Source organism: Vanellus vanellus (genome assembly GCF_965231255.1).
Source record: "Vanellus vanellus genome assembly, chromosome: 9".
Classification (NCBI taxonomy): Eukaryota; Metazoa; Chordata; class Aves; order Charadriiformes; family Charadriidae; genus Vanellus; species Vanellus vanellus.
In genome coordinates, this window is record NC_138914.1 from 11973419 (window position 1) to 12093361 (window position 119943).

The 119943-nt window shown below is 44.0% G+C and overlaps 4 protein-coding genes across 4 annotated transcripts; 1 reads left to right on the plus strand and 3 right to left on the minus strand.

Moving 5' to 3' along the window:
• Positions 1-678: 678 nt before the first annotated feature.
• On the minus strand, positions 679-69644 carry PLXNB1 (plexin B1; the record flags this gene model as incomplete). Its single annotated transcript, XM_082487743.1, has 37 exons — positions 69623-69644; positions 37453-38596; positions 32597-32779; positions 32045-32173; positions 30138-30238; positions 29319-29451; positions 28414-28570; positions 25459-25567; positions 25257-25365; positions 23802-24659; positions 23250-23375; positions 22037-22159; positions 20955-21048; positions 20579-20745; positions 19380-19531; positions 17370-17475; positions 15611-15747; positions 14797-14973; positions 14434-14602; positions 13070-13312; positions 11548-11724; positions 11068-11216; positions 10579-10679; positions 9546-9763; positions 9177-9355; positions 8357-8423; positions 7627-7773; positions 6975-7152; positions 5980-6083; positions 5232-5316; positions 4331-4497; positions 3099-3259; positions 2721-2868; positions 1926-1990; positions 1760-1835; positions 1314-1388; positions 679-783 (listed from the first exon to the last, which is right to left on the minus strand). Exons 2-37 carry the CDS (start codon positions 38584-38586, stop codon positions 679-681), a joined length of 6609 nt encoding a protein of 2202 aa, XP_082343869.1. The 5' UTR covers positions 38587-38596; positions 69623-69644.
• Positions 69645-87059: 17415 nt separating this feature from the next.
• CCDC51 (coiled-coil domain containing 51) lies at positions 87060-91221 on the minus strand. The gene is made up of 4 exons (XM_082487762.1): positions 90472-91221; positions 89990-90336; positions 89525-89689; positions 87060-87934 (listed from the first exon to the last, which is right to left on the minus strand). Exons 2-4 carry the CDS (start codon positions 90305-90307, stop codon positions 87158-87160), a joined length of 1260 nt encoding a protein of 419 aa, XP_082343888.1. The 5' UTR covers positions 90308-90336; positions 90472-91221; the 3' UTR covers positions 87060-87157.
• Positions 91222-92580: 1359 nt separating this feature from the next.
• On the plus strand, positions 92581-97630 carry TMA7 (translation machinery associated 7 homolog). Its single transcript, XM_082487773.1, has 4 exons — positions 92581-92666; positions 92755-92810; positions 95140-95227; positions 97457-97630. Exons 1-4 carry the CDS (start codon positions 92651-92653, stop codon positions 97489-97491), a joined length of 195 nt encoding a protein of 64 aa, XP_082343899.1. The 5' UTR covers positions 92581-92650; the 3' UTR covers positions 97492-97630.
• A 7539-nt stretch (positions 97631-105169) lies between these two features.
• On the minus strand, positions 105170-117792 carry CCDC174 (coiled-coil domain containing 174). Its single transcript, XM_082487753.1, has 11 exons — positions 117742-117792; positions 116253-116357; positions 115261-115361; positions 114267-114325; positions 113062-113242; positions 110988-111083; positions 109412-109548; positions 108924-109018; positions 108528-108675; positions 108000-108134; positions 105170-106235 (listed from the first exon to the last, which is right to left on the minus strand). Exons 1-11 carry the CDS (start codon positions 117781-117783, stop codon positions 105322-105324), a joined length of 2013 nt encoding a protein of 670 aa, XP_082343879.1. The 5' UTR covers positions 117784-117792; the 3' UTR covers positions 105170-105321.
• Between the last annotated feature and the right edge of the window lie 2151 nt (positions 117793-119943).

Genomic DNA, 119943 nt, shown 5'->3' on the forward strand with positions numbered 1-119943 from the left:
GGCCCCTGGGCAAGCGCACATGCTGGTGAGCACGTTGCATCCAAGCAGGTGTCGCACATGAGCTGTCAGAGACCAGAACACCGGGGAGCAAGAGACCTTCGCCATCGGATGCTCTTCTTTCTCCATGCAGCATCTGGAACCAGTGAGGACATTGCTGCAAGGAAGTTTCTCAGGTGGGACACTGCAGGAGTGGTCGCTAGCTGGGGACAGAGGTTAGTACAGCTGTCAGCCCAGGGAAAGCTTCCTGCATCCTCGCAGAAGTGAGCGGTTGCAGCAGGGGAGTCTCCCAGCACTGGCAAGGGCATCCGTGCAAGACCGAGGACTCCACAGGCATGGTGCTCGGCGTTGTCACCTGGCTCTTCAACAACGTTGTTTGGAAACTTGGCACATTCATGTAACATCTGTAGGAAGAAGCTGTGTGGTCCCCCTGACAGTCTGCCAGAGGAAATCCAAAGTTTGGGGCTTTTTTGTGTTTTGCTTTTAAAAAGAAAAAAATGTAAAAAAAATAGTCTCTGAGATGCAAGGACGCTTGTACTTTGTACTGCCTTGGCCATCCCTGTTCATGTCACCCGTGGGTTCCTTGGAGAGTCTGGTTCCAATGGCAGCAGGACACCCTGTGTATAGCCAGGACGAGCACTGTCCCCGTTCAGCCAGGGGAGAGCAGTCTGTCTGCGCCTGTCACAAATCTGTGACTTTATTCTCCACAGCTGCTGCAATCTGTTGTAGTCTATATCCGAGCTGCATCTTCTGTGCTGTTGGGTCTTCTTCCAAGGCAGTAATGATCTGCAACGAGACAGAGCTCACTGGCAGCCTTCCTGCAGCACACAACACTGTCAACCAGCCCAACTCCACGCACAGTGGAGAGCCCCAAGCTGGAATCCAGCGTGCTCAAGACTAGAGTGGGTATGTAGTAATTCATCTCAAATTAACCACAAAGTAAGTATTCTAGATTCATCTTAATAACTTATAAACTTCATAGTGCAAAAAGAATGCTAAACTTTTCACATGAAAATGATATCTTTAGTAAATAAATCTGAGCTAACTGCATTTCATGTTTAAGTAGAATAATTGGATACCAGAGTCAAAAAAAAGAAGTGAACATGAAATCTCAACAGTCTCCAAGTTAGACATAAGTCCTTTTTTGTGATTTCCTCCTCCCTCTTTGATAAGGATAAAGCAAACTTATGACCTGGAAGCCCAATGAACCACCACACAGCGTTGTAATAGTCTGTCTGCTCTTAATTATTAATTTTTGTAGGTTTTTTGGTAAAAGGAGAAGGGCATGTTCAGACCTGCTGGAAACGCACACTCACCTGGTCATAGTACTTATTGATGTATTTGTACAATTCATGTAGAGCCACCAGGGAATTGAGGTCACCTGAGTAATTCTGAATAAGAGAGGAAGTTAGACAAAACCACAAGACACCTAACAATTGTTCTTCTAAATTCTGCATCCTCACAGCTCATTAGGAAATGTGCCTATTGCACAAAGCAACAGGAAAGGGAATTCACCAGGAGTTCCTAACGAAGGAAAAAATCACATGTACTCCTTGCCCTGAATCCTTGACTAGTCTTTTCTGTGCTAGCTGGGTAGACCCTCACCCTCCTTGTGGTGGGCAAAAGCAGAGCAGCCACTGGGAACGGTCAGAATGTCTGAGCAGAACTGCACACAGCTGGAATAGCTCATCTTTGCATTACTAACTTTCTCTTACAGGCACAGGTGAGGGGCCAGAGTAACTTGTGATATCATTTTATTTACCCGTGATAGCTCAGCCAGGGCAGAGTTCATCTCCTGGTCACTGGCAGAGATGGTCTGACGAATGTCTGCATAATACCTGTATAATGGTACACAGACAATTAGCATATTGTTCCTCCTAGCATCCTTCTTACTGCTTAAACTACGACTCCTCACATTCATTTCTTACCTTTCCACCATCTGCTTGTAGCGAGGAATGTCCCGGGCATAGAGCAGCTTATTGATCGGAGAGTCCTTGAACATCCAAAACCAGAATTAATCAATCAAAACCAAAAAGCTCCTTCATCATGCTGTGGACTAACCTTAGCCAGTAACACCATCACTGCTATTTTCTGTCATTCATTCAGGATTGGGAATATTTGTCCTCTGTATGGAAAGGCACTTCAAATACCAGGCTCCCTTCTCATGGTTCCTCAGACTGCATTACTAGATGTGTTGGTGAAGGGACCTCTGGGATCCCTAGTCCAGCCTTCCACTTGGGGCTGGGTGATCACCAGAATGAGATCACATCAGCTATGGCTTTGCATAGCTGATTCCTGAAATCCTCCAGAGATCCACCCATTCCGTCTCTGGTGACCTGTGCAGGACTGTTTCACTCTTGGCACAGGGTGAGTAGTGGTGGTAAAAAGTTTTTCTAACGGCCAATCTGAATCCCCCAAGATGCATCCTGTGACTTACGCTGTCTGCCACAGCCAGCTAGAGTTTAGCTCTGTCCCCCAAGTAGCTGTAAGCTGTAAATAAAAAGCACCCCTCAACAACTTCTTCTGTGTGCTAAACAAAATCAGCTCCTCCCTCCTCTCTTCCCAGGAGTCCCCATCACTCTCCAGTGCTCCAATGGCAAATGGGAGCAAGGATGGGCCTGGTCTGCTGTCCCAGAGGTGCTACTTAAACATTACTGCCTTCCTGGGGCAGCACTTGCTCCACTATCTGTGCCAACCATGCTCCCTTCTCCCTCTGGACTTACCCGCCCTAACTTATGGTCAGCTATTGTACAGGAGTCCATGAAGGTCTGTGCAATGACCAGGAGCACAGCATCTACGTTATCTGATGTCTGCACATCAAAAACAAACTGGGGATTCTTGATAATGTTGATCCAGAACCGCAGAGGCAGGCTGCAGAGAAGACAGAAGCGCAACAGGGTATCAAAGGTAGCAGCTATGGTGCTGAAAGATACTCTGTACATTACTGCATCTCCCAGTTTCGCACTTCCAGCAAAACCAGCTTTCCATACCATGCTCTGCTGCCTTGCACTCCCATTTTGCACCTCCTCAATAGGCAAAGGTGGCCATCAGCTCTAGACAGCTTAGCTGTGCCTCCTCGACAGCCCACAGGAACACCATACCTGTTTGTCTTCCAAATATGGATGGTCTCAGGGTCTGCGATCCCATAGTGTATTGCCTGCTCATCCAACAGGTCAAAGAAGTATTTGACTGCCAGAGGGACAGGGCGGTTGGTACTGAGGATCACCTGGAACAAGTCATCCACAAACTTCTGCAGAGTGCCCTGTGGAGAACCGAGCAGGGCAAGAGTCAGCACAGGCAGACGAGAGTGGAGGGCCCAGGCCTCACGCAGACGGGCGGTTACCCTCTTCTGCTCAGCAACCTCCCCATACCCATCCAAAGCTACCTCCCCTCCGCTGCAGGGAGTGGCAGCAAAGGCAAAAGGAGGCCCCAGGGGTTTCTGGAGCAGAGGCCTGGGAGAAGCTCATGAACAAAGCAAAACCCAGAGGGGAGTCAGATGTACTCAGAGCCACTGCAGGTAACGGGGCTTGCTACAGAGGAGAGAGCTTGCAACATGACAGAATGGCACTGAACTGTAGAGACTGCCTAGTGGAGGAGGACTGCTGGTTGCCAGCAGCTGTATCCAGCCGGACAGGAACAAGGAGAAGAGGTTTGCTCAGCAGCAAGAGGAAGGTCAGTAAATGTAGGAAGAACACAGGCACTGCCGGGCTAAGTGCCTGGGCTGTCCCTTGAGGAATGGTACTACTACAGACAGGGCACTGCTGGAGAACCTGGGTGACAAAAGCTGATCCTTTGTTGAGAACAGAGCAGAAGGACAAGTTCCTGGGTCAATTTTTTTTAACAATGACACTGGAATAAACCAAAAAGAAGAATGTGAGCAGACACTATGACTGATTTATGACTGCAGCTGAATCTGTACATGGCTGGTATGTACTATTAGCATCATCTTGCTGCAGCAGGTAGCAGGTCATTCCTATCTTCTTGGCCCTGGGTGGGGTGGAAGGTGAGCAGACATGGCAGCCCAGTGGACACTGCTGCCAAAGAAACTCTGCTGTGAAGCACGGGGTACCTGCTTTTTTTCTATGGGGCACACAGACAAACGTGGGGTGGATGCAGGGATAAAACCATTTCTCACTCTCCTAGAGGCTCTGCAAAACTTAACCCATTAGTAGAAGTTTGGCACCGCAGTGCTGGGATTGGAGGGGAAAAAAACAGCACGTGTGTCAACCCAGACAAAGGGGCTCTTCATCTTCATACACACCCCCTGCAATATGCCAGGGGATATGAAGGAAGGCAAGATCCCAAGCACAGCACAATCTGTGCTTCTTCTCACCTTCATTGAGAGCAGACGTGTCAAATAGATCTCCGGGATTGCCTTGGCTCGCTCTCGATCTCTTAAGCTCCCACGCCGATGCTTGGGAAGCTCTGGCTCTTCTGTTGGTTTTACCAGGTGCCAAAGTTTGATCCCACCTTCATCTGCATCCTCCAGCATTGGTGTTTCTAAAACAAGCAATTGTTTGCAGATGAGTGTCAGTTCTGTGACAGTACAGCTTGGCCAGGTGATCCCCAAGGAAACAAGATTTCACAGTATAATAGAAACACAAGGGGGAAGGAACCTCTGGAGGCCTCTATCCAGCCTTCTGCACAGAGTACAACTGTTGCCAGCATTACTGCAAGTTGTCTTTGTCCACCCAAAACCTTCAAGGTCTTGGAAACTTCCGCAGACAGAGATCCCCCACTGCCCCAGTGGTCTGTTCCAGGGCTGCACCACCATTTTTCTGAAGTTTTTATTCCATGAACACTTTGAACCTGTTAAGCTGCAGCCCATGGCTATTGTCCCTTGTGCCACAGGAGTATCCATGGAGCTGTTTGCTCTTCCAGGCAGTAAGGTAACTCCCTGGTGTCCCATCACCACCCTCAGGCCACACTCAGCACCTGAAGGTATTAAGACTCCTTCAAGTTGCAGGCTGTGCTCAGCCCTAGAGAGTCAGAACTAGAGAATTCTGCTTATCCTGTATTTTCATGCCCAGCCTGGCTTTCCTTTACTCTTATGCTTTTTTGCTTTTCTCTCATCTCACCTGCCCAAACTTTCAATTTCCTGACAGTTTTATGAGGGTCCAAATCATGTATCAGCCTTCTGTAGCAGCATGAAGTTGGGGCTATGGCAAGAGACTTGTCCCACTAACTGGCAACTTCTATAAAATCACTTTATGAGAACAGGACATCAAACTCACTTTCTCCTGGGATGTAATCCTGATTCTCCCTATGGATGTGTTTGGTCATGCGTGGGACCAGTGCTACTGTTGCTCCATCAGGCACCTGCACACAAGCAAAAGTCAACATTCAAAACAAGTGGCATGTTTCTCATTAGCACAACAGGCGAGTGCTTGTAGACCAAAACAGACTATACCGTAACTAGAAATAGGGACAGAAACAAGGATTTGGGACACCATCACCGTCTTTCCTGATGGTGGGATAATCCTGTTTGTAGCAATTAAAAAACTGACATGCAAAGTATGATGAAGATAATACTCAGGGACTGAAGTCATTCACATCTAGAACAGGTTGCAGCAAGGTATGACATACTGGCGCGAGATAACACATTGGTGCAAGGTAGTTAAAAAACCTCCTCTTTCCATTCCTAGAAGCTACTTCACATATCAGTGCACCATCACCTACTCAGTGATTTGGACTGGAACATTATCAGATCCAGCAGCATCGCCTTCAACAGCCACCAGGCATGAACTTGTCCATCTCCTTCCAAGCTCTACACCTGCCCACATCTCAAGTGCAGATTAAGGAGGGGGCTATGCTTCTTGAAGTCAGAGTGCAGGTCACAGCACTGACTGAATTTGAATATGCTGCTGCAAGAAAGCTCTGACCTTTTGACGGTGATCCACCAGGAGCCAGAGGCACAAATAGAGCATAACGGTGTGTAGAAGATGAGAGGAGAGACAAGGCAATGATAGGCTGAGTTCTGACCTTGTAATGCTGAAGAGTGTTCAGGCGTTTCCAAGTTCCTTGAACAACAGATGTCACATCCTCATCAGACAGTATCAGATGACCTGCTAGCCCTGATCTCCACTCTACAGCCATTAAAACACAGAAAATGAAAAGATAAACTGTTAATTGGAGGCATCTCTGAAGTCTGCTGTGCTTCAACTTGGCTGACCTTGTTACACACCCACTGAGCCTCGTCAACCTTTACCCATGTTACTTCACGGACAACATAACCTGAGCAAGTGCCTGTAACAATGCTGAGTCCTGTAGTCACAGGACAGTCTCTCCGAGCGCAGGGACAGGCGGCCCCATGGCCTTCCAGGTTCCACTCACCAAGTTCCTACAAATTCTGTCAGATTGTGACTCTTCAAGCAGGTGATTCAAACTACAAATATGTACCCGCAGTCCTTATTAGCTACTATTCCCCAAGTACCTGCTTATCTATAAATGTCACCACTATTCAGCAACAGCCAAAGAATTAAGATGATGGAAAACTGAGTGTTTTCCCACACAAACTAAGTCCTACCTTTCATTAACCACTGTGGGCAAAATCCTCCCTGACATACATTACTGAGATGCTGCCACTGACTTCACTGGCAGGAAGAGCCAGACTATGACTATAGCATCTCTGTGACGCACTCAGATTGTCCTCCCCTCCTACACATTCTCCACGTTTGTTTTTTTTCCCTGTGTCCCCTTGCCCAAGCCATTGCCATGGTCCAAGTCTGGCAAAGAACACCATGAAATGGAAGAGGCTGGACCCAGCTGCTTCTTTCTCACCCCTGCCTCTTGCTGTTAGCCTCTTTCCTGCATCATGCCCTGTTGGGTCCAGCCAGAGTGCAAGATCCTCGGTCAGCGACCATGCACACTCAGCAGAGAATGACAAATGTCATGCATGTCAGGGCGGTGTGCACAGATAGCAAACAGCCACTCTTCCACTTGCCTACTGAGTTTTGGCACCAAGGAGTTCTGCTTACCGAGGTCCAGGGTGTCTGGGTCTGGTCGGTGACAGTATGGCGTCCCTTTGTAGATCTGATCTAGAATTTTCTCCTTCACCTGTGTTATAGTGTCACAGTCTAACACTTTTGCAGAAATCCCTTGGGAGTCCTCTGCCCCTCCTGAAGCAACTCCTGCTTGCGTCAAAGCATTTAATGTCTGGGGAAGAAAAGGTCACAGCTACTCAGCTGATAAGATTACATCTGACGCATTTACACCTTTGATGGTTGGCATTAAGGTAAGTTAACTACTAGTCCTTTCACTGGAAGAGTTTCGGAAAAGAAAACATCACAGATGTTAAACACTCGTTCTCAGTCTGGTGTCAAGAGCTGGAAGCCTGTTCAACAGCGTTGGGGAGGGGTTTTGGTGTGCCATCAGCAATTTCATCCCCTTATTTCTAGGCACAGCACAGTGCATGCACAGGGTTACTGTGGTGATGGCTCCTATCAGCCTAGGGCAAAAGTGCCTGATTTAGCAGAGCTCTTGCTCATCTAAGGAGTTGTGCTGCCAGGATAAACCTGGCTCCCAGGAGACAGTGGCAGGATGCTGCACTTCTGCCTCAATAATGGGAGCAGAGACATTCAGCCCTGTTGCACTGGAGAGCCCAGAGGGAACAAATGATTTGGTGCTTACCAGAGTTCGGTATTCCAGGTCCTCTCTCAAAAGGCGGTTGTCGTTCAGGGTATATTTGGCTTTCCCTGTCACCCAGTCAACTGGCCCTTTGTCCACCTGGTGTTTGATTCCTCGAAACAGCATGTAAAGGGGCTCCCCGACAGAATCCTGGCACAGAAAGGAAGGAGTTTCACCTGAGAGAAGTTCATGTTTCCAAGCCATTGGGCTCTGCTGGCAGGAGCAAGATGGACACCCAAGCAGAGGAGGAGCAGGACTGAGGATACAGCAGCTAAGCCACAGCAGGCAAAGACAGAGCCTCTGCCGACAGCTCCTGCTCCATGCACAGGGGAAGTGCACAGGCTGACTACCAGGCGGATGCACAAAACCCAGGCGTTGCTCTGCCTCCGCATCACTACTCTGAGAGACTGTCCTGACCACCCCCTCTCCAAGAAAGGAATTAGATCAGAATCTGTCCTCCCCATGAACAGACCAGCCTATGGCCAGAGCATCTCAAGATAAAGGAGGTAGGCTGAGCCCTCCATGATCTGGTGAGACAGCCTGGAAACAAGGAGCAGCATCAATGCTGATTTAAGCGTCCCTGTCCCCAGTGAACAGCCCAGCTCTCTCATTCCTCACCCTCAAATACAGGATGACTCTGGCAGTATTTCAGCTACAAGTGAGGCACAAAGCAAAGGTGTGGCTGTCTCCCCTCTTTTGGCCCCTCTACACCACAAAGGGACAAAGAGCTCACCCTCACAAATGCGTACAGGCAGATGGACATCCAGTTGGTTAACAGCTTCTCTACCACTGTTTCTGTCCTGAAAGAGAGCATGAGGTTGGTCACAGGAATAAGGTGCAGAACAGGGAGGGATTTGAAGATAAAGATCACTCCCCTTGAGAAAAGAGCACACTAAACGATGATATAGGATGAAGGGAGAGAAATAAAAGAAAAAAAAAGGAAAAAGGACTTTAGAGTAGTAATGTTAATGCTTTTGATAGCACTTATTTGAGGCACTTTTCAGCCTGAAGGAGGCACCAAACTACTGAAGTGGAGAGACAAGCAAGCAGGGGACAGAGGCAAGCCTCTGGTAGGTCTCAAACAAGGGAAATTTGTTCAGGTCAGAAGGATGGAAGACAGGAGGCTAATGGGGATCCAAACATAGGAGATATTTCAGTTTAGCTTCCAAACAAGGCATGACTGTGAGCACAGGGACCTCTAAAGAGCAAAGTGAGATTATTAGACTTGGCAGAGCCCTAGTACCCAAACACAAGGAGAGAGTTAATGTACAGGAGCTTCAGAAAAAGAGTAACCTGGGGTGGGCAACTTCAGCTGCCTACTCTTTTCATACCTTTCCTGCTATATTCCCTACCAATTGTTGACTGGAGAGAGGGGTATCATTACTACTGCTTCCTCCTGTTTGATGTGTGTTGAATGGACACACACCGGTCTTACAGCTGCAACCCATGCCATGACATTATCCTACTCACAGGAGTTTCAGAGCTTGCTAGCTGGGTAAAAAGGCTCTGCCCCCTCAGGTAGCTCACAGTGGGACCATGGCTGGCTCACTCACCTCCGCAGCATCAGCTTGGGGTTCTTGGCCACATACTGCTCCACAAGGTCATTCAGGAGTGTTTTGAGGATGTCAGTGAAGTACTCCAGCTTCCCATGCAGCGACACAGTGAGCAATGATGCTACATAGGCCCGGTCTCTTGGAGAGAAAGTGCGCTGGATTTCCAGAGTGTGGATGAACTGGTGGGAAGAGAGATAAGCCAGTGTGTAAATCTGCTGAAAACAAGGCAGTCACAGCTACTGGCTCTTGGAAGAAGTGGTGGTGTGGGGAGCTATTCAGGAATGAGCTTTAACAGACACTGCCTGCTTCCTGCCGCCAGCAACGTGGTCCTGACCCCAAACAGGCAGCAAGCAGATAGAGGGACATTACCTTGGTGAGGAAGAGCTTGCTATTGAGCAGGTTGGAGAGCTGGACCAAGCCCTGCTCCACAGTTTGCCGCCGGCACTCAGGGATGTCCAGGTCCCTTTGCAGTGGTGACTCACGGTGGCCCGGGAAGAAAATGCGCTCTGCATAGGACTTGTAGTCCAAGAAGGGGATTCCTGTGCCCACAAGGTCACTTGTGAGGTCCATCATCTCAGTCATCAGGTCTAAGGGAAAGGAAACACCCATGAGGTTGACTACACAACTGACGGTGCAGAGCATGAGGTGAGTGCAGGAACTAGGGCCAGCAGGATGGGATCAAGGAAGAGGAAGAATGTTTCCTGTCAGGAAGAAGCACATTGGGGTCCCATTGCTAGAACATTTAAAACTAGACTAGGCACTGGGAGAAACTGCATGAGGAAACTTCCAGCCTTGAGGAGGAACCAAAAGGTGAATTTGGTGATTACTCTCATTTACAGTCAGGGGCTGGCTTCCAATTTTATAAAGAGGAAGCCGCTGCTCAGCACAGATCTGTGGTTACAGGCTTTACCTACATTAGGGATAGAGTATTAGAAATCTCCTGCTCCTCAGTGCTTCCCACATCAGTTGGAGATTACAGTCTGAGTCACCTGCACAGTTTCAGAGCCCCAGGTCTCCCACACAAGGGCTCACTGTTGTAAGCAGCTGAAGTACAAGGTTTGCGGGCCCAGAACACGGGATGTAATTCAACTTGCCCTACACAAAGACTGGACTAGCTGTCCTTAAGATCTCTCCAAGTGTGCTGTCTTGACCTTTAGCTCTTCATCTGAGCCTGGAGGATGAACTGGAGAATCAGAGGGGCCTGTATAGATCACTGTGCTCTGAATTAAAGAAAAGAATTAAAAATGGAAGAATTTGGCTATATGTTTCAATGCACTGGCACAGGATAAAGTTATTGCCTGCTCTGAGCTACCCAAACAAGTATGCAGGAAGAGAGGTAGGGCTAACAGTGGTTCTTCAAACTTCCCTGAAGCTGCAAGAATCTAGGAGCTCAGTGACTGACCTGTGAATTCCTTTTTGCATCTGTCCCGAACACTTGTTTCCAGATTTTCCAGCTGGATTTGAACTTTCTTGTAGTCCCTCAGAGCTTGTTTGCTTTTCCTCCTGCAATAAGAAGCAGAATTGTTCCCAGTGGCCCCAGCCCAGGGATTGTCCTTGCCAACTGTTGTGTTGCTGCCAAAGACTCCAGGGCAACCAGTGCTGAGGTGATTTCTACTGAACATCTTTGCAGAATACCAAACAGAGTTCTGTAAACTAGATGTGTCTCTTGGAGTACCTATTAGGTGTGGGCTCTGAATAAACCATAGTGCAGGCTGTGACCAGCAGGTGCAACATGCCTCACACACCCAACACCACCAGGGACTCAGAATTTGGCACAAAACAAAGAAAACTGGGACCTTGTTTAGGCCCAAGATGCACACACTTGGCCACATCCACTGAATAATGTTGTAGAGGAACTTAAAAGACCTCGTACAATGCCCGAGTTTCTTACCTGTATATGAATACAATGACCAGAACAATCAGTGCCACGAAGGATGCACCAACACCCAAACCAATCTGTGCTTCCAGCGGGAAGGTGAGCTGGCTTTCTGTGTCGTACTGCACTCGGCCCAGGAGGAAGTTCAGGTTTCCCATCTGTACCTGTAAGAAAGCATGTGCCATGACATAAGCTCAGTGCAATGAAATGCAAGCCACAGGGCTTCTCCAGAATGGGTACAGGTGGCATACAGCTCTCTAGCAAAGCAGTCCCACAGCACCACTTCTGAACCCAGCTATACCATTTGCTTTCAGGCAATGTTTGGCACATAAGAGTACAGTTGAGAACAAAAGTAGCTCCTTGCCACCCGTGGTACTTCCCCCCTGTCCCCTACCAGGGCTTCTGCCTCTCCTCCACTTCCCGTCCCACTCCCTGCTTCTGCCACTACTTCTTGCTTGTGCTTCAACAAACAGGATTTCTTGCGGTACATCCTACCGTGAACTCCGGGAGCAAGTCTGTGCCCTCCCGCTTTGTGCGGTGCCGCGGAGCTGGCTGCTCAGAGGGAGGCTCACAGTAGAGATGATTCCTTGTTAGTGTCTTCACCACACAGATTCCTTCCCCAATCATAGCCATAACTTCATCCTTGGAAATAGCCAGATCTAGGTTTTCCCCCTGGAACAGATGTGGAACAGCACATCAAATTGGGGAAAAAAACAACTTTGTATTTCCATGGCTCCAGAGAAGATGAAGGAGATCAACACCATAGGATGAAAGCAGCTTTCTTCTCCTCTGACTAAGCTGGCATCTGATTTGGCCACAGAAGTTCATTTTGTAAGCTAAAAAATTCACTTGCATATAATTTAGATTACAGCTTTAGGACCCGCAGCATGCTGCATAAGTACAGTTATAAATAGCCTGTCTTCTTAAGGCTCTTCAGACACAGCACAACTAAGCTCAACTCTTCACTCTGTGTGGATATGCATATATACATACACACAATGTGTATATATTTAAAAAGGTAGTCTCATGTCAGTTAACCTAAGCACTCAGGTGAGTCAATCAATGCCTTTCAAAGGTGTAACACATTTATACTGTTATTCTTATCTGCTACACAAATCTGCTTTAATTTGGGGGGATTAAGCCTTTTTTTTTTTTTTTTTAACTAAACCATGTTGACTGATGTTAATTACATTTTTAAGTTTTAATGCTTTCTAAGATGAATCCTGCAGCAGTGTTTTCATGCTTTTGCCCAGAGCTCTGTCAGGGTATCCTGACAGGTTGGTGGATCAACCTCTTTGCTCTTTGAAAGCTTGCATCTTTTTAGTTCTCTTTCACTCTTCTCAAATTGCCCTGTTTCTTTAAGATGCATTTAATACCAATGGCAGGCAGTCTAGACATTTCTAGATTAGTACATCCTCACAGTTTTTACTCATATGCGAAAAAAGAGCAAGTGGAAAAAGTGCATCTCCAACTGCAGCCATTAACTTTCTTAATGGGTACTGGACTAGAAAGTACCTTTCCATACAAAGGAAATACCTCAGAGATTTTTTTTCTCGCATGTACAGAAGACAACATTAGCCACTCTACCCCTCTGTGTCATCTTTAGAGTGATTCTCCTACCTCCACCTAGTAACAGATCTTCCCTACTGCTGGGATTCTTCTACTCCTAAGTTGCTTCTAGAGGAATCTTAAGAAGTTATGAAAAAGGCAGAAGCTGAGAATAGGATGTGGGTTTTATTTAGTACTAATATCTAATATACAAATAGTTTATTAGGATTAAAAATAAAAAAGCACATGAAGCCCTTAATGATTTAGGGGCTCAAGAGGTTTTTTTCGATGCACTCTTTTCCCTCTTCTTACGTACCGTTTCTCATAGGCCAAAGTAGATGTGCAGTGGCAGGTTGTAAGCCTGTCAAATATTTCAGAACTTTGGCTGCTGCATGACATCAATTTAAAACGCTCAGGTTAGAAACAACTTTGTACAAGGAATATTATTTCCAGCTATTTTTTGTGTTACCTCCACAGAGATGACGCTTCCTGGCTTGTGACGATATGGTTTGGCAGGGTCTTCAGCATTCAGTGGTTTTAGGATAGGGTTGACTTCGTAAGAGAAAGGCATGGGATGCAATGAGTTGAAATCAAAGCTCAGATTATCCAGAATAAATTCCAGTTTGATATGGACAGTCCGCAACAGCAGGTTAATGGCTGGAGTTTTGCACAGGATCAGGTAGGAGGAGTTAACAAGACATGGTTCTTCAAACTAAACATGAAAGGCAAAAAAAGCGTCAGTAGTGAAGAACTACTGCTTCTCCTGCAGCTTTGCAATACTTCCCAACCCTGAGCAATCTGGGGCCAGTCTGCATTCCTCTCATCTGGAGCAATGCCAGAGGAACTCTGCTTAATTGTAGAGGGGGAAAAAAAAAAATTCAACACCTGAGGAATTCCCCATGTTCCTCTAAAGAAAGTTTTCATAGCACTAGTTTCGTTGCAAGTACCTAGGTCTCAGCAGTGGGAATTAGCTCTGACATTCTCCCGGCAGCAAATTCTTGAGAGGCATCAGCTTAAGATCTCCCTGCTCTGACAGAACGGGACCGAAGACCTTCAATGCAAGGCTGGTTTCCTAGTCTGAATGCTTTTGTGAAAGAAGTGTTCCTTCATCTGGTTGGATATGTTCCATTTCACATTTGGTGAAAGTATTAGAGTCCGTTTTTTTTCTCCCCTACAGCCACAAATGCCTTCCTAAGAACATGGGTAAAACCAGCTGTTATTGCTGCATGGGCATCAGCAGCATATTCTTCCAGTTTACGTACAGGCAGCCCTCCATCAATAATGCAAATCCTTCTTGTACTTTGGCTACCAAACACCCTGTACTTCTACAAATTCTGCAGCATGCTCTGACTTTCATGATCACATCAATACCTCTGTAGTGACCCATCCCAGGACACTGGCAGCAGGAGAGCAGAACACGTTGGTGGAACTGGTAATTTCACCAAACTCTGCCTGTTTTTGTATCTCAGAGTGAAAAAGAGCCCAGGGGCTATAGAGATGGAGTGAACTATGCAAAAGGAAGAGTCTGGAGCCACATGAGCTCTCTAGCTCAGCTGTAGATTTCTTTATTTCCACACTGCTGCTCTCCTGTTTGTGTCCCACATCACAAGTCCTGCACAACTCTACGCAGAGGCAGACCCAAGTCATGGAAAAGTTTGTGAGAGTGCTTAATCTCAGTCTGGCAGAGAACACTTCCATTTGGTCATGACTCTTGCCAGGCAGATAGCAGCAAGAGGTGGGGGGAAAAGCCTTAGGAAAAGAAAATCTGCCTCTCCAGAGCAACACATCAACCCTTATACACCCTCAGCTCCACTGAACTCTTTGCCATGCTACCTGCTGGACGCTGCACAGAGCATCCTCAGGGCACTCAGTGTCTGGGATGATTCTGCGCCATCGTCCCAGTCCTCGGCGCCGGCGTTCAGATGGAGAAACTGTAACTCGGATCTTCGGTTTCTGCACAACATCCAAGTTGTATCCATGAACTCTGAGCACTCTCCCTCCACTGAAAGAGAAAAGTAGCTGATCTCACTCACCTATTATTCATTAGCTCTGTCTTGTACATGATCCCACCATTCTGCTTATGCTCATTCCTACTAGCCTGACTTTACCCCAAAGCGCAACTCAAACAAATGCCATTGGTGCTGTAGTACCTGCCTCAGCACACAGCCCTGGGGAAGGCATACTCAGTCTTTCTACCTGAGGAAGCTTTTAGGTGGCTCTGCAAAAGTGATGTTGGGATCCAGAGTGTATCTGAAGAGGGATCCTTCCAATCTCCGCTCTTGGTCCCCATATTTGATAGTGACTGGGAGTTCTGCAGACACATTGCTGGGACTCGTCTGGCATGCCAGCTGATCCTCTGTCATCTCAGAGAGACTTGGAGAGAGAGAAGAGAGAACAAGGGATTAACACAGCCACTGTAGAGACAGATTTTACAGTACTATGCCTTGCTCTTTGCAGACAGGCTGCAAACCTCTTCTGTTTTTTTTCCTAAATTTAATGCTGAAAGGTCTTGTGCCTTATCTAAGCAAGCAATAATCACTGGGCAGTTGTCAGTGAGCAGCACGTGGACAAAAAGCAGGTACAGCCACTGTCCAGACTGAAGAGACTGGAAGCATGCTACCAAGGCATGTGCACCCTCTCACCAGCAGTGCTGTCAGGTGTACGTGTCCCAGGGTGCAAGAGAACAAGCAGCTCTTAGTGTTAGTCTGCAGCAGTCAATTGCAGTTCCCCATTAGCAAAAGCAGAGCTGTCAGGATGGGGCATAGTCCTGTCAAAAGACATGCAGAACAGAGGCCATGAAGCACTGTTCACATTGTGAACGTGGGCAGGAATGTAAGATGGTCGAGGTTGCCAACATGACCCTCAATGGGAGGATCTCCTGGAACACAGAGGAGAGCAGAGCTCCAACAGCCTGTGCTAAGGGCTGAGCCAGGCAGCATCACGCCCTGCAGGGCTCTGGGAAGGACTCAGGGCAGTGCACAGCCAGCACATCGGCAGGCTCTGATCTTACATGTGGCAAGGGAGGTCTCCAAGCAGGACACTGATCTCACTAGGATGCCCAGTCAGCAGCTTTGAGCCCAGAAGGGTAAGGCAGGTTCCTCCTGCTTTGGGGCCCTGAGTTGGAACAATGGATTTCAGCTCTGGGTTCTAGAAGAGGGAGGAAAAAAAAAAAAAAAAAAGAAAAAAAAAAAGGACATGAATGACAAGGACCTCAAAAGATAAGGCAAGGAAAGAAAACAGCAGAACATGTTCAGTGGCCTCCAGTGCCCTGAAAATAGAAGCTATAGATCCCAGTCACAGGCAGGCCTCAGCTAGGCTCCAGCAGCTACCTTACGGAGCAGAGCCAACAAAGGAGGGATCAATCACACCAGGAAGAACCATGAATCGGGGACCAGTCTTTCCACAGACTGCAAAAGGCAGATGGATGCTGCAAACAGCAGAGCTGTGAGCCTCACACACAGACCCCTGGATTAACAGTTCAAAAGGATTGTTCAGATCAGTAACTGGATTAATAACTCAGGTTAGGAAAAACAAGGTAGCAAATAAATTGTCTGTTTGTCTAGTAGATGAGGAGATTACCAGCAGGGAGCCCTAAGAATTTGTGTTGAGACCTGTGCTGCTAAACATACTTGTAAGGTGTCCTGGAAAGGGGAAATGAAGTTTGATAAATTATTCAAAGTAACAAAAACTTAGTACCGCTGAGAAACTGCAGCAAAATTTAGAGGAACCAGGCAGAGTGGCACAAGTAAGTCACTGCTGATAAATGAAGAGCAAGATACATGAAGTGAGGAGCAGGGAAACTGCAGCAAAAATCCAACCCAACCATATGTACACAGTTGTGAGTTGCGAAATAGCTCCTGCCCATTCAAGAGTGCTTTGGTACTGATAACAATTCTACCAGCGCAGATCTCAACAAAACCACACCAAGCGGTAGGTATTACTGGGAAATAAGAAAAAAAGATTTTTATGCCACAGTAAAACTTCCTTTTGTACTCACATCTTGAACATAATATGCAGTTCTCACCACCCTGCCTCAAAATGGTGATAATAGAACCAAAACCATGAGAAGAGCAACAAGCATAATTCAGTATATAAAATGGTTCTATACAGCCAAAAATGGAATAGCCTAAGACTTTTCAGGCATCTCTTTCCCCTTCCCATGGGAGACAGAGACATGCAACTAGGTATATATCTTTTAAGTTGTACAGCAAGGACGAAAAGCAAGCAATTGTATCTAAAAATTACTTAAATATTATTTCATAATTGCTGGGCTTAAGATATCAAAAAGTTATCAGAAATGTGTTTAAAAATAATAGGAAACATTTCTCCGTACAATGCACAGTTACTGCCACTCACTGCTGAAGGTCAGAAGTGTGTTCAAGCAGCAATTTCCAAATTAATAAAAGGAAAAGTCAGAAGCCTTAGTAAGATGTTAAGACATCAATAAAAACAATCTCCAAATCAGAGAGGTACTCTGTTTTTCCTCTTTCTTTAAGCATTTAATAGTTACCATTGTAGAAAAATAATCACTAGACTACAGATTCTTTAGTATTACTCGGTGCAGCTGTTCTTGTAATCTGAAATGGTGTGGGGGGAACCAACAGCAAAAGAAACTCCCCAAAACACCAAACAACACAAACATCAGAAAAATCAGATAAAAATACCAGCAGCAAGTGCCTGGTTCTGTCCCATAAGTTCATGCAATAAACAGTATTTAGCAGAAATACTGGAAGAATAGGGAGAGGTATTAAAGAAGCAAGTTACGTTACCTGATAGGTGAAAATATGCCCAGAAACTCCACGTCCTCCTCCAGGCACTTCCACCACGATGTGCCCAGATCTCTCTGTCCAGCTGCCGCCAGTGACACACACGATACTGCAGGGCAATCCAAGAACAGTGTCACACCATAGAAGAACAGATGAGCTGTATCCATTGCATCATGTCCTAAGACCATCTAGCAACCACAGCTCCCTTCTTTCAGCCTTATCACATGCTTAGAATATACAACTGAACATTGAGAAACACCTTCAAAAGCTGGAGTAAGTACAGCATAAAAAAAGCAAGGGGGTGGTTCCAAACAGGCCCATCCTAAAAAGATTATTCTTTCTGGGACAGATAGGATGAAGCCCACTGTATTACAGAAAGAGTCCAAGAACTCTGGTATTGTCCAGACCTGATCAAATCAGTCACATCTGGAGCGACCCCAGGCTAACAGTGGTCAATCCACACATTAGCGCGGTGTCTGATGCTGAAGAAAACTCAAGACTGTAGCTTTAGCTGGCACTAGTCTTCAGCCCGCGGCCTCTGGGACCAGCCAGTTCCCCTGCTCTGCACCACCCATTCTTCCCAGCCATTTTTCCAGCCATAATTTGGTATGGGAGACGCTGACAAGGTGAAAAGTCAAGTTGTACTTAGAACAGGGCAGCAAGGAATCCCATGTTACAGCACGGATTTGCTAACAGAAAAACTAACTCTGCAGACTTCCCAGCCTTCCTACACAGCATGATTAATTTTGTCTGGGCCTTGCTCAGGAGTGGGTTCCAGGTTCACAGCTATATCCCCCCTCAACTGAAAAGGCTTAAGAATTTCAACTCAGGCAGTGCAGTCCCAAGCCAGGACCCTGTGATGCCAGGTGATTTACAGATACAGAACAAAGACAGTGCTAACCCCAGAAAGATTACGCTCTAATTTTAGGATGAAAACAGAAAGCAGATGGATCCAGACAAACAATGCGCACACACAGGACAACACTGCTCAACACAGCAGGCCATTTCCCAGCAGGATCTTACCTGGCTCCCAGAGGGAAGGGTGCTACAACTACTGCTACCATGGAATGAAAAAATGGGTTTGTGATAGCTCTGATGAGAGGTTACTCACAATTGCTCTCTTCTCCTGACGGTTGCTTGGCTCCTCTCCCTCCCTTGTCCAAGGCTCCCACCTACCTGCCCTGCCACAGGCCAACTACACAAATATTCCTTTCTCCTTGCTTCCTAGCTAACCCCAGTCACACCTCTCAACACCTGACTACACTGCCTTGTTACATGGCCCTGCCCAGACACACCAGCTATCCAGTTCTCTATCACTTACATTAGCTGGATTCAGCAGGACAGGTCCTTCTGCTTCTCATCCTCCTCTTAGACACTACTTTCACAAGCATTGTGTGACCTGCCAGGCACTGCTAGCCACCAGAAGAGTGGCACGGGGCCCACCAAGACTCCCTGGTCTGTCCCTGGTTGACAGGGTCCTTTCATTGGATTTCTTCTGGGAGGTGGAAGTCTGGCTGACAAGTGAAGAATGACAGTCTAGGGGTGTGCCCACTCAAGCAGAGGCAAGAATCTGTGCTGTACTTCCAACCACGTGTTCCCATCCTCACCCTGTGTTAGCATGGTCAGGATATTTTTCTTGCAGGGACACTTGCACAAGCCATGTCCTTCGCTTTTTTTTTTTTTTTTTTAAAATCACCCTGTGTCTGGGAGAGAGACCCATGAAGCTGCAGGGCCTGTGACTCCTTGATCCAGCTGGCCTGCAGGCTCTGTACCGGCAGCATAGTTGGTATACGGCAGCACTGTTTGGCCATCGCCTTGTACACAACCTTATCTCTTTAAGGTCACTGCCTGAGTAACTAATCAGACAGTGACCTCACTCAGGGGCATTCCCTGCGGATTGGGCAAGGCTCAATACCTGCTAAAGCAAAGGCAATGACATCTCAGGCTGGTGTTGGCAGCCAAGGGAAAAAAAACAGCACCTGCCTCTGGGAGGAGGTTTCGCAGATACTCTACCTGCTAGAGATCTCATACTCTTGAGCATCTACGGCACAGGGAATTCCTGCAACAGTGACAGTTTCTGCAATGTCTTGATGTTTCTGCCCGAGGTTTGAGCCAGTGATGGTGATTCTAGTGCCACCTTCCACTGGTCCAGACAGGGGGTACACCTGCAAAGACATCCGCGCATGTGTAAATGTCACAGTATCTCAGACCTCTGCAGTCTGGCAACTGATCTACAGCACAGGGCCCTTCAACTGCCCCATTACAAACTCTGCCTGGTTGGGTCACTGCTATGGATTCCTTTTACTGGCTTGGACTAGTACCAGGTTGCACCCTCATCAGAAGAAAGGCCATAAAGAACACGCCAGTCGGAGCCTTCTTTCCTGTACCTCACTGTTGCCAGCAGTCCCCCCCAGAGGTGATAATCCACTATAGACTTCTATGGCGAGGACTGCCCTGCTTTGCTTTCTCATCAACATGCTGACCACTCCACAGGGCATTTCTGCTGAAGAGTGGGAATGCACAAGCCAATACGTGTTACTGGTATTGAAGCAGCAAGCACCATTCCCCCCTCAGCATCAGTACGACGATGAATTGCATGCTGCACAAACATCAAAGCTCTGTCCCTGAGCAGCATCCAAGATAAACTAAGACAAGATGCAGCACATGGATGTTGTGTGCCACTGGAGGGAGGACAAGCTGACAGCAAAAGGGACACATGGCTACAGACACTTGTCATGTGGCAGTTAGCAAGAAACATTTAAAATAAACAGACAAAAATAATTAATTCCAGTAACCTGTCATGTTTTTCCATCCTTGCTGTACTGTTATCGTTAGGTTTTGCCCTCCTTTACCACAGGCTCAGTTGGGCCAACCTGGTTCAGGGTCTGGCTCGGGACAGTTGGAGAATCCAACCTGTGGACCCTTTCCCAGCTCCTGAATGATTCTGCTCCTTCTGGCATGCCAGTTTCAGCTTGCATGAGATACAAATGCATCTTTCCCAACTGTTCGGCAAACTGAAAGCCCAGCACAAAAGTCTAGCATCCTCACAACACTGAAGGATCACAATAGTATAGGACTAACTTGTTCCTGAGATGGCCAATGTACTATTAAGCTGCACTGTTCGCACTCCGAGTTCTCAGCCCTTTGATTTCAACTGGAGAATGGAGCCCTCCTTGCCCCGGGTGCAGTATACTAGCGAGCAAGTTACTCACAGAGTGAATGAGGGGTGCTGGACACAGGTCTTCTATCTCTTCCTTGCAAGAGCTCCTGAAGATACAGCTGGGGTTGTCACCTCCACACCACACACAGTTGTACTTTGAGTCAGCTGTTTGGCAGCGGCTACAATCAGTGTGTCCCACAGAGCAGTTGTAAAAAGTCACTGCAAAGGAGAAAAATTTAGAGGCATCTGCAAACATCCCCTTGGGCACAGAATAATCCAGCAACTTCGCATCTGCTCCTCCCTCCCCTGTGACAAGCAACAGAAATGAGGCTGTACGTTTCCCTTAGTTTCCCTGTGATAGGGCTACTAGAGATGCAACTCTTCCACCTCATCTGCTGTATTTTTACTGGAAGCTGTTGCACTCCTACCGTGAAGATCTGCAGCACTGTCCACTCGAAGATGTCGTTGCCTCTGCACAAACACCACAGCATTGAATTCGAGTTGAGGCGCTGTGTAACTGTACTGCAAAGACAAAGACCATCAAGACAGAGGACTTAATAGAGGCACAAACAAGCCAGCTGAACAGGCAAAAAGCATCAGCATCCATCCTGCATAGTGCACCGGCACATATTGCCTATACAGAGCTTCCTGGGAATGCAGACAAGGCAGTGTTAGCTGGGGCAGTGGCAGCACAGTCCTGCCCTCATTGGTTCATGCAGTCACAATTCTGCTCTAGGAAGAGTAGCAGGCATTGGTTCACTAGGATGAACATTGAAAACAAATGTGTGCTCACAACAATACTTGTCTAACTTCCTACCTGCATTCCCAAATGGCTATTTCCTATCTACAAGCCACCTGCTCAGAAAACTGCTCAAGCTGGCATTTCTGCAATTTCACTAGAGCTGAAGATGTAGGATTACAATTGGACCACAGGCCTTGTGTGCACAAGAGCTTATGTTGTTCCTCTCCCTTAACTACATGAGTTTGTAAACTAAAAATATCGCTTCTGCTTGCAAATCTTGCCCTAGGTAAAACGCACACATCATCCAGAAATGTACATGGCTGTTTTAATTTTGCCTGTTAATCTTACAACCCACAGGTCAGCTTCTACCACTAAGAACAAAACTGGTATTAATAGCATTTTTCTTTTCACAAAAGAATCACCATCACAGAAGCCACGATCCAGAGAACCATGAACAACAGTGCCTCAAGCTAAAGCGGGAAAGGCACTGTCCTGGCAGGTTGCAGTGAGTAGTGTTTGGAGACGACATCATCCTGTACTACAGCAAATGCAGCGACAGGTCATGTGGTCCAGACTGCAAGTTGAAGATACCTGTACCACCAGGCAGCAGCATCACAGATGAGGGCCCCCATAGCGCCAAACATTCTACAAATATTTTTGAAAAATATGCTCTTTTCCCCAAAGAGCTTGCCTTCCAGCCTGCTGCTTTGCTGAGCAAAACCAGCAGCAGTGTGAACTCTGAAATGGCATCATATTCCAAGCACTCACCTGGTTCATCTGGCAGGTGATATAACAGAGGGACTGATTTGTTTCTTCTCCTTCCACATAAGCATCCATCACCACTGTCCTCCCCTCCAAATTCAGGACACACTCATAGTCCCACTGCTGGTCCTGCAGAGAAGATACACATAGCACCATTTCGCAACTACATGGAGCTTCCTGCTACACAACAGTGCATTCCTGCCTCTCCAACTCAGTACCTTTGACCAAGCCACTTACTGTGCACGTGGTGTGCTCCTCTCATTCCCTTTGTTATACCAACTCTATGCTATATTCAAGGGCTCCCTACGCTGTCACTGCCTCCATGCATGAAAGGTAAACCAACACAAAACAAAACACCTAGAAGGGAGCATGTGTATGTCAGTGTGAGGAGAAATCAGCACAGGAGGAGGAATTAAAGAAAAAACATTGGGACTGTGAAGTTACACTTGTATGTCTCTCCGAAACACTAGCGTAGAAATGAAGAGTGGACTACACAGATTAGGGCAATGCACCCCAAAAAACACTAAGCGTACTTTTATTCCCTCTTTCTCCTGTAAATCTTCCACCTAATTGCTTAGACGCTTCCTGTAAAAAAGATGGATATGCATCTAACCAGCTCTGCTCCTCTGAGCAGTGCAGTTTATCAGGTTTAACACAGAAAGTAACAATTAGTCTGTGGGCTGCATGCTCTGAGGTGGTTGTTTATAGAAGTCACTAAATCAGTCTTCTGTCTTGAGAATTTTTATCAGAGGCACACCCAAGAAACACAGCTTTCAAGGCAGGTTTTCCCCATTGAAGAAGTTTCAGGTATGACAGGAATAGCCGCATTAACATGAGCATGCCAGAAAGGAACGGGAACAGATGGCTTTAGCGTATGGAGACACAAACAATCAGCAGAGATTCAGCAGGAAGTTATTCCAAGAACTACCATCTACAGTGCAGCACAGATGCAAACTAATACAAACGCACGCAGATCTTTCTCCAGCAGGTTGGTGCACACCTGTACTCTCCCTTTCTCTGAGCAACCTCCTACCCACCAATAAATCCAGCTATGTAATTCTTTATTCACAGCTCATTCCTCTAGGTGATTCTGCAAAGAGGAGAAACCTAGGCAGAGCCACAACCCTGTCTTACACATATTTTTAGCAGTGGGCAGGTTGCCCAAACAGTCCTTTGCATTAACACAGTTTCTCAATGCTGATGGTGTTTGGCTGACTACCTGATAGAGGTGGAAGTTCTTTCCCAGCAGTGTTATCTTCCTCGCCACATTGACTGGAAACAGCGAAGATCCTTGGATTCCCTGCACACAGGGACACGCATCTGGACCCCAGATAAGCTCTTCATTCTGAAAACACACACAGGTCTTTAGAGAAAGAGAACTCCATGGTTTTGACACAGGGAATCAAAGCCAAACATGCCAACAGAGAAACAAGCCCGGCCTGAACAAAGACATGGCTGTGCTTCTTTACCATGAAGTTACAAGAAAGCTGTGCAAGAGCCCAAAGAGGTGAACAGCAGAAAGCTGAGAATATGCTGGACATCACAGCAGCTGCCACCTTCAGGCCAGCAGCATTTCTACAAGACCTGGGAACCTTGAACACATTTTTCTTCCTCAGGCTGCCACTTCTCACTCCACACATTACTGCAGTCTGCTTCTACACTCTCAGAGGGCACAACCTCTCCTGTGTGCTGAAAACTAGACCAGCATTTTGTATGAAAATTTGAAAGTGCTACAGCCTTAGACACTGAATTCCAAAGCCCAGCAACTTACCTCTTCCCAAAACTCAGGAGCATCATACTGATAGTCGAGGTCAGGGTGGAGGATCCTGGGAAAGTCAGGGACATCCCTCTCTGAAGAATCACCATCACCCGACAGAAGAGTCGAAGCAGAGAAGGGAGATGTGTCATTCTCAGCATGCAGCAAATCCATCCAGTCCTCTGTGTCCTGGAGCTCTGTGCCTTCCTCCAGCAGCCAGTCTGGGGGAGGTGATGGTGGGAGCTCTGAAGCAGGTGGTTCAGTTCCCAGCAATCTGGGAGAATCATCAGAGGCAGCAGGCACCCCCGGCACCTGGCTGGGGGTTTGGGGAGATGGGATGGAAGAAGTCAGTGCCTCTGTGGTAGGAAAAGAACTTGGAGGCCACTTGAAACTGGTGACATGAGGGGAAGGCGTTACTGCTGCTGCAGACGTGTGCAGAGGGCTACCCACTAGGGTGGTGGGTGGGTTGGTGTGCCGTGGCTCCTGGGCGGTGGCTGGCCCTTCAGTGGGCAAGGCTGCATGACCCATGTTTTTGGATGGGCTGGTGAGGACAGATGCAGCAGAAGTTGTCTCTAGCGCAGTGACGGCGGGTTTGTCTGCTGGTGGTGGTAGAGGGGATTCTGTGACGGCCTGAAGAGAGGCTGCTTCGGTTGAGAGGGTCAAGTACGTATAGCTGAGGATTTCTGTAGGCTCAGTTGTCATATCTGAGGCTGCAGAGAGTGTGACATGGTTGGTTTCTGTAGGGGGCACAGTGCTTGGTACCACACGCATAGGGGGAGTGATGGGTTTTGTGGCCACGGCTGGGGCCGTGGTAGAGGACTTGGTGAGGGGAGCTGCTGAAGAAGGAAACACACTTGAGGTTGGGATCTGGGCCTAGAGAAAAACAGCATGGTGGGGTGAGAAGAGAGAAAGAAACAAAACAGAATAAAACCCAAGCAGAAAAACACTCCATATTACTTCCCGTAGCAGTGTTCACAAGAGGCTGCTTCACCCTCTGGATTTCAATAAGAGCTACATCTCATGCCACCTTGTCTTGGGATGGGGCTGGGGAATGCTTATGGTACAGAAGATCAGAAACATTCCCTCTTCCCACAGATACCTGCACTCGCCTCTGCCTGCCTTCATCCCCCACAAAACTGCAAGGTCACCTGTGGCAGCCGGTTCCACCTTCCTCCCCACAGCCTCCCTGCCAGATAGCTCTTATCCCTTGCTTTGAAAACACAGGCTGGATAACCCCAGGAGAAGGGTGACCTGCTTAATCTGATGGCACTTCCCCAGAAACCTAGCAAGGCCTTGTAACATCAGAGACAGAGAGCCTTGTGTCGCTCCAAGGGGAGGCTTTGCTCCAACAGCTCACCTCCTCGCTCCATGTGGCTGACAGCTGCTATTTTACCCGAGGAGAGATCTGACTCACTGCAACTCGCTGAGGCTGTTATAGCACACAGGACTAGGACCGAGTAGGAGACGCACCCTTTCATTGTAGATAATGGTTCCTTCCTCACAGGCTGCTTTGTGGGTGCAGAGGTGCTGCTGGATGCACCAGTTACATCCCCAGAGACTGCTCACACACTTCTGGCACCTGGAACGATGATAGAAAAGCAGCTGCTAAGACAACCCAGGAAAGGACAGCCACCCTCCCTATAACTACAGACAAGAAAAAGCAGGTGCTCACGGTGCCGATTTCCACAGCAGGGCCACTGCAGCACAGTCATAGAAAGAGAAGTCCACAGAAGCAATGAAGATGTCATGGAAACGCACTACGAGCTTTATGGTGACATGATCTGAAAATGAAAAAAAAAAATTTCTTAGAAATGGAGCCACTATAAGTCTGCCATACTGTTAAGAGACACAGCACGCTTTAGGAAAGACACTGTCAAACCTGGAGACAGATTTCCTTCCATGCTTCTAGCATCTCAATCACTGGATTATCCTACGGACACTAAAAACGGGTTGGACAGGTTTGTCAGGAGCAGTTTATGACAGTTCTTGCCAACCCATGGAAAGGAAGACTAGTCTGAAGATCCCTCCATATTTATCTGCTCTAATTCCACTGTCATCTCTGTATTAGAGGAAGATGTCACATTCCAGGCTTGAAGCTGATTGTCTCCCTTTGTCATCCAAAGGAAAACCAAACCCTTAGAACTGACATACCCTTCACATACTGCCTTCACCTCAAGAGCTTTGTTCTATGTTCAGACTAAGAAGTGAGTCAGTGAAGAGGTTTACAAGACTTGTAATCTCACTTGCAACGACTGGAGGTTTATCTGCTTTAAATCCAGGTCTCATGTCAACTACAAGCCTCAGGACAGTCCAGTTCTCTTTGGGAAAGAGACTATCACTGTTTTCTGATAGACCAAAAAGCTGCAGAGATGGTAAACTTACTGCAGCTGATAGCTTGAGCCTGAAGGAGGTATTTTGCAAATGACAGTACTAAACCAGCTAATTAATCTTGTTCCAGACAAATGCCCCCAATCCTAGAGTTGGGTATTAGTTCTCCAAATAATAGGAACATATTGCATGCTCTGCTCAACTCCAGGAGCTGCCATTTCTCCAAGACCATCTGCTATAAAAATAAGAAACAAGAAGCTTGTCCATTGTTCCTCTCACAGAATTCAGACCTGCTCTTACAAGCAAGCTCTGTTCACAACAAAACAACACATCTGGTGAAGGATCAGTCAGGCCTAAGCTGGGTTACTGATAGGATGACAAGTGAAGCAGTATGCTAGTAAAATAGCTGATGATGAGGTGTGTATGAAAACCCTCGATTAGGAGAAAATAAGGGTATCATATGCAGCTGGATGCAGGAATCACTGCAGAACTGTCAACTCCCATCACTGTCATAGAGGTGATTGCATTTGGCAGTGGTAGAACAGCTAACACCTCCCAGGATTTCAGGGTTATGACATCATATTTATAAATATTCCTTTCTCCAAAAAGGTCATTATTTCCCATGACTGCCAATAATGTGGTTCGACAGTACAGAAGATGAGGTTGAGCACTTGCAAATTGAGAGCAAGAGTTCCTGCTATCAACTTGGAGCTCAACAGCTTAAAGTGACAGATGAGCTGGTATGCAACTTTTAAAACAAAGCTGAAAAAAAGGCAACTATTTTAGTGAGCTGGGATATTATAAGTAGGAACAGGAAAGTGCTGGTATCCAAGGCTCTGATGAGACATCATTTAGAAAACTGTATGATTCTGGTTACCAGCTTCAAATTCATCTCAGCAAAGCACGGAAGCCATGCAAAGAAGGGTTAGCAATACAGTGAAGAAAAGAAGTCTGAGAACTCAAAGAAAAAGTTGGCACAGTTAACACGGCAAAACTCTATGCTAAGAACACCTGGCCATAGTTCACTGAGTGGGAGAAGAACTGCAGAAGCAAAAGGACAACACAAATAGATCAAACGGACACACACCATCTATGAGCAAGTTTAGGCTAGAGAACAGAAGCAACTTGTTAAGCTTCAGAGAGGCAATATGAAAACAACATAGGTAAAGTGTCTATGGAGTCCTGAAATAAAAGCAAGATTGACTTACAAATGAGTCAATAAGAGTATCTCAAGTCTGCAATAATGAAAACTAGACTGCGGCTTTATCTACACTGATTTTTCACAACTGTGCTTAAATTCAGACCCCATTTGCAGAACTAAACAGGGAAGCCAATCCTGCCCACTCTGCCTGTAGGTGCAGCGCATGAAGCCCTTTCCCTCTGTGCCTGACCACACTGAATGGAGAACTGGTTTGTTTGTTCCAGACTAAAGCAGCGTGAAAGCCAACAGATATAATAATAATGCTGAAAATGAAGGCAGTTGAGATTGAATGAGTGTGTTAGCTGGGTTCCGCTGTCATGTTATGTCCATGGAGATTGCTTCAGACCTATTTTAGCCAGCTGCATACTTGCATGGAAAATCTGTTTAGCCATTTAGGTGAATTGTGTGGAATGCTTCCCAAGTGGCACCTGCCTTTTACTTCAGGTGAAAAAGCTCTTTGAAGACATCAGCTCGTTAAAGCTCACCCCAACAGGCCGAGTAAAATCCAATGCAAAGACTATAAACTGAGAACTTTCCAAGTTCTTTAGAGTGGTCAATTAGCAATACTCATCCAGTTATTGTTCACAGTAACAGAAAGCTGACTATATTTTCTGAGGTTATTGCTGCATTGCAGATTGATTTCTAACTTTAAGGACTCTTCTTGCCTTTCCTTACACATACTTCCTTCTCCCACTACTACAGGGATTTTGAGAAGGTTTGCATTTTGTTTGATTTGAATAATAAAGCAGTATTTAAGATAGTTCTCTCTCCAGATTTACGACAAAGCTGCCAAACCAGCCACCACTCTAGCTTGCATTTCAGATCATATTCAGATTTGCATACAACCTTTCAAGCAGAATATCCTTTCCAAATACCAGAATTTGGCATTGGAATTTGGCAACAGCCCAAAATAGCACAGGATGTGTGTGACACACAAGTAGAAAGCAAACCGATATTATGACATAATGAAGTGAACACCTGCTGACAGACTACATACATTCATGGCTGTTAATCCTGGTAATCTGATGGACCTACAACGTACTTTCTCCCAACAATGTTATCAGAGCTATCGTGCTCCATTTAAAGCATTTCACTGACCTGCTCCTGTTGGCAAAGCTGGTGCTTGGCTGGGATCTGGAGAAGGACACATGATTCCTGACTCTGTCAGAACTGCTGGGCTTTCATAATCTTCAAAGTAACATGAGTAAAATTCTTCCTCACGCAGAGAAGGTAAGTCCGAGATAGCCAGGAATATCTACCAATTCAATAATATCTAGTAAATAATTTGCCCTCTAACAACTTCTTCTTAATTTCATCTAATTTTCTGGTGGTTTTTTTTTTTTGTTTGTTTGGTTTTTTTTGTTTGTTTGTTTGTTTTTTTTTTTAAGAGCCCCATAAAGTAGTTGTCTACATATATACCCGTTTTCCTATAACGCTTCCTAGGACTGACTGTTCCATTCATCATCTATTGCAGTTCCCAAATTGAACTTGGCATCCACCAAGTGATTGGAAACTTCCCCCTTTGCCCAAGTCTCTAGCAAAAGACAGTTTCTTGCCACCTCCTGACACAATGACAGACTTCAGGACACTGTAGCACCTTCTTAGCTTTTCTGCCAGCTTTCTGATGCCAGACTGAAGCCATAATTTTGGGTAGCTTCTTTCAGATCTTCCTGACAGCAAGTGACAACACTCTGAAACCACAGACACGGGCACCTTATAGACCCAAAACCAAGGAAGGACCCCACCCAACCAGCCATCAAATATTCCAGAACACCCGGTAACTCTTAACAGGCAAGGACATTTAGTTTTATGGGGAAAAAACAATGAAATTAACAGCTCCGCTGCACCAGGAGATAAGTTCCTTATGTGAGGCAGACAACATGTGCTTGAATGCTCAGTGATTCAGGACCCCACTGAAAGCTACAGGAAGACTTGTGACACTTCAGAGTTTGCACGAGACTTTCTACATGCTTAACTATCATCAGAGGATCATCATCACTCACATTTCTCTTTTCCTCTCTGCTGATATTGGCTGGAGTTAGTGACTGGACAGACAGACACTGCTGTGTAGAGTTAAAGCTCCAGAGCCACTGCTCACTTAACCTGGACCGCAAGCACTCAGAACGACGGCTGCACCTGCAGGGAAATAGCAAGAAGCCCTGTGAGAGATCTGTGCAGCCCCAGCAGGACACGTTCGGCTTCCAAGCCCACACTGGCTGTCTGAAGCTTTGCTAGAGTCTTGGGAAAGCTGATACACAAGCCATGAAAGTCCCAGCCTCTCACCACCTTCAATAATAGGGTGAACTATTGCCAAAATATAGATAGGTAGGCACTTTTTGGGCATTGAGTCTCATTAACTACTTCCTAGGGCATTCTACAGGGAGACAGAGCCAGCAAGCAGACAGACATGCTCGAATAAACCATGTCTTGTTAATCAACATCAGTAGGAGAGCAAGAAGTGAAAAAGAGTCCTAAATAAGAGAGTGACTCCAGAAGAAGAGATAAGACAGTTTCTCTACATTTGAAATGAGGCAGTTTGAGCTGCAGTCAGGACTAAAACCAGGCTGAAATCCACTGGACAGGAGCATTGTGAGGGGTGACCACAGACTCCAAAAGCAATGGAAAGATACCCTTGTGTGCAACTGTCTGCTGGAGGTGTTTTAGGGAGGCAGACAGAGGAGTGGTAAGTTAGAGAATATCCCATAAAAGAACTAAAAATAAACTAAATCCAGACACACAGACATAAGGAAGATAGGAAGTGGAGACAATCCCTAAGCACTATCCCTCCAAAATCCTCGCAGGTGACCAGGGTTCTATCTTACCGTCCTTGAAGGACACACCAACCACAGTAGGGATCTTTCAGCGCCAGACAGGATTCACAATCCGAGTACAGGGAACATTCAAGTATGGGAACCTTTACCACCTGTCAGAGAAAGAAATCAGTGAAAACACAGCACACGCAACACAGGCCCCAGGTCTATGGCTTCTTCTGCCTAGCTAGGAAGTCCCATCATCTGCATGCTCACCAAAACTTCTTAATCCCCAATATTGCATAAAACTAAAGAAAAAAGGAACAAGTTTCCAGAGCCCATCTGCATGGCCATTTCACATATTGGTGAATAACATCTAAATGTCAGGCTGTACAGAGGCCCTGAGGCAAATTGTATTGCTATTAATGGGTTATCTGTGACACGTTTTGCAATAGGGAGACTTTATTTAGTGATAAAACTGTATTTTAATGAAATGGATCAAGGAATAGCAGACTGAATACCATTCTCTTCTGCTTGTCTGGACTCTGTCATGGGAGATCATCTCTCTTGACATGTAGGCGACTGAAGCTGGAGACAGCAGCTCCAGCTGAGGCCTCTGAATGCCCTATTGCCCCACTCTATCTGGCAGAACTATCATTTTGACTGAAAGTAGACCAAGAAGCTTTGATCAATGTGAAACAAAAACCTTTTGCCATCTGGAGGTAAGTTTTACTTGCAAAATAATTCTGCTTTAACTTGCTACCCTTGCTGACTTCAGCCTCTTAACCTCTCCTTAATCCGCTACTACACTTCAGCTACTGCACTGTCAGTTACTTTAAAATACCAACTGCTAATCCCCAATGTATTACTTTTGCTAAGTACGTGATGTAATTTGCATTTTTTTATTAACAGAACAATTACCGTTAAGGATATATTTCAGATCTCCCTAATCTTCTTCCACTCACAGATTTCAACTCCTCCTTTGAAGTGTTCCAAAATTTCTGAGTATCTCAAAGTGGACTGGGGGAGTGGGAGGGTGAAGGGAAGCAGTGCTTTTCCAGCATGCTCTCATTTTTTGTTTGTTCTTTCCTTCAAGAGTAATGCAAGGGCTGCTTTTCCTTTGCTAGGAGGATCCTTTTCTTTCCAGCTCAAGGAGCTGATATGAGTGGTGGTGTACAAATCCTCTCAAAGTATCCATAGCTGGATTGCCTACACAGCAGACACCAATATCCCAAGAGCCTGAGGCATCACACAATGCCTCTTCTCCTCCAACTGCCAGTGGACACAAACAGAACTACAGAAAGCAGGAAAAGAAGAGGGAAAGTTGCCTCACTTGGCTCCTTATACAGCTTGATTTCATCTGCAAGACTGTTATTATATACCCAGTCAGAGTGCACCTCTGCTATCTGAAGACACTTCCCACACATTTCTGTGTTTTGTAGGTTACATGCCTACAGAAGAACAGCTTAATCTTTTAAGTGATTGAAACCACATTTTTTTAATTACACAAAACTCCCCTTTTCTCTTTTTAATCTTTTGCAAAACCAAGATAGGTGACATTATTTGCGAACCCAGAAAGCTCACATTTTTCTGCTCAGAGGGAGATGCAAACTGTTGTCCAAACAGTTCCTGCTCAATACAGAGGAACCCAGGAATTTGCAGTCCCTTGTTTTCATGCCCATAGAGCAGCCTTTTATAGCCTGCAGTTCACATTCCTCCATCACTGCTGATACAGCCTGACTTACAGAAATGCACATGCAAACAGGCCATGGTTTGGGGTAACAAGACTTCCTCCAGACTTCCTCCAGCTTTTGCAAAAGGCCAGTCCCCATCCCTGTAAGCCAGACTGGCAGGCAGCTGCTGCCCAGCACAGGCTTAGCGATACACACCATTTCTCTGCCTCCCCCACTCCCGTCAGTTGTTTGTCTGGACCTCAAATGCTTTCAACTCTTCTGCGTAAGGGATTTTATTGCTCTTACCGTTGACTGGGTCATGACGAAGAGGTGCTCCTGCAACTGGTCAAACAGCAGGTCTCCACTCACCATGCTGTTTAACTGGATAGCTAAAGAAGCGTATATATGTGCACCTCCCATTGCTCCTAAGTACACCTGCAAGAAAGTCACAGTTGTATGCAGACAAAGTATCACAGCACGAGTTGGGGTACCCATCCTACATCAGGAACAAGTTGGAACCACTGCTGTGTGTGAGGATTTCAACCTCCCCCCAAAATCTCAACGCAGTGACTTCAGCCACATGAAGCATGTGCTGAGCAATACTTGTGGAAACCACATAGGATGCACCAGCCCTGACGCTGGCTCAGTGCAGATGTAACCAAAGGCAACATGACCACTGTTTGGGGCATTCACATTCTCAACAGTCGGTACCATGTGAGAAGAGATCACCTGATAGTGGTGTTCTTTAGTAGGAACCTGACTTCCCAAGGGATAAGAGAAAGTGCCTTTTTTCCCCTTCCACCTGAGCATCCCTGATTAGTTTTATCTTCTTTGCTTCCTGTCACGTCCAGATTATACCTTGTGTAGTCTCCCTCTGCTGTCTCCCAGAAAAGCAATGGTGTGGCCATCCTCCACATTCACTGCCACAGCTGTCAGACGGGCCTCTGTTTTCTCCAGGAGAGGCGCTGCTTCCAAGGGTACCCGGCTGGCCATAGGGCTGGGTGTGTGGTCAGAGCCACAGGGGTAGGCATAGAGGGTGTCCTTTTTTGGGGAGCAGAAAGAACAGGGAAATCAGTAGAAAAAAAGAAAAAAAAAAAAAAAAAGAGGATACAAAGAACATTAGTACCTTTAATACTTCCTACCATCCCTTACACCCAAATTCCTTAAACAGGAGCCCCAGCAGTGAATTCAGCTTTGAACCCCTCTAAGCTTTTTGACTGAGGGTAAAAACCCCAGCTTTTAATAATTAATTTAGGTATGTTGGCTGTTTGTGCCCTCACAGCATCCTGCAGACATTTCAGCTAAGCCCATTCAGTATCACTAATGAAATGTATCCAAACTCTACTAAATTCTAAAGTTCTCTGAAAAACATTACTGGCTATACACTGCTATGACACAGCTTTAGGGAAGATTCATTTTATTTTTCAGAACAAAACAGGAAGATGTGAATTTCTGCTTCCAGTGCAAAACCACCTGGTCACAAGCATCGCCTCCAACAACTAACATGGTTTTGTTATATCACCTACAAATTCTAAGCCTGGAGTAGAATCCCAAAGCATCAGGACATTACATAAACACAGGGTGGAGTACAACCTGCTCCACAGAGCTTACTAACTACGCATAGAAATCATAGAGCACATACAACCAGAGACCCACAAAAAGTCAATACAAGAGTCACCTCTGCACACTGCTTCAATTCTTTTGAGTCTTGCGAGACTTCTGAAAATTAACTCCACAGCACTGTGCAAAAACAGCCCTCCTTCTGTTCCAGTTAGATCCCTCCCAGTCTCACCAAACCTTCACTTACTGAATTCTAAAGGAAAGAAAAGAAAAGCTGCCAACTTATTTACTATTCGTATGTACAGAGAGCAGATATTCCATCATGATTTATCTTTTTCCTAACTAACAAACTCAGTCTTGTCTAGGATAGTTCCTCCATTGCGTTATCTCTTTCTTGACACTTTATTCTGTGTCTACTTTAATTTTACAGTATCCTTTTGGAGACTGAATGCAGGATTGTTCACCTGACAATTACTATTAAACCCACCATTTTTTAATCGATTAGTGGCTTGTCTTCCAACAATGTGGTTTGTGTAAACTAATGATCTTCATCATGTTATCCCTTACGAGTAACATTTTCACGGTCCTCCTCTCCAGCCCCTTACTAATTACTCTTACAAAGCTGCGTGTGGAGCAGAGGCATTAACTGCGCAGTCCACACCGACTCCAGCTCTCTCTCTTGCCTCGGGCCACGTGATTGAATTTAGACTCCTTGTGAGCAGGGTTTCATATTCCTTCTGTCTGATGTCCATGGCTTTGCACTTGGCAACACTGAGCTGCATGGTACCATCCGGCACCAGGCAATGGAGCTGCCCCTGCCGGAGGTCAGCGATAACGGCACAACATGGCATTCTTGAGACATCTGCTCATCACCCCTTGTGGACCCCATGGAAAACCTGACCCTTTCCCCCCTACCCTCCCATTTCTCTGTGGGTTTGTTGTTGGGTTTTTTTTTTTGGTTGGTTGGTTGGTTTTGTTTGTTTGTTTGTTTTTTATACTTGACTGCTTCCTGGAGAAACTAAAAATGATTAGGAGCTTTTGACAAAGTCTACGGAAATCCTACGGTAAAATATATTTAACCTGCTGACCTCCATTCACTTCTCAAATGTATTGCTATTATAGCAGGCAAGCAAGGCTCGACATAGTGGTTCCACCTAAGAAACCATGCCAGTTAGACCAGCACTACTTTCATTCTGATGCTTTATTGTTTCCCTTTCAGATACTAATTCTACTGATTTTCTGCACACTAGCTGTAAGGCTCTGACTTAAAGCCTCAGAGGAGGTTACAACTTTTAATGATAGTTAGTTTTTTCCATCCTCTAAGCTATCATTCATTTTTAGTGACAGATACATTTTTCTTATCAGCTCTGTCACTTGGTTCTTAAGCTTCTTCCAATCACCTTCTTGTAACTTAAAGATTTCTATTTCTCCAGTTGTCCAGTTCCTGTAAGATTTATTAGGAAGTGAGTCACAGCCAAATTTCCATACTCAAAAGCATCAAGTATTTGTGTTTGAATGGGATTCTAGCTATCTTTTGCAACCTTCGTATCAATTCAGGCAACCACTGAAGGCTCCTGCCCTCACTACTGAGGGCCAACTTTTCAGTTTGCTTTAAAAAAAGCATACAAGTCAGAAATAGCTGTATCCCATTTGTGCTCAGCACATATACCCATATATGATGCTAAGGGCAAGTCACTTCACACACCCCGTTTATCTCCCATAAACCAACGTGACCTGTGCAAGCTCCCCCAGCGCCAGCACAGCCTGCCCGCAGCCTCACAGCGACTGTCTGCAGTGCAGTTAATCACAGTCAAGCACTGAAACTTGTTCCATTCTACAGGATTAAGACCATTATAATTGTATAACGTGCTTGTATGAATTTACACAGAAGCTGTTCGAATTGTTTTCAGTGAATAACATCTTGGCAATGCAGCACAAAACACTCTTCAGGGATCATCCAGTGCGATGCAGCAAGTTCAGATGAAGAGATAAAGCTGCTGCCATGAATTCTGGTGTGCCCTTCTTGCATTACACAGGTAAGAAGCACCGATAGGACAAACCTATATCCATGCACGAAGGGGACAAAGCTCCGTGCAAAAGACAAGTTACACACCCTGAAAACTACACCCACAGAAGATAATGTAGCCTTCCCAAGCCTTGCAGAAACATGTTTCACACTTCCAATTATCAAGTCACTAAGAGCATGCACATAGTCTCCTGCATCTCAAGACTAATGGATCTCCAGCAAACTAGAACAAATGAACTGGAACATTCTTATAAAAACAAGCTTGCTTTTTTTTTTTTTTTTTTCAGTTGAAGAGATTGTATTGAACGGTAAAAGCCAATCTTAGCCTCTCCCAATGGGCTAAAAATAGGAGACAGTGCTAACTAGGGAAAAGGGCATACCTTGCGCACAGGCTGGTTCAGAGGCAGAAAAATGTGAAATTAATTAGCAGTATCCTTACATACAGCACAAGCTGCCACTATTGGAACCAAGTTAAAACTGTTCCTGCATAAAATGTTCATTGACAGCCGCTTCCACTCAGCACTGAATGGAGCAGGCTGGAGCTGGCACAGACCCTTACGTGTTGTTAGACACAATCTTAACGACAACCGCTACCATGTACTGAATGGTGAAGGATAAAGTTTGTTAGGACATTTACATATCATTGGACACACTTGTTAATAAGATGCCATACTTTAGTCAGCCCACTAGTGCCAAACCGTGTAGCTGGGACCCTGCGACCACACAGCAAAGACTGGCCTTTTTCTCTCCCACCCTGTGTGCCCACTTCCGCACTGGATCAAATGGTACAGGGGGTCTCTACATAATTTTGAATGCAGGATTTTTCTAAAGTACTTACGCTAGTTTGACATTTAACTCTCTGAAGTTGCCCTAAAAATCACCTGTGACAATTTCTTCCATGTGGCCCCACAAAGGACACGTGGGGCATGACTAAAAAATACAGTGAAAGCAGGACATCAAGCTGGGCAGTCTCCTGCTTCCCAACGCTTACGTACTCTTCTTGACCTTACAATCATCCTGCTCCAAGTCTGTTCTTTACCCTTTCCTTGTCCCACAAGTACTCTACAGTCAGCTTTAGCTACTGAAAGGAAAACCATAATTTTAAAACTGGTTTTGGACCACACATCCAAACTCAGCGACTTCCAAAGCTCTGTGGTACCACTTTGCTCTTTGTAGCATAAGGCTGGACAGCCTGTTCTGTAGAAGACAGACACACGATAACATGCTGTTCTGCTATGGACTGGCAACGCCCTCGGTGAAAACAGGCTACTCACAACCACAGAGCCTCACGCGGGGACACTGCATCCAGCACCACCCCAGGAGAACGTTGCTGCTCTGTGTTTGTGCCACTGTCCCGGACATCACAGCACCAGCCAGCGTGGCTGACAGACTGCAAGGATTCAGGGTCACAGACACTTCAGTTCACATTTTTATCCTGCAACATCCCATCATGCCTTTGCCATAGAATTTAAAGAAGGATTATCACCTGTTACAGCTTTGGAGACAAAGAAGAACCAAAAAGTTCTTCTTTGGGCACAAAATATTGCAGGGCTAATAGAAAAAAATCAGGATTTTGGTGACACTTGTTTTCGGTTATGTTCTTTTTTTGTTCCTGAGTGCCCTTGCAGGAAGTTGTTGAGGTGTACCTCACTATAAGCAACAGGGACCCAGCACACCCCTTAAATTCCCTTCACACCATACAGGTGTATGTGCACATACTCCTCTCTCCTTCCCTGCAGTGCAGACCAGGAGATGAAGATACTGATACAAACCTGAACTGCAGCTCTACTGCTCTTGCTTGGTGTTGCCATGAGCCAGGCCTCACGACCAAGTCACACCAGATGCTCTCCCCACTGCCACACACAGCCCATCTCCCTCTGCAAGGAAACCTGCCCGTGTAGGGCAGAGAGCTGCAGCAGCAATGAGACAGACTGTACTTAAAACAGGACGCAACAGTTCTAGCATCGCACTGTGCAGTAGCAAAGAAACAGCCTGAGCCCAGAGGCTTTTAACCTAAGCAGATTTCAACACCCATCTGTGGGAAACAGACTGACTTCAGGAACACAAAGCAACACAAGAACCCATTGCAGACTATTCTTTAGCCTGGCAAAGGTGCAAAGCCACTTACCGCTGGCAGCTGGACACAGTTGGAACTGACATCGTATTCAATGTATGCCACTTCTGTCCCTTCTTCTGACTTCCCATCTCTCATGTAGCAAACATCCCTAGTCCAGTTGGTCAGGCGATCCACCTCCTCCATTGAGTAGACGCAGAGCGCAGACTCCTCGCTCAGTTTGCCAGAAGCAGCCTGCCAGGCAGAGAAGGCTGCAAACAGCACTTCTCCCTCGGTGTCCAGCTGCCCCTGGGCCAGGCCTGTTCCTGGCTGGGTGACATAGGCTGCTTGCAGGAGGCTGTATGTATTGGCTTTGCTCTGGCAGAGCAGAGGCAACTCTACGTAGGAGTAATAATGAGAGTCATCCAGGCAGATTCGCGAGATGTAAGTCTTGTACTCACGTGATTGAGACTTGAGGTCCCGACGGTAGAAGAGGAAATAGACGCTCGAGCGATAAGTGAAGGATTTAATGAAATGGTGGTTGTACTCGGAAAGCCGGCCCACAGCCAGTTTTGCTGTTTCTTCATAGGAGAAAATGGAGTGAGAGTCTGTTGCTTGAACATCCCCTCCGTGGGCCCTGAGATTTCGGGTAGTGATGGGAGGAATCCCTCCTCCAACTCCTCGGCTAGTGTAACCTCGTCCCACAAACAGCAAGGGGACCTCATCCTTGGAGTAGGCTATGAGTCCCACAGTGGTGATATTGGGATCATTCGCAGCAACGTACTGAGTGTCACCGGGGCTCTCTGGTCGGAAGAGGACGTGGTCAATGGACGTGAGGCTCCTCTTCTCACAGATTCCCTGGTGCACACTGCCACATACAATAAGCTCCTTCTGCACGGTGTTCACTAGCAGCAGCTTGTTGTGATTGTCAGTGTGGTGTGCCTGAGGGCACTCCAGCTTTGAGACCGGAGGGAGGCAATCTTTACTGTCCAGAACTGGCCCAGTCTGAACCACGTTCTTCAGCAGCAGATCAGATGTCAGCTGAAAGAGAAAGTTGGTGGCCCCCAAGTAAATGGTCCCAGACTCCAAGTCCATAGACAGGTGGAGGAATTTCGTAGCATTGCGTGAGAATGTGACATACTGCAGTCCCCGTGGAATTGCTGCTCCCAAGAAACAGAGAACAGGAAGGAGGAACGTTCCCAGAGGCATGGTAAACACTCTGCAAGAGAGGAAAAGCTGTTATAACTCCTCATGAACCGGGAGTGAAGATTAGCACTCATCAAAATCCTTCAATAGCACTCTTATTATGAGAAGCAGGCAAAGAGAACATGGATAACCGCAGAAAGCAGAGAGCTAGACACAAAGAGCCAAACACAGGACATTTGCAGAAACATCAACAGAAAGAGGTCTGCAAGAGTATTGGAGACTTTACTCAATCATCTCCACATCAAGATGACAGGCACAGCATCTTCAGGAGAAGCTGGAATACTGCAAGTGATGTTCTCAAGGGCTTTCACAAAGACTGCTGGGTGGTAGTGGGGAAAGATTCCCTTCACAAGCCCAGGACTTGTATCAAACTTGCTGAATAAACAGTCCAAAGCACAGATTCATCAATCTGGGGACATAACCTAAGGAGGAAGGTTCTATCTATACTGTGACAGAAGGTGCTTTAAACACTGAAGTTGATCACTATTCTTGTAACATCAGAAAAAGCCATGTTTAACCACGCTCCTGCACAACTCTTTCCTATGATGCTATATTGGAAGTTCTCCAGAACAGGACCACATTTCTACAGCAGCCAGCACATCACATACGTTGTTAATGAGCAACACCACAGTAAAACAAACCTCTGTCCAAGACAAACACAACCTGCAGGATCATTGTTTAAATAAACTGCAGCTAGGATCCAATTCAGAGCAAACTAATAATCCCTTTGCTCTGTATTTGATCTAGATATCATAATTAATCCTTCTCTTTCTTATCACTTACCAACAGCCTCTTTTGGGTCTAAGGCTCTTCCACTAGTGCTTCAGAAGGAACCTTCCCATGCCACTGCTGCCACTGAGCATGGCCCACCCAAACAGGAATGCTCTGCGGTGATGCCAGGATGAGGCCTCCAGAGAGTCAGTCATGGCAGCTTCCCATCACGCCCCTGGGGCCACCAGTCTGGCCCTGGCCCTGCGGGTTCCCATCTCCTTGGGCAGTTATGCAGAATGTCCAGGGGAGGGGAAGACCACCTTATCCTGCTTACTTGTTCCTGCACTCTTCTAGAGGTGAAGGAGGAGCTGGCACTCATGTGTCCACAGCAACTCTACCAGTACTGTAAAAGGTGATTTAAATATGCCTGCTCTGTGGACAACGCTCCATTCCTTCCCTGTCCTGTGCCCCAAAGTGCAGGCAAGGCCAGACGGGGTGGGTGTCAGACAGACCCAGGGAACCACCAGACCTGTTCTGCTCCCCTCTAAAGGATCTTTAGATCAACCCCTCTTGAAAACCACTGTGACTCACCCAAGCCATGCCACAGATGGGAACAACTGTCCTGAACAGCATGGGGAATCCCACAGCATGGTGGAAATGTGGTAATAAGCACCTGCAACATTTAGATTAATGCTTTCCCCCCAGAGAAAGGGCAGCAGCTGCAAGTACTCACAATTTACTACAAGTACCACATTATCTGAATTGAGAAGTAGGTGGTGATGCAGCTGTGAATCTACTCCCTTCTGTCCCTCCCTCCCTCTTGCAGGCAAGGTATCCAAGCTACATACAACTTACACAGATGCCAAGCTGGGCCAGAGGCTCAACAGAGCTGGTGGGTACAGTATCTCCTTCAGAACTCATCTGTAATCTGCTGTACTCATTTTAGCAACTCAGCTCCTTGGGGGTGATGTCAATTTTGTAGTTAAAGCTAAGAAGACTATCATACTTCCCTCCTACAGCATCATCTTCTCTTGGATCTTCTTGCTAAGCTCAAAGTGCTGTTAGTCCAGAAGTGCTTAGAGCACAGTGGTAGAAAAAGATCTGTAGCGTTTCAAGAGAAGACTACCCCAGCATTTACTGCAGGATTTACCCAATTTAGGTCACAAACTTCTCACCACACAAACTGTTCCACTCGTTCTATGCAGCGCCCAAGCACACAGTGTGCAGAAAACACAGTAGCAATGCTGAGAACAATAACTGTAATTCCTTTATTTCACTGCTATTGCAAAAAAGAAGAAAAAAAAACACAAAAAAAAAACCCAACCAAAAACAAAACCACAAAAACCTGCTTTCCAGCTCCTTTGTCAGTAAAACAGGCATCTTTGCTCTACCAAAAGACCGGTTGAGAGGATTAGTCTCCTTGTGAAATCCAGCGGATGGAAGGTATTATAAACACAACACATTATTAAATATAGGCTTTGTGAAGCTCTGGAAAAGCTCCACTTCACATGGTTATTGTAGGTAAGTAGGTAGTACTGTCAGGATATACCCGCATGCAGCAATGCTGGCTCTAGGCCGGCAGCTTTCCCCCAGAGCACACAGCCACCGATTCACACCATACCAGCACTGCGTTTAGGTTACGTGCACACTCAGGCTTTTGTTTGCCCTGATAATGGACGCGTAGTGTTTTCTGCTCTCAGTGCTATGAACACACTCTGCTTCACCCAGATTCACAAACAGAGCTGAACTAGCCTCAGAGCTTCTTTCCAGGGTGGTGAGAGAGTGCGCTGTAGCACATGACAGAGGTCCTCATCACATGGAAAGCATGATGAGGGGTATTTATAAAGCCAGCAAGTCCATACGTGTAGACTGAAGGATGGAGCTCTAACTTAACTATATCCCATCAGGTTTATATCAGTAGAGGATATCTTGCCCCAACTCCGACATGAGTTATTATTTTATACGTTCTCACCATTTTTATTGGAGAAAACTTTATTCAAGGAACTGCTTAATCATACAACTGCCTTGGTACCTCTGCACAGCCATCATGCAGAGGTCATGCTCACTTGTTGTGCAACTCTGTCTGGAGTCTCCTCAGTTTCAAAGCTTAAAATGCCTGCAAACAAAACAACGGGCTGATGACCATCCAACAGCAGGAGCTTGACTACATTGTGACAGAGCCACACTGACATGGAGGAGAGAGTCTTTGATCTGGAAGCAGCTGAGGATCAGAAGACATCATTACACTACACCACTTACAGGAATCTCTAATCTTCTTTCTAGCTAATGCAACCTTCCTATGCCAGTACTCACACAGTAAAATGGGTGTGTGTCTTTGGAATTTATGAATTCTGAAATACTCGCTTTCTGGCTGGAGGTCATGCCTAGCCGCTGCAAGACTTTGCTCTGTCTACCACATACCATCACTGACAACTGCCGGGGCAGAACTAACGCTCATACCATACCCCCAGTGGTTGAACTCACAACCTAGCACATGACACCACTCGCGCAACACAGATCTTTTTACAAGCTCTCTGATCTGTAGTTGAACCTATCCCTAATGTTTCACTGAAAACATTTTACCTATCGGAGCACCTGTAGTGGAAAAAGAGACTCAAAAGCAACAAGCCCTTCATTCCAGCAGACCACAATCAAAAGCAGATCCTGCTGTGGTCAAATATCTGACCTCAAACTATTCTTCTTTCACTCACCAATATCCCCCAGAAGTCACTTTGTTAACAGCTTGTCCTCAAAGGTGTTCCAGGTAAGAAGCTACTATCTAGTCCTCATGACTCTGGGAAAATAGAAGGCAGCTGAGAAGACAAAAAAAAAAAGGTAGTACAGCATGTTCTGCAAGCTGGTTCTAATCGCTCTGAGCAATGGGTAAACACTGAATATTGTGCTCTTTGTTGCTCTTTGCTGAAAAGCCATTAGCAAATGAACTTGCATTTATTGCTAGGCGAGCAAACATACATTAGAAATGTGCATGAGTCTGTGTGGCTATTAGTAGTGAGAAGCATTCCCATTCTACGTGAAAACTGAGGTAACAAGCCAGCAGCATCTTTTGATTCAATTTTCCAAGTTGTTTCTCAAACATGGGCATCACTGCCTTTTTTTATTTCTTGCTCTTTAGTTAAGCTCATCACAACCTCTCTGGGAGGACAGGAAGGAGGAGGATAACCCACATTTAAATCTGATGGTTTCATGACAGGCTACACTTCTGAGCTCTTTATGGATTTACTGAACCGTTCTGCTTCCTGTGCTCACTGCTAGTTTAACGCAGCTGTTACAGACAGATTGCACTAAAAGTGTGTAGCCTTTAATTAATTCTGATGGCAATTGCCAAGGCTTAAAGATTCTTTTTAAATATTCCATTTTTTTGATGAATTCCCGTTAAATAGGAAAATGCTCTAGACAATACTCTGAACATTGCCTCTAACACACTGTAAAATATTAATATCCAAATGATACTTCTGAGTCTCATTTATTTAATCTGGAGCACAACAGAAGGGCTGGAGGATTAGTCAGTTCTGCCACAGAATATTTATATCACATCCACAAAACAACAACCAATAACGTGGAAGCAATGGCACTATTTTGTTACTTGGAATTTGAAATAAGACCGTGTTTTCCGTAGCACTATTTTTACCTCTCTGACCTCACGTATCCCTCTCAGAGACTTTACTCATTTATTAAAGAAACAAACCCAGAACTCATTTGGACACATTTTAACAACATATCAACACGTAAAGATTATTTCAGTCCTCACAGATTATTTCCCTAATACCACATCCTATCCCCCAAACGTGGAGAGGTCAGATAATGTTCCAACTTCTAGGCCAGATTTCATACTCAGCACCAATGCCAGCAGAATTACCTTCAGATAAAAAAAGTAGGTACCTGAAATTTGCACGTGCAATTTCCACTGTATCATTTGCAGAGCCAACCCACAGTGAGAGCACTAAAAGATTTAAAAATGAAAAGAATAATTCTTCCAGCTGCACGACGACACTTGTGCTCCAGCACATTCAAATCACCCAGCAGTGGGAAGACGACCACTGCTGTGTTTTCTGCACAAAACCCCTGAATTACAGCCCCCCCTTCTAAGTTTCATACACTCAACAGAGACTTGCTGTTTTCTGCTGTCAAAGATGACATTCCCATTAAATAAATTAATCTTTTTTGGAGCCTTATTTACTACTACCAGGCCAGTTCCCTGCTCTGCTGTTAAAGAACACTTGCAGCAAGCAGCTCCGGCAGAGATGAACACAAACCTCTGTTTTCCAAATAAAATTGACCCCAAGGAGAATCCCAAGTCCACGCTATCCTGTCGGAGCAGGACTGGCACAGACAAGGAAGCTCTGTTATACCACATGTAACACCAAAGCTGAGGTCAAAATAAATTAAAAACCCCGTCTAAAGACAAAATATCAAAGCTGAAAGAGCGAGTGGAGGTGGCAGAAAACCTGTACTTTCAGGCTACAGAATCATCAGCATTATTATATAAACACTTGGGAAAATTATGTTTTCTAAAGGCTTGATAATTTGTTTGTACTTTTTAGCTTAGATTTTAGTTTAGATTGTACTTTTCTGGATGGGGTTGAAGAAGTTACACTAAACCAATGTTGCACAAAATATTTTGTCAACTTTGTGATACTCTTGCCACATTAATGATGTTTGTGCAGTTAGGGTTCTTTGGAAAAACTGTAGAAAGTGCTTCTACACCCCCGGGCCTACCAAAATATTAATTTTAGCTGTACTGGAATTAATTGACGGCAGTGGACAGGTATTTCCCCTAAACAGCTCTAGCACAACTGATCTTTTCTCTCGCACTCATGAAAATGTATTATAAAAACTAGTTTAAGCTTCCAGTACAAATGGTTATCGAAGAGTTAATGATTAATACAATGTTAAATAGTGAACTTTTTATAGATCAAGACAAACTAAACAAACATTTACAAGGACTATAAAGCAACCACAAGCTGCTCGCTGTTAAAAGCGGCTTTCTTCATAGATTCTGTCATTGTAAATTGAGGGTTGACTTTTCACTTGACCGTCCTCTCAAACACTAACAAAATGTGAACTCAAATACTCTTTTGTATATACATTTTTAAAAAGGGAAATCAAGTCAGCTGTTAGTTTCTCTGTATCTTCACACAACCAAAGGATAACTTTCTGCCAGTGTTATACATTTGAAGATGAGTCCTTTAGGATCTGCTCCAACATTCTGCGTAATCAAACCACAGAACGCCACTAAACAATCTCTTCTTCTAGCCCCTGAGCTCTTGACTAAAGTCTCTCAGTGAAAGCAGAATTTTTTCTTCAGGCTCATAAATTACAGAAACTACCACCTCCCTGAGGGTTATTTACCCCAAGTGAAATGCCTTGTCATTTTGTCTAACTTTGCTTGTCACAGGATCTCCCACGTCAAAGAAGCTTCTAGTCGCTTTTTGTATGAACAGTTTGAAAACTAATCCTGCTTCTTAATCGTCCTTGGGCAAGAAGATAACGACAGCTATTCTAACTCAGACAGAGGTCCACCTACACAGAAACCCTGGCTCCAGCAACAGACAATAATAGATGCCTAAGAAGTAGTATAAGGGCAGACAAGCATAAGGCAATCCTTCCCCTATACATTCCGCCAGCTCTGGGCCTTCTGAATCACAGATTGCAGCCACACGTAATCCTTCGGACGAATACTTTACATGGTCTGAGCTTCTTCAGGCAGAAAGAATTAATTTTTCTTGCAGGTCTCTGAGCCCTTTCCAGCTTGCCAGCATCCTTTCTTTAAGGCACCTGACCTTGATGAGCACACCATTTTCACAGCCCCTGACCTGGGCATGCTGTTCCCTGGGATTTCTAACATTGCACACGGAGCAAATGTTACTTTCCCCAGTTTCACCCACCCGCCCTCCGTTTACCTGCCCAAGAACCTTTTGCTCCTCTCTAGCTGCCATATCACAAGTCAAGTTTGTATCCAGTCAAATATTCTTCCAACTAGTTAAAAAAAATATATCCTGTTCTGTAGCCTTTCGTGCGTGAAGTACATCCAGAGTGCCTAGATTGGTTTAATCCAGATGTAATAGAACCCTGCTGGGAAAGCAGAGCTCACTAAAGTTACCCATCCAATTCACCCTGCTGAGCAAATCCACCATTTCTACACAAATCTAGATACATCGAAGCTCATCACCCCCGCACAAACAAATTTGCTTGCAGAAGTTCAAGAACCCAGTTGTTGATCAAAATACAGACTAATATTGGAGCAGAGAGAAATACCTGCAGTACCCAGGAAATTCCAAGAGCAGATTTCCCATCTCCAGTTAACTGAGATCCAAGAGCCAGCTTTCAATCTGTTTAATATGAACTAAACTGATTTTAAAAGAACTGTCAACTAAGGCTCTTAGAAAAAAAAAAAAAAGTTAAACTATTGTGGAATTAAAGTTACAGTCACTATCATGATTTAATAAGTAGTTAAGAAACAGGAAACCAAGAGTTTCCCGTCAGAGGAAGGTTATCAGCAAGATCTGTAAATAATCTGTTCTGCAACCTGCACTGTTCAATACGTTCACATAAGATCTATGAAGAGGAATATGTCCAGAAGTGGCAAATTTTATTATTAAAAAAAATTATTCATCACAATCAAATTCAGAAAAGCCTGCAAAAAGTAACAGAACTCATACGCTTTTAAGTAATGACACAATATATCTTAGATGTCAATAAATACCAAAACCAACACAAAATATTCTAATTACATAAACACAACAGGATCCAAGTCAGCCGTTATCACACAGGAAAACTTTGGAAACTTGGTAGGTCAGTTCAGTATTTAGTATCAAGCAAAAAGGCAAATGTGACCTTCACAGTGATTAGGAAAGAAAACACATATCACCATTATGTTGTTGAATGCTGTAGGCAGTTCTGATTCCCACATCTGAAAAAGGAGACAGAATGACAAAAAGGACAACAAAGATGATCAAAAGCATGGAGCAGCTTCCATATAAGGAAAGATTGAGCAGAGTAGGACTTTGGATGGACAAAGAAACAACCAGGGGGAAGATATGGAAAATTTAAGCGATCTGAAACATTACATAGTGTCAAGATGAAAAACATGGAATAATCAACTACCATGTCTTACAATGCAGAAAGAAGAGAGCACCCACAAAGTCACAGACAACTTTTCTAAGACAGTGCAAAGATATTGTCACTGGATGTAGAATATTTTAAACAACATTTAAAATGCATAATTAAATTGTAGAGCTCACTGCTGTAGGATGTCATGGAGACTAGAAACATAAACAAGTTAGAAGAGGGATTATATAAATTAATGGAGAATAGATGTAGTCGAGATCAGATGATTAAATACAACTCCTGGCCAAGGAGGTCCCTACACCGATGATGCTCATAAGCTGGGAGTAAGGAAAAAAAAAACAACCAAACCCACAATCCAACACCAAAACAACCCCACCACATTATACATGCCCTGTTTCTTACAGTGCTCATTAAGCATCTGCTTCTGGCTTTTGTCAAAGACAGGATACTGAGCTACAAAGAGTTTTGCAATTTGCCCTAGGATGATAGTTCTATTTAAACTTCTTATTTTATGGTACATTTATAGATTTTATTTATTTTTAAATATTAAGAATGTAATTTGAGGCCAGCCTAATCGCATATTTAGGAAGCCGGAAACCTAACCTCATTGACTATTTCTAAAGGCATTATCTATCATATTAACATTTGGATACCATCTAGCCGACTCCTGACAGCGCAGCACAAAATTAATGCACGACACGGCAGCAAAGCAAGCCAGCATCACCCTCAGCAGACTGGGAAACTGAGGCAAAGGCCAGAGCCATGCTGCACAGAAGGGGAAGAACTGGGTTTAACACACCAACAGTGTCTCTTCCAGGAACAGCTCTTCCCTGTCTGCTAAACATCTGATGGAAACTTCTCAGTCAGATGCCGACTGAACAAAACAGGTAACATGTGTTCGCTGTCCGTACAGCTAAGCTTTGGGTGGCATTCAACAGAACCGCTAGTGCTAAAAGTAGGTCAGGGCCGTCCATTCTCACCAGGGAGAAAGGAAAGCTAAAGCACACCAGACTATTTGGCCAGGTATTACAGAAATCCTTCATCTGGGATTTCATCACTACTTCAAACAGAAGTGATTCATAATTTACTGGCCTCCACCTCAAACAAGGCACGCCTTCCCAACCACACTGCCCTCCCCATCATCAGGGGCACCTCAGCCAGGATCCTCCTGTTCTCAGCTTCGACTCCGCAGGCTGCGAAAGCTGGAGTCTTGCTCTGCGTTAGCTGCCCAAGCTATTCTGTGGTGATTTCTATAATGCAGAAATGGCAACTGTTTCCTCCAGAAACAGCCAGGACAGCACACCATCCTCTCGCCGTAATCACTTTTGCCTTAGAGTCTATTTTCTTTGGCAGGGCGCCCTCCAGAAGGGAGGGAGGAGACCTCCTGCAACCAGCACATGCTTCCCAGAGGACGGCACCGTGACCCCTAACCAAGCTCTCACGTCCCAGAGGCAAAGATCACAGTCCCAAGGCAAGTCCTTTTGAATCTAGCCTGGCCTTGGAGTAACCTAGCAAGAGAGGAAAGCAGCTTCAAACACCCTGTGAAAGGAAGCCGGTCCTACACTTGCACCCCAAGAGGAAACCGTGGTCTCCATGACAGCCTCAGCCCTGCAGGATTGCACAGTGGAAGGGAGACCAGAGAGACCTACTGCAAAAGGAGTTCATGCAGCTTTACAGACCACAAGCATACACACAAGGACCACATCCCGAGCTCCACCATCCAGTTGTTAAGACGCAAATTGGAACCGTTAAACACTGGAGACTGCCTTGAATAAATCCTTTCTCTCTGCAGACACGGAGCAGTGCAGGGTGCTCTGGCCTGCTAAAGAACAGCATTTCCTCAACACCCCAGAAGTCTTCAGTTTTAGTACCAAACCAGCTCTATAAAGAATGAATACACCCTGAGTGGACAGGAGGGAATTCTTCTCCTTGGGGTTTTCCTTCATTTCAAACGAAATTCACTTTTCTGCCCTCCCCAGTAATCTTCTGGAGAACCATACAGCCTGACAGTCTTCCCCTATCACTCCAACAGTGTCAGCAGTTCTGGCTACAGTCATGAATACAGGCAGCAACATGCAAATCAATTTAATGCAATGCAACCACATGAACAGCATCTATCCCTTCCCACCCAGAAGAGACAGCAAAATCAACAGAATTCCACATCACCACCACAATCTCCTTGTGGTTTGCCTTCAAACCTGTATTACTCAACTCATTTTAAAGCATTATCAGAAATGAAGCTTTGATCAATTAATCTTCCATAAATTAGTGCCTAAGCCTGGAAGGCTATTAGTAGTCAGCTACAAACTATTAGGCTCAATATTCTGGTAATTAGGTTACACAGGTCTGCTAGATAATGATCGAAGTTGAGGTGGCCAGACATCTTCTTCCACCTCTAAACCAATACCAAAGCTTTCATAAGGGCAAGAAGAGATAGCAGCACACCATGTTGTTCAAAAAGCCTGGGGACCTTCCCAAGTTGCTCATCACATGTATAAAACACAATAGCTCCCACTGCACTACTGCAGAAGACTGAATAGGCTGGGTGCAGCCTTGAGAGCCAGGATCACCTTCACACCAGTCTCAACAGCCCCAAGCAATGACCCTCCCACACAGGCTGGGATCTTTTATATTGAGTGCTTCCGAATGTAGTCTGACAAAATGGTGGCACAGGAACCACCCATGAAGGGCTCTCAAGGTGCACGTGGTTGAGGAGCCACAGGCTGCTAGCAGCGATGCAGCACACTCTTCCACCCTACAGTCACAGCCCTCCGTCCCAGATATTGTCCACACTTGGAAGTTCTTGTTTCAAGGATAAAATTCAGCACACCAGACTGCATACAGATAAGGGTGGAAGGACTCCTACAGTGCATGGGCCATCAGGCAATGCTCTTCACTCATACCACTGTGGGTCCACAATCTGGCAGAGTGAAAATGAGCAACACAAAAATGAAGCGGTAAAGGAAGCAGAAGCTAGGACACTGCAAGATTTGGTACTTGGAGAAATAAACCACCTGGAGCAAGAGTTCTCCAGACACTCTGTTAAAAGGCAGACATCTAGTCACACCTTATCCAGAACAAGGAATTTTATTACAAGACAAAATTCACTATAAGAAATTTTAACACCATCAAGTGGCTTTGCAACATGAGCTTCTGTTCTTATCTGTACACTCAGATTGAGGAGATCCTAACTTTTATTTTAGCAAAATATTTGAGCTCCTGGTCCTGTTCAAGGCAGAGAAAGCTTCTTCAGTGATGTCCCAAAGGCGCCAAGGTTCAGAACTGCATACCTGTTCATGGCAGCCATGAATTTTAAAGGCTTTTCGGTTGAGACTGTTCTCCATCTGGTTTGCTGCCCTCCCACCTTCGCAGTCTGACAGCCACTGGCTGGGCAGGACTGACTGGCTCTTCCCTTTGCCTTTCAGGGAAGCCCAGACCTTCACCCAGGGCCACAGAGATGCACTAACAGGTCTGCTGCATAAGCTGCAGTGCTAGTCTGAAATGCAAACTGCTATGAGCAGGAATTGCAGCCAGTGTAACCGGCTGACTGTCGGCATTTCAAGAGAATGCTACCTTGCCACAGTCACCCCTGGGCAAAAGTGCCCAGGAGACAGGAAAACCAGATTTACGGTAGTTTGTTAGGAATAGCACTGAGAGTTTTACATCTGAGTGGCTGCTTTTCTGCTGGAAGGAACAGCTAGACAAGAGCAGAGAGGCTGGTAAGGCGAACAAGGAAAATGTATGCACATCTGTGCTGAAAGGATAAACCATAGCCTTTGGTCAGCACAGTTCTGTTTGCAGACTGTCCTGGTTCCAGGCACCTTTCCTGTGTAATTTTAAGCTACATACTCCACACAGGAGGGACTGTGCCTTCCTCTGGGAAACAAAAATGTTCAACTCTGCCACAACATAGAGTGTTTTAAATTAAATCTTCTCAGGGCTTAGTGGGGAAAAAACTAGTTGAAATCATGGGCCAGCTAGGAATAGAAAAGATCACACAGGCTAAACGTGAGTTCGAACTACATCTAATCTGGACAGACTACCTGAAGAATGGCAGACGGGCCCAGCAGTCACAGGAACAGGCTGAGAGAATCATTGCTGGAACAAAACAACTGATGAAAACAATAATTGAGAAACTGAGAGTGAAACAGGAAGGATGCTCTCTAAATGGTGCAACAACTGAGCCCATTGCTACTCTGCAGTGATGAGACTTCTGATTTGGGATAGCGACATATTCCTGCATCAAACAGCTGACTAAATAGGCGCAACACACCAAGAATGAGAGAGGAACAACCAACGGGAAGGGAACTTAAGCCTACTCCACCTAGTCCCGGTCTTCCCCAATGTGACCCTTGTCCTTATCCTGTCTGTGCTCCACCTGGGTTCTTGTCTCAGCCCCAGGCCCGCGGGACTCCTCATAGCTGTAATCTGAGCATGTGACTTCTCAGCCAGTCCACGGAGTGACTTTCACTACAGAACACGAGATGCAGACAAGTCAGATTCTGTATCCTTGCAAAGGAGCTACAGTTTTCCAAAATACATCAACTCCGTCATAAGAGCCTCCAAGAATACTCATCATAGTTCTGCTACTGGTCAGCTTTCCATTGCTGTTCCCCAATGAGGACAGCAAAGTTAGTCACCAAAAAGTTAAAAAAAAAAAAAAAAAACCACAACAACAACAACAAAAAAAAACGGAACAAAGGACACTACCTAACAGCAGAGACAGCATGTCCCTAGGGACAAAAAGACAGATAGCCCGACATTGTTCTCTTCCTTCTGAAAGAGAAAGGAAAAGTTTGAAGGAAAAATTAGGGCTGTTCTGTATCATGCCCTCTGCAGATTTGGGTAAGCATCTAAAACCAAGTGCAAGACTGGACTTTCAAGGGTGAAGCATCTAGAAATGAACCCTATTTTCGAGTTATTTTTAAATGTTTAGACAGGACCTAAAATAAGACCAGTGTTTTGAGTACTTCTGAAGAGTATGAACCTCACGTAGGCCATGACATTTTTAGTTTGAAAATGGTTTGGAACAGGCATTGTATTGTTTATACATCTGCTTATCACCGATTTTAGCTCAAATTAAGTTACAGTCCATTACCAGGCAAGAAACACTCTTTTAAAGGCGGGAAATTCACACAAATAAGATTTAGGCAGCAAGACAGTCTCTGCCACTCAGTAAAACACCTACCGTTTTAGAGCAGCAGGAACAGTATATGCCTCAGAGAAAGGGAGAAAGTCAGCTTCTTTGCTTAGAATATTTGTCTTCACACCACCCTTCCTAGCTGCGTAGTTTCCAGAAATATACCCTCCACCTCTCTTCAAACTCAACAGTCTGCAGACTCCAACAGCTCACAGGCAATGCTTTTAGCAAGTAAGAGGTGCACACAGTACATCACAAGCGGCACAGAACCAACCTAGACCACAAGCTGTGCCGTCTCTGTTTTTACAAGTTTTATTTGTATCCCCCCTCCCGCTCCATGCTGACAAACCCAGCTCCAGTTTTGTGGCTCTGGTGATGGCCTGAAACATAAGTACAAAGCAAGCACATAGTAGCACTTTACCTCCCTGAATACTCTCCCAAGCTTCAACAATGTGCCGCTCAGGGTTTTCTTGGGATAGAGGTGGTTTCTATGCTTTTAGTAACCTTCAATAGCTCCTTCTTCTATAGAGCTGCCCTGCCTGTGTCCTCAAATACACACAGATGTTTGGCATTCACAACATCCTGTGGCAAGAAGCTTCCCAGGTTAACTGCACACATCAAGGACTAAGTCATTATTTGTTTTTAAGCTTACTACATGCTGGCTCCATTCAATACCTATTCATACTTGTAATGGAAGAGGCAAAAGAAGGTTGCTCCCCCTCTAACCTTTCCATGCCATTCAGGATTTGAAGATAACTATCACTTATCACTTTTCAGGTGGAAGAGTCCCAGTTAATTCAGTTGCTCTTTGTAGGGAAAGGTAATCCTCACCTCTGGTCTCTGTTGCTGCTGTTCCATTTCTAATAACTGAAGACACCTTTCTTAAGATGCAATGGTTTTCCTAAAGCTGCAGAAAACTCAACTTCCATATGAGCTGGAGAAACTAGCATGATGAATTTAAATACAGCAGGTATTCCCAACCGCTATAGTGAATTGCTAGTCAGGTGGTTCTCTGTTAAAATATATAGCCTGACTTCTTAAACTGAGTTTGCTCAAAAGTGGGTTTACTTTCAAGACACAGCATCCAGCTACACCTTCTTCCTCCAGGATAAGGCGCATTTTTCAAAAACTTTCTCTCCCCATTAGTGCTTTGAAAATACAAGTAACTTCCCTACATTTAATTCACCCTGTTCTGATGAAGCATATATCCCTTGTGACAAAGGTCGAGTGCCAGAGCTTTATTCTGTCATATGTTCGTTATGAACATTTCAATCCATCAACGTTTTTCTTCAAGTATGGGCACAATATTTAGTGATTTCCTGATGCTACATAAAACAACAATATCCTTAACACACCTTGTTCTTCTAGAGTCATATAAGAATACTTGTTTTTAGGCACTGTTTTTATCATGACTCCCTCAAAATCCTGAGTGATTTCTTCCACAAGTGCAGTGATCCTAATTGCTTGCTACATTCTTGATCACCAGATATAGGACTTTGCTGTTTATACATGCTTAGCTCACTGAGCAACCTAAGCTTTCCGGTCAGGCTGAAATACCTGGCTTTTTTATGTCCTTTGCCAGTTTCACTGTTGAAAGTTAAACAAGCTTTTTTAATATACAGAGATACAGACAAGTAACTGGAATTTAAAAAAAAAAAAAAAGTGAGGCCATTAAAACCCAACAGAATTCAAGGGAGGGCAGATATATTACCTAGAGTTACAACACTCAGTGCTAACAGCATTTTTAAAAATATAAACCTACCTCACAATTTAGGGCTTTGAACCATTCTTTAAGGGTTAGAAGGAACACCTCACCCCACAAGCAGCACATAACTGGTCCTGATCAAAGGGGAGAACCCTCCTCTCAAGGTGGTGGATATCAAAGAGCACACAGGACTCAAAAGTTCATCTCATTGAGCCTTTAACTTGAGCCCAGCTATTCCCATCTCTTCCACTAGATCAGATGGGCAAAGCACTTAGCTCTTCCTAGAAGCTGAGCATCCAGAATGCAGCGCAGGAGAGCTGACCACATCTTTGGTGACATTAAACTGTGCTAACCCTGCGAGTTACATAAAACCTGCACCTGGAACATAACACAAGGGCTTATTTTGACACAAGGCATTCACCTGGCTCCAGGTATTACACCTGCAGTGCTTTTAGAGACAAAATGTAGAAAGAAATTTGGAATTTTATTCTTTACCCCCACTGTGGACATGTGTAGGCCTGCATTATTTTTCCCCTGAAAGCTCAGATACTACCAAAACAAGAACCCAGTTGTTACATGGTTAAATACTTCAACAAATGGAGCATACATACCTAGTGAAGAAGAGCTCAGCATGCAGTGGGAGACCTCTCAGAAACAGAATTGCAAGACAACAAGATGCAAGGCCAGAGAGCCATTTGGACTACTCTTTCATTGAAATACCACATTTGGAACTGGAGCTGGAATTTGAGGCAGAGGCTTTACATCACATACGAAGGAAGTACATGGCCCCAGGTCTAGAAATATGCAACTTGCCCACTATTCTGACCACTCTGCAGAGAGCACACTATACAGAACTGCTTGCCAGGCGTAGGAAGCAATGAGAAAAACGTCTACAGCCAAAACACACCACAGTTTGGAAAAACATCCTCTCCATCTCCCGAAAGTGAAAGTTTCTCCTGAAGAATTCTTGCCTTGCACACAGCACAGCCATTGTATGTTTATCTTTACTTTGAAAAAAGAAAAAAGTGGTGGTCCACAGAAAATAGGCCAGAAAATCAGCCCCTACACTGCTTAAAAAGGAGGGGAGAGATGAGGAGGGAACAAGTAACACTCTCCTAGGTAACGCCGAATTGCTACTCTGGCTGCACAAGAATGAAGTAGAGCGCGACTCGGTTAATAACCATAACTCACATTTCAGAAGTTAGTTTGTTCAGCCATGATCTTTCACACTTAGAGGTACTAAAAAGCCTGTCCTCTAGTGCCCTTCTGCTGGAGCACTTTTTCAATAGGATCTGGACAGAATCAGCTTGATATCTAAAAGAATACAGCATGCAAACCTCTGTCCTCCCTCTTGTATTTTATTTTTTCTGGATCCATGCTTTCAGGGTACATAAAAGACTGGCCTGAATTCAAGTCATCTCAAGTACTTACTCATTCTGTATTTCAAACAGCTTTGATTTAGTGGTTTTACTTGAACCACCCAGAGCAATGCAAAGCTGAGGAAACCAGACCTGCCAAACTTTGTACATATGTTATACATACTCAGGATTTATTCTTGGAGGTTCCAGATTGAAACAGGTTTTCCAAAAATTTGCTCTTTACCATCCGAGAGTTCAATCCAGGTCTACTACCGAACTGAAACCACACAGGCTGAACACACACAGAAGTCTGGGCTAGGGGTTGCTGTCTGGCTTTGTTCATCATTTTTATGTCTATTGAGCCCTCCTGCTGCTATAGCTGCAAGTCCAACAAGCAGGTATCCTTCTAATGAAGGGCTCTTGTACTCCCAGAGCTCTAACACGATACTCCTCTCTCTAGTGCAAGAGTCAGTGACTCATCTAAATCAGCACCTAGTGTGCAGGTGCCAGGGTTTCACTCCCCAGCCAGAACTTCATACAGATCTGCACATCTCCAGCAGCTCATTCAGTCTGGCATCTCTGCTGTACCACCCTACATTTGATATTCAAATTCCCACATTCAAATTCGACACGTTCACTTACAGAGCGCTTCACCAGGCAAACTGAAATAGGAGTTGCAGCTATCCTGTTTAACAGGAAACAGCCTGAAAGGAGAACTCGCTTTCAGGGAGACATTTCTTCAAGGGTCTATAGCTGTCAACACCACAGAGCTCAGCCAGCACAAAGCAGCTCATCACACCGCATGGTGATTGACAGCCAGATATGAACATCACCCCTGCTCCAGGAGACTGTCTTCAGATTTGGCAACACTCACTGGCCCATTTCTGGCCATAGATCACCATCAGAAAGTAGCTCTTTCATTTTGTTTGTTTCCATCATTCCCTTGTACAGAAAATTCAAAGTTTAAAAGTTATTTTTTAAATTGCAACAGAGATGGAAGTGCAGCACCAGAGATGCTGAGAAGACTCTTACAAAAGGTGTACAGTGGTCTGACTTAGGCACCACTGCAACCCACAGATCCCAACCAGTCCCTCAAGAAAGGGGGGTGCAGCTAGGGAGGAGACCAAGACAAAGACAAACATGACAAACAAATGGACAGGAAACCTTTGGAGTAAATACATCTGCTTACAGCAGAACTCTACAGATCAAAGCTGCTGCTGAAGAGACGTCCTCCATCCTTTATAGGATTTCCCTACACAAAGGGAACGTTCCCTTTACAAAGGGAACAAGTGCATATTCTCACATACAGCCACTCACTCCTTCCAGTAGACCATGTGCCTGGTGAAACCGCTTGTCCAACTAGTCACAGGTGGTACTGTTCATCAGGTGGGTTCGTTATGCAACAGCATCAAGAGGCTGCCCAGCATTACACTGGCCACACAAACTGAGAAGATCAGGAACACAGAGGAGCCCAGTGGGCTGCAGCAGTCCATGGACGTTCCAGGGCTGACTCCCGGCACGTTTTGCTTACCATTTGGAGTCTTGGGAACGTTGAGACACCTTCATTTCTCTTACTGAGGAGTGTGCCTCAAGCTGGAAAAAACAACATAACATGAAATGCAAAGACTATTTTTCCAATAAATTAAATCTCCGTTGCACTTGACTCCCGCTGTGGTTCCCTTCCCCCGAGAAGGCAAGGTCTGGCCAGCTGCACAAAGTCCAGGCAGCCCTGGGAAAACAATGGGATCTTTTTCTTGCCAGAACGAGCCTTCCCGTTCACCCTTCTAACCATGGCAGAGAGGACACCCCCAGTGTGTCTGCAGGGGAGAGGAGTCTGTTGGCATAGCAACAGTACACCCTAACTCTCTGCTAATGAACAGGGATAAAATGTTTTGTTCTCATTAGGAAAAATACAGACACATTCCTGATTGGTGAGTAATGTCTCTGCCTCTGGGAGATTAGCTCAGAGCTGTGCAGCCTGAAACAGCCTCAATTCAGCCTACTGCAGTGCTTCCCTTGAACAGCCACTCTCCAAGGACCACACGTCTCTCAAGGGCAAGCCTACAGAGCCTTCTGTAGCACTTTGCCTTCAGGCCTGAGACAGCTCAAGGCAAGAATAATGAGAAGAGGCTTGACAGGAGCAAACCAGAACAGGCACAATGGGAACACACCCCCTGTCCCCACAGGAGCACGGCAGAAAAGCCAGCTCTGGCTGGTGCGTTTGCTGCACCTGGGTCCCAAGCCACCACCACAGCAGGCGAGTTTCTCTTTGTGCATCTACCACAGGTCTGCCTCACACAGTGCTTAGGTAGACCAGGGCTCCGGCTCCCACTCCAGCTGCATTCCACATTGCTGGGCAAGTGAATGGACAGAGCAAAGAGCTGTGGTATACTGGAAAGCAGAACCCAGCGATCATTAAGTGCCTCGCTGACAGCAGCACAAACAAGGGCTGCTGCCTACTAGTCTTTGGTAGGATTTTGGCATCTAACAACAAGTAATCCACCAGGAGGCATCTCTGTATACTTTGGTGTTTGTAGAATATTTTCACAGACACTGTTGTTTCATCACTCATGTCTGCATCTAGGTGCTGACCCAGGCTACTCCCTTGATCTTGCAAGGAGTAAAGCCTCTGCCCCGCAGGCAATACTGCTTCCCAGACCCTATCGCCTCCAGATCCTTCTGCCACAGGGGCCAGCACAGCAACTGGGAGGATCACAGCCTTTGCAAAGAGGACCTGGGATGGGATGCCATGATACCCCGTGTACAACCAAAAAAACAGTCTCCAACCACACACTTGCCATGCTTTTTGGCTTAACCTGATCTGCACAGTGCAAGCGCAGCCCAGCAGAATTAAACCGTGGAATTGCACTCTGAGCCCATGCTACATGTCTCCTCTATGCTTCTACTGGGTCCCATTCACTCACACCAGTTCACCTTGCCCTGAATTCAGAACTTATTGAGAATAGGGACTGCACACCTTTGTCCTCAGAGAGGACTTCAGAGAGCATTTCCAGGGGCTGGATAGGTACACTAACGCCCTTCTCCCTCTGCTGGGAAACTGGTGCTGGCCAGGATTAGTACCACATACGGGGAGATGCTCAGCTCTAAAGCAAACTGGGATGTGGCAGAGCCCTCTCGCTCTCCCAGCCCCCCCGCACTGCTGAGGGAGAAACAGTGGATTCCGGCTCTGAGGCAGCCACACGCATTGCTCTGAGCACCAGCTCACTCCCTTCCCCGGCCCCTCAGACTTTCACCTGCTCTTCCTCCTCTTCCTGCTCCTCGGGGCTTCAAACAGCTCAATTCAGCAGCCCAAAACAGGGCAGGAGGAGAAGGTCAGCATCAGGAAAGAAGGGCCCTGCTATCTTACATCTTTGAGAAACTTGCACGTCCTGAAGGGAACGATGCTCCTTCAAACGCTGCTGCTCTCGCTCAGCCGCAAACCTGTGCTGTGATCTGCTCATGGAACTGCTGTGACTTGATTTCTACTTTACATCCTTCCAGCTGAGAAATAATTTATTTCAGTCCCCTAGGCAGGAACTCGACTGCCTGTAAAACCATCTCGGTCTGCCTAAAGGAGGGAAATAAACCTGCAACCTTACCCAGTGGCTGGCCAAGCAGCGACAGACCCCAGCCTTGGCCGGCAGCCCCTGTCCAGCCGTGCAGTGAAGCTCAAATCCCTCCCAGCCCAACACAAGCCCGGAGGGGCCCTGGGTGCTGTTTTCCAGCCTCCAGGCATTTTACTTGTTCCAGGCTCAATCCCTCCCCCCAGCCCTGGTCAGAAAGGAAAAGCCGTGGGAATGGAGCTCAACACCCCGAGGTAGGCTCACCCCAGCCGCTGAGGAGCACTTAACTCCCTCTGCGCCGGCAAGCAGCCCTCCGCAGGGACGGCGGCCGCAGGGACACCTTGCCAGCAGGCCCTCCAGCAAAGCCTTACAGCTCCCGGACTGGCCCGGTCCTGCTCCCCAGGCTGCTGCGTCCCCGCATTGACAGGCACTGCCCAGGGGTCAGCTGGCCCGCACCAGGGCCCGCAGCGCTGTGCCACGAGCGGAAGGACAGCCGAGGGCAGACCTGCCATTCGACCGCCATGGTCCCCCAGGCTTTCCCAGGACGCCCGTGGCTCCTACTGCCCTACCTTTCAGCATCTCCATCCTCCACCAGCACACAGAGAACCAGCCCCGAGAGGAAAGCACACTTTCCACGCTCCCGGCAAGTCCCAGAGGCTGCCCACTTAACAGAAACATATCTTCATCATTGCATCAAAGCACGTTTTCTTCCTTTTGCTCCGCATGCTGCGGTGCGAACGCCGTGCTGCTGTACAAAGCAGCCCTCACTCCGCGCAGAGCGCGCGGTCAGCAATCAGCCGGCATGTCAGGAGTTAAGTTAGCATTTCCATTCTCCTGACCTGCACCAACACTGGCTGAATATCGAGCTATTCTTTGCAGCTTGATAAAGCATGAGAAAGCTGAAGGCCTCACACACTCCTCTTTTCATGGCTTGGCCCGCTGCCCACGAGCTGTCACTCCCTGGCACCCAGGGCAAAGAGAGAGAAGGAGGCCAAACTGCAGCCAGCTGCAATGAATCACTCGCTCCCCCCAGTCCCCTCCTCCCCAGGGAGCCTGGATCCCTCCTTCCGGCAAGGGGATAATGTCTGCCTGGCTACGCTGGCTTCTTTCACAGAAAAAGCCATCCTTTGGGGGGTGGTTGGGGGGGGTGAGGGTCCTATTGCAAAAGCTGCTGCCACAGAAAAGCGCAAAGCGGCTCCCAGCAAGACCAAAGAACGGGGATTTCTGCTCCGCTGCTGGATGGGAACGTGTTCCTGCAAGTGTTCAGCACAAACACCACTTAAAAATCTGATGTTGGCCATTTGTCTAAATTGCAGGAACTTCTGGAGGAAGGCTGAGGAATAGAATCCAATTTGAAGGAGATTGCTTATCCCTTCATGCCCCGCTTGTACAATGCTTACTTTGGGGACTGATTCCCTTTGCAGTCCCTTCCTAGCTTCCCCCCCCCCCAACATCCAGACCAATTACTGTGTCTCATCCAAGCCCTTCCAACCACCACCATCCCCTCATGTTCATTTTGATGGGTTCCATCATACAAACTGCTTCCCAACATCGTAGTTCATTCTTCATTTTTAACATGGAGCAGCAGAGAGAAATGTATCCAAATCTCAGGGTCAGTGGAGTTCGAGACAAAAAAATGCAGCTGAGAAGGCACAGGAACACCAAGGTCATCATGTGCCTCCCTTGCGCTACAGGCCCAAGTTGCAAACCCCTTGCAAGGTAAAGATGTCGGCTCTTTGCTTTCTGAGGAAGGGGATAATCATTGATAAAACATATACAAACTCAGCCCCTCAGCCTAAGCATGAACTAACCAGTGGCACACGGGTGCACATGGCATTTGGGATACTTCCATCCACTCATCTCTGTCTCCTGCGGAGAAGTTGTTCACGGCACAGTAGGCAGTCCCTGCCTGAACAGTTGCATCTCTCTCCCAGTACAGAGAAAGGAGCTGCAAACTGCAATTTTACTGGGAGAAGGGTTTAACCCCAAGCCTGGCAAAGGCAAAGTCTCTCCAAGGAGGGAGGAGAGGCTGCCTTCCCTCCAGCACCCCTCTTCCCCACTAGCAAATCTGTAACCTTCCCTATCCCAGTGCCTCGCACCCCTAACAGCTGTACAATGCTGTCTACCCTTCCCTCTGTAAGGCACCCGTTTAGGCTCCAAGTTCAGCAGACCTGTCTGCTGGTAGTGCGCTTCAAATGCGGGCAATGCCAGGGCAGGATTAGATACATTTCTCTCATCTCTCCCTGCACTTGTGGCGTGATGAAGGCAGAGCTGCCCAGTTCCCACCCGGCAGCCAATGCCTATTCAAACAGTGAGAAACGCAGCAACTTTGGTCGGGTCACCCAAGCAATCTACAAAAGGTTTCTTTTATTATTGTTGTTGTTTGGGTTTTCAGGGGGTTTGTTTTTAAAAAATCTGGAACAGCACAAAATAAAATGTAAATCATGAAAAGAAACACTTTCTCTCTTTTTTTTTTTTTCTTTTTTTTTTTTTTTTTTTTTTTTTAAACAGAAGTGGGAAGGACCTTCACTATTCCTAAAGCTATTTTCATCACAAACTTAACCGAGTCTTAAAAATGCTCTTTCAGGGACACAGACTGTCAAGAATCACAAGTAACCACATTCAATGCCATTTTATCACATACTCTGTCAAATGACACACTACATATGGATTTACCCCTTACGATACATGTATAGCAGTTTGTAAGGTTTCTCTTGTGCTCCTATACATCTACATCAATAAGTGCCTCCTCCACAACACCTGCAGCTATAACACTAGTGTATTGAAAAGATTTTTACACTGAGCATCCATAAGTTAGCAAGCTCTGGAACTCAGGCTACCCCTTGTATAAATCAAATACAAAATACTCCCTAACTGTACAGACACACACACACACAGAGTTTCGCTGTGGGAATGCTGGCTTGTTCAGCATCACCCTCCTCTGCCAGAAGGATGTCTAAATGCAAAGCTTAATAGAAACAGTTAATATCCCGAGTATGGCTCTGAGCCATCTGAGCTCTATGTGTAATATAATCGGGTTCATAATGCTCAGAATAGCACTCTGGAGTCCTAGTACAGACTAAGACCTCACTGTATTAAGCGTTGTGTAGATAGTTGTAGCGGTGCCGTTTTCTCTTCTGTAAAATTACTGAGCACCATATACAGGAACCAACCGTAACCCATATTTTACAGAAGTTAGGACACAGGAGAGCAATGTATACTTTGCAAATGTCTTTTTTTGGCAGCTAAATCAAGTTAGTATTTTCACAGACACACCGGGGGGAGGGAGGGAGAGGAACACTGAAGTTACTCTCTCTCCCGAGCAGACAGGCAAAAACCCAGTTCAGCCAAAGCTCACTGAGGCTCTTTATGTTCCTGTTCAGTGACAGAGGTCACTTGTCAAAGGCTGAACCAGATCTGGTACTGGGCTGCCTGTGAAGCACACTGGCAAAAGGATCTGAGCTATACCCTTCTCTGCAGTTGTTTGCGTTTCTTCAGGAACACCAAACGCCTGGAGTCCGTCCCAACACTCTTGCACTGCCTTTGCTAAAAACACACCTTTTAGCTCCAAAGTAAAATCTGCCTTAAATTCCTCATGCTCTGAAGAAAGGAAGCCCGTACACAGGATCTATGAAGAGGGTAATCGCTCGTGTTTGCCAAAACACTTCATTTACGCAAATTCTAATTCTTTTGGCATAGTTTTCAGGATATTTTCCTACCATAAATACAGGTTAGATCCACATTTGAGCTGATCATTCTGTCATCCTTTCCAGGTTCACATTGCGCAGCAGGCGCTGCAGCCTGCTCACACTTCCCAAGCATCCAGAAGTCACAGCTCTTCAATTCATTGATTTTTAAGAGGCATCAGGTCACGCTGTCTGGCCTTCAGCTGATCACAATCCACGAGCTTTCTGAGCATTTCTGGCTTAGGAACTGTATGTGTTTGAAGTGAATAGAGACTAGATGCCTTTTGGCAAGACGCCTGAGGCAAAGGTCTCAGGAGAGAAATCCACCATTTCCCAGGCTGATACAAATGGACAAGCATCCCCTCGCTTCAACTTTTATTCCCTATTTGTGAAAAGGCTGAGGGAGCTGGCTATTACAAGGGGAAAAGGGAGAGCTGTAGCATCTAACACAGCTGGACTCAAAAGAAGTATCTTACAAGAGGAAACAGAAGTAGGCAGCTGAGTACTTAAAGAGAGAAGCCCTCTGCAGAAGCACGGCAAATACCACAGCAGAATCATCTCTCAATATAGTTTGCTCCTTGAGATCTGCAGTAGCCTGAATGCCCTGATGCAGTGAGAGAAAACGCCATATGATGGGGAGCAGGAAGGGGCTATGTATGGGCATAAGCAGGAGGAGGCTGTGTATGAAGAAGGATGGTCTCCTCTTGGCTAAAAAAAGCCGTGGCTTTCAGTGCTGTTTTGCCTTTCCTCTGCTGCACTGTTTCCCAGCGGAGAGGAATCTCGTCAGCCCATTGCAGAGTGTGTGATCAGAACCCCTCCTGCCTGCGGCCCCTGGGATGGGGCTCCCCAGGGACTGCTCAAGGGATAAGGGACAGAAGCAAAAAGGGGCACTAAAAATGTGCCTGCCAAGACTTGGGTGCCAGCATGTTCTCCTGAGCTCAAGAGAACAAGCAGGGAGGCAGGAAGAGAAACTTTCACAAAGCTGTTTCTTAAATCAGATTTACAGGGATACAGTGAAACAGGGCAGGGTCATGGGTGAGGGGAGACTGAACAAGTTAATAGCTAACCAGACAGACTGCCCTGAGAGACCACAACCTACACCAGATTTTCACAGGGAAACACCAAATCCCAAACTGTCACCTGCAGACCAACTGGGAACTGCCGCTGTCTCTGCTCTTTCTGTACCATTGCAAGGCAATCAACTACAGGATCACCCTTCCCCCCTGAAGTCCTGTTCCTCTAAGGGGAGGTCATATTTAAAACTGTCTTCTCTCTTTTTTGTGTGCTATGAGTGATGAGAAATTGAAAGTCTGGGCTTCGGCAACTAAAGGAACTACTGTCAAAGCATTACTGGAGATTTTTGCCAGAACAGGCGAGAAGAGCCTTCCAACTTCTTGAAAAGGTAGTGCATACAAAGGCAATCCAGTGCAGAGCTGCAGGGACAGCAAAAATGGAAGTCCCACTGCCTAAAGTTGTCAATATGGGAAAGAGGATGAAGCTGGCTGCTGCTTTACCTGTAGTCACTCAGGAGAAGAGCCATTGAGACCTACAAAAATTTCAACGGTCTCATGAAGAGCAGTTTCAGGGAGGAAGATTTTTCATTAGGACATTCTTGTCTATTGGTTGAATAACTTCTTTGTTCCAGACTACAGCTTAAAAAAACCCAAACAATGCCTTCCTGCTATTGCTTTGCCATTGAAGACATTGTCATTGTCACCTTTCAGATGTGTAAGCATAAGAGACAGCAGCAGCTGAGCTGTGGTAATTAGGAGGGAAAGATGTGCAGGCCTTGTCTCACATCTTTCTGTTAAGATGCAGTTTACACTTTGGCAGGTTTAACAGTCCCCAGTGAAAATAAGCCATCTGCATCTGCTCCAGCAGCCCATCCTTGTTTCTGAACCCTTCAAAGAGTTCTGGAAAAATCAGCGTTGCCTCCTTTACCCTGCTTTCTGTCAGACCCAAATGCAGTCACAAAACCATTACTTCTCTTATTTACAGCAATATAGGAACACTGGTTCTAGAACTGCTTGCAAGACATCTACTTAAAAAAAAAAAAAACATTTCCCATTTTATTCAAGCATCTACCAAGTTCAAAGTTAGATTGCTCTCTGTACTTGCAGCAGAGAAGCTAAGGAGCACGGGACCAACCTCATTCAATTCTATTCACAAGCAACCTTCCTGAGGAAAGCCAATAACTTTCGGAGAGTCTCTGCAGACCTTGCTCCACCGCTTTGCATGCTGAAGAATGGCTGGTTGGGAATCCTCTTTTCATTCAGTGAGCACAGACCCAAAGGTTTTCATCCCTGTGAGCTCAGAAATTTCCATTTCCATTTGAGAGAGACATTTTCCTGGCAGTTCTCAAAAGATGCATTTGTAAAATAGGAAACAACCTCAAGGAATGCTAAAGCAAAGGAAAAAAGCTGTACGTGGACAGTCTTTCTCCCTCAGCCAAGAAAGGAAATTCCTTCTCAGTACTGATGCCCCATAAACACGAACCTACTCTGCAACTACCAAATACTTGATCAACACAAAGAGACCGGCTGCCCACCATACCCTGCACAAACTCCCAACGTTTTCCTACATGTTGGTTTCAGAACAGCTGGGGCAACAGCCACCAAAATCTCAGAAGAGAGAAATCAAGTCTAGAAACATGTATTGTGTGTGCATGCCAGACAAGAAAGGAGAATAAGGGGTGCATGTCAGATGGCTAGGACAAATTAGAGAGATGTGAAGGTATTCCAGTGAACTCACTACAGAGAAGACACACGTGTCAGTAATTTTTAGGCTTGTAGTCCATAGACTTTTGTTGTCTACGCAGGTAATTAAAAAAGCAAATCTATTGCCATATCTCTACAGGAAAAGTTTAGAAGTCTGCAAATCCAAAGAGGTTGAAACTTGCTTCTTTCAAGTGCAAAACATTCAGATGGCCCAAAGCCAAGTCCCAGAAAAAAGCCCTAGTCAGTAGCTCAGGAATGCCAGCTCTTAACACAAACCAAAAGCATACAAACCTTCTGGTCGGGCAATTCACAGTACCATCTCCCACCAAAAACTCACTTAAAATTGCACTCTTAAAATTGCAGCTATCGTCCACCTCCTTGATTCTACGCCAGGGAAACCTAACCAAAGTCTCACTTTGACACCTTCCGAAGTAGTCAGCTGAGTGAGCTCTTTTTCTTACCTTGCTTTGGGGAATTCCTGCTTAGCGTCTCTGTAAAGAGAAACAAGAAGGCTTCGCGCCGCATCAGGCAGGATCCCTTCCATCACTCCCAGCTCCTTAGCAAGGGCATTCCTGAGGCGCAGTGTGCCCTAAAAAAATCAACACAACCGCTCCAGGTTTCCCCGGCAGCTGGAAGCTGGAATTCTGCAGTGAAGGCAAACACCTCCCCAGCTAAAGCAAACACAGCCAGGGAGCCCCTGCTGAGCACCCACAGCTACTGTCAAAAGCAGGAGGAGAGAAAAGGTGGAGATCACAAGGCAGAGAAGGTGGGGATCATAAGGCATCTGGCTGACAAAAGGCAATCCAACTTAAAGATGGAAGATGGCCATGGGTCCAGCCCTGACCTAGGCATTCCTCTGCGCAGGCATGTGCTTGCCAAAATGTTTTATCGGAGCAAAACCACAAAACTTTGCTTTTAGAGCAATGACCATCTTGCCCCTGACACGGATGGTAGTTTTGCCTTTAAGAGCATTTATTTTAGCATTTAGGAGACTCACGCAAAAGACCCTGCAAAAGTACAGAACAAAAATAGCCCAGTCTTAAACAGCTTATAGCTTAACTCTAAAATAAACGAAGACAAAGGGAACAGTACTGATCAGTATGAGCAGCAGTCAGCTCAGCAGAACAAGACGACTGCTGTTTCCAGGGGTGAGGGAGGTGTTTGGGTTGTTGCTTTTTTTTTTTTTTTTCATTTTAAACTACACAACAGAAAAGACCTGATGAAGGATTTTTGAAAATAATTATTAGGTGGGTTGGCAGACATTTATGGGCCAACCACCTCTCACACAGAAACCAAACCAGTGTTTTTCAAAAGCAGCACAAGGAAACAACAGAGGCTAATGTTACCAGACAAACAGCAGCAAGAGCCCAACTTCCAGCACTAACATTTGCTAGATTGCATACAAAAAAACTAGATGGGCTGCTTCAATACCCTATTTTCAGTTGCAATTGGCGAGTAAAGGAAGGGAGTAGCCAAGGCAGGGCTGAAACTGTGACAGTAAAAGAAAAACAAGAGTTGAGTGCCTCAAGTGCTCTTATAACAGCCACAAACCCATCAATACCTTAAAAATAAATCTCATTTACTAAAACAAAGGCATCTTCCTCAGATGCACACTGAAAGCTGGAATAAATATCTAGATTTCAACATCTCCTGCTCCCGGTAGTTATGCTCTCCCACAGGGGTTTTCCAGGGAGAGCCTTCAGTGCATGGATGGGAGGTAGCGCAGGATAAGCGTGAACAAATCCCACTTACGTCAGACTTGATCTGTACAGCAAACCCAAGTCTTAGGGTTCCACGGCATCATGTGGAGCCCTCGCTTTGAGACCGCTTTAAGGCATATTTTTCTCCCCACTCCCTTGAAGAACCACTAGATCCCAGTCTGTAAGCACACACCGCCTTTAAGAGAAATCCCGCTCTACCTACATGTGGTTAATTGAGACACACACCCCCACCAGGCAGCTAACAGTGCATAGCAGTGGTGGAAAGCCAGCAGACCCATCAGCAGGTGAGTGCCAGGAGCTCCCCGAGCATGGATCACGCCCCCCAGCCCCCAGTAAACAAGCTTGCAGATCGCTGTGCGAGATTCAGCCTGCAGAGCTGTGTGCTGTTTGGGAAGACCCTGAGTGGCAGCAGGGCACTTAGAAGCCCTGGGTCTCAAAAAAGGAATGAGACGAACGTGTTGGGTGAAGGACTCCTACATATGTATAAGCAGAGCAAGACAAACACAAAGGAGGGTGAGGGCAGGGAGCGGGGGGTGGGACAGAGAGACTTGTCTCCAAGCCTTGTGCTTATTTTGACCTTTCAGTTAAAGGTTCTCCAAAAAGGCACTGTTCAGCCCCAAGCCTGATTAGACGTCTTGGGAAAAACAGAACACAAAGCATCACACATGAATGAGCACAGAGCCAAAACACAATCTTGATATTCCCACCCGTCCATATGGCCGAAAGAAGCGAAGCTCTTCAGTGCAAACATTGGCAGCAGCAATATGAAACTAATGTGTTAATTAGCAGACTTTGCAATCCAGCACAGGACAGAGAATGCTGCTGTTGGCTATTATATAGTCAATCAGAAGCCAAACAGCACAAGTACCACCTTAGTTAACCCATTCAGAACAAAGTTAATAATTTGCTAATTGAGGTTTCTGGAGTAAGCAGATCAAGGTCTGTTTTCCAAACCTCTTTTCTCAGGGATATCTTAAAATGTATTTGCTATGGCAAGCTCTCCATCACTTGCAGCTCTTCTCTTTATTAACACTCAGTCACAACTTAGATGTTTAGCTTAAATTCAGGGAAGGCCACTGCCTTGCTTTACACAACATCAGACTAAACGAGCTCAGCGATTTGCCTGGCCTTATAAAACTGTTAAGTTTTCAGCCTGTAAACAATCACAAGTTATTCTGAAACAATCATAGGCTAAACAACAACATTCACCAGATTTACTTGTACAGGATTTTCACATTGAATACACGAGAAGATTAATGAAAGTAACTGAAATGACTTAAATGCAATTGGAATTTAACACTGTTCCTTGGGGCACGTGGATTTGCACGACAACTGCTTAATAAAACTCTACTTTCCTAGAAAGTTTAATCAGTAAAGTAAGTACCACAAGACAGGCCAGACAGATCAGCAGAACGGTGAAAGAAATATTGTGAGAAATATAAAAAAATATTTCATTCTCAGGAAACACCTGAAGTACAAACCTCAAGTTAACCCTCCTGTCATGAACAAGATTCTTCATACCCAGGATGTACCACTCACGTTGCATAAAACATTTAGACATGAACAAGGTTTGGGAGGAAAAAAAAACAGGGATGAGGAACACAACTGCATTAGTCTTGGGGTTGTTTCTAAAGCAAAGAAAACCAGAAATCAATTGTAGCAGGACCAGTCAGAGTCACATAATTTAAGGTAAGACCACTCTGACTTCCCGCCTAACACACAGGCGCTGTTCCATTTTATCCACTCACACCTCCACAAAACCCATTAAGTGGTTCTGTGAAATGTAGTGGTTTATGGCATCTAGACTAGAGGTCTTTGGAGGTCAAAACATAAGTTCAGTACCCTCCTAGTAGTTTGCTCCAGTGGCTCTATCATTCTTTCTGGCAGCAAGGCCAGTCTAATTTCTTATTTGTTTGCCTTCTGCCTTGAGCCATTAATTCTTTCTCTGCTGGATTAAAGAGTAGCTCCTCAGAGTCAATTATGCACGTGCTTTAACCAAGTAACCTCTCAATAGCTTTTTTGGCAATCAGCAGATCAGTCCTGTCAGCCCCTCATTACAAGGCACCTTCTTGAGTGTTAGAACAGCTTTGAACATTTTTTTTTTTTAATATCAATTTGATTGCCATCCCCACCACCTCCTCCCCCTTCTTCAGGGTCACTGCTTTGGTGAAGCACACAACTAGTGAACGATCAGCGTCTCTGGCACACAGAAGTCTATACTTGCCTGTATCAAAAGGATGTTATTTCACTAGACCCGTTTTACAGCATAACGGAAGAGCTACAGAAATCATAGATTGCAGAGATTGTATCAGTTAGCTAAGAGTCAATTATCTGACTTTACTGAGTGTAAAGAGCTCCTATCTTTCTTAGTCACCTTTTAATCCTTTCTCCCAAAGCACTAAGGAGAACTTCACTACCGGATCCCTATTCTACCAAAGATTTACATACTATTCAGAATCTTCAAGCAAGAAAATCCCAACAGACCTGTCATTTCCAGCTATGGTTTTGAATATGTCCTCAACATTGTGTGCTTCTCTGCTGAATCAACATTAGCAGTGGCTTTAGCTTCATTTCTAGAATACTGGTGAACTACTGAACAACACAAGGTATAGTACTGATGCTCGCTGAAGACATCTAGTAGGAATACCACTTTCCAACATGTCCCCAGTAACCCGTGATTTCAGATGCATCAGCCTTTTTTTTTTTAAACGAAATAATTATGAGGTATGCTGTTGATATTGGCACAGATCAATTATTCATACCATTGTACGGCTCCAAGTCAAACATCCTAAGAAACACATTACATGAATATAGTCACCTGCTGCCCTGTACTCACCTGGTTCTTTCCAGCTGCTCTTTCTTACTATTAACACAACCAAACCCTTCAGAGGTATATATCCTCTGAAGTATACATCAAAACCAATAACTACCTCTCTCAAATCTCCCCAAAGACCTGAGTTATTCAAGATCACTGCACGAAAAGCATTAATCCCTTGTAGATGTTAATTAGGCACTCCATATCACCAGGACTAGTACCTCCTACTGCTTCTGCTCTAGCAGGACGCCCATTGAACTTCCACCTCCAGCCAGCATTCCATTTAGTGACAGTTCTCATTTTGTGGTGTGTGTCAAATGCACACCTAAATTTGCAAAGAGCACAAGGCAGCATGCTTATACTCTGTGTGCAAGCAGGAGCCCAGGCCAGGGTCTGGGGGCAGGTCAGTGTGACAGCGGGAAGGGCACTGCCCTTTATACCATGCAGAGGAAAATAATTCCAAGGCAATAGTGTAGGATGAGACAGGCGGTTTTAGCAATCCTTAACTTTGTATTTTCAGAGCAAGAAACTTACTTGCCATTGTGAACCTCCAGCCCAGCTACCAGGGAAAGCTAATAGCTGGCTGTCTATCAGAGACACTGTCCTCTTGGATGAGATCCTCAACATAGCTCCAAGAAGCAGGAACATGCAGCCTATGGAAAACTGGTGGTGAGGCAGGCTACCCGTCAGTTTTAACAGCAGAAAGTCTGCTCATATTTATGCATGACCGCTCAAGTAAACTGCATGACTGCTTTTGTTGCTCTGCTCTCAGCGATCTATTCTTTCAGTAGGAACACCAGGAGAAAGTCACGCTGGGACTGGGCAAGGGAAAAAACAAAACACCCTGTGGACATAGTGACTGGGACAGGAAATTCCCCTACAAATTCTGTAAGTTTATTTGCAGTGATGGTTTGCATTGACTTTTCTAACAGCTGTTCGGGACACCTTCACACATCAAAGCCCAAGCCACACCACAGTAGTCATTTTGACTAAATCTACTTTAGAAATTGATTAGACCATTGATTTTTTCATAGTTTAGATAGAGACAGAGTGACCTTTCCATCCCACAAAAACCGAAGGGAATTAACACATGTAAACAGTCTTCATCTTAAAGGAAGTGTTTTGCTCTCTTAGAATTAAAGTTCTGTAATACTTTTTTTTTAATTATTATTATTCTCACAGTTCCCAAGAGATCAATTCTGCTTTCCCCACTTGAGCTTTTCACTTTTCTGTCCAAAACAGGCCAAAGGTACAAGACTTCTCAGGGCATATACAGAACAGCAGCCTAAAGACAAACAAAAGACACAAGTCTTCCTATAGGTCACTAAGTGGTAAAAAAATCTGTACCAATTTGTAGAGTAACAGTTCTATTTCAGTCAAGTGAAGCAGCATCACAGAGGACAGTTCTCAGTAAAGACAGCAGTTTCATAAGCACAAAAAGTTTAAGGCTTTCTCTATACAGAAAAGAGGTTTCTGAGATGTATTCTTCATTACAGAGTGGAATAACAAGGATGCTCCATGTGTTTATATTGGTTGAAACCATTTCCCTCATGAATCACTGCACGCATTTCATTGCTACCTGCTTAAAATAAACACATCGCATTTTGGGCAAAGTTCCATCATTAGGACCTTGTGCCTTCTGGTACTTCCTACGTGATGCACTTGGGGATGCAGATTACAATCCTAGAGCTGAACAGCCAGATGTCATTTGTGTTTTGATGGTCCAACAGGCTCTGGCAGCCTGCAGAGAACACGGAGCCTGAATTGTCACTGCAGCACCGATTAGGATGACACTGTGCTGGCAGCAGTGGGAGGAAGGTAAACAGATGCGTAGATCCCAATAGCTTTCAGACGTTCAGGAGGCAATACAGGCAAAGGAAATGGATGAAACCTCAGAACTGCAAGTGCAGGTCATCCTCCTGTAACAGCTTTGCTCAGTGCAGCAGCAACCTGGGACTTGCACGCTGCTGCTAACCACCCGCACCAGACAGACACAAACCCTCAGTCAGCAACAAGAACATCAAACTGCAGAACTACTTAACCAGGAACGTTCAAGTTTCTTGGGGCTGTGTGAGCCAAACAAACGTCAGCATACAAGTTACTCCCAGCAGGACGCCCATCACTGTCATCATCTGGAAGGTAAGCGCTATTCAGATGTTATTTGTCTGTAGCTAATGAGTTTGGCATTCATAGATCTACCGCAAGAGCTGTTGCTATAGCAGGTCTGTGATGGTGGGACGCTGTAGATGTATCTAAATGATTGGCTCCAAAATAACATGAGCCTGCAATACGGCCACCAGCTTGCCTACTTTTTCTACTCTTTACAACCTTTATTCACAGACTTCAACAGAGACAGCTCTCCACAGTGTTGTGAAGCCTACTTATGCATTATGGAACAGAGACCGGTATCAATATGGGTCATTAAGGAAAGCTTCACAATGTCACCAGCCTGTACGCACAGGCCTCAGTACCGCAAGGAAGCAGAACAATTACTTGTGAGACCGTTGATGGCAAACAGGCCTTCTGCATTTTGTGGACAGAAAATGCATTTACAAGGTTCAAGTATCCAGAACACAGTACTGTTACTACAACACACAGGAACAGTTTTAAAATATCGTAAGCAAGAAAGCGTGATTGTCAGAAGTACCCCAGAAGCCGCGAGATTCGTGGCACTCTGCTGAGCTTGTTACTGAGGCTACCGGCACAGGCTTTCTCTTCCCCTGCCGATCAGTACAGCATTGAGAAGGAAGGGGCCATGGTGACTTGGGCACTATGAGGACAGAGACTTGACTGTCCCAAGCCCAGAAAAAGCAAAACAGGCTAAATGGCTCTTTCATCTGTTCCTGTGCAGCTGCTCATATGGCCACACTGCCAGCACACACAGCCCCTACGCCCCATCTCTGCTGCCGTGGAGAATAACCTTGCAGGTAGCTGCCCTCTCAACACTGCAGAGAACAATGACAGCGTTTGTAGGGCAACTGCTGTACCTCTCCACTTCTTTTTCTTTAGCTCTACATCATCTCAGCAGTACTGGGCACAGAGCACAACCAGACACTTCAGCACTGGGACTCCAATCGTCTGTTACTGTGGCCAAGGAGCTTGGCATACTGAGTCACTCGGGGATGGCAGTGCCGCAGGGACTGCTCTGCCTTCTTGCCAATTCAAATTTTGCCTATGCTGCCAAGAGGACAAGCTGGTAGCAGGCACCCAGGGCCATTTTGTAATTGCACATGCACCTCTGTTGGCTATTATGCATCTGGAGAACATTTTCTGCTTACAAATCCCAAAAAGACAGGAAAAATCTAGATCAAGGAAGCAAATAAACAGCAAGTGTCGGTGCTACCCGTTACAGTGATAGCAGTCCTCCAGGAGGCATAGTCATCCCCTTCACATCCCAGACACACCTCTTCATTGAAGCCCTGAGAAAGCTGCACTGACATACAGGCCAAGCAGCAAAAAGCCCTTGCGATCATTGCCTTAAATCTCTCTCAACAGTTACAGGTTGACATGAAATGCAATCCAAAATATGCTTCAGCTGAACTAAGGATCAGAATATAAATTCATAGATGCCTTAGTCTCCCTAGATCCTTCAACATTTCTGCAGTCTCATTTCAGCAATTTCTCTCAAAATGCTAAACCAGCTAAAAAGAGTTGGCAAATCAACAGAGCCCCTGGTTACTACTTCTCTATTTCCACAGCAGCACACATAGCTCCCATGCAATTAATTCAGCTGCACACCCATTTTACCATTCTCTTGGGCAGAATCATCCAGTAATGGACTGCAATCTGTATGCAAGAAGTCGAGCAGTATGCAAATAGAGATCAAAACATTGATGGCAGTGGGATTCAGAAGTCCAGGAACTGCTTTGTACTACAGCTCTCAAGCACATCCATTTCTGGGCCAGACTAAAGGTAGGAGACAGCATAGGACAGGTGAGAAGAGCTCATGATTGTAGTGTATGCAAGACAGCAGACAGATGATCCCAGAAGAGTTACCGAAATGCTCTCACATATGATAATTTACTATGAAGTAATTCACTAACAGAATTGCTCTCTCCAGCATTTTAAAAAAGTTAGTCTGATGCAAAAAATCTTGAGAGCAAAGCTTAAAGTGCCAAAGAGAAAGTTGCTTCAGGACCATTAACTCCAAACTGTCCAAAACCCCACACCAACTTCAGTGATAACATTATTTCCGACAAAGTCTGGTCTGGCAGGAGCACCTCCGAAGCCCTGGTTTCTGTGCTTTAAATTCTTGTTGTCTGAAGGACTTCCAGCTGGCTGAGCACAGAGCACTTGCAGGGCACTATCAGGAGCATATTCTCAACATTTGCTTGGCCAACTGATCACAGAGGTTGGCATTTCTTTATGGAGATTAGAAAGCCCAGAAACCGCTCACACTCTCACACAGGAGGATGGGGGCATGGCCACCTGTAAGCAATAGGGGGATTTCAAGAGCACACATTCTCCAGGAGTCAGGACCAGAGGGGGGAAAACAAGCTGCACTCCAGTTCTTAAGGTAACTCCACACAAAGAATAGAGAGGCCACCTAACCAAAATGTGAAATGGTGCGGTATAGGAGAGCTAAAGGAACAGAGACTGAAACAAAAATTATTTTGAAATAGGCATACATGGACAGAAACCTTAAGCTGAAAACACTACTTCTATGTAGTAATTTTCAGAATTATTATAATAGGGTAAGATGTCAAACATACCCGTTCTATTTATAGAATGACATGCAATTTAGTCAGAAAACTAGTTTCATCAGCATAGACAAATGCTTGAATACAATCAGCTTCCCCCACCTGCACAGTCCCAGGCACAGCAGAGCTGCAGGGAAGGGTAGGACACAAGAAAGACCACATTCTCTTTGTGATAACTTCAGCAGCAGTATGAATCCCATCACTGCAACTCAGTTGACAGGCAATACTACATTATGCTGAGATAAGCTGACACACATGCTTTTTCACTGAAACACAGAAGCTCCAAAGGCAGCACTGCCTTTACATTCAGAATTAAGGAAAAGTGCAAAAGAGAATGAAGGTGGTGATTACTTGAAATTCTCTGCACCTGCAGATACAAAGCTTGTTAGCAACAGCAATCCATTTAGTCATTACCTTACAGCTGTGTATCCCAATGGCTCACCACAGATTCTAGGTGGGTATTTGAAGCAAGCAGTCACACAATTCCTAAACTCCAGCCCCCATCACAGAACCAGCCTAGCTAAACCACTACCAGGAGCAAAGATCAACCCACCAGCAGCCCCTGTGACATAGGAACAAAAAACTTTCCCACATGAGATAGTTCCATCCACATGAGATGGGAACAGATACAAGTAGCAAGACAAAATTACAACGTTCAGGTACCTCAAGAAGGGAAACGAATTATTATTTCGTAAAAGGGAGTAGCTATGAAGTTACAAGAATTTTGAGAGGAGCAGCACCGGCGCAGAGCAGAGGCTGGGGAAACCCAATCCACCAGTTCCATGCTGTTCCATCGTTAAACTTCAAAGCCAAAAGCAATGTGAAATTTCACACGTTTGCCAGGCACGGGAGAAGTGTTCCTCACAGTACTCGCAGTGTTTATACTGCAAGCAAATAACTAAATTTCACATGCAATTAAAGTCTGGCATCAGGGAATTTCCTTAGGATCTACACCATTTGAAGATTCACCTCACATTTTGATCAACATCTAAAATCTTCTTATCAGATCATGCTAACACACAGTTCTTTTCCACTTCATTTTTCTCTCCTTTTCTTTCTTGGGGGTGGCAGGCAGGATTTGACAGTGAAATTCTAACATTAAATTCAGGATATTAGAAATAATTTAAAAATTGATTCAATCAAAAAAATCAAATCCACCTAAACTGACACCATTTGTTTCTTCTCCTCCTCCCTGCCTCCCAACATTGTGAGGCAATACTTACTTCTAGTTAACGAAAAGGAGACCCAAATTACTTCCTGCAACCTCAAAATAGCTCAGATGTCTTAGTTACTACTTGGCTAAAAAAATAATTATTAGCAGTGAAAACAAGTCCTCCACGTTATTACTTAAGCCTTAAGCAGTTGGGGAGAAAGAGCAGAGCCTTAAAGAGATCACACCAAAGCACTGTGGTTCTTCCATTAGTCAAGGCTGCGTGTCGGTACAGGTCGAAACATCCTGCTTCATGTTTTCGCACCTTTGCAGCTTAGCAAGTCTGAGCTCCAGCGACTACAATCCAGGCCAGTTTATTAAGCAGGGGCGCATCTCAGTTATCACTACAGCAAACCATAGCATGAAGGCTGATCCTATACGGTTCTAGACAGCTACACAGTTAGCAAAAATCCCACCAAGCGGTGTGTAGAGAGCCCCTGGACTCAACGTGCAGAGGGGGAAGGTCTTTCAGCTCTCGCCACTGTGCTGGAGCGAAGACTGTGCAACACATGAAATTACTGTTTCCCAATTGAACTAAGCATCTACTCTGCCTCCTGGAAAAACGGTATCATGCCACAAGACCATGCACACGCTCCTAATGTCTCAAATGCTTGTCCCTGAAAAACACATGCAAGAGTTTTCTAAGAATTGTCTTCCGGCACTGAGACCAAACCAGACAATGCTCAAATAACGATCAATATGAATCTTCTCTAAAGACATCATCACAGGCATCAGGTCATCAAAGGTGCCTCCAATAATAGGACAAGGAAAATGATACCAGCACAATGAAAGACCAGCTGGCACATTCCCATAAAGGCAAAAGCAGCCCTCCTGTGGTTTTGATGAACAGCAGAAGATGAATCCTTTCAGATACAGTAATCCTGCAATCAGATACTCACAAGAACCACAAATAAACACAAATGAAATCCAGGGCTTTAACAGATTATGGGGAATGCAAAGGAGAGTCAGTAGAATGCACCAGCTTTGCAGCACGTGGAGCACAAAGACGTTTAACTGAAGATCCAGGTGAGCGAAAAGGGCACCAGTCCAACCCCCTGCTTCCTGAAACTAGCTTGTATCTAGAGGGCTAATTCTTACAAGAAAGCAGGCAGGCTCATGCCTCCTCTGACTGCTACCACCCTGCACAGCTTGCAAGTTGGGATGAATCAAAGTCCTATCATCTTCCTCCAGGATGCCCTTATGCAAGATTGGGAGGGTTCAGCTCAGAACTTGGCTACAACAGCCAATTTGAAGTTTCAGGGGAAAAAACCCAACAGCTACAAACAAACAAACAAAAAGAACAGATGGAGAGGCTGCCAGGGATGAGGAGACTGAAGTCCTTGTAAGTTTGCTTTGACAGGCAGCAGGAAGGACTGAGACTAAGAGTAAGATGACAGAAGAGAAATAATGTGAATCTGACCAATTCAGAGGTAGAGCTTTTATCACAAAAAAACACCAAGCATTTGTGGGAAGTGGCTGCTTCATCTTCTTCCAAACTTCCCCTCATCTGTTATTCTCCTTCCCCATGTGACACTAAAGCATAAAGCATTTCTTCTACTGAAAAAGATACCATGCCTCCCTGTACCCAACACTGCTGGCTAAATGAACCACTCCAGAAAGCAAATAGCAATAGTGGAAGACAGCAAGTGCCATTACTTTTGTTTTCCCGTTGGACAGTGCTGGATAGCACACACCCCACACGCAGGCAATCTGGGTGGGTGCTTTTTCCTCCGGAGCACACCCAACATACAACTGGCATCACTTCTTTGGCAGGCAGTCTCTCTCCAGGCACACAGGGCCACCTTCAGCAGCAACAGATACTTTCCAGGCTCGTTCAGTCCTTGCAGTCTCTGCTGACGCTGCCAGGAAAGCCCAAGTGTGCCAGCAGCACTCGCAGAAACAACCCTGCTTTACACAAAGACTGGCAGCGAAGCGAAGGGAATGGCTCTGTGCGCTCCTGACAACCCTCTGTCAGCTATTCCCTCTGCCCTTATATGGGAACATCCCATGGCCCCGCTAGGAATATGATGCTCTTGGTAGACATGAAAGGTAAGGCAATACCTGAGCTGTCAGCACACGAGGACAGACTTCTTTTCTGAAAAGCAAGCAGAGCTTAAGAGCCCAAACTCATTACATGGGAGAAAGCAGAGATTAGAGTATCAACTGCTGACAGTCTGCGCCCACCTTTCTCAAGAGAGTTATGCTGGTAATTTTAATCTTATTAAATATTGTTAATCGTATTACTAACCTAACTCTTATCACATGTTGGAAGAAATTTAAAGAGAAAATTCCATATATGACCACGCTATGTTAAATGCTTTCTAGCTAAATCTCAATTCAGGGCAAGTCCCTGGCTTGCAGATTCCAGTTCTGCCACACACAGGTGTGGATGAGCATGGACATTGTCTGCTCAGCACCAGATTACCAACAAGTCACCTTCCCTGACAGATTCTTCTCTGTCCATAAATTGCTTGCTTTATTCTCCTGAGATTCTGCTAGACACTCCTAGCCTCTCAAAGTGACCAATGCAATTCTATGGCCAGTCTGCAACAAACACCTCGATCAAGGGGAAACACCAATTTCTCCATTAGAATTTCTCCATGTAGCCCAACAGCTCAGTGCATCAGCTTCCTCCTGAATCAGGGCGAATGCCTCCATCACTGGCTCAGCTCCCAACGTCACACACACACAGACACATCATTAATGCAACGCTCATCGATCTCTGCATTTAACACACCAGGCATAACACAGGACTCCTGTGACCTCTGTTCAAAAAGTGAGACCAGAAATGAGCAGACCACATTCAGCACTCCACCTTACACAGAATAAGACCCTTGTTTAGTAAAATACCGACCCCGCTGTTTTACAACACTCAGGATTGTAGCCCCTTTCTTTGTAACTACCGCAGCAGCCCAGATATTCTCTCAGGACTACTCCCGTTCCAGACTGCTGCCCTGAGATAAAGGAGCAGTCACAGAAAGTTTAAATTTGAGAAAAGAAAGATCTCAAATTGCACTGATGTAACAGAAAAACACACCTGCTCAGGGGGCCCAAACACTTGCTGCAAACTGCTCAAAAAGGAATGCGTTCAAGGTGGAAAATGAGATCTCCAGAACAACAGCACTTTGCCACTCGGTTTCAGTACAGGCAGTAAAATCAAAGGCTGAGGGAGGGGAAAGCTGAACACACGGCTTCCCGGGCAGTTAAAGGTATTGTATTTATCAGAAAGCCGTCTTCTCGCTGGGAAAAAGCGTTGAGCAGACTGGAAGGAGGCAGGCAAAACTTAAGCCTCCCCCAAGTTAATCATTTAGATGCGCTGGTAAGTTAGCAAAACACATTTAATCATTAAGCAACTTTCCTCGCTGCAGAAGGCGGTTATTGCTTATTCTGAGGTTGAAGCTGACACGGTTATACCAACCTGTAATGCACTCCCAGGTGCGGGGCGAGGACCGGGCAGCCCCTTCCAGCACGGCCGTGCTGGAAGGGGCTGCCCGGTCCTCCCCCGCCACCGGCCCGGTGCCACCCCCGGCCCTTCCCCGCCCCGCTTCACCGCCGTTCGCCCTCGCTCCCCAGCCGGTGGTCCCGCCGCTCGCCAAGCGGCTCGGGGGGAGTGAGAATGGGGTGGGGGAACGTCCCTACCGGAGCCCTACACCGTCTCGCCCCGCCCCGGAGGCCCCGCTGGGCCGCGGCCCGGCCCCGCCGCTCCTGAGGGGCCGCGCCCATCCCCCCACGCGGAGACAAAGCGCGGCCCCCGGGCGGCACCTGCCGCCGGCCGCTGACCCCCGCCAGCGCGTCCTCCCCACTCCCACTCCCACTCCGGGCGCGGCCGCACCAGCAGCCCGTGCCTCCCACCGCCCCGCTCCCTACGGACCCCACCGTCCCCCCGCCCCCGCTGTCCCGCTCACCTACCGCGGCGGCCGCCCCGCTCCGTTCCGCTCCCCGCCGCTGCCCGCACCGAGCCGCGGAGCCACGGCCCCGCCCCCGCCGGGGCACGCGCCCCCTCGCCGCCACGCCCCCTCCCGGCCCCGTTCCTCCAATAGCAGCCGGCCGTCCCTCAGAGGCCCCGCCCCAACCCCGCCGGCGGGGCGGTGCCCGGGGCCCCCTCAGCGCCGCGGCCGCCTCCCCTCAGCAGCGCCCCGGTACCGCGCTCGGTCCGACTGCCGCCGCCGGGCTCTGCCTGCGCGCTCCCGGCTCAAAGGGGCGTCGGCTCGAGCGCCTGACGGACAAGGGGCCTCCGTCGCCTCGAGAGAAGGGCCCTCGGCGTTCAGCGAGTCACCGCGAAGCCGGGGCCGCGCGAGGCCTGGCGAAGGACCTGGCTGCGGCCGAGGTGCCGGATGATACCGCCAAAAAATGTGGTGGGTGCCAGCCGGCCCGCCGGGCAAACTGCTCCTTCAGAGGTGTTTGCAGGCCCTGTGTTGAGTACTGGACTTAAAACTACATATTCTGGAAGAAATCAGAGCATTTCTCTTCTCTCTGTGTTTTGTAGCAACGTAACTTTGGCGTTCAGTTCCACACGCCTTTGTGTTTGGCTATCTTTGGCCAAGAGGTGTGGGTGAGGGGGAAGCTGCAGCCATGCAGCGTGGACAGGGAGCAAAATCTGATAGCAAACCCAGTTTCTACTTATTTAGGAGCCGTCCTGTATAAACACAGCGTCGTGTGGCTGAGGTACAGCACAGTTCCCATTTGCAGAGTATGGGGGAACCAGGACATTAGCAAGATTCAAGAATGCGATGAGTTATCTCTAGTTACAAAACAGTGAAGAACATACCATTCCAACTGAAAGTCGATGGAGACAAAAGCACTGTAAAGCAGAAGCGCCTGAAGTGATATGTGTAAGATAAACTGACTGCTGGTTTTGTGATTTTTATTCCTGTGAAGCTGGAAACTCCAGTCATGAGGAAAGCAGAGGCTGGTGCTCTGTGTAAGAGACAGAGGCATTTCTTGCCCCCAAGAACTGACTGCATAAAATCCTTTCTCTGAATTAGGGGTAAGTAACAGCTCTACAAAGGGACAGAATTAATGCTCCCATTTTTCTCGTTCACACTGTAACTTCTGTGTTCCCCAGATGCGTTGGACTCTGTTGTGTTGTTGATCAGCAAATGTACAGTTAGTCTAACAACTGACTTGCTATACATGCACTGACCAATTGTATGTACTGAATACAATTACACAGCCCAATGGCCGTTTGCCTGCTTAGCTGACTGCCAGATGTTTGGAAATCCCAGACAAAAGATGAAATTATGCTTTTACCACCCAACCACAAATTTTGTATGGAAAAAGAGGATGTATCTGAGGACATGCAGAAGTGATACAGGAGCTGTAGGTTAAAGCAAACTCTGAGGAAGAGGAAACAGGCACTGACCTGTATGCCAGGGGTGCCCATCACTTTCCCTTTTTGGCTAGATGCAGCCACAGATCTCCACTCAAGACACAAAAGCTGCTCTGAAAGTCTGAATCAGGCTTCCCTCCCACATGCATTTCTGACATTTCAGAGAAACATAGCTGATACAAGTCCTATGTCCAGCACCATTAAACATCTACTCTCTTTGTTACAATCCATCAGCCTCTCACATTCCCACCCCCAGCCCAAAAAGCAACTATTTTATGAAGGAAAAAAACATGTCTGTGAGTTTAGAGATGCTAAACAGTCTCCAGGATCCGGCAGCACAATCACAGTCCCCCAAAGGAAGGATTATTTTGGAGGCAGATGCCAGCTGCCTCTCTGGATCTTTGCTCCTTGGAGCTTCGTTATTCTGGGGAGTCCTTGGGACCCACGGTATGCAGAGCCCATGAGGACTCTCATGAGGAGATGATCCCTTATTTGTTCCTCTTCCTACACAGACAAAACCATCCTATTACAACACCCTACTCACTGAATTGTTCAGGTTAGAGCTCACTGAACAGTGTTATCATCTCACTAATTGGAGACATTTTAACTGCACTCAAATTGCTTCCACCAAAATCCAGCTTTGGTGACTAAGAGCTTTTAAAAAAAAACCCAGTTTTTCTTTGCTCCAACCCATTCCTGACTCAAAACACTAATCCCCTTTGTGCCTTTCCTCCAGAGCCAGTCCCAACCTGCAGCCCCTTCCGTCTGGTAAAAAACATCTGCAAGCTTCACTTAAAAAGCAGCAAAAAGCCCCAAGAGAGAGCATTGGAAAAGAGCACCTTTTCCTTCTGTCCTATGGCAGGGCTGGTGCAGGGACTTGGCTGCAGGGTCCGCCTTAGGAGCAGGACAGAAAGAGCTTCTGTGCACTTGAAGGATATTATAGTGTCCCCTTCCTACCCCCCTTACTGTACTTACAGCCCTCTGGAGTGACAAGCATATTGTAAAACCACCGTGGGATTACTCATTCCCTCTTCAAGGGAAAAATCTTTTGCAGTTCTTAAAAATAAATTAGAGAAAAAGCTAGTTCTCAAACATTACATAGCTGAAAAGTGTCACACAAAGAACAAACATTATTTTGAGGGACACATTTAAACAGGTTTTGACTTCCATTTGTTCAGAAACTTTTTTTATATATATTTAAATCCATAAAGGATCCTCCTCTATAAAGGCTCTTGTTCATGTCTGGTTCTAAGCAGGTTAGCTAAGTTTCTTACGTAACTATTATGATAATCACAAGGCTAGCAGCTGCTTATGCTCCTTTTGATTTTCTTCTTACTCTTCTTCCCCTTCAAGCAAGGGGCGAGACGGGTTAAGAAAGTCACGAGGGATATCTGAATACTGTCTATAGCTTCTGGGAATAAACTGCATTTAGAGCAGTAATTGAGGGACCAACAGAAGGTTGACTACATCTACCCTACTTTGAATCTGACTCTGTTCCTTACAAGTTTTCAGTTTGTCAGAACATTTAGAGACAGCATTAAGGTCTTCATTACCCTCATCTGGGCGCCTACAGTTTTGCTAGCAGCAGTCTGCTGGTGTTGAACAGTGCCCAGCATTCCAGAACCTGCAGGAGCAGAGTAAGAGACTCTTTTAGCACGCACCGATTTGCACGGGTTTACTTTTCTCTCTGCAGAACGCAGAAAAACAAGCTTGGGACGCTTGTGACAATCCCTTTATCTTGGAGCTCTGTGGCCTAAGCATTTATGCATGGCATGTCCAATGTCACCATGAACACGTTTTCCAACATCATAGGTGAGGACTCCAGCCACACAGATTGTCACAATCACCTCCGTGAAGAGCAAGAATTAGGTTATTTGATGAAGCAGATTACATGCACCAAAATAATACAGAGGGTTGGGTGATCAGCTCACTGAATCAACACAGATTATGTGTTTTGGAGTTTTTTGGCCTTCTTTTTTTAAAAAAAAAAACAAGTCTTGAAGCACAGGGAAGTTCCTGAGAGCATACGATATGCCAGTATTTAAACAGAATAATCTTTAATGGCCCAGCTTGCTTCAGGCAAATTCACAGAAAGGCCAGTGCAGGCTGCAGCCATTCAAAGGCTTACAACAGAAGTGTGTAAAGTTCTATTAAAAACAGCCTTTACAAAAAATCCTTGCATAGTATTTCAAAATTGGTCGAGAAGTCACCTTATGAATTTGTTTCTGAAAAATAATTACTAAGGTGATACTTTTAGGGTCATACTTTATTGCAGCTGTGAATATACACACTCTCCCTCTCTCCTGGTGTCTAACACCACATGGCCCATAGTAAACAGCTTTTTTTTTCTCAGCACACCACTTTCTCATTCTGCTATAAATTGCACTATAGCATAACATGCATTAGGATGATTGGGACATCAAAATGTCCATAGACTCTCCTGCTTTATTAAAAAAAAAAAAAAAAAGGTTCTTAGAACAGAAAAGTTTGAAAACTCTTGACTGAATCCATCCTGTCCCAGGGAGGATCTGTCTATATCTGTATCAAACCTGGTGATATTCGTCTAAACTGTTCTTAAAAGCTTCACACAATGGAAACTCCAAAACTTTGCCAGAACCATAATTACCTGAAGGCTTAATTCTCCTTAAAAATAAAAATTCTGGCCCAGCTGTTTTTTCCTCTATTTAAGCCCACACCTTTTTAGATTATTCACCAATTGACAAACTTCAGAAATCACGCTTCTCTGTTTCACGAGGAAGGTCACGAATACAACTTGCTAGCAAAAATCTGGCAGTAAAATACAGTTCTAAATATATTATGGACAAACCCAGCATTGACTCCCTTTTCCTAGCTCATGAGCCTCTCTCCTACTGCAAATCTCAATCCCGTTTCTGAAGCAAACAGGACATCTCTACCACTCCTAAGCTCCAGAGAGAGGGAAGCATTTGTTTTTAGAAGGTATTCTGTGAAAGAAACTGTCTTTTCCAAAAAAATAGTTACAATGAAGTCAACAGGAACACATGCAACTTACAACCAGGTTCTTAGAACATTGGAACATTCAAAACTCAAGTGTTAATAAATAAATACATATATCCTGATTGTGACACTACATAGAATTGCTTTTGTCCTGTATTCATAAGCAACATTTGCTATTCCTTTCGAGTGGAAGGAATGGCAACTTTTCTCTTCAGAATGCACCTACTGTTAGAAGTCTGCAGTGACCTCATTAAATGTTATTTCTGTAGCCACCAGGCTGTTTGCTTTTGAGTTACTAGTGGTTTCTCATGGAGCAGTAAGAACTCAAAATAGCTCAGCATAGGCCAAGCTCAGGCCACTGCCACCCATTTTTCTGTAGTTAATGTCTATCACAGGGCTTCCTGTTGCTCTTACTACGTCCCCTCTTTAACTTATCTTCCATGTCCTGATTGACAGTGGAATTAACTTGAATCAGCACTGGCTTTCTCTAACCTATACACAATGCCTAGGTCAGTCTCTGGCCTCATTAGGCCTGTACAAACTATTGCAACCACCATCCCTCCTGGCTGACGAGTGCTTGGGACAGAGGGTTGGCTCCTCCAGAGAGGACTTTGCTCACAGAAAGAGCAAGAATTTAAGTCTCAATAAGCCTTAGCAAGCAGAACTTTCTTGTTGAGGAAAGCTTCAGCTGAGAGACTTCATTCCAAAAGCGAAACTCAACTATATATATTATAAACTTTGTTAATAATAAGTATGCAACAGAACACCTTTTTTTTTTTTATAAACTAAAATAGCTCAGAAATAGCAACAAACTATTCATTTAGTCATGGCTGAATCATCAGGAAACATGCACTGAGATGTCACTGTGTGTTGTGTAAATCACGGTTGGTGCTGTAAATGTACCTGAACTAATGTGAGCATGCAGATAAACACTTCTGTACAGCTGTGCTGGTTTTGTTCAAACTTGTGTATTTGCTCCCTCCATTACCATGACAAAGATTTAGCATAAAGTACCGAACAGATTATGCATATAGTCTATGTTGTAGCATCTTCCTGGATATTGCCTTCAGCTAGCTGAAGGTATAGCTGTTATTGTTGCAGCCACACCTTCTGGCTTTGGGGTACACATATGGCACAGCACGAAACTACACGTTTAGATCATTGCCACAATGCAGTAATGATTAATCCAGGATTGAGGGAATATACAAATCTGCCCTCCTAATTATTATATAGACACAGTTAATTACAAGGTTTTTTCCCTAATTGAAATTATTCTGCTGTCACTTCACATACGAGGATTTAGCAAGGAAGAGCAGAAATAAGAGAACCACAGTAATGACTTGTAACGAATTCTGCCAGCTGCACAATGCTGCACACAGAGTCTATTCCCAAATCTTCAAAACTCCCTACAAAGCATGAGATCCAGTTATTTTCATCTTGATGTGTATCACACCATACAGCTCTTCTAAAATTTCAGGCTGTGTACTTCAAACTTTGATTTACCACAGATTTATTTGCTATTGTTCTCACTGATTATTTTTTTCTTTCTGTAACTCTATGTAATGTTAAAGCTACCTACTATCACACCTTCCTTAAATGGATAAAAAGTAGATGTCTTTAGAGCAATAAACAATCCTTCTTTTTGTATTCTCTTATTTATTGTACACAAGATTAGCCTTGGACTGCTACTGATTTTTGATGCCATCAAGTACAATTCAGTGAGTAATGCCTCCACTTTCAAATTTAGCTGCCTAACGTTCAGCATTTTAGTACCATGGTCATATATATAATCTACGCTTTTCAGTGATGCTGAGTACCCAAAATTCAGCCATGTACATAATAAGGGGGCCTAACTTTATGTAGTTAAACTGAAGGAAAAAAAAAAACACAAATGAACAAAATTCTCAGTGACTAGTGCCAGCAAATGACAAATAGAATCATTGTACTATCCCTTCCCCTTTAGTTACACACTTGTCTCTGATTTTCATCAAGCTCCTGCAAGAAGTATAAAATATAAAAAAAATTGTGAAATAAGAAAATTAAATATTACAGATTTGAAAAATTGTATCGATCCGTATGTATACTTCTTGACACACCTAAGCGTATGGGAATTTTTATCCCAGTTCTCGAGCTATCAGATCAAACAGCTTCTCTGACAAATGTTTGTTATTTGCTTTACACTCCAAACAATCAATATATAAATCAGCAGTGGTCCTTCCCAAAACCACTTTTTGCATAATTCATCTCCCTTACAAGTAGTGAATCATCACGGATGTCTCCTAATATTGTTTGTTTATTCAGTCATGTTATAATAGCACCTAATGATACCAAATGAAGTTGGTGCTTCATAGAGCAAATGTCCCTGTCCCAAAGGTCTCACAGTCTTAGGAGCTTATAATCAAAATCTCAAACTCTTTTAATATGGTTAGTGGGCAGAAGAGCAAGCTGATAGAAAAAAAATTCCATAGCAGACTGTACACAAAACACAACTTAGTCATTCTGAAAAGCTTACATAAAAGCATTACAGCATGAAGTGAGCTTGTCGCTCCTCTGTCTGCAAAGGTTCCACAGAAGTGCTCACAGAGCCAGAGTTCCACATCTGATTTGCTTATCTGCTACCATCACAGGGAGAAAACTATTTCTTATCACAGCGATACCAACAACTTTGTGTGAGGCCACACACAGACACTAATGTTCAGCTGTTTAGACAAGCATTTTTCCTCAATCAGCCATTCTTCATCCTTCTAGGAAAAACAGGCAGCTGGACCTTTCACTTTTTTCCAAATATTATTTTGGACCACTTTGTATAATGCTATTACCATTAACATAGCAGCTTAAAAGCACCTGCTATTGAGTAGCATTTCAACTTCCAGCCAGGACAAAATTGAAAAGAATAAATAACAGAGAAAGTTCCAATGAGATACTAGTAGGGATAAGAAAGTGATTGCTCCATAGATGATTACTAAAACCACAAAATACCTAGGGAATGATGGGTTAGGGAGTCTGTAGAGAAAAGATAATTGGCTTGCATTGGCAGAATAAACATCATCATACTTAATACATCTCTGTATCCGCACCCTTTTTCTCTTTCCCTGCCTGCAAGCCTTTAAGGACATGGAGCTATTGGTAACAAATAGCTGAAGCTCCAGAAATGTTTTTGGATACTTCATGATAAACTGTCCTAGGAAGAAGTTACCACATGTAACTTAAAGGTATTTTAAGTGCATCATCTGGCCATACAGCCACATTGTATCATGGTAACTTCAATCCTCCTTATTTACATGGCCCCTGCTGTTTGTCACATTGCAAGTCGCTGTGTTGTATCTAGAATTTAAAAAAAACCAAAACAAAACAAAATAAAAACTTCAGGGCAAATATTTCTACCTGTTTGGTAAAATGATAAAACGATTCCTGATGTTTTGTGTATAGACAAACTGCAAACTATGAAGAAATCAGGAGCAAAATTATAAAGGATTACATATGAAACACTTAGATCAATGACAGATTAAAAGAATCATTTGAACAGAAAATCACAAACACAGCTCCAGAGTAAAAGTCACTGATTGGCATGATATACAAGACTACACAGTAAAAGAGTGAAACAGTAAATGAAATCAACAGATGCAACTGTGGAATTTCCTTTGCTCGAGGAGTTAAAAACGACAATGCATGACAAAGACTGTTAACATGGAGCCTGCAGCAGTAAATGGACTAAGTCTTTACAAGTTTTCCAAATATACAGGAGAAAGCATAACAAGAAATGCTAACACGACTTTATTTGGACTTGTACTCTAAGTACTTGGAGTGCAAGTTTACTTTTATTAATCTAGTAAATTTTGGCAATTAATTAGAGATCAATTCCCTTTAAGTATAATATAGAGTACTGGCAGAGTAATAGCAAACATAGCGCATGTCAACGCAGTGCTGTAAATAGAATTTCTCTTGATTTGTGTTTCCAGTCTCTGCTCGGTATCACACAATTCTAAAATCACATCTCTCACGGCAGAAGCCTGGGCCGTACCCTCTGCTGACGACCTTGGTGTCACTCTTTCCATAGGTCTAGAATGGACCGCAAGTTTAACACTCTGCACCTCAGAGATCATTTGCGCTATACTTTCCTGCAGACTGTTAAACTGCTGCTGTAAACTCCCTAGACATGAACTGACTTGTTTAGTGTAGTTTAGCTGTTCATTTAAAGGAATTAAAAGAGAATCTATTTTTATAGAGTCATTCCTCTCTTCTCTAGTTAACAAAGCACCTTCTTTTATTTCCTGTGATGTCCTTGTTCGCAGCACATTTTTCAGGTCTGCTATGACGTCACTGAGCTCCTTCTGCTGTAAGTCATGACTGGAGGCCTGTTCTTTGATGGCTTCTTGCAGATTTATTGGGCCCTTCTGTGCTTCAAGCACCAAGACTTTTAATTCTTGCAGCCTTACTCGATTAACATAGGTGGAACCAAGAACACCTATAATGGCTCCCAGAACAGAACCAATAATAGACCAGTTCTTTGTTTTTTCAGCTCTTGTTCGCTCTTTCTCATGGCTTTCCCTTACAGCTGCAGAGAAGAGAGAGAATTTTTCTCTCTCAGATTCTTCTGCATTTAAATACGCAGCTCGGTACCTCTTCTCTTCCTGCAAGAAACACAGTGATTTGGAGGAAAAGGTATAATGTGAAACTACAAAATCTATACTAAAAAAAAAAGCCCACTCCCCAAAAAAAAACAGTGCAGATGAAGGAATGAAAATGAAGAACATTCATTAGTTCTGTTTCAGAAATTTTCCTTTTAATGCGGGATTTTATTTATTAATCCTACTTAAGTCAATAAGACACCATTTTAAGTCAAAACTGAGAAATGGAAAAGGTCATCAAGAATTACAGCTGAAGATCCTCTACATAAGAATCTGTCACATGCTGATGATAGAAAAGGGGTATGAGAAGGGAAAGTCTTTCTCTCCCCACAATGTTCATTTTTTCAGCCCTGCTTACTTCTCCAAACACTACTTTTACTATGCTTCTTCCCTTCAGTTCTAAACCATTTAAATGGGAACTCAAAGTAGGACTGGAAAGGATGTCTCGGATAGGTTGATCTCATGAACATATACACTCCTTATTCCTCTGCCTTCTCTTTCTCACTCTGCTCACAGACAAATGTCTTCACTTTCTCCCTTCTCACTCACTTCAGCGTGGCAGTTCCCATTGTAAGCCATTTTATCTCAGAAAAATAGTGGAAGGTTTTCTGGTTGTTTTCCTGCAGTAAAATTCTGCTGTTTTAGCAAAGTAATTGCTGCTTTTGGTAGTGGTGAGCCTGTCTGTCAGCTAACTGCACCTCCCAGAATTAGTCTTTCTTCAGAGTGTGTGTTTCTTTTGTAAGATGGCACCACCAGCTTAAAGACAGCAGTGACTTGAATTCTACCTTTCTTCACAGTCATGCAGAGCTCTATCCCACACAGACCTGATCCCTTATTTAGACAACTACAGCTCTCCAGTTCTTTCCTGATGTTCTGATGCAGGAGCTCAATTTAAGTTCAGGCATGGGTACCCACTCCTTGCCTGAGCTTTGCCAGAGGTGTACCTGTTTCCAGGCCTATTCCCTGCTGTTTCTGAAGTTTCATCTGGATTTCCTGGATTGACTTTGGCTGCTTCCTTGTTTTTATCTCTGACTGATGGACTGTTAATAAACACATTCCTGTCACCAGGCCTGTTTGGCTCATCCATCTGAGGTGCTGTAGGACTGCATCCTGTCGGTGAGGACACTGTCCCAGCCTGCGCTGCGGTCAACCTCATCTTCTTGCTTGCCCTCCCTCATGAAGCAGCCTTGCTCTTGTTGCTCTCTGACAAAAGCTTTAATGAATTGCCTGTGTGTTGCAGCCACATAGATGGCATCTTAGAGAGTTTTCACGGATTAACAACCAGAAAGGACCTTCTCTCGTCACATGGAAGGTTAATTAACTGAATCCCAGCTTTTTGTTGGCTACTCATCTACAGGTCACCACTCAACTTTCTAGGCTCACTATCTTCAGCTTTCTTCTCCAACTTAACTGTCCTACTTTAGCTTAACATAGACAATTTGCATAGCAGATCAAATAATCTATAACAATTAACTAAAACAAGTATCATCAGAACTTGACTTCAGAACTGAGATGCATCTGCAAAGACAATCACAGAAGCAAAGCACACAAATTTTCATTGTATTTGCCAGTGCTCAAGTACCAACAAATTACCTGCAGCAATCTGTGTTCCAGAGTAGCCAGTTCTAAATACTGGGTGTCATCCCGAGAGACCCTGTCTAAGCGGTCCCGAATTTCCTTCAGTTTAATCTGTTGGGCTTCTACGTTTTCACGAGCCTCTCGTACTATCCCTCGAGCTACCATAAAGACATTTTCAGCCTGAGAAGAAAGAGTATTTATTTTATACAGTTATTACCAGACAGATCTAAATCGCTAATTATATTAATTTGGGGGGGAAAAAAAGCCAACAAAACAAACCACACTCCATTTCAACTAAGGGATAAGATATATTTACTAACATGCATAGACTAGAACACTCACAGCATCTACACAAACAGTTAAAGTAGTGTAAAGACACAATTCTCCTTGGAGGTTCTTCTTTTGGCCTCACAGCCAGTGTTTATACTTCATATAGCCTAACTCAGGATTTTTAAATTTCCACATTATCTCTATGTTTACCTCTGTCACTTTTCCCTGAGCCTCTCGAACTTCATTAATTCCAACAAACTCTTCATATCGGTCCCACCAACTCTTGCATGTTGCAGACATCTTTTGAAGAGAGTTTTTTCCCATAACGGTCCCAGCTTCTGTCACCCGATTAAGAAGACCCACGGCCATTTCTATCGCAGACTTTGCTTCAGGCCTCTTAGGTGATGACGAGCAGTAAGTCCGCACGATGTATAAATTCATTTTTGGACTCCACTTTATCAATGAATGCTGATATTGCAGACCACAGGACACCGAGGACACACTTGACTTGTATTTCATTGGCCCCATGTCTTGAATTTAATTACTGAATAAAAGTGCTACAAGGATGAAGAAGAAAGAGAAAAGTTATTGAAGTATAGCTGACTAATACCTCTTAAAAGGACACATGTGTATTGAAAACCAATGAAATTCAAGAATGGCTAAGCCATCACTAGTTTTACACCAGTACTTACCCAGAGATCTTTGCACAATTTTTAACAAAGAGCAGTTCTGCCAAAGATTCCTGCTTTTCTGCTGTTACCAGATACTCCCACCATGTTTCCTGAGTACTAATTCACTCACTGCAGGGATAGTGATCATGTGCAGATCCTGTACCAACAGGAGTAGCTTCAGAGTAATTTAATACTTCAGCACAAAAGTGATTGCCATATGAAATTTTGCCTTGTGTTTTCACACTTGAGTTTGGTGTACCATGTCACAGGTACTAACAATTCTGCAAAAGAAAAGCAAAGGAAAAAAGCCAGAGAGGGGAAAAAATCTTGATAAGAAAAGAAGTAAGGCTTGATCTTTCCCTTCATCTTACACTTCACAGATATGCAAAATATAGAAGAACACAAAGACAAAAACATAAAGGACAGAGAGAAAACACAGAAGTGCTGAACTGAACACAACAAATATTCTTGTGAGACTGCCTACAAAGGTAAAACCTAAGGAAGAACCTTAAGATCAGAAAAATATCAGGTAGTGAATGCACAGCTAGGGCTGCATTTTAAAATGAGCTTAAAATTCTTGCTTGCACTGCAAAAACAGATTGCAGTTATGGTTTAGTGTCCACTGATTTGTAAATAAGGTCTTAATTTTCTACTGAGTGCCTTCCTCTAAAAACTGTAAACAGGAAAACTTTCAAATAAGGTTTTATATGAAGTTTGAGTATAACTATATTTGGTTTTGACTAATATAATATAAAAACATGGATTACTGAGAAAGCTTGATAGTTGTTGCTTTTTAAAATTTATTTTAAAACAGTTTTCCATGTTAATTTTAGGTGGCTAATGACACCATATATGTGCAAATACAGGCATCTCCACAGGCAAGGATTCTTCCTACTGGAAGACATTTTTGATCGTCTTTTAGCTGGCTACTGATTCCGAACACCACAGGTTCATTGCCTGTTATGCATATTCTAACAAATAGTAATAACACCAGAGCACTGTGAAAATCTTACCAGTTGGTTTATATGTATAATAATATAGTAGATCAAAACCACAAGAGCATGAAAATGAAGTAAGTTCTTTCTCCTTCCAGCATCACTCATATGTTTTACCGTTACGACACCTACTCTGTACTGCAGGCCATGTACTAAAACCTCAGCTCAACTTTGTTGGTTCTAGACCGCAAGATTTCCCTCTTTTAATTGCACTACTACGTGAAGACTTTTACCAAATATTCAGGCTATTGAGGCAGTATAGCAAAAAGAGAGAGAAAGTCAAGACCTTTAGATGAATTTCTATGTAGACAGTTGCAAATAGACTGCAATGAGTTATCTCAGTCTGAGCTACTGGGACCTGAGACGATTATGAAAGCTTCATCTGAGATAACATGCCTCCTGCCTCTCTTGCTTCCCGTGTAAGACAATGAGTTTCCTCTACCTGTAGTCATTGACAAATATTCTTTTAAAAGGTTTACACCCCAGTTGCTACACACACTGGACATTGGTGGCGAGTAAGACTTGCTTTTATGGCTCCTATCTTATTTTTTAGCAGCCTCTTTTGTCACTGCCAAAACGTAAAAACAGAATTTCCGACACGCCACCGCACGCCCACAGCTCTACTTCTCACGCTTGAGGGGAGAAAAAGTCTGTTTCTTCCACAAGACCGACCCCTCCCTGCCGGAGAGGGCACATCCACCGCATGCAGGGCTACCAGCCTGCGCCGCCGGCACCCTGCCGACCAGCGCGGCCAGCAGCCACGCGCAGCCCCGGGCAGCAGCCCCGGCCTCGCCTCAGCCACAGAAGGCGACCGGTAGGAGGGAGCGGCCCACCGCGGGGGGCTCCCAGCGCCAGGGGCGGCCCAGAGCTCCGTGCACGGCGGAGGCCGAGCCGAGCCGAGCCGAGCCGAGCCGAGCCGAGCCGAGCCGAGCCGAGCCGCTCCTTCCCCACCGGGCAGCCCTCCTCGAAGAGCCCGCCGAGGCTGCCGGCCCCCGCCGCGCTCACCCGGCCCCGCCGGCACCTCCTACCTGCCCGGGGCCCAGCCCGGCGCCTGAGGCGGAAGCGGAGGCGGAAGCGGCGGCAGAAGCGCTACGGCGACCGCGTGGGGCCATGCCGGAAGCGGCCGGCCGGCGGCGCGAGCCCGCTTGCGCGCGCGCTTGGGCGAGGGGCGGTGCGGCGGAGGCGAGCGGAGCGGAGCGGGCACCATGTCGGGCCGAGAGGGTAAGGCTGGGCACGGAGCCCCCGGCGTCGCTTGCCCTCCCTCCCTCCCTCCTCGGGCCTCACTGTCCCGTCCCCTATGTCTTTGCAGGCGGCAAGAAGAAGCCGCTGAAGCAGCCGAAGAAGCAGTCGAAGGACCTGGACGAGGTAGGGCGGCGGCGGCGGGGGGGAGCCTGCCCCATCGGACCAGGGCCCCTGCTCTTGGCGGGGCATCTTTCCGCCTTCATCTTACCCCGCAGCTCAGCTTTCCGTAGCAATACGCGTTTTATGAAACGTCATATTTTACGAAGCGTCGTTCTGACGGTGCAGCTTACGGCCCTAAGGGGCCAAGAGGTGATGCGCTGCCCGTCCCGGCCCCGGTGTTACGGTTTTTTTTTTGTTTTTTTTTTTTTTTTGTTTTTTTTTTTTCTGCTGACATCCCTCCCATGTTCATGGCAAACGCAGCAGCGTTGGCTAAGGGAGGAGGCTGTACCACAGAGAAGGCTGGAAGGTCCTCGGCAGAGCTGTGAGCCCAACAAATTAACGGGTCACAAGAACCTAGGACAGGATACAAACCCCGTGGATTATCAGCTAGTTTAAATAAATTAGGTACTAGTGAATCTCATGCTAGGGATACTTAAACGTAAGGGCTCAGGGTATGAGCATAAGCTGTTATTTCTGAGGATTGTGGAGGATGGATGAGGCAGCGTTGATTGGAAAAAGACAAACATGATGTCTCTCTGAAAAGGGGAAAAAAAAATTCATAGCTTTCTACATAAGCTTTATTGTTAGACAAATGTTAAGACCAATTAAGTGTTTACAAGCATCCAGGTTATAATAATGTAAAAAGTAATAGCCAGTATGGATTTTAGTTAAACTGGCCAGCAAAGGAAATCTTGTTGTGTGTCAGGGCAGTGCTCTGTGTCTGAGGAGAAAACCAGCAGATATGAGGTTCTTGACGCTACCTCATGTAACGTTCTCAAATGCAAGGCAGGAAGGGGACTGTGAAATGTGATGGAAGGTGAGAATGCAGCTTGCTGGAATGCCACACTTTAAAAACAGTTACTAACAATTCAGCGTCTGACTGCAAGGACATATTGAGTGGGCTTTTGCAAGATTTTTGTCTTCAATTGGAGTCTAAGTAATATTTTGATTAGTGCCTTAGCGCATTGGTTGACTAACTTACTGACGATGTGGCTTGTTCTCTTTGTAGAAAACAAAATTTGTAGGGGCTGCAGGCTGTAAGATGACAAGACTAGTGGTCAAAGTAATTTTAACAAATTGGAGAAAATTTGAAAAAATATATTGATTTAATTAAGCTTGTGTGCTAAGTCCCTTTCTTTGGTAAGAATAATCAACGTATAAATTACAAGGAGAATGACTGGCTAAACTCCAGGTCCACCTGAAAGGGTTTGGGATTTAGATCATACGCTGAACATGAACCTGCAAAATCAGGTGTTGCAAAAGAAGGAAATCATACAGAGTATAAACAAAATCTTCTGTCAAACGATGTCATAGTTTTTTTTTCTCTAAGCACTGCAGTACAACAAGCACATTGCCAGGAAAAAAAACCCACAGAAGTGGATAAATGGGAGAAATTGGTTTACTAGGAAAGAGCATGTATCCACAGGAAAAAAACAAACAGTGGAAAATCTGGAGAGAGAAACAGAATATTCTGTTCTGTGTGGGGTTGGTAGTGGAAGTAATAGGCTTACATTGCAGCAAGGGAAGCCTTAACTTAAAAAAGAGGAAAAGTTTCTGGTTATAAATGTAGTTGAGCCATGAATTGGGTTGGAGAAGAATCTCTAGAATCTCAGTTGTCAAGGTCCTCAGTTTAGTTACCCCAAAATCCTGAGTGCAAAGGCTGTGGTCCTGTTCAGCCTTGATGTCTACAAAGGGTATGTATATAAGGGATAAAGTATGTCTGGGCTGTTGTGAAGTCTGGAGCCTGTTCTAGCAGGGGTGCTCAACAGCTGGCTTGCGTGTACAATTTGCCAGTGGTCTTATGAGATTTCTTGGAACTAATACAAATGTATTAAACCCAGAAAAAATAGTGATATGCATGGAAGGATTTTTTTGTAATTTCAAAATGCCTTTTTTAGGTAAAACCAACCTTTTTTTTCTTACATAATCCAAGTTTTATTGTTAGACAGCACTTATGTGCTAGGCTCCCAGTATCACTGGTGGCATATTAATGAATGGTTTTAGTGCAAACATCTGTCATTCAGAGGGCAGAATGAGATTATGCCATGGGAAACGACACTTGTTTAATTCAGAAAGATCAAACATACAACGTTAAAGTTTAGTCATTCTGTTCTGGTGCAACAAAAAACCTTTGTCATAGATTTTGCATATTTAGCAGTATTCAGATGTCTTGTATCAGTTCAGTCAGTTTTTTATTGCTGTTAGAACATCACCTTTGTTTCTGATTGCTTGTCAGTTGTTTTTGAATTTTTTGGGGGGAGGAGACATTAACACACACTGTTCTTTTCTTTAGACAGATCTGGCATTTAAACAAAAGCAGAAGGAGGAGCAAAAGAAACTTGAGGAGATGAAAGCAAAGGCTGCTGGAAAAGGGCCCCTCAGTAAGTGAGGTGCCATACTGATAGGAAAAATGGAGGGCTTGCTGGCTTCAAAAATTTAATGTTGTTTGCTTGACAGACATAAAAAGGCATGTAACTAAGTTATTTAACATACATGAGTAAGTCAATGGCAGGTGCAGATGATAAGTAACAAATAGAGGCTTTTTTTTGTCTTCCTTTTTTCTTTCACTATACAATTTCACCCCCAAATTACTGATGCATGTTCTGGTCTGGCAGGTGTAACAGTGTGTCTGGCATACTGACCTGTTCTGGTGGGATGGTGCAGAGACATTTCTACTGTTATTTTAGCATACCATTCTTTTTTTCCCAGATATATTACATGTAGTTTTGCCACATTCCTGAAAGTTTAACAAATCCGGTACTTGTTCTCTTGGAGGATGAATTTCTTCAAGAGAAGTAAGTTTCTGGCAGAAAAAAAAACCTGTGACTGGAAATTAGTCTGGCTTCAACTCTTTTCCCTAAGTGACTGTAAAGTACGTTGTGTCACAGAGGGTTTGCAGGGTGCATTTTGATGGTGTGTCCAGCCTAGTTTTTGTGTGGAGACAGTGTTCATGTGAGTCTGTGCGCTTGCCTTGTACTCCTCCAGCATTTGCAATCATTGGATTAGGGGTGGTAAAGGATACACCCTGCCTGTTCCCTCTAGGTGGTTTTGACCTGTGGTCCATTAACGTGACTAATCCCATCTTCATTCTCTGAAGACCATTAAACTTTACGCTTGCTTCCTATTCTTTAGCAAACTTTAAATCTTGAAAGGTCCTAGAAGGACCTTTCCAGCAATCCCATAGAAACTTAGTTTCACTAACAAACTTTGCTATGCAGTCTTGTCAGATGCTGTTTGAAAATGAGAAATCCCCTGGATTCACTTTATCCATAGACTTAATTATAACCTCATAGAGTTACAGCAGATCAGCGAGGAAGGGTTTAGCATTTATAGAAGTCCTGTTAACTTTCACAAGACCGTGTTTATCCATTTGCTTTGTTACAGACTCTGTTATCTTCTCAGAGATCAAGGTCAGACTTGCAGGTCTATAGTTGCCCAGTTCTTTATAGAACCCTTTCTGTATCTGAAAGCTATGCTGGCAGTCTGAGTCCTCTGGCTGTAATGATAAGTTCCAAACCTTAGCCAGCAGTTCTGCATTTTCACGTTAGAGCTTGTCAGTGCTCTTGGAGGGAGTGCCATCCAGTCCCACTGACTTGGGATATTTCTTGTTTATTTATCTCAAGTTGATCTAGCTCCTCTGATTTATCAGCGTACAAAAAAAATGCGCTCAAAGACTCAGAATGTCTTTGGTGTTTCAGACCACTGCAAAACAATTCAGTGAGCCTCTCTTCTGTGTCCTTACCATCCTAAACTTGTTTTGCGTAGGGTGCTTCCACTTACAGATTTTTTCATAGGTCTTTCCTGCTGTTATTACTCTGCCGTTTTCTAGACTGAATTTCAGTCATCTGGTCCTTGTCTAATGCTTGCCAAAGCAGATAGTGATTATTATGTTATTGTGGGAGGGCTAGGCTATTCCCAAGAGCCTCAGCAAGGCAACACTGTTAGGATCGTATTGCAGTGCAAAGTCTGCTGTTGACTGTCAGCTCTTGCAGCCTATCTTGCTATAGCCTTGCTATTCTTTTTTCCTTTCCACTGGTCATATATGACACATGCTGTAAAAAAACAGCATTTACAAAAAATGCCGCGCTTGTTGCAGTGTTAATAGTTTTTTTTCTTTTACCCTGCTTTAGTCTCTTCAATAATAGGGACTGCAGAGAACAGATAATTTCAGAGAACTGGAATTCCCATAGTTCCAATAAGTGCTTCTGTAGAGCTTTGATCCCAACTGGGGGCTCTGATTGCTGCAGGGATACCAATGCTTTTATTCCTTTAGCCTTGAATTTGATTTGACCAGACTATACTCCTGCTGCATAAGAAATAAACAATGGAGGGTGTCCATGGATGAACAAAGGAATTGTTGAAATATTTAGTTCTGTTGTAGATTTATGGGGCATGTTTGGTTCCAGAAGAAACTTTGTTTCTAATGTTATTCATTCAAGGTGGAGTATCTGAGATCACAAGCACAGAAGAGTAACACATGCAAAAACAATTCACCAGTGGGGAACTGAGTTGGACAGGCAGTCTAGTGGGGATTTGACTTTGTGAGGAACTAAATTTGTAGCTAAGCTCTGTAACCATTGTCTAACCGGTTGTGTTGTTTCTTTTGGCAGCCAGCGGTGGAATAAAGAAGTCTGGTAAAAAGTAGTTTGACCAAACTGCCGGGTAAGAAGTGATCGAGTTACTCAATGGATCTGCAGACTTCAGAGAGTTTGAAAATTCACTATCATTTGGGAAACATTGTACATTTTGTTTAGTCAGAATAAATCTTTTTTGTTAAGATGTAATATTTTCTCTCTTTTCCTGTAGGTTTTGTTTTAAAAATGGCATTACTGTTTTATACTGGAAATGAAACTTTTACTGAAGACCACTTGTGATCTTACGCAGCCTCAGTGCATTTGCTGGTTTGGTAGTAATTTGTAAGAATAAATTTCAACTTCTGCTCTTTTTTTTTGACAATGAGAGTTAGGGCCGCAGCTTTAAAATCTGTAGAGTTTTAATCTGGAGGCTTAGGTTTAGCTGCAGTTGTCCAAGATGTGCATGGTCTTGTAAGAGGTGGAAGTTTTTTTCCAAACAGAAGGTTGGGTTATACTTATGTTAGTGGTTACCTTTGGGTCAACCACTATCCAAAACAATACTCCTTTTGATATTACTACATAGGTACATTGTGGTGCTATGCCCTATAGTTCCAGTGGTTGCTGAACGTACACTTGCCTTTGTCCTGCAAATAGTCACCTACACCTTGTTTGCATTAAACTTATGCATACTGACATCGTTATTACAGCTCCTTTACACTGCCAGCAATGCCTTGGTGGGGGAGAGTGGAACAGTGCTTGTGGGACTATAACTTAATTCTTGAAACGAATAGTAGTGACAATACACTGGCTATGGAAACATCAAGGAAGGAATATGTTGTTAAGAAGTGACGTTTCTAGAGGGCTGGCAGTGTTATCTTTGAGGGTGACTGTTCAGGGGAGCCACCGTTCTTTTGAAGCATGAAGTCCCGTTTTAGCAGGGCGGGAGAGGCGGGTGCCCTCCATGTTTGGAGGCGGTGGGGGCAGGCCTTCCGCGGCCGCCGGGCCTGTCGCCCCTCGCCTCAGCGGCGCGGCGCGCGTGCTCTGCCGCCCCCTCGCGGCCAGCGCCGGGCGCATGCGCACCGCGGCCGCGGGCATCCCCGCACGCCTCGCCCGCCAACGCTGCGGGCGGCGGAATTGCGCATGCGCTCCTTTTGCTCGCACTCAACGGCTGCGGAGGACGCCGCTATCGCATGCGCATTGAGGACGGCCGCCGTCATCCTAGTATTGCAGGCGTAGAGAGTGCGCATGCACACTGCTGAGGGGGCCCAGCCGCTTGGGCTGCGCGCATGCGCCGTGTGCGAGAGGCGCTAGCCTCACGCCGAGGCGCGAGGGCGGGTGGTCGCCCTTCAGAGCACGACTGCCCGGGGCCAGCCGCGGCCGGGCGGCGGTCCGAACGTCTGTGGTGCGGTAAGAGAGGTGCTAGTCTGCAGGGCCTCAGCTTGTAATGCCGGGCTCTGAACGTTCCTTAACATCGAGGAGCCAGGTCTCCCCAAAGAGAAAAACGTCCCTCCTGCGGGGTGAGTTCGCTCCCAGCACTGCATGTGGGAGAGGTGTTCACCAGCGTACGTGCGCGCGCAAGGTCTTGGAGATCAGTACTAGAGTAGAAGTTAGACACATTTCGTCATGGCATTTTATAAGAACCCCAGTCTCCTGCATTTTTGCGGCACAGCACCCCACCAGCTCTAATGGTGCGAGGGCTTATGTTAATGCTTTCCTGAATGCCCTTTGTGCAGAAGTTAGGTGTCCATTTTTGGGGGGAGCTGGATCTTCTAGAAGACAGTGCAGCATAATGGCCCCTTTTTGGTCTAAAAACACACCTATCTGTTCTTTAAAGCTGTAGGAGAATCGGCTTTGGTGTTAATTTGGTGGTTTTGGAGAGAAGGTCTCTGGTGTTCCTGTATGCTGCAGTCTCAGAAGTGCAGCCATTGCAGGGGTGCAGCTACAGAAAAGTAACAAAAATGTTCTTGTAAACATCAAGGGAGGTCTGAGGGTAAACAAAATGAGGGAGAGAATGTTAGGACAAAGGGTGAAACTGTTTAGTTACTACACACCTGTGATAGATTGGCTCCTTGGTGTCTCTGATGAAGCTACTCTGGATTTCTTCCCTGAACACTAAGATATTTCACAACCTGTCTGAAAAAATGTAGGTGACTTACGCTGGTCCAAGTGAAGGGAGCACCTAGAGCAACACAGGGTAAGCACTGAATGGAGTTAACACCTCCAGATGAAGGCTAGAAGCCTTTGAGTGATACAAGCAGAAGGATCATTCTCTGAATTTTGGTCACAGCTGCCATCAGAGCTGGAAGGCTGGGTAACTGCAACAGTTATAGTCATACAAGACTTCTGTTGGCAAAAGCCCATGTTACCATAAATATGTATAAGGTTTCAGTCACTTTGCACTTAAAAGTCAAAGCACATTAATCATTCAGTGTAGTGGTGGCTGAACGTAATCAGGCACCTCAACTTAAATCATGATGTGAGTTAGTGGCTGGGCTGGCAGCACAACACCTGAGCAACATCTTGCATCTCCTTTGGATCTCTTTAAATGAGGCTAAACTAATTTTTAAATTTCCAGAAGGACAGGGGTTATTTTTCTTCCTGAGATGCTTACTAAGGATAGTATTTACTTCTCTAACTGTGAAAACAGAATTTTATTTGGTTTAATTACAGAAAGCAAGCAAAACATTTCCTTAATTACAAAACAAACTTCCAGCTAGGACTGTTAAATTTCAATTGAATTTTTCAGAAAGTTCAAGTTTCTATGGCCTGCTTGATGCCATATCTTTGACAGAGGGGTAAATTAACCCAATTATCTGTATGCTAACTAACTCCTGGTACATTTTTACATTCATTCTTGCCTCTGTTTAACATCTTTTAACTACTTTAAGATGCAAAGTCAGTACCTTGGGTCTTATGGGTCAAGGTTGGACATAAATTTTAGATGAAATTTCAACAGACCAAAAAAGGGAGAGGAGAGAAACTCTTGGTCCATGTTTACTACGTGGGAGACATAGGGTCTAGCAGGACTAGATTTTTACAACTCTAGAGCTATTGATAGAACTGGTATCAGGACCAGGCCTTCTGGACACGCAAGGGCTTGGAGAGCCATTTGTATTAAAAACAGTTAATGAAGATAATGTGATTGATACAGTATCTGCCTCTAACATTACAGAATTGCAGCCCCTTCTAGCTGCCCTAGCTGACATGCTAATAGTTCACAGTCACATCCAGATTCCTGATGCCCTCCAAGGGGGTGAAAATCACACTTTGGTGACACAGAGAAAATTGTCTTCTCTAAAGATACTTCTCTGGAGATCCAGTTGAGTCCTGCCAGCCAGATAGAGCAGGTGAAGGTTGAAATTCAAAAATGCTTGAATGCTTTTTACGTTGTGGAGAAAGACAACTTGTGTATCAGAAAAATATTCACACAAAGATGTTGGACAAAGCTGCCTTAGATATGTTGCCCAAGAGCCAGGGACTGCCCCTGGCTCTGTGCTGAACACTGAAGGCAACACAAGCCACCACTGGTACCTCTTGGGGCAGGGCTCAGTTCCAACACATAAAATGTGACCATAAATACAGTGTGCCCACAATTTTGCATTCTCAGAGAAGAGTGAAAACACAAGCCTGCTTTACTTTACTTGCATCTGATGTACTGATGGTGGCAGACCCTTACCAATGTAGCCAAAGTGCACACCCGCTTTCCACTGGTGTCGAAGTAGGTAACTTGGAGGTGGTGGTTTAAAATGAGGACAGACACCATCCTCTAGATCTGTTCAGAATATGAGAGAAATATAACCTTGGCAGTGTATCAATAAGCAATTGTTTGCCCCAGGAATTAATAAATGAGGTTGCCAATCACAGTGAAGCTAACTTGAGGTGGCCTGAGTGAAATAAGAGTGAAATAGATTGAATAGAAATCTCTCTACAGCATGAGACACTATGCAAAAGCGTTTCAGCCAAAAATCAAGACAAGATGGAAAGAGACCAAATGGCAAAGTGACAGATCACTGCTGTGGGAGAGCTGTTCTCAATAGGCTTTAGTTTAATGTAGACATTGAACTGCCTTCCTGGCCAAGAATCCTCCTGTGTTTAGTATTAGGCTATGGAAATGAACCTGAACAGAGCAACACTTTGATGGTATGTTTTTACATAATGCTATGTAATAAATGGCATTTCATTCCTCAGTGCAGCTCCAGCTCAGTATTAAACTAATGCAAAGACAATATAGCTCCTAAATCACATATATATGTAGAATTACCCACAGTCTGCAGGGCACAGAAAAAACAAAGCCCAGAAGGCAGTAGGAAATGAATGTCAATGATTAAAATAGTAGCAGAATAGATGCAAATACTGTTTATATGGAAATCCATCGAATTATATGATTGCCATAATGAATTCAAGTCAAGCTCTAATGTTTTAAATTACTTTGTCCACTCTTTAGAGCTAGTTCAGCTCCAAGGAAATCATACCCTACTCTGAATGACTTCCACATACTGATTCATGTGAGGTCTTAAATATGAAACTTCTCGAGCATAAGTCAGCCAGCCTGGAGAACTGGGTTTGAACTTTATGTCTGCCACAGAGTTGTTTTGTGACCTTGCATAAAACATTTTGCATTTCAGTTTTTTTCTTTCCATAAAATGGGGACAGTGCTATTATCTTACTTCAGAATAATAATCTGAGGCTTAATTAATAAGTGTAATGTACTGCGATTCTAGACTGACAGTGGCTAAGTGAGCATGAAGTACACAACACCAAGCATCCTGAAATGCTTCACTGCACTGCCCAGTGAGATTCAAAACACTGGGGGGTTTCTCATGCTTTTATGTTCCAGTTAATCCTTCCTCCCACATGTGCCTTAAACAAAAAATTGGAAAGAGGAACACAGAGTTAGACAGCATTTCAAGCACAGAGCTCCTGGGTCTAACTGGATGGACTAGTGATTCCTTTGTGGCTTTTAGCAGCTCTGCCAATCTCCATCTTTCATTTCCCTTTTCTCCACTGTAATGGTACCATTTGGACCCCCATCTTTCAAGGGCATTATAGAGGTTCCTAAGTTATGACTTTTCAGTGATATAAAATACATGTCAGTTTTCTAAATCTTTTTTTTTTTTTTTTTTTCCAATTTCTTTCAAACAGCAGAATGGTTCATTCAGTCTTACCTTACTTGTAGGAATCAAGACACTATAGTACTAAATTATTTTTTGCTATGAAATTTAAATATGGATTAGTTGAAGCATCTCTGGTCAAAAGGGATTATCTTTCCAATATATTTCATAAAATACTTCTAAAAGAAACACTGCTCTTTTAAAGCAGGTAATGCAAAGCTGGAAACAAATTCTACCCTGCCTCACACATTGAAATTGCCTGTTGCAAGGGAAATCTTAGATGTTTATTCGTGTTTATTCCAACATTCAGCTAAACTGTTTCGAGTCCAAACTTACCATTCACTCATATATACAAATGCTACATCATTTGAACAAAGCTCTCCCAGATGAATGATAGAAATCTGAATGAGATCCTTTATTTCCTGTGCTAGTGCTTTAACAACCGGGCTGCCAAATTAGTTTAAAACATAACAGTCACTATTAAGTAACTTCTGTCAACGTGATGTCAGATATGTTCCTGTACCAGTTAAGCATGAGAACAAAGGTGGTGATCCCCCTGGCAAGGCACAGCAGTGGAATCTGGTAGTGGATACGTAGGAAATTTACTCAAAGTAGTTTGGTACCCTTAAGAAGTAATAGGGTCTTCTCAAATAACTCTAGCTTAGCAATTGGCTTTTGCCTTGCTTACTCTGTGGGCAACCAAACAATTCTTTACAAAACATTACCATATTTAACATCAGTTTCTATGTACAAGTTCAACAACTGGTGGCACTGCAAAAAGACTGTTTTCCTAACTAGTCAAATTTGAAATTTCTGTTTTTGACCATTTCTTATCTTTGTGGAAGAAGGCTGCTAAAACATAATGTAACTGGTTTAAACTCAAAATTAAATGAAGGGAGACAGCATTTGAAAAAAATTCTACTCAGATCAGGGTCATCAGAGACTACCTCAATGTTACTATGAAATAAACAGCAGATAATAGCAGATAATATACTAGCAGAATTTCTTATAGAAAATCAGTAAGACTAGACTGCCATCTCATGGATATGACTAACCTGAGATTGCACCAAATTTATGAGGAAAGAAAACCCTGTGTTGATGCTGTCACATTTGGTTAAACTTGATGGGTTTGTAACATATTCCTCTTCCTTTTAGTCATTAGTATATGATCGTTATTTATTTTCAGGTTCTTTATTCATACTGAAGAGATTCAAGGAAAGGAAGAAATATACACCCTAATGCCATGCACAACAGTTCAGGTCAGTGTCAGCAGCAGCAAAAAAACAATGAGCTGCTGCTAAGCTTTCTGTGCATTTCAGGTGGATGTGGCCATTAATAGTGCCATACCGTTCTCAAGTTCTAGGTCTGTTCAGAGAAACAGAAACCCAAAGTTATCATAAAGTTCCAGTCTTTTAACCATTTGGCAAGAATAAAAGACTGGGGTGTTTTGTGGCTTTAAAATGGTACCACTGGTGCTATTCCTCCTGTGAGGTGTTATTTCTGCTCTGCATATTCCAGTGCAAAAGCCAGCGATATAGGTAAGAGGAGAGATGAAACTATGTTTACTAGCTGAGGTTAAAACAGGGTTTGGAGACAGTGAATGTGTTCTGCACGCTGCTAAGTTTGCTCAGTCACCTTGAACACATTGCTCTTCACCAGGCTTTGCAAAGCAGCCTGGGATCCCACTGAAGTGCACAAGTGCAGCACATTCTCTCTGTCTCTTTGACTAGTTCACTATTTTGTTCAAATGTTTGCTATTTTGACATTATCATTGTCATTTAACTTTAGACAATCTATGAAATTGCCCATTCTAACCTGCTTTTCTAGGTCTTACCCTTGTACGAGCTTTAAAAATACAAGGGTGGTTATCTAAATTACTGTCAAAAATAAAAATACTCCACATAGTAAATAAGCATTATTCTTGTTTACTAAGATTATTCTGAAATAAAAACTTGTTTGATAGAGGTTGGTCTGCTTTTATATATGACTCCAATGTCACAGTTTTTGGAAAAAAGTATTAAATAAAATAAAGCCATAAATATAACAGATGATGCAAGAAAAATGCACTTGGAGAATTATGAGAGCATTTGCTAAACCAGTAAGACAGTAATTTCAGGTATCAAGACTTCTCCTTTAGTGCAGTGTTTATTCTTAATCTAATCATCATTATTTATTGATTTCTGCGATGCCTCTCTCCACTGTAATATGCTTCACAGAATTATGAGTTATATACAGACCTCAGGAATGCAGAAGCCATTACAATCATATAAAGCACCACTGTTCACTAGATAATATTCTGCACTTCCTAAAGACAGAAGATTAAGTAGGTAACAAATTTCCTAAACCCCTTCTATATTTAGCAGCAGAGGGCCTGCCATTTCAATATTGTTTCTATAGATATCACTGATCTCGTGGTACCTCCAAACCAGAAACTAGATGGGGAGTGACAGAGTAAAGGAAGAGTTCATCTTTCCAAAGAAAGCCATTAGTATACCCCAAAGTTCAGGTCTAACTGGCAAAGAGTTAAAACAAAATATGTACTTAACTAAATAAGTACTTAAAAAAAAAAAAACACCCAATCACATAATTTTAATAAAGAGGGAAAAAAACAACCACCAACAGGGCAAAAGTACAGCTGTGATATAAAATAGCTTAGGTCTCCAGGAGATTTATTTTGATCTACTTACAGAATCTTATTTTTCCCAGATGTGAGAAAATAATATTCTTGCCAAGAAGATAATTCTATTTCAGTTCTTTAAATCACAATTCTGGCTTATCTTTTTGCTCAGTTCAAGTCACTTGTCTGTAATAAGACAGCATATCATCTAAACTTTGGTAAAGTGGTTCCTGATTTTGAGCATCACTGCTGTCAGTTTGCACTGAAGGCGCCACATCTTGGGCACTGCAGCCACAGGCCTGCACTCCTGGTGGCATATCTTGGGCGCCGCAGCCACAGGCCTGCACTCCTGGTGGCACATCCTGGGTGCTGCAGCCACAGGCCTGCACTCCTGGCGGCACATCCTGGGTGCTGCAGCCACAGGCCTGCACTCCTGGCGGCACATCCTGGGTGCTGCAGCCACAGGCCTGCACTCCTGGCGGCACATCCTGGGTGCCATAGCCATAAGCCTGCATTGAAAATGGCATATCATGAGTGCCGTAACCATAAGCATGCATTTGTGGCAGCACACCTTGAGCTCCATAGCCGTAAGCCTGCATTGGAAATGGCATATCATGAGCGCTATAGCCATAAGCTGGGACTGATGACAGCACATCTTGAGCGCCATAGCCGTAAGCCTGCATTGATGGCGGCACAACTTGAGCACCATAGCCATAAGCCTGTGCTGATGGCAGCATATCCTCATCATCACTGCTGTCATCCTCCGCTGAAGATGGCACACCTTGAGTGTCACCGCCACAGGACTCTCTCAATGCTGACTGATCTTGAACATTGCTGTTGTAAGCCTGCACTGATGGTGGCACACATTCAGTGCTGCTGCCATTGGCCTGTGTTGATGGCATCTGTTGCTTTTGTGCTGTCTCCGTTTCCAGTTTTTCAGAAGATGTTTCAGGACTGTTCAAATTCTGACTAATGTAATTATCATCTTTCTTTTGTCCCATAAAGTAATCAGAAGGTGGCGCAAATTCTGGATCTCGCTCATCTCTGAGTTCTTCCTGTTTCTTTGACCATTGTCCAAACATCAATTCTGTTAGAAACAGGGAAAATGGTAAATTGAATATAGATTTCAGGATCTGAAGATCAGTCAGAAAGGAGGGAAAACAAATTAGCAAACAGAAAAGATGCAGCTGTGAAAAGCCATTTGAAGTTATTTTTCCATCTAGTACTAGATTGCTGGCTAAGCTGACAGTCCACTTTTTTTTTTTTTTTTTTTTTTTTTTTTTTTACAGAGCAGGAATGAAAGCATCGAGCATGAAAGATAACCACCATCCTCTATGCAACTCATCCTAGTCACTTCAAGACCCTTTAACAATGTGGTCATTAGTTATGAAAAATGACTAATTAGTTAAGGGTGAATCAAAATACAAACCAATCAATGCATTAAGAGAGTAGTTATTAAAAGATGGAGGTGATGATATTATCTCTAGTGGACACAGACGAAAACCAGTAACTTCTTTTTTTCAACAGAAGTGGTATTCTAGTTACTATGACAGCTTCTGATTTCTGATTCAAAATAATTCTGAAGTACTGCAATGGAATGACAGCTCAAGATCACCACACTTGAAAAGCTATCCTCAAAACCTACTACGAAGATGTTCCCCAAACATACTTTCTAAAACAAGTAAAATTCTTTTCAGTATTCATTTCTATCAAGACTTCCGTAAGAAATTAAGTAGAAAATTTTGATACATAAGGGCTACACATTTGTCTGATGTAGCAAAATAGAGCCTCAATCAGAGCAGGACTTTTTCCTTTGCTTTGGTAAAAATATAAAAAGACTGTGAAATAGTAAGGAGGAGAGCATCTAAGAGAGTGAAGAATTTTGCTTATCCCTTCTTATACTAATTTAGACGCTTGGGTTACATTTATGTTCAGTGAACCAGAGTTATTTTACTTCACATTTCAGAGTAAGCTGTCTTCTACTTTCTGAGTGTAATATTTGTTGTGTAGTACAGGGCTGCTTGAATGTCAGTCGGATACCAGGTTTCCTCAGAGGTACAAAAAACAGTGTCCAGCATGTTAAAGATTTAACAGATAGAACCTGAAAGTTTTGATTTTTAATGGAACCACAAAGATTCCCCTCACAACAATGTTCATTAACTGAATGCAAAGAGAGACTGTGAAAAGTAAAAAAAAAAACCCTGGAAATATCAGTATTGGACAGAATAGGAATGCTGCTCTTACAGGAGTACTAAGGAAGGTGGATATTTATGTGCTTTGCCTATTCCTTGTTTGCCTTTACAGAGAAGTCAGGCATCAGACTAAAAGAACGTGCATGAGCTTAGATAACTGGTGCAAAATGAGTTAATGGCTTTGGGAAGGATCTGGAAGACAGCCATCACTTGTCACAACGTCAAGGAATATGCTTCAAGATGGGACACTGGCATTGAAGTGGTCTCTGCTTGCATCACTTTTTAGTATAGTCCTGTACCTGTTTCAGTGTAATACATCCTGCCATCATGTAGCACAAACTACAGAAATACATCAAGAAAAGATCACATTGAAAGACAGTAAATCTTATTAACTATGAAATTTGTCATTCTGTCAACCTCTCTAGATCATCCAGAAATAGAATAACTCACATAGAAGAAAAGATTATGGGGACATTATAGCAGCTACTGGCACTCAGGCATGCCTTGTCAATCACTGCACTGGACACTAGACAGTCATCAATACTAAGGGAGAAAGTATTTAATTGCTTATCGGTCTTACCATACTTTGTCACAAAATAGACATGAAATTAGTGTGCACACTGCTTCCAAACTATGTTTCTGAATCTGCATTTCCTTACCTTTGCCTTTATCCCATTCTCGGACGTAAGGCACACCAGGCTTTGTATCTCTTCTCTCCTGGATGACAACCTCTACCTTTCTACTTGCTGCCGTAACTCTCGGAGCTTCTGGTTCATCAGCAACAGCTTTCAATTCTATGTTACAGAAAGACGTAGTAGTTTTTGTTAATAATGGGATAAAATCTATATGAACTTTATAGGAGGAAAGCCAGTAAAATTTCAGCAGCTCTGATCTCAACCTGCATAATTAACCCACATAATTCCTGTCAGATGCAAATCAAAAAAAGCCTATGATCTACATAGTGCACTTCTACCTGCATTATTAAGCTATTTCTGGCATGATTTGCTATCTACACACAATTATATACACTCTCACTATCTTAACAGTTATACTAATTGTATATATAGAATACATAATATACTAATGTATTGAATGTCCAAACCTCAATCAATTAAAGTATGCTTATCCATCGATCAAGTACAAGATGAAATATTGAGTATTTTACCTAAAAAGGCAGCAGATCATACCTCCATTCTCCAATTTTTCTGCCTCTTCCTCTAATCCAGCTTCCCTTAACTTCTTAATCTTCCGTGCTCGAAGTTTAGACAGTCTTGCATCTAGAGCTGCCTTCCTTTTTTCTTTCAGCTGTTCTCGTTTAGTTCTCTGATCAAGTGTCTTAACAGCAAAGAAAAACATGAATTAATTTTCCTTTGTCATTATAATCAACTACATATCTTCCTTCACTAAACAACTAAAAGTAATCCTCATCAAGTACCATGTTTCAACAGGGAAAAAGAGGCCAAATTTTTTTTTTTTGAGTCAGCTGTAGGCATCACATAGTAGAAGACTTATACCACAAATCAAAGACAGTGACCCCTGAAACTAGGATGCCTTCATACCCCAATTTGCTCTTGAACTCATACCTGCTCTCTTAACATATCCAGTGTTGCCCGTTGTTTATTCCTAAGTTCTTTATCACGAGAAAAGGCAAAGTAACCAACACCAAGCTGTCTAGCCTCTGAAAATAAGAAGAAAATCAATAAATTTAAGTTACACTCCATTTATAATTGACAGTAACTACAAGCACCATACACCCTGCTTTCAGGCACCCAACAACATACACCACGTTAGTTTTAGATGGCTAAAAAGGGCTTGTTTTAGATGAGGTGTGAAGTGAAGCTTCCTGAAGGAGAAAACAGGAGGATGGAATGAGATTTTGAAAAAAAAAAAACATTTGAGAAAAATACAATTTGAAGAAAAATAAATCTAGATTTATGTATCAGTAATTTTAATAGCTATTACACATGTGGCTTAACACATACCTACACTTTGCTGTACAGGCACAAGAAGTGACTTTCCCTTGCTCTCTCTAAAACTAATCTCTTTGGTGATATAAAGTATGGAAGTCTACCGTTTTCTCGAATGTCCTCATAATGTATGGGTCCCATGGGTTTTCTGAGGGCTTCTTCTTCTTCTTTTTCCCACTGCTGCCTCTGAAGTTCTCTCCTCATGTCTTCAGATAACAGAGTATTCCCATCAGGGCCTTGTCTAATTAAAAAAAAAAAAAAAGAAAAGAAAAAAAAAGTTAGGCATTACAGAGCAGAATTTACCAGTTTTACTGTAACAAACGGTGAAAGTGTGACTGGGTCTGATGCACTGTTGCAGTTTTTACAAAACATAGATCACTGTAGGCACCATTTAGTGAGGCGGCATTGATGACTATGGTATATAGTGAAGACAGAAACACAAAACTATCTCTGAAACAAGGTACTAGCACAACAAGCTATTAAAAGACAAACAAAATCATATAATTTCTGACAGGCTTTATGAAATTATTATTATATCATCTCCTATTCTGTGATTTCATCACTTTTATTAACATCTGTTGAGGCAACCACATACCAAAACATTTCAAATTTAACATAAGAAAATGAAAGATATTTTGAAATAACAAAAAGCTAGCTATTAATTTACCCTAGAAGTCCACACCAAATATTAATACCCAATAGGGGAAATATTTTTGTTTTCCCAAGAGAAGCAGCAGGATCTTTTTTTTTTTCATTGTCTAGCTAAAGCCGGTTTTGCTGACCAACTGTCATCCATATCAATGCAGAGACTACAGTTTCAAAGCACTCATATTCGCCATCTTATGTTTAAAATATAGAGAACACGCTAATGAGTTGTTAGTGTAAAACAATTTTCACTTTAACAACAGTAAAGGCTCAGTTGTGCTGCCCTTAGACTATTTCCTGAAAACAATTCTCAGTGCTGCCATAATAATTTTAACAAAAGAGCTGTTAAACAGCTGTTTTACAGAAGAGCAAAAACATACAAATGAAGATCTAACAAATTCACTTTGAATGCTGAACTTGTATGATGAATTTGGAATTGCTGAAAGACTATAATCAGTTTCCAGGTTAAACAGAAGCAGGAATCACTTCTCTGGCATTTTCTGGAAGGTATAATAAAATACAATCTCCATACAATGACCACAGTTTTAAAAGATGCATCAAATATCTGAGAGATTGCTAAATCAATTTATTAGAACCCTTCTCTGCAAGCTGTGCTCTGTAACTGAGGTTTTAGGTTTGGTCAGCATTTACATCAAAGAGAGTGCCTCAGTAGTTTATTAATAATTTCATTTTGGCTTTTGATATCCATGGCCTCCATTCTGTTGCAATTTAAAACCAATACACCAGCCACATATGTCAAATGGTGAACTGCCAGGGTGAAGTAAAATAGAAGCCCTGGAATACTATATGAATTTATAATTAAATCACAGTCGTGTACATTTGCTCCGTAGCTACTCTGTCTATTTTTTAAGGCACAATGTAGTAACCAGCAGAAGTTGGTGTAAAGAGAAAGAAGTAGCATCAACGATTCTGGATTGAGAATAGGATAACAAAGAACAGCCTCTCTTCCTTCTCATTAAAAAAACGTATGTTAAATACTGCAAGGAACATACACGTCCATTAGAGAAACCACACCTTTTCCCTTGAAGTTCCTGATCCATTTTAAGTAGACTTGGCAAATCCTTCTTCATACAGCGTCTAGATCGGCCCAAGAAATCAACATAATCAACCCTGCAATGAAAGCAAAGGAAATTTGATGTAGAACTTCTGTTTGCAGACTTAGAGAACTCTTAACCAGAAGACAGAAGCAGTGATAATTTCCAAAGAGTATTCATCACCTCTCAGTCTCTCCGTGTGCGACAGTTTCTTCTACCTTTCAATTAACAGGTTAAGAGGATACATTCTGAACAGGGCATATGACAGTTTTATCACAGACATTGACAGACACTTTGAGCCAGCTGTTTGCTTTGGCAATAAAATGGTGTAAAAAAATGTTCAAAAGTTACAATGTCATGTATTTTTCACACCAAAATAAAACTGAACCTAGTACTTGCTTCCCATGGTGAAAATAATGATGTGGCATTGACTTCTTGCAGATATGAAATTGCTACAACATACTTCAATTATCAGTCTAAAGCTCATTTAGAATAGGCTGATAGCATTCATTCAACTGGCATAACAAAGGCTGACTAAAACGCAAGCAAAATGTTCCTTTGAAGCACATACTGTGCTTCTCATTAAACTTTTTATAGTACCAAACACTTAATTTACAGTTGTCGAAAAAGCTGTTAAGAGCTATACTTATTGTCCTGTAATGCTAGAAAGTTCTTCAGCATCAAGCTGCCTCAATTATCCCATTCTAAAGAATATTACGTTTGAAAAAGTATGACTGGCAATCTAGTTCCCAAAACCCCAAACTTTTAAAAGATCTGTGCTTTTAGTAAGTTAAGTCTTTTACATAATTTCTAAGGATATCTACAGCGTAGTATATAATCCATGCCCTTTGGTTTTTATTATAATGTAACATCAGTAGGGGGGAAAAAAAAAGGCTGCATTCCCTATAGTAAATATGTAACTAGATGTAACTAAATATCACTGCAGAATAATTAGCATTAATTATGCTAGCATCCAAATATCTTCATTAGGATATGGCCTCACCGAGATGGACAATATGTTAATAATAATACATGCCATTGATGTGAGATGAAGGCAATGATAGAAAATCATCATGTGAACAGTAAAATGTATCAGTTTAAATTTCTGACACTTTACGCTGATGAGAGTGCAAAGCAGTTTGAGCCCATTGCTCATCGATAGTTTCATCTTGAATTTCAGTAAGATGCTGGTAATGGGTATGTCTGCCTTTCCAACCTAGCAGTGTTCTGGTACTCTGCTGGATTCATTCTCCCAATTTATTCTGAAAGATTACATTGCAAATCTACCTTGTCCTAATAAACTGGAAAATGGGGGTGCTCTGTTTCCTATTGGTTACTGCTGTTTTAAACTGATTACCAGAAGAAAAATATCTGTTCCATAAGCATTTTAGACAAATGGGCAAGGAAAACGTTTAGTCAGGCTGGTTTTGTAATTATTCCTAATGTCTTGGTTGAAAAGCTTGTGGTTACTTGGAATGTCACAGAAAATTGTCACAGACCACTTGCTGTGCTGCAGTTAAACAGTGGAAGAAATGCTGGAAAATCGTGTTCTTTTTCCAATCAGACGTTGCTCTCCTTTAAGAGGAGGTCATACACTGAAAATGACTACTCATTTTGCAAGTCACACACAATTAGAGAAGGGAAGGTGGATACAATAAAACCCCCAAGTTTTGCTAAAGTACATTTCAATTCATCAGTTCATAACATTGTATCAATATTGTGATCAGAACTCCCATAAACTATGCAAGAAAATAAGAGAGGATATTACAATGTCTCACTTATAGTACATTTCCCTGATTGCTATTTCTCATAATCCTGGATGTAGATTCTATTGCAGTGTTACCTACATGGAAAGGAAAGTAACACGAAGGACTGTCTTTTGATGAGACATGAATCAAAGAATGTTACCACCTCTTCTTAATGTGTATTTACCAAAAAAAAAAAAAAGAAAGAAAAAAAAAAGGTGCCACTCTACATACTTTGGAGAATAAAATAATTTTCTCATGCAATTGTCAAGAAACACAGGACAGCTTAGCCCAAACAGCAGTACCAACCATTCTTCATCTGGGTCCTCAGGTGGTGGTATTTCCATTTCAGGTTGAGTTTCCTCATCATCTGTCTCTTTTTCTAAAGTCTTTCCAGCAGCTTCACTCCGATACAGTTCCTGTACTTCATGCTGTTTGTCTATGATCTTCTGAGTGAAATCCACTAGGTACAAATCCTCAGTTTCTTCATCTAAGGCAGAAAATTGATTCTTAGAGAACAGCCATGAAAAGAACAGGACTGAGCACAAAATCAATACAAAATAGCCACAATCAGCTTTTCAGCTGCCGGCAATGCCCTTGACCACACTATTGGGGAATACTTAAATCTCATTCAGTGCCAAACAAACTTGGAGCTATAAATTGGCTCCACAGCAATAACCTCTATTTCTGAATAGAACATTTAGGGTATTTTAAAGCAATTAGTAGTTTGCGTACAATACATAAAAGGTTGCAGTCTTTGCACGAAAACATTCTCTGCTCATTATTTCAGAAGTATAGTGTTTGTTATGTAACAGTCCAAATACTTTTTTGATGCTTAACATTTGGTGTGTTGGCAGTAGTTAAGCAGTCACTAGAGTACTTTTTAGAAAAATAGAGAAAAGTGGTGGAGTCATGTAGACAAAGATGGACACTAGTAAAGAAAACATTAGAAAGTAATCGCAAGGAGATTTGGATTCTATTTTAATAATTACTTCTTGCAAGGGATTAAATGTGTCAGAAAAGAAAGGAACAGGTATTCACATATGGACCAGCCAGACTCCCCTCCCACTCATCTTCTCTTCATAAAGGTCCGAGAGTTAGAACGCAGGACAGAACACCAGCAATGCAATCCAAAGACTGCATAACAGAGAATAAATTAATTTTGTTTTTCTAAGATTCTGTATTAAAAAACAGAGTATATTCTGCCCACTAAATGAATGAGTGAAACAAGGCAATAGTGCTTTACTAGGACAGGCTGTCCTTCAAAAAGTAATTTTATTTTCTCTAGCACCTGTATTTTTCTCTCTTTCAAAACAGAATAACCTGTGTCAATCACTTGGTATAATAACTGAAAAAAAAAAAAAATCTACCATGTAAGACAACAAGCAGTGAATTCATAGTGTAGCTGCTGTAAATCACCAAATAGTCAGAAATACCAACTTTTAGGTTGAACTTTACAAACAATTTTTTTTATATATATATAAAAAATACTCATTTAGACTAGTTTTGTTCACCTGGAAAGTCGCCTTTTGTCATTTTCTCATACAGCTTTGCTTTCTCTTCTAGTTTCTTCCTGAAAAAGAGAAAAAACCAAACCAACATTGCAATCCCACCAATTCCAAATGCAGTTCAAAATGACCAATTTAATCTTAGATAAATGGAACAGGAAAGTACCGCAAATGCTTGAAATGTTTATGCCTGGGTTTTGTTTTGAACCTTAACTGACATTTCTGAAGATACATAGATATGTGGTTCCAGAGTTTATACTGAAAATAATTTTAGTGAAGTTACAGAATTAAACTTAAGTGTAATTTGTCAAGTAGGCAGGAACACAATATAACAAGTATTCCACCTCTGCCTAACTACTACAGTCTGTCAGATAAATACTGGAAGAAGCTAGACCATTATTTGCAGGTATGAGACACTGAAATACTGTTTTACAGGAGAAGGAAAAGAAAAAGGGGAGAAGGGGAAGAGGAGGGGAGAAGGGGCTTACACTTAATTTAGAAACTGAAGATAAACCTTAGCTAATTTCTGGAATTGTAGAAAACAATTTTGAAGAGCAAAGAACTGCTTACAGAAAAACAACAAATGGCTTATAAATTGCATTTTCAACATTTACCTTATTGCACAACTAACCCATTTAGAAGATGAGGTAAATCTTGGCAAAGAGTGAGTCATTTTCTGTCAAGTCCAAGAAACACTTTGCTATACAATTCTAATGTATTGCTGCCCTGGCTTTTAATTCTACAGATGACTTTCAAAAATCAGGACCCTGACACAGTTAGACAGCTATGATAACGTGAGGGCAGATATCCCTAGAGCATGAGACTGCTGGGATGCAGTTTGTACATTACCAGTAAATAGCATCGAATTGATACTGGTCTTACTGGTTGATCTAATGAGAACTGCTTGTCCAAAACGTGCATAACTTGCTTTATGTGCTTTCCTAAACACTGAAAAACAAATTCTACAAAGCATGCCTTTCTTACAGAGCCCAAGAGTTACCTTGATTTATCTAATATATGCTCCTCTTCTGTCTTCTGCTCTACATCTTTCTCAGCTCGATTTGCAACTCCTGTGTTTTGTTTGTTCCAGATGCTTGGTTTCTGTGGAGTACAATTTTATAACAACAAATAAATAAATAAAAATATTGAAATGATAATGATTAAAAAAAATTCAACTCTATAATACAAACACTGCAAATCGATCATGAAAGATCATGAAAACACAAACATGCTTTGACTTGAGACTACTGTGCTGTAGGATGCAGCAGGTATGTCCTAAAATTACACAGATTGCAGTATGATATAATAGTTAAGGACAGGCTGAGAAGCCAGAAAAGCACTCGGGAATCAGACAAAATCTATTCTGGCAAAGATGTTAAGGTTAAAAAAATAATAAAAACAATCCTGCTGATTACTAAAGTAATAACAAAGCTATGAATTATTTCTATTCTCTATTACCTTCATTTTAGATACAAAATACAATCAGTTTGCCTGTTTACAGTGTAGCACTGCAAATGCTGCGTGTTTTTCAAATATGGCAGCAATACTATATTCTACTCCTAGAAAGCTACAGAACAAATAGAAAACAATGTGCAGTAAACTGTGAGAGAATCGTTATTATTATACACCACGATACAGAGGAACAGATAGCAGAGCATTTATCAAGAAGACTGTCCCATCCTCCATCTTTCAGAGAAGTATACAAAATCTCAGTGAAAAAAAAGAAACATCTTTTCCTATAGTTCCAAAAGCTGTGGCTCCCTGGGGAATGAAGATTAAGTGGTGATTTAGATAGGCATAAGCATGAGAGAAATCTTCTGCTGCGTACAATAATCTCACCTGGAAATGAAATTTAAAGAACATCCTCATCATGTAGATTTTACACTTGATTAGTAACATAGCTCTGAGTATTTATTTATTTAGATTTGAATATGAACTTCCTTACTTTAAGGAGAAAGAATGACAAAAACAACAATGGAAAAATATTTTCACCTTATTAGAAGTTTTGGGCTTTGCAAAGATGCCAGCATCTTTCAATAGCTTTTCTTTCTTGAATTCTTCTTGCTTTCGGAAGAGTTCTGCTTTGAGATCTACCAACTACATCAACAGCAAAATAAACAAATAAACAACCAAGGCATATCACATGCATATACATCAGTTACTGTAATAAAGTAATAACTGATTTCTAGTAAAACGATCTGGTATTTACAGATATATGTGCATTTAATTGCATCTTTATGTGGAACTTTGAGCCACAAAGATCACTCTTAAGTTTACAGCAAACAATATACAAAAAACACAGCACGCAAATTATGATTAGGGATTTAAAAAAAAAACAACAGATATCCTTGATCCTTTGATATATAATGGGAATAAGGACTAATGAAATACCACTGCTGAATTTGAAAAGGAACCTTCTGAGATGTGATTTTATTCATTATCTAATGGTTAGAAAAGAATTGATAAAAGTTTGCTTTCATAAAATATCTATACTTTCCCACTATTTTCTATATTGTTTTATATAGTTTTAGATTTTCTTTCTTTTTTTTTTTTTTTTATAAATACGTAAGTAGCATTGCCATCAGCGACCAATGCCCATCTCATCTTTTATTAGGACATCACCAGCAGGGGTATTGTCTTGAAATCACACTTAAAATAACTAGTCTGGAAGAGGATATTGTGCCACTTTTCCTGCAAGTCCTACTGAAGACAGATGTCACAGATGTACATTAATCAGAGCAGTGGAAGACTTTGGTACTAATATTTGTCCCAAACACTAAAGCATTTGCTTTTCAGGTCCCTGTAACAATGACGCAGTGTTGCAAATTAACCTTTTTGTCCCCACAAATGCTTAGAAGTGACCATCCAAAAATTCAATGTTAATTGTTCCATATACAACAACCCACAGTTTACATTGTTTATTAGGAAAAATGACGTATTCAGCAGCAGTCCCTCGTTAGCAGACTACCGGAGAGTAGGGAGGAACAGCACCTCGCCATCCCTCTGCGTCGGCGTTAATTTGCCAAGACACGGACCTCCCGGTGCTTAGAAAAAATCAGGAAATGAACTCTCATTTCCCTCCCATGCCCTAATTTTACCATTACATGAGGGACGGGGACAATTTCAGCACTGGCGCACTCAGACTGTGAGCGCAGCGCGTGCTCAGGGAGGCGAGGGGCTAACAGCCTCCCCGAACACCTCACGAAGCCAAGACGCGTTACAACGTAACCCTTTAAATCAGCATTTGCTTTAATGAGCGCGCATTTCAGCGGGTTGGGGTTGAGGCGAGGGCAGGAGACAGGCCCCCGGTGTGCTGTTTCCCTGGAAGCGGCTCGCCCCCAGGCCCTGGCCGGGCCCGCCCGCGGTAACAGTGCACACCTGGCCGCCCTCACAAACTTATAAGCTCAACAACAGGTCCTCCCGCGGAGGTGGAGAGATTTCTTTTGCTTCTTCCCGGTCGCGGCCAGGTTTACTCACTCACCGAGGAAGCTGCCACGTCCAGCGGCTTCTTCCTCCGGTCCATGGCAGCCTCCACTCCTCCGGCAACCGCCTCAGATGGCCGCCTCTTCCGCGCTTTGCGGCCTTACCGTAAAGCGCAGCAAACGCGAGGCGCTATTGCGACAGCGCTGCTGAGGGCAGGCGGGCCCTTCCCCGCCGCCATGTTGGGGAGGTCTGCGGAGGGTGGGCGAGTGGGGGCGGAGCACGGCGGTTTTCCTGGCTGTGCTACAGCTCTGTGTGAAAATAAGGGTTCGTGACAGGTGGGGGCCACATTCTTCAGGTTCCATCTTGGAAATGGCCGTGTATGACCTGGGGACTGGAGCTACTGCTGCTAGTGGGAGTGGTGTGGGGTGCTCTGGAGCTGCTGTGCTGGGAGACAGCTATTGGGGTCAGAAATGAAATAGGGCTTGACAGGAATGCAGGCCAGCCCAGAGCTGGGTTTGCAGCTGAATGAAGAAGCGTGTAGTTGAAATTTGGTATTAATAGAAAAAAAAAAAAAAATCCCTGTCCTGGCTTTGTGTTAGGGAGGTGAGACCTGAAATCCTGCCCGGAGCAGGAGACAACCATGTCTTTCAACAGTAGGCTGGGGGTAGCCCTGTGACCATTGCCCTCTGGGCTGCCTTGTTGAAGCCATGCACTTGGGATGAAGTGCTATTGGCTGACCAGCAGTCCTTGGCCCTCTGCCTGCACAAATCTCTGCTGAGGGAGGTGGGACTTGATGAGCCACAGCTTTGCAGGACTGGCAAGTGTGGTTTATAATACCCAAATATAAACCCACCTACATGTGCTGGAGCCAGCTGTGTAACCTCACGTTGTGTTATGAATATAGTTTTGATGTTTGCCTGTCAGCTGCTCCAAGGACTTTCACTGAGACAGTTTCACAAACTTGGAAATAGATGATTTATTGAAGCAACATATAACAGATTTGGAATTGCTGTTGATAAATGCACTAGCTGCAATAGTGCTAATGTGTGATGACAGTGCTAGCAAAATAAATGCTATCCTGGGTATTCTTCACCAAGGGGTGAAGGCGCAATGCTTACCAAGAAGGCGTCCCTGTCTTGGTGGAGGAAGAGGAGCACAGCCTGTCAGCTGCCTTGTCTAGGACTCTAGTCTCTTCTCTCCCTGAGAGATACTTTCCTCAATATCCTTTATATCTTAACCTTATCTGTTTCCCCCCCTGGGGTGATGCTTAACATGATTTGGGTGGAGAGTTGGGTACTATAGTCATATATATTTAAGCTCATTATCATATTTTGGGTGTTAATTTTAATATTAATTTCACAGATAATCAAGCAAGAGGTCTCACTCTGGACACCATGACCTTCAATATTCCGTGCTGAAACTGTTTATCTGCTTATTCCTGCAATCTTTACCCAAAACAGACTGTCCTGTGGGTTCGCACAAGAGATAAGCGGACACTGGCATTTTTAACCTCTTATGTACTATTCCCGCACCTCAGAGATAAGCAAAGGTGGCTCTTGGGGAGCGAAGTTCAGTGTTTTACTTATAGTGGTTAGCTCATTGCATCCTTTATCATAATTCAAATTCAAAGTGATTCTGAAGATCATAATTATCTGGAGTTGCAAGAGGAAGCTGCCTTTCACTTGTCTTTATTAAAGTGGAAAAATATAAGGTGCTCCGATGTTGCTTGGCAATGTGACAGCTGATAGGAGCATCGGATACAGTTCTTTTGATTTGTGAAATGTACTGGTTTTGTGCTTGAGAAGCTGGGTCAGACCATGTTTAAATAGTTTATGGACACAGATTGCAAATCTGACAGAGATACTCAGTTGCTAAGTAAGCTGTACTTGTATTCCAGGGAGTATGAAGTCTGCAATTCTGAAAGAGCCATTTGTGGCCCTAGTGAAGCTGGTTTGCTTTTGGATTTTTGAAAGGAGAAGGGAAAATGGTGGGAGACGACAGATACAGAAAAATGTTGGTCATACTAGAGCTGTAAGGTTTATTATTTTAATCTGCAATGGAAGAAAAGAAATGAGCATTACTGAAAAGTAGGACAAAGGAATGAAAACATCTGTGCTGTTCTAATTAAATCTCACTTCAACAAATCACGGGTTGTTGCCTGTTCAAAACTCACCTAACGACAACACTGAGAAATTGGTTGATTCTGACTTAGTAATTCCCATCTTTTTTTTGGGAGGCAGTGTCTGTGTGAGGGCGTGTT

Bases quoted from the DNA above. Each gene is read 5' to 3' on its own strand.
- CCDC51 (XM_082487762.1), bottom strand. From the start codon at position 90,307: ATGGGGCCAATGAAATACAAGTCAAGTGTGTCCTCGGTGTCCTGTGGT. The intron at 89,690-89,989 runs GTAAACATAGAG...CTTTCTTCTCAG, and splicing joins CTCAGGGAAAAGTGACAGAG to GCTGAAAATGTCTTTATGGT. The intron at 87,935-89,524 runs GTAATTTGTTGG...TGTTTCTTGCAG, and splicing joins TGGAACACAGATTGCTGCAG to GAAGAGAAGAGGTACCGAGC.
- TMA7 (XM_082487773.1), top strand. The intron at 92,811-95,139 runs GTAGGGCGGCGG...TCTTTTCTTTAG, and splicing joins AGTCGAAGGACCTGGACGAG to ACAGATCTGGCATTTAAACA. The intron at 95,228-97,456 runs GTAAGTGAGGTG...TTCTTTTGGCAG, and splicing joins TGCTGGAAAAGGGCCCCTCA to CCAGCGGTGGAATAAAGAAG.
- CCDC174 (XM_082487753.1), bottom strand. From the start codon at position 117,783: ATGGACCGGAGGAAGAAGCCGCTGGACGTGGCAGCTTCCTCG. The intron at 114,326-115,260 runs GTAACTCTTGGG...TCTCTTTTTCAG, and splicing joins CATATATTAGATAAATCAAG to GAAGAAACTAGAAGAGAAAG. The intron at 108,135-108,527 runs GTATGATCTGCT...TCTGTAACATAG, and splicing joins AGAAAAATTGGAGAATGGAG to AATTGAAAGCTGTTGCTGAT.